Source organism: Drosophila tropicalis, unplaced genomic scaffold, assembly GCF_018151085.1.
Source record: "Drosophila tropicalis isolate 14030-0801.00 unplaced genomic scaffold, ASM1815108v1 contig_696, whole genome shotgun sequence".
NCBI classification, from domain to species: Eukaryota; Metazoa; Arthropoda; class Insecta; order Diptera; family Drosophilidae; genus Drosophila; species Drosophila tropicalis.
Window position 1 is genome coordinate 451,195 of NW_027173178.1, and position 144,179 is coordinate 595,373.

At 39.4% G+C, this 144,179-nt stretch overlaps 3 protein-coding genes across 5 annotated transcripts; all 3 read right to left on the minus strand.

Moving 5' to 3' along the window:
- Window positions 1-52,983: 52,983 nt before the first annotated feature.
- Window positions 52,984-54,103, minus strand: LOC137579528 (uncharacterized). Its single transcript, XM_068293310.1, has 2 exons — window positions 53,126-54,103; window positions 52,984-53,076 (listed from the first exon to the last, which is right to left on the minus strand). Exons 1-2 carry the CDS (start codon window positions 54,101-54,103, stop codon window positions 52,984-52,986), a joined length of 1,071 nt encoding a protein of 356 aa, XP_068149411.1.
- LOC137579530 (nematocyst expressed protein 3-like) lies at window positions 52,992-94,377 on the minus strand. Of its 3 annotated transcripts, none has more exons than XM_068293314.1 (2): window positions 92,582-94,377; window positions 52,992-53,048 (listed from the first exon to the last, which is right to left on the minus strand). In XM_068293314.1, exon 1 carries the CDS (start codon window positions 93,958-93,960, stop codon window positions 93,058-93,060), a length of 903 nt encoding a protein of 300 aa, XP_068149415.1. In that variant the 5' UTR covers window positions 93,961-94,377; the 3' UTR covers window positions 52,992-53,048; window positions 92,582-93,057. The 3 variants fall into 3 exon arrangements, with proteins under 3 accessions (XP_068149415.1, XP_068149413.1, XP_068149416.1); XM_068293312.1 differs by lacking the exon at window positions 52,992-53,048 and adding an exon at window positions 92,236-92,504; XM_068293315.1 differs by lacking the exon at window positions 52,992-53,048 and adding an exon at window positions 92,459-92,532.
- A 2,704-nt stretch (window positions 94,378-97,081) lies between these two features.
- Window positions 97,082-98,943, minus strand: LOC137579532 (uncharacterized). Its single transcript, XM_068293317.1, has 2 exons — window positions 97,977-98,943; window positions 97,082-97,899 (listed from the first exon to the last, which is right to left on the minus strand). Exon 1 carries the CDS (start codon window positions 98,680-98,682, stop codon window positions 98,095-98,097), a length of 588 nt encoding a protein of 195 aa, XP_068149418.1. The 5' UTR covers window positions 98,683-98,943; the 3' UTR covers window positions 97,082-97,899; window positions 97,977-98,094.
- Between the last annotated feature and the right edge of the window lie 45,236 nt (window positions 98,944-144,179).

Genomic DNA, 144,179 nt, shown 5'->3' on the forward strand with positions numbered 1-144,179 from the left:
CGGCAGAACATCATCCCAGCCCAGTTCGGTAAGCCAGATTTGCTGCATGAATATCTTCGCTCGGATGACAAATGGGGCTAGCCAACCAGCGGGGTCAAAGAGCTTAGCGATATGGGACAGAACCTGCCTCTTGGAGATCGACTCCTTCAAGGGGGGTCCGCCACGGTGAAGAAGAAGACGTCCTCAGCAGCTTGCCATCGAATACCCAAGGTTTTTGCAGTGCTCGCGTCTTCCAGCTCGAGAAAGTCCTCTCGCAGCAGGTGCTCTCTCGGAATGGCTTGAAGTACTTCCTTCTTATTGGAAGTCCACTTCCGAAGCGGGAAGCCCGCAGATTGGAGGGCCGCTTGAAGCTCTCGTATGGCGAGACGGGCGTCGGCTTCAGTGTGAGCGCCGGCAAGGACATCATCAACATACATATAGTTCCGAAGGATTTCGCTCGCCTGAGGATACATCGCTTGCACGTCTTGTGCCAGTTGTAAAAGGACTCGGATCGCCAAGAATGGCGCGCAGTTAACCCCAAACGTGACAGTTTGTAACTCGTAATCCTGAATATTGCCGCAGCGGTCTCGGTAGAGGATCCGCTGAAAGGGGGTATGCCTGGGATCGACTCGGATTTGTCGATACATCTGCGTTATGTCGGCGTTGAAAACGAATTGAAAGAACCGCCATTTCAGTACCTGAAGCGTGAGGTCGGCCTGAAGAGTGGGACCGGTGTGCAAGACATCGTTGAGGCTGACGCCTTGTGTGGAGGGGCTCGACGCGTTAAATACCACGCGTACCTTAGTGGTGGTGCTATCGGGCTTAAACACCGCATGATGGGGGAGATAGAAGTTTTTCCCATCTTGAGGCGGCGTCACCCGAATCATATGACCCAATTCCTCGTACTCTTGAATAATGGCATCGTACTGCGTTTTTAGGACTGGATCCTTGAGAAGGCGTGCTTCATTCCGCAGGAATTGAGCCAGCGCGATCGGCCTTGAGTGACCCAAGTCAACGCTATTCGGCCCTTTGAACGGTAGGGACACAACATATCGGCCGTCCTTTCCCCTTTGGGTGGTCTCCTGGAAGTTCCGCTCGCAGAATGCGTCATCCTCCTTTCCGGCTTTGCGGGAAGGTCTTCCACCTCCCAAAACTTGGTGAGGAGTACATCAAGTTTTGCTTCGGGACTAACTCGCGTCTGTGCCGCGAAAACGGATCGAGACACCGGAGGGTCAGGAGTGATAGCCCCACACAGAACCCACCCAAAGATGGTTTCTAGCCCGACAAAATCACCGATATCCTTTTTGATCCGTTCTCCGAGGATGTGGGGAAACAGGTCTACACCGATGATCATGTCAATAGGCGCGGGCTTGTTGTAGTACGGGTCAGCCAGGGGGCGATCGAGGCACTGCGTCGGAACCGTATTAAGGAATGGATCTGTTGGAATGGCCCCTGACAATTTGGATACGACCAGGGCGGAGACCTCAATCTTGTTCAATCTGTCACACGGGGGAGACAGCATTAGCAGACACACCTTGTCGGCGCAGCCTCCATCACTCTGGCCCATGCCAGTAACCGCGGCGTCTACTGGGTAGAAGGGGGGCTGGACCATGCTGAAGACACGCTCGGAGAGAAAAGTTGAATCGGCCCCCGAGTCGATCAACGCCCGAATATGATGATCCACACCACGATGGTGCAGAGTGACAATCGCAGTGCCTAAAAGGCCTCTGCCTGGGGTAGATGCAAAATAACTTTGAGCATTTGTGAGCTGGTCGCTCGTGGACGGACGCTCTGTGGCGCTGGATGGTGGGACTTGCGCAGCGGATGGCGAGGGCACGGACACATCACTAGGATGCAACAGCGTATGATGACGTTCCTTGCAGGTATGGCAATTATGCGCACTGGAGCAGCCCTTCACTTGATGACCGCGGGCAAAACAGTTCAGACAAAGTCCCTGCTGTCTAATGGTTTCCAACCGCCTCTGAACAGGCATATCAAGAAAACTAGGGCAGAGCCGTATTGGGTGATTTTCCCGATGGCACAGCTTGCAAGACGCCGGTTTGAGCTGAGCTTTCGCTGGAAACGCTTGGACCTTCATCGTTGCAGAGGATTTGCGGGGCCCAATGGGGATGGCTTGGACACTTGGGGCCGACTTATGTTCTTCGGTGGCATCCAGGACACGATACCGATCGGTAAGAAATTGGTTCAAATCGGACCACGTTGAGACGACAGTCTTATTGGGCACTGATTGCTCCCACAGGAGGATTGTGGCCTTCGGCAATTTACTAGTGCAGATGGCGATAAGTAAGACATCCCAATTCTCAGTACTAACACCCGACCGCTCAAGTGCGGTAAGACACCCTTGAAACGCGGTCTGCAGCTCTCGCAAGGATTTGCCCGATTCTTGTGCCACCGCGGGAATCTGAAGGAGTTGTCTGGCTTGAGTCATGACAAGCAGACGGCTATTTTCGTACCGTGCGGTGAGGTTCTCCCACGCGGCCTGGAAACCCTCATTCGTCAGGGGGACTTAGCCACGATGGTTCTCGCTTCCCCTCGCGTCTTGGCGTTCAAGTGATAGAGCTTCTCCACTTGTGACAAATACGGATTGGCGATATAAATGGCGGCGAACAAATCGCGGAATGTGGGCCATGCTAGGCTGTCGCCATCAAATGTCTCTACCTCACACGGAGGAACTCTATGCCCCGGTGGCCCCGACGGAGCGGTTGGCTGACGCCTAAGAGTCGTCATCTGTGCCGAGAGCTGTTCGATGCGTTCTCCGAACAACGTCCCACATCGCACATACGCCGCGTAAGCGGATTCGTGCTTCGCCTTGATGTGGCTTATGTTTGCCAAGCTTTCCTCGTCGGCTTGGATTGTCAAGGCCTTGTGACAACGGGAGTATTCCATCTCGACAGTTGACCAAAGGGATTTGAGCTGCTCTAAGTGCATTTTAATGGAAAACAAGGGCACTTCAGAAGTTAGAGCTTCACTCTCGCGAGCTTCAAACAGAGTCAATGCGTCGCACGCTAGAACGAAATCGGAGAGGGACATTCTGGAGTGTTCTCTACGCTGTTGTGATACGGATCGGGTGACGGGAGCGTCAGAACAGTGCGTCACAACAACGTGCGGAATCTGGGTCTGGGTTGAAAGCTTGGAACGACCTTTGTGTTCCCTCGAGTCTTTAACCGAGAATCTGCGACCCTCAGGTAAGCTGGACGAAGACGGACGGGACCTTGGGGATTCGCTGCGGCTGCGAACTGACGAGAACTTGCGCGAAATATCCGTACGCTTCACGGTCACCGGAGTTGTCGGAGGCCGAACCTTCTCCGGAGTTGCAGAGGGAGACGAAAGACTGTTGGACTTCGGCGCAGTCTTGGACGGCTCCGTGGACATACTCAGGGGACGACCTTACCGATGAACACCGCGTTTGTGAGCGTCCCTTTTTTTTTTGTTTTGGAAGTGAGAAGTGGACTGTATGGGGACGCAAGAACTTCCTCACTGTGCACCGCAGGATTGCGGGAGGATTTTCTCGCGTGTGGCTCGGAAACGAAGCCCCTTTAATGGGGATAGATGCGGAATAATATACGAACGCACGAATGCGGATTGAAAATTACCGATGGGAGTACGTATAAAACAAAACACGGATGAAATATATAAATAAAGATGTATAGGATAAAAAGAAAATACGTTTTTATATAAATCTGGATCTGGATATATATATGTGCGCAGAATAATGGCCGGAAAAAATTGTATATATAATTTATAAATATGGACGGATATATAAATATGGGCCCGATAGTGCTGGAAAAAAATATATATATGTATTTATTTAGAAATATGGGCGGATATATATATGAGCGCAAAAGGTTGGCCGGAAAAAAAATATATATTTTTTTTTTTAAATATGAACGGATATATAAATATGGGCCCGATAGTGCTGGAAAAAATTTATATGTGTTTATTTATAAATATGGGCGGATATATATATGAGCGCAAAATACTGGCCGAAACAAAAAAAATTATATATATAATTTATAAATATGGACGGATATATAAATATGGGCCCGATAGTTCTGGAAAAATATAAATATGGGCGGATATATAAATATGGACCCGATAGTGCTGGAAAAAATATATATGTATTTATTTATAAATATGGGCGGATATATATATGAGCGCAAAAAGTTGGCCGGAAAAATTATATAAATAATTTATAAATCTGGACGGATATATAAATGTGGGCACGACAGTGCTGGAAAAAATATATATGTATTATTTTATAAATATGGGCGGATTTATAATTAGGCGAAAAAGGAGAATCGGAAATAATGTGATTTGAATTTGGCGCGCTTGAGCCGCCTATCGATATCACGACTCGACTCACGTGTCACCACTACTCCGAAAACAGCTGTCGGCCGCTGTTTATATATTTGGTTTTTGATTTTGTTGTTTAATTATGTTAATAATTTTTTGTGGTTGTGCGGAAAAACCAAGAACAAAAGAACGCTTTTACACACCGCGAGTGTTGTGCGCAAACAAAACAACCGATCAATGCATATGGACAGATGCTTTGATCTATGTATGTACGTACATGCATAAGTACACAGGTGAGTATATAGATATGTATGCACACGCGTTGTTCACAACAACAAAAAAAAACGTAAGTAATTGTAATTTAATTAGATGTGGGGTTGTGTTAAATCAATGCGCGACACCGAAATGTATTATGTGTTGTGGATATGTACATATGTATGTGCAATGAATGACTATGTAAGCATTTATGTATGTACGTATGTAAGCAAGTGCACCGGTATCCAAAGACGCGCGTGAGGAAATTAATTTCGCACCTAATTCGAACGCGCAAGAAATCGCGATGCATACGTTAAGTGCTATTTTAAAAAGAATTTTTTTTTTTTTTTTTTTGCCTTTTGTGTCGTGGTAAATGTGCGAAGGGATTATATGTATATGGATATGTACATATGCGCGTACATCAACAGGTGACGATGTATGTATGTACGTAGATACGCGCGTGCGGAAATAAGTTTGGCATTAAAAGTAATTATTCCAACACATAAGAAAACGCGGTGAACACTTTGATTATTATTTTTTCCTAGTTTTTATAACACTTTAATAATTTTTTTTGTTTTTTTAAACTTTTACGCGGATTTGGCAAACAGCTGTGGAAATTACATACATGTACATGTGAATGCATATGTAAAAAAAAAGAGGTGGATTTGGACGAGTGCGAGGAAAAAACATAAATAAAAAATGGATACTCGTGGAATGTAAAACGAGAACGTTGGACAATCACGCTAAGGATTAGGAACTACCATGTAACCTTGGAACAGGTCAGGTATGTACATACAATATGTAAAAGTGTGTAGGTCGCTATGGAGAAGCGGGAAAACCTCACACTTTTAGTAGTATGGAAATGAAATGAATAATGAAATTTTGTACTTATCAGGAATTCCGCCGATGCAAGCTGGAGGAGCGGAAGGATATCCGGCTCGAAGGACCAATGTTCGTGGAGGGGCGGAAGGATCCAAATCAAATACAAGTAGTTGGCGGGTGCCAATTTCTTCTAGGTATGGTGAGCGGGTGGTGAATTAAAAACGCGCGAAAACTTCGGTTAAATCAACTTATGTTTTATTAAATATTCACAGAGAGCCCGACACACACGAAATGGTTCGGGTTGAAAAAATTGACAAATCGTAAAGGCAAAAGAACGGGTGTTCGGGTGAAAAGCTCGATTCAGAATAATGGCGGTGCCCATTGGAAAAAACCGAGTCACTCCTCCTGGTGTGACCGTAGATGCCGAGGATCAAAAAACCCTCCTCACTCCTCACCGCTCACTGCTCTTCGCCGCTCACTGCTGTTCACCCGGTGGCGTGAACAATATATATATATTTTTTTTATTTATTTAGATTCTTTTATTTATTTCTTCACTAACAAGAATAGAACAGAAATGAAAGAAGTTATTGGGCTAACAACAAAAAATAGGGTAGAGATAAAATATGAAGTAAAAGGGTGGGTAACAGAAAAAGGAAGAAATAAGGGAGACACTGCTTTGACAACTTTGGCGGCCGGGATCCTGCTGTACTTCCTCGATGGAATTGCTTCGCAGGATAGCTGCTACCTACTATGCCACTCCAGGTGTAGCCCTGTCACGCTCGCCTAGACGCAGCTCGCAGATTGCTGACCCGGCGAAACTGCTCACCGCCTCCCACATGCTCTTTATCGCCATCATCAGTTCCACAAGGTTTTCGGCGTATATATCCAGCGCTCTCCTGCCGTCGTCGAAGCATCTGCACACGAAGAGGATGTGTTGCGCGTCTTCCACTATCTCGCCGGGGCTAAACAGACCAAACAGAATTGAGAGCTATCGTGCCCAAAATGATGCAGGTACTTTCGTAATCACCCATAGCCGCTAAGCAACTGGGTCAGGTAGAAATTTAACGTACCATGTGTCCTCTCTGTCCACTTCTTTATGCTCGGTATTAATCTGTAAGTCCACCTGCCGACGCATCCCATTTAGCCTCCCACAGGCCGATGCTTGCTTCTCTAGCTTCCGATCGCGCGCCAAGTCTGGCCAGAGATCCACGCTCTGTAGCTGAGATTATTTCCGCATCCTTCGCCTGGAGGTCGATAAGCACCGCTCCAGCGATCACAAGCGCCGCTTCGTCTGATACCGTGCGTAACCCCAAGCAGATTCGAAGCGCGCTTAGCCTGTACGACGATCTGATCCCTATAGCTATGGGATAATAAATAAATCCCATACGTTATGATATTTTTTCATATGATATGAGATGTTCATACGATATGCATATCCCATATGATATGGATGTTCCCATATGATAAATGGGCATAAATTGTATTTTTAATATTGAGTAAAATTTTTTTTCATATATATGGGATAATAAATAAATCCCATACGTTATGATATTGATACCCTTTATACCCTTATTTATACCCTTGCAAAAAAGGGTATATTAATTTTGGTCAGAAGTGTGCAACGCATAGAACGAAGCATCTCCGACCATACAAAGTATATATATTCTTGATCAGAACGACGAGACGAGTTAAAATAGCCATGTCCGTCCGTCCGTCTGCATCAACGCAAACTCCTCCTAGACCGTAAGAGCTACAGGGCTGAAATGTTGCACGTAGGCTTGTGTATACTGCAGGGGTTGTATATCTCGGATTCAGCCGGATCGGACCACTATATCATATAGCTCCCATACAAACCACAAAGTCACGAACAGTGACTTTTCTCAATAACTTCGTTATTTTTCTGTGCTGTTATCGTGAATATAATTAATTAATAATTAATTAATTAATATTAGAGAGTTTATTACACCTATAAACTACTGTGCCAAATACGAACGATCGGTCGCAAACCTTGACTTTTGTAAATAACTTCGTTACTTTTAACGCGATTGCTTTCAAATTCAACATTTGTTAGTTTAATATACATGTTAATGACTGTGCCAAATTTGATCAAGATCGGGCGACCATATCATATAGCTCCCATAGGAACGATCGGTCGAAAACAGTGACTTCTGTAAATAACTTCGTTACTTTTAACGTGATTGCTTTCAAATTAAACATTAAACATTGTTAGTTTACTATATCTCTTGATGACTGTGCCAAATTTGATCAAGATCGGATGACTATATCATATAGCTCCCATATGAACGATAGGTCGAAACAGTGACTTTTGTAAATAACTTCGGTACTTTTAACGCGATTGCTTTCAAATTAAACATTTGTTAGTTTAATATATCTGTTATTGACTGCCATAGGAATGATCGGTGGAAAACAGTGACTATGATCAATATCTTCGTTATTTCCTATGATTGTAAGCCATTCTTTCGCAAACATTAGCCATTGATGGCTAATAGGTAATGAAAGAGTTACCAAAAAAGTTGCAAGGGTGTACAAACTTTGACGCTGTCGAAGTTAGCCCCGGCCCGATGGTTTCATATGATATGAGATATTCATACAATATGCATATCCCATATATGGATGTTCCCACTTTTTTAATATAATAAGGAGATAATAAATACTGGAGAATTTGTTATCCATATTTTATTGCATCACTAAAAAGATTACGATTCATTTGACTACATTATGACGATCACAGTTGAAACCGCCATTTTAGGTCTTTTAAGTTATATACTTATAATAATTTTATTTTCCCCTTTTAATAGGGACAGTAGGAATCTCTTTAAATACATATGTTGCGTCACTAAAATGATGACGATTCATTTGGGTTCATTATGACGATCACAGTTAAAACCGCCATTTTCGTTCGTTTAAGTTATATACTTATAATAATTTTATTTCCCCTTTTTAATAGGGACAGTAGGAATCTCTTTAAATACATATGTTGCGTCACTAAATAAATGACGAATCATTTGGCTAAAATTCGGACAGAAATATACTTATAATATGAAATACTCTCCATATAATAATAAAAGTACATCAGCAATTTAAAAATCGAATTATCAAGCAAAGGATAAGCTTCAGTGGATCGCAGGATGGCAGCTGCTCAACCACTTACAACACCTTCGCCCACTGCTATCAGATTCTCGTTCTGGCTCCGTGTGACCAGTTTCAACATGTCGCTATGGGACAGGTTTACTCGTCCTTGCACCAAAATAGCAGGTTGGCGTTTCTTTGGCAGCGGCTGTTTGACTGTTCTCGCTGTCCTTGGCGGTACAGTCTGCCATGCCGGCTCTGATTCTGGCACTCTCGTTTGGTTTTCATGAGGCAAAAAAGGTGGCAAAAAAGTTGACTCTCGCGGACGACGGTTCTTCTCTGGCAAAAAAGGTTTCCGAAGTGTTGGCGACTGCACTCTGGCGGGGCATAATTGGCTGTTGTAACTTCTCCGTTTGTTGCCCTCTGATGACGAAGGTCTTAAGGCATGCTACTACTGGTACAGGTACAGGGTCGCTGTTGTTGTTGTACAGAATGATACTCAATGCCTGCAGCAATTCCTTTAGTCTGTCAACTTTGTCTCTAAGCGCGTTCGGGTATTTCCTCTAGTAGTGCTCCCATTTTTTGCCACCTCGCTCCTGCATCTAAATTGTTGCAACTTACAAGGGGAACTTCAGGTATGCGAATCACCGATTTGGATGAATTTTGGATATGTTGTAGAATACCCCGTCATTTGAAGCTTTGTGAAATATTTCGGCGCACTGTTCTATATTTTCCTGAAAAATCGGTGACTTACAGGTAAAACGCCGAGTGATCTTCAAGCAGCACGGTGTAAGGGGTAGAGGTTCCTGCCTGAAAATGAAGAAATCGTGGTTCCTGGTTGTTAGATTTTTTGGTTGCACCGCACTGGAAGTAAGGCTCGCTCCTTCTGCTCGGCTCCACACACTACTTGTAAATTTCGGTCTGTGTTCTGACTGGTTTTAAAAATCCCGAATTAATTATTAGAATTTTCTGATAATTAATTTCTATAAAAAAATAGCAATTGAAAATTTTTCCACAGGAGGATTCGAACCTGGTACTTCCGCCTCCAAGGCAGAGTGCTTGTCTTGGGGCCCACAAACCGTGTTGACAGCTGAAGGGCTGTAACACAGCTATATACTCTGGGGACACTAAAAGTATGCCGCACTTCTCGTGATCACTTTAAAGCTCCGCTTAAAAGTTTTACGCAGATTCGCGGAGTTGGCAGGGGCCAATATCAGGGCTTTTAAGCCCAGGTTGGTCTGACCAGTGCACCAACACAACGAGGTATCCAGCTGTTAATAGAAACCAGAGGGCCGGGGCTAACTTCGACCGCGTCAAAGTTTGTATACCCTTGCAACTTTTTTGGTAACTCTTTCCTTACCTATTAGCCATGTGGAAGAACGTTTTATCTAAAAAGGCTTATGTTTGCAAAAGAATGGCCTACAATCATGGGAAATAACTAAAATATCGATCATAGTCACTGTTTTCCACCGATCGTTCCTATGGGAGCTATATGATATAGTCACCCGATCTTGATCAAATTCGGCACAGTCATTAACAGATATATTAAATTAAGAAATGTTTAATTTGAAACAATCGCGTTAAGTGTAACGAAGTTATTTACAAAAGTCACTCTTTTCGACCGATCGTTCCTATGGGAGCTATATGATATAGTCATCTTGATCAAATTTGGCACAGTCGTTTATAAGCGTAATAAACTTTCTAATATTAAGTTTCACGATAAAAACACAGAAAATAACGAAGTTATTGAGAAAAGTCACTGTTCGTGACTTTGGGGTTTGTATGGGAGCTATATGATATAGTGGTCCGATCCGGCTGAATACGAGATATACAACCCCTGCAGTATATACAAGCCTACGTGCATTTCAAATTTCAGCTCTGTAGCTCTTACGGTCTAGGAGGAGTTTGCGTTGATCCAGACGGACGGACGGACGGACGGACATGGCTATTTGAAATCCTCTCGTTGTGCTGATCAAGAATATATATACTTTGTATGGTCGGAGATGCTTCGTTCGATGCGTTGCACACTTCTGACCAAAATTAATATACCCTTTTTGCAAGGGTAGAAAAAGAGGTTGGAGAAAAAACACAAGTGTGTTATTTAAAACAGGAGACTCGAACCAGGAAAGAACTTTTTTGTTGGATTTATCTAGTAGGTTCTAGTAGGTTTTAGGCGGAATCGCGACCGGGTGACAGGTGATTCAGGACAACCGTGAGTAGGCCTGCGTAGCCAACATCATTTCACACCGTTCTCTTTAACTTTGCAGAGTAAACACGTCCCGAAACGAGTAAAAAACCGGATTACTTCGAAACCAGCGTCGTTCCTCTTTGGTATATCTTTGGGTATATATAAAACTATGAGCAAACTTGAAGACTTTGGGAATGTGCAAGAGGCACTGAAAACTGAAAAGAAATCTAATATTACATTGTTTAACAAGTTTATATACGATTCTTCTGAAGGCGATCGTGCAAATCGCAAAAAGACTAAGAAAGTTTAAAGGGTTTGATTTTGATTGCAACAGCGATTTATATAAAACTAAAGTGTCTTATGTGGAAAAGAATTTAACAAATAATGATTTAGTGATTATTTGCGACGTTGTTGGTTTATCGCATGATAATTCAAAACTAACTTCCCATTTATTTCGCAATTTGCAAGCTGAAAATTTGCTAACTGACCTTGAGTCAGAAAATTATCAAAACGAAGATGACGACGATGAGTGCGAAAGAGATGGCGATGTAGGCAATATGCAAGACGAAGACCAAATGTTGTTAGTACTGAGCGAAGAAACGAATTTTCGAATAACTGCAGCAAACGAAAATATTCGAAACAAAACGAATACAGTAAACTCTACAGTCGTAGCCAACAACATCCACCACCGAGGTTCGCTTAGAATTTTCGTGACGTTGAGGACTTTTTTCGACCTTTCCATGGCGATGAAACTTTTTAGTTGAAGTATGGATTGAGGATTTTAAAGATATGCCTGACTTGATGCAATGGGATAATTTACAAAAATTTATTTTTGCTAAAAGAGCTATTAAAGGACTAAAAATTTTATAATGAGTGAACGCGGAATTAAAAATTTGTCGACATTGAAAGAATTACTTTTGAATAAGTTTAAAACATCTATAAATAGCGCTGAGTTACATAAGCAATTGTCAGAACGAAAAGTGTTCAAGAATATTTGTTGAAAATGAAAGAGATGGCAACACGGGGTAATATAGAGAACAGTGCTCTTTACTTGAGTGTGAACAAAGAAATATTGTAAAATGTAAAGAAAAATAAAATGTTATAAAAAAATGCGGGAAAAGTCGAGTAAACAAAAAAAGTGAGTCCAAGAACTTTCAAATCAAAAAGAAAGTGTTATGAAATATTAAAATAAAGAAAATGATATAAAATGCTATATCAGCAGACAAAAAGGACACACATATATCTGAGAAATGCGACAATAAAAGTAAGGGAAGAAAGTGTTTCGGTTGTAAAAATTTAAGGCAGACATCAAAAGACTGAAAATAGCGCAGATGTTCGAAATACCAATAAAATATTAGCTGATCATATGTGGAAAAAAGTATCAATCAACAATGAAAAGTGTATAGCCTTGCTTGATACCTAATTGGATCGGCTCCAAGTAGCAACAGTTTTCAGAACAATCGATTTAACGAATGGATGTTGAAAAAAAAGTCGAAGATTGACCATGATAGTTACACACAGCGGACAGTACCAGTTTTTAAAAGTTCCTTTTGGATTGACGTGCGCCCTGGGGTAATTCATTAATTGCCATTCTTCGTGATTTAACCATCGCTGGTACGCCTATCCCATACGTCGACGACATTATAATGCCTGGTAAAACTGAAGAAGAAGCCGTCTCCAATCTGAGAAATGTTTTGAAGCGATGAGAAGAATACGGTTTAGTCATCAATTTAAAAAAATGTTGCTTTTTGAAAAGGGAAATATAATTTTTCGGGAATACTATAAAGAATCAGAAGATATGTATCTCAGACGAAAGACCAAAGCTGTAAATAAATTTCCTATGCCGATGAATCAAAAGCAGCTCCAAAGTTTTCTTGGCCTGGTTGGTTATTTTCGCAAGTTTATTGCAGATTTTTCGATTATAGCCAAGCCAAAATTTTGCTGAAATATCGTTGTACCTGACGAAAACGACAGCTACGAAGGAAGTAATCACAAGACTACAACAACAAAGTTTAATTTTTGGAAATCCAGTTCAAATTATTTCTGACAGAGGTTCTGCGCTTACTTCTGACGAGTTTAAAAAGTATTGCAAGGCAGAAACTATCTAACTGGTCTTCTTGCCTAAGATTTCGATAGAGGACCCCAGCAAATAACATAAGTTTGTCGGCAATGTGCAACAAACGATTAACTCAACGTACAGCAGAAGCACACATTCAACGCCGTTCGAACTACTGATTGGTATAAAGATGCACACAAAAGACGACCTTAAGCTTAAAGAAAACAGAACTAAGAGGTTGTAGCGCATCCGCACTATGAACATGAGCATATCTACGATCGATCACTGCTAGGTAGAATCTGGCCTATGCGGCGTATAAGCAATAAGCATCCAAAGCAAAAAATAGTTCAGTGCAATACAAAAAGCACCGAAAACAAATGATAAAAATCGGAAATACGTATGAGAGCAGGAACATAAACGAGGAGAGGAGAAAAACTTCGTTGCTGATTTAATTTGTATTTATATGTTTAACTTATTTGAGTAGAATAATGTCATGGAAACATTCAATGTAAGGCGCCATTCATCAAACATTATGTTAGCGCAGATGAGCGCTAGTGTATTGTTTGTGTCGTCCTTGTTTAATGTTAATGTTAAATATGAAAAATATAGTCGAAAATTACCGAAAATTAAAGCGAACGCATTCGTTATTTTATTTATTCAGAAAACTTCACTTCAGTTAACGGTCCAGTTATACACACATATATACTTAAATAATCATAAATACTCTATATGATTTTTCACATTAATAACATCAACAAAAATAGAAACAGCAATTGGCAGATGGGCGATCAAAAAGAGCTGCTCAAATGGGCTGATGACAAATCAATCTAGTTCTGGGCATTTCTTTCACAAACTTAATTTAATTTTAAACTCCAGTTAATGCATTTTGTATAAATATACTCAGAGCTCTTCTATTTTTAAAACTTAACGCTTAACTACTACTTAGCCAAAAATTACTGTAACGTACAAAGCCTTCACGTAGCCGATGGGCAGCAAGAATTATTGTATCTAATTAGAATGTGCCCCATTATTGGGCGGCAAAAATTTCTGTAACTAAATATCTATAACCACGACACCACAAAGGCTTACCAACCATTGCATTCGGCAACTATACGTTATTGTGTGAGGCCTATCTTGGTGTTAACACGATTCATCTGCGGGACTCTTAATGCGGCTAGCAAGACAATCGGCTGGGGTGGTTCTTTGATGAATGTGTTTCACCCACTCACACGTCAGCAACTTTAAATAAAGTCCCTGTGCTGAAACTCAAAATAGAATAGAGAGAGAAGAATAGAAGAAAATAGTCCTAGTGTTGGCTGTATAGGTGTATTTACAGCCGCGCTCTCTACCCACCCTACCATGATTTTCCTTTCAGCACTAGGGGAAAATCCCAGAACAAACTACTCATCTTATTTCAACCGCCGCCGTGTGCAGACGTGTTTTTTTAATGCACTCCGCAAAATTTAGTGTAAAAAAAAGACCGCGTTTGCAGAAATTGTGTAGGGCTCTCATATTGCTATTAGTTTGTTCTAATAGCAATAAATACTAAAGTGCAACAACAAAGTGCGTAATTTTTGGAAAAGCCATGTCCACTAATTTGGGCCCAAGCTCTCTCGATCCCCACCAGCAATAGCTACAAGAACTAATTGTACAACAACGTGAGCGTCGACTCTCGGTCCAACGCAATAGCGCATACTTTTCGGTGGTGTCGCCGACCCCACTGAATGCTACCGTAAGCAATAACACCGAAAGTGCAAGCAAGGAGAGAGCAGTGTGCTTCTCCATATCTATATCGATAACTGGGTCACCGATTTCACCGACCAGCAACGTCAGCTCGTTGACAGCAACTACTGCAACGTCTGCCGAAGTATTGACCTGCCTCAAACCGTTAACGACAAGTCGCCTAGAGTCAGTCACAACAAAAAACCCAATGCATTCTGTCCAAACTGGAATGGATAGATATATTAAAATAACTAGCAACGGAAGCAAAGCCCGCAAAAGAAAAAAGATGCAATCCGCCCAAAATAACCAAACCAAATGAACGAGTAGCACTCCTAAGCGGGAATCGTTTTAAAATTCTTGCCGATCAGCAAGACGATCAAGCCGGCGCTGTAAATAAAGTTGAGTAAAGTACTCCCTTTATACATCCGTGGAGCCTGTAGGGAAACTGTAGGGAAAAATAACTTCGTTGTAACCCCTCTCAATAGGGGTAATATAAAAAAAATTAAATGTCAAACCCAAACTGAGGACAATTTCCACATCATCGAAAAGTACCTCCGTAATGCTAACATCAACTTTTATACCTACCAAATACCAAATTGTGTTAAAGGGGATTAAGCCATCGGTTCCAACTCAAGAAATAGCAGACGCATTGGCCGAAAAAGGGTTTGCGGTTAAGTTCGTTGTCAATATCATCAACAGAAACAAAGTCGCACAGACGCTCTTAAAAACCGACCTCCGACAATCTACAACCTTCAGCTCCTATTACACAGAAGAATCGCCGTAGAGGAGCCCCATAACAGATACCAACCACCGCAGTGTAAAAACTGCCAACCACAGATGATGTCCTGTCTTCAAGGATCTTAAATCACACCTAAACGAGCGCAACCCCCCAGAACGACCAAAAATCACCTACAACGCCTTTAAAACTATACCGGCGGTATTCTTCGCCAAGTCTGTTAGATCAACTTACGTGCCTGCTACAACCAGTCCTAGTGTATCCTAGTGTATCCGCAACCTAGCGCAACAGAACTTGGCCAGCAAACTCCAAGTGGTTTAGAGGCCCTATTGATCTTACTGAATCAAAACATGACCGCTTTTATGACGTTCATGCAAAACTGTATGCAGGAACTGATCCGGAATCAAAACCTGCTTATCCAGAAGTTTATCGAGAATGCTAACGGCATCTTCAAGCACAAAAATTAACTGCAACTATTCCTAGACTCAAGTGAAATCGACGTTTTGCTGATATCGGAAACACATTTAACATCAAAAAATAATTTTCAAACACCAAAATATACCTTCGACGCAACAAACTATCCAGACAAAAAGCTCATTGCGGGACTGGTATCCTAATCAAAAACGGTATAGTACACTCGTTCCTCAACAGATTTGAAACACAGCACCTACAAGCAACTGCTATAACCGTCCAAACCAGCTGCGGCAACACTATATTGGTTGCCCTGTACTGCCCACCACGATTCTCAATCTTTGAAAAGGAATTTACCGATTTCTTTAACACACTCGGAGATCGCTTCATTGCAGCAGGGGACTATAATGCCAAACATTCGCACTGGGGATCTCGCCTGGTAAATCCTAAAGGCAAGCAGTTGCACAACACAATGGTCAACCCACTTAAGATGGATTGCATCTCAGCGGGTAGGCCTACTTATTGGCCCACAGATCCACAGAAAGTGCCTGACTTGATTGATTTCGCAATAACCAAGAGGATTCCGCGTAATCGGATCACTGCGGATACACTGATAGCTTTAACTACCGATCACTCTACAGTCCTATTCACACTATTAACAAGACCTCAAATACTTGATCGCCCATATAGGCTTACAAACAACAAAACAAATTGGCTTAAATTTAAAATGTGCATGAGTGCCCACATTGACTGTTTGCCGAAACTGGATGCTGCATAGGACATTGACATATGCGTCTCTGCACTTGTGTCGATGACGACAGATGCAGCAAGAGTGTCTACTCCACATGCCTCTACTTACACTAAACCCGTTGACAGGCCTACGAACCGGCGGATAGAACAATTAGTAACGGAAAAACGACGTTTAAGAGAACGGCAAATCTGAGTAATCACTCGATCACCAGCAGCAAAACTTCGCCTAAGGCATGCCAATCGCAACCTCTCCAAGGAGTTAAGACAAGAGGAAAGCTCAAACGAAATACATAGAAAAGCTCAGCCCAACCAGCACTAAACATCCTCTGTGGAAATCCCACCCAACTTTAAGCGCTCCTACAGAGACAGTTTCACCGATAAGGGGTCCAACCGACGAAGAGAGTACATCCGTATTTGCCCCACATCTTAAAATGGTTTTCCAGCCAAATCCATCCATCATCAAACCCTTCGAGCACATTTACGGATAGTGAGTTCTCGGAACTCCAATCGGATGAGATCACTGCAGTTATTATAAACTATTTAAAGCCGAAAAAAGCCCCTAGCCATGACCTATTCGCATCGAAAATTATACTAGAGCTCCTTTCGATAAAGTTTGTCTGGAGGGTCTGATATTCAAAATCCGACAAAAACTCCCACTGTACACCTACAAACTCATGGAATCTTACTTTTACCATAGGAAATTCGCTTTAATGTAATGGATCCGTCTTGGCTGACTCGGACCATTGCTCTACCTGCTGTAAACTGCAGACTTACCAACGAGTTTAGGACTTACAACGTCAACTTTTGCCGATGACACGGCAATTCTCAGCAGATCCAAATGCCCAATACTAAAAAATTAGAGGAACCTTGAGGTCAAGGTGGTAGAGGAATGGCAACCTGTCGTATACAGATCAACGAAACTGTCCAGCTTTAATGCTAAACAACGTACCAGTTCTTTAAGCCGCGGATGTCACTTACCTTGGCATCCACCTAGACAGAAGACTAAGTAAAGAATAAAGACCTCACCGTTTCCGCACCAAGTGCACTCTCCATTTGCCTGGTGACCGAACCTTTAAAGATAGTTACCGAAACAACCATGGCCACCGACTATCTGAGTCAGCTCAAACGTTACGTTATGTTTTGACCGTCGTAGCTTAAGCCCAGGCTGGTGCCCCGTAGAGCATAGTGGACTTCATGACGTTCATCAATAATAGGCGCCATCCCGTTTGAGACCTCTGCTGCGACTAAGGGACCGTCCCAGCTCAGCTACTCTGGCTTCAATCGTAGCAACCTCTATCGTTTTGCGACTGCTTTTTAGCACCGCCTTAGTTTTTTGCACTGCAAGCTTAAGAACTGAATTGCGCCGTTATTTCCTCGGCATATGCCAAATATTTTGCCACCACTATTATGGCCACATCATCAGCAAACCCTACCAGTTGCGCGCCGTTCGATAGTTGGATGCGACGGATGACGTCATACATGGCGTTCCATAATGCCCTCCTTTCAGCGTTGCCCCTCTAAAGCATTGGCAGCAGTGTCGACGACCGATTTAATGGCATCAACATTGCGGAAATCATATTGCATAGGCGAGAGGTCACCAGCCGCCTTAATTGCTGCCTCTATTATGGTGCTAAATAGTCTCTCAAATAGTTTGCCTGCTGCATCAAGACAAATTGGCCTATATGCAGAGGGATCTTCTGACGGTTTGTTTGGCTTAGGAATCAGGACCAAAGTCTGCCTTTTCCATCTGTCCGGAAATGTGCCTTCTCCCATGCAAGCGTTAAAAACTTCAAAAATTTTTCTGGTGCCTTGTCGTTTTGCAGTCTTGCTGCCGCCAGTATCACCTCTTCTCCAGTGATGGGCCAATCAACTAGCAAAGCAGTAAGCAGCATCTCTTTTGGCTTATTGATGATGTGGCCGGGAACAGAGTTTCCACAATCTTAGCCATGCGGCCTTCATCTGGAGCCGCCGGCTTAACAGCCCTTAGCTTTTTCATGGATATTTTGTAGGTCAAGCCGCAGGGGTCATTTTCTGCTGAATCGCAAAGCTGGAGGAAACAGTTTTTTTCCGTGATTTAATACGCTCTTTAAGCTTCCTTCTTCTAGCTGCAAATTCTACTTGCATCTTTAGTAGAGCCTCCTGGCTCGAAGACACTTTTTTCTCGCCTCCGCAATGTCCTCATCCCACCAGTAAACGGGGTCTGCGTGGCCATTTCCACTTTGGTTGATTCCTCACGTTTGTCGCCAAGGACTAGGTGACAGATCGCTGCTTGCAGCTCTATTAAGCGCCTTATGTCCTGCATCGTGTTGAGGTTTGCCGTCTTTTTTTTCTTGAAAGTGTTCTCCAGTTGGCGTAAAAGATTGCCCAAATCATCAACAATCGCGCGATCTACGCATTGATCTATCGACGCAGTCATTTTGTCCATTTCCTATGTAAATTCAAATTCGAATTTAAATTTTAATAGGTAACGGCAAGGGATCAGCGCGTGGGCGCCACCTGCCGTATTGACCCTTGGGCGCAGCCCAAATCCTTTTGCATTATCCAACTCTGGTCCAGCAGCTGATCAGTGGCGCTGGGGAAACTTTACAGATTTGTTTTGCTGAAACAAGGGGATTCCAGATAGCGGAGAGAGTTTTACGCACCAATACTATGAAGGAATAATTTCTTAACTTTATCGTCTCTAAGTTTTTGTAGATTATTGTTACACCAAGGATCGTTGTGTGGCTTTCTTATAGGGTGTTTCTGAGAGATTGTTTTATGTGCACTAGATATAATTATTTTTTGTATTGTGGCTGTTTCTTTGTTTATGTTTGAGCTTATATTTAGTTGTGATGAGTATTCTTCTGTTAGTTTTGAAAATCGTTCCCAGTCTGCTTTGTCGGTGATAAAGCTTTTGGCGCCTACATTCACAGATGCTTGGCGATAGGAATGAATGTAGCGTTGATTTATCGATCGTTACTATATTTATTTGTTTATTAATATTTGAATTGTTTGATGACAATCGGGTTCAATATATTGTTAAGATTTAAACACACTTATAGAAACAACACTGGTCTTGGTCTTGGTCTTGGACCTTGACGTGCGACACAATTGACAGTCTTTTTGCGAATGATCTACGGCAGAGGTAGGCACCCATAGCCCGTGCGGGCACTTTTCTTCGGCATATGATCGTTTTACCATCTGTGTGCATGCCGAAGTCAACACGAAGTGCCCTTTAGAGCGTAAAAACAGAATTAGTCTGCTGCAGCATTTCGACTCGAGCACATGAAAAAATTAATTTGGGGGTTGTTTTTCTCATTTATTTTCTTGCAGCAGATCATCGATTGTGCTGGTTTGAGCGATTGAGCCATATTTTATTCACTTTTCATTTTTCGCAGTGTAAAATACACACATACACTGACAGTTTGCGCTGTCTCTCTTTGTGCCTACCCCTGATCTACGGCAGGGCCCGGCACAAAGAGAGCGCTAGAAAAATGTAGTTGTATGTGTGCACTTGCTTGTCTGCGTGTGTGGCTTTACACTGCGCAAAATGAAAGTTGACAAAATTTTTGCCTCAAATCAAGAAAGCGAGTACAGCAGCTAAACTGATGCAAGAGAAAGATAGAAAAACAAAGTAGCGATCAATTTTTTCATGTGTCATCTCTCAACAAAGCGACATAGACCTGCTTGCGTCGAAATGCTGAGGAAAACTAAATCCATCTTGATTTTTTTGTGTGAGGACTTCGGCAGCCGTTCGGTTACACGCATACGACGAGCCGAACGTGTTCGTCCCCCGGGGGATATGAGTGCCTGGCTCTGATCTACGGCAGAGGTAGGCACCTATAGCCCGTGCGGGCACCTTTCTTCGGCAAATGATCGTTTTTCCATCTGTGTGCATGCCGAAGTCAACACGAAGTGCGCTTGAGAGCGTAAAAACAGAATTAGTCTGCTGCAGCATTTCGACGCGAGCGCATCTATGTCGCGTTGTTGAATAAATGCACATAAAAAAATTAATTTGTGGGTTGTTTTCTCAACTATTTTCTTGCAACAGATCATCGATTGTGCTGGTTTGAGCGATTGAACCATATTTAATTCACTTTTAATTTTTCGCAGTGTAAAGCACACACATACACTGACAGTTTGAGCTGGCTCTCTTTGTGCCTCTTTAACAGCTCTCTCTCAACTTATTTAATGATCCTATGCCCTGCTCTCTCTACTACTACTAGAATGTTCGGCCACTACGCGTTTGTCTCTTCTCTTCTATCACTTTGGATTGCTCTCTCTCAATGCCATTTCCCACATTCGGCCCTCCATACGGTACATTCGACCCGAATGTCGGTCCCCACAATTTCATATATTCCGATACAGTTAATGTCCTATTAAGCCCTTCCGCCTGTATCTACTTCATTTTTTCCATGATTTTAGATTGCCGTTACTTTATAGGGTCCTAAATACTTTTCTCTAAATTTCAGAACAACGCCATATTGGGTACGTGCTCCTCATGGGATACAACCAAACGTACGTAGAAAAACCATCTATAATAACCAACAAGTAATTATACCGTTTATTTGTAAGTTCCATTGGTCCGACGTGATCAATATAGTAAGAACAAAGTGGTTTGTCACCCTTTTCTATCGAAGTTAGGTATCCCTCTCTTTTGCCAGTCTTTGCGTTAACAACAATACACTCCACACAACTAACCACACGAATAACCTTATCTCTCAATTCGGGAAATATAGTATGATTTCTCGATCAAATCTTACGTTTTGTTGGCGGAAAAATGACCCTGGGTATGCGCAAGTCTAATAATCTCATGTTCCATTGCCGAAGGCACTGCAATCAATTCACAATTAGGGTCTTTAAAGAGAATCTCGTTCTTTATATAGAAGTCTTGTTAACTTTCTTTTCCGACTAGAGTCCTTACTGCCTTGGTCCACTTATCTTGCAACTGAGCTTCTTTTAATCGATGTTTAATAGTGTCCTCAACAAGCATAAAACCTGCAAACGTCTCAACGCGTCGACGTACCTCATTAGAGTACCTAATCGATGTACAATAACATAATCAAAATCTTGAAGATACATAGCCCATCGAGCAACTCTCAAATGAACATCTTTCTTTTTCATGGTCATAGCGAATGCGTTACAATCAGTAACTATGGTGAATCGAGATTCTAGGAAGTAAACACGCCATTTGGTTAGTGCTCCAATTATAGCAAGCACTTCGAATTCGTAAGAATGATACCTTCCTTCACACAATTTTGTCTTACGACTCATATATTCAACGGGATAAAATGAATTATCCTCTGGATGCTTTTGTAACAAAGCTGCCCCAAATCCGAATTTTGAAACGTCCGCATGTATTTCAGTTTGCAATTTCGGGTTAAACAATTTAATGACGGGTTCTTTAGTCAACGCAGCTCTTAGTTCTTCGAAAGCGAGTTTGTGTACATCTTTGAATTCAAACTTCGAATCCTTACGCATTAAATCGGACAACGGTTTCGCGAATACTGCATACCTTTCAATAAACTTTCTAAAATAGGAAGTTAGACCCATAAATCTTTGTAACCCCTTTTTGCTACTTGGGATAGGAAAATTCGAAACAGCTCTAATTTTTTCTTTGCTCGGCGTTATGGTGCCATTTTCCACATCATACCCCAAAGATATGACTTTTCGTTGCAGCATCTGACATTTACTCCAATTAATTCGTAAACCGTTTTTGGCTGACACGTCTAGTACGCGATTTTTTTAAATTTTTATTTTTAATTTTTTATATTTCCTTTTTTAATTAAATTAAACTTTTTGCTAAAATGGTTGTCTGCTCAAAAAATAATTGCATAGTTGCCACTAATGCGGTTGACTCCCATGATTATATTCTTTGTTGGTTGTGTGACAATGCGGTTCACGTTAAGTGTGCAGGTTACACAGGCAGAATCAAGGAGTCTATTCCTAAAGGTGGAGGCTTAAAATATGGATGTGATGCTTGCCGAGAGGTCGAGAATGAGATGCGCTCTTTCATGAGGCGGACTAGAGATAGTTGTGACACTTTAAGGGAAGGTTTTAATAAACTCCAAGCGGAGTTTACTGCGGTGGAGACTCAGTTCAGAAGTTTATCGCTTATGAATAAGTCTCCGAAACGTAAAAGGACCAGTCCTTGGGGTGTTTCTGTATCTGTAGATCCGCCAGCGCATCTTATCGTCCCCGACCGGTCTCATGCACCGTCCACTCCTAATGTACAGCAATTGATTTCGTTTAAGAGCCCGGTTGTGAATGCTATTAGTAAATAATTACCGGTATCACCTGGGTATGATCTCTTAAAAACGATGCCTATTGTAGTGTCTGATGTGTCCGGGCAATTACCCATTCCAATGGAAATTGCCGATAGTTCTAAAAGTATCGAGGGCCCCGTAAACAAGTTGACTGCTGCAGTGGGTGACTTGTCCAACGTTACTGCTGCGGCTGACGCTTCGGGACCGCGGCCTCTCGTTGGCATACCACCAAAGAAACATATATTTGTTTCTAGGCTAGACTCTGTTGTCACATCTGATGATGTAATAGCCTATATTCGGAAGAAAGTTAACGTCTCGAATATTGCGGTGGAGAAGTTTAAATTTTCTTACTCTCGGGACATTTCGTCCTTTAAAATTAGTGTTTCTGCCAATATCTTTGACACTATATGCCGAGAAGATTTTTGGCCAAAACATATAATAGTTAAGGAATATACTGTACAAAAGAAAAATCGGAAACCGATTCGCTTGCCAACAACAACTAACACTATTCCTGCCACATCAGCATCTGCTGGTGTGTCAAAAAACTAGCTTCGTCCCTTAACCTGGGTTACCAGAACGTTAGAGGACTGAAATCTAAACTTTCTAATCTCTATGTAGATAGTCTTTCTTTTGAACATAACATTCTAGCTTTTACAGAGACGTGGCTAAAACCTGATATTGCTGATGCATCGGTTTTTTCCTCAAACTTTTCTATATTCAGAAGTGACCGGATTTCTCGCATAGGTGGTGGCGTTCTGATAGCTGTTGATGCTGCTTTATCATCTGATATGATTCAATTTTCTAGTACCCAGGAGATTGAGTTTGTCGGTGTTAAAGTAAATTTTAAATCTTTTAATGCTTTCATTACTTGTTCCTATATTCCACCATTGTCAGACATGGTGGTATATTTAAATCATTTAGAGGCAATTCAGTTTGTCTCCTCCTTAGTTTCCAGTCAAGACTTGCTCATAGTTGTAGGTGATTTTAATTTACCCGCTTTAGCATGTTCACTAACAGATGAATCTACCACGTTGCTGCCCTCTTTGTCACATGACTTCATTGATGGCCTTCTAGGCTTATCTTTATCCCAAGTCAATCCTGTCTTAAATTCTAATGGAAAATCGTTAGATCTTATTTTTGTATTGGATTCTTCTTATTGTGAGGTTTCTAGGATCGAACCATTTGTTCTTCCAGAAGACAAATTTCATCCTACATTAAATTTAAAAATTGATTTGCCCTTGCTTTCACCATTACTTGGTTCAAATGAGTTACCTCTAACTAGGTGCTTTCGTAAGACTGACTTTGCCAGCCTTAATGAAAACATTGCTACTACCGATTGGTCTTATCTGTACAATTGTAGAGATATGAACTCAGCTGTTCGCTTTTTCTATGATACTCTGAGTTCACTCTTTGATATTTGTGTGCCTCTTGGTAGGCTGGAGCGGCTTAACAAACCTGCCTGGTTCTCTCGTGAGTTATCCAATTTGAAAAATGTGAAGACACGATATTATAAGAATTTTGGAAAAACACGTCGTTCATCAGATTATGCTTTGTATACAGTCGCTCGTTCGAAGTTCATGATGCTTAATACACAATGCTATAAGAATTATCTTCAGCGGTGTAAGCTTCAGTTTTCTTCTGACCCTAAACAATTTTATAACTTTGTTAATTCTAAACGTAAGACCTCTGTGCACACATCTTTTTTGTCTTTTCAAAATAAAAAAGCGAGCACTGATCAGGCAATTGCCGATATGTTTGCGAATTTTTTCAAAACAACCTATTCCTCAACGGAATATCGAGCAAGTCCGTATCCTTATCATTTAGAAAAAGCTAATTGCATTTTCAATCCAGTGATTGATGAAAGTTCTCTTCTTAGCGAACTTAAACTAGTTAAACCTAATCATTCTCCGGGGCCAGATGGTCTTCCTGGATGCGTACTCAGGTTCTGTGCAAACGCATTATGTAAACCCATTTTAAAATTGTTTCTATTGTCTGTCGATTCTTCTTCTTTTCCACATATTTGGAAGGAGTCGTATATCATTCCTCTGCATAAAAATGGCAAAAAGTCCGAAGCCTCTAACTATAGGGGGTATCTCAAAATTGTCCGCTATTCCGAAAGCTTTTGAGAAAATTATAACTTCTCAAATGCAACATTTTTGCAGCTCTATTATTTCGCCATCCCAACATGGGTTTGTGAAACGTAGATCTACAACCACTAACCTTATAGAATTTACGTCAATAATTATCAAGGGGTTCAAAAATGGTAAGCAAACTGATGTAATATATACTGACTTTAGCAAAGCCTTTGATTCCGTTAATCATACCCTATTACTTTCTAAGCTGAGCGACATTCGAGAATATTTAACAAATAGAAAACAGGATGTACTTTTTAAGTCTTCTTTTTCCGCTTCCATTCCTGTGACTTCTGGTGTACCTCAAGGTAGTCATCTTGGCCCTCTGCTCTTCACACTATTTATTAACGATCTTCCATCAGTCATTGTTCATTCGCGCGTGCTTATGTATGCTGACGATGTCAAACTTTGTCTTACTCATAAAGATACAGATTCATTAAGTCGACTACAAGCTGATCTTATAAACATTCAATCCTGGTGCCAGTTTAATCTACTAAATCTTAACACTACCAAATGTAAGGTAATGACTTTTTTCCGTAACTCTCCTCAACTGGTCACTTATTTTCTAAACAATAGCCCTCTAGAACGTCTAAATAATATGAATGATTTGGGCGTACTTATGGACCATAGTTTAATTTTAACACCCATATTTCCACCACGGTCGCAAAGGCCATGAGTGTCCTGGGTTTCATTAAAAGATGGTCAAAAGAATTTGATGACCCCTATACAACTAAAGTTCTTTTTACTTCGCTTGTCCGTCCTATTTTAGAGTATGGATCTTGCATTTGGTCACCTCAATATGAGTCGCACCAGATTAGACTTGAATCCGTTCAAAAGCAGTTCTTGCTATTTGCTCTTCGTGGCTTAAGCTGGGATCGCAATGTCAATTTGCCTTCGTATTCTAGTAGACTTCTCTTGATTAACCTTCCATCCCTAACTAACCGTAGAATTATGCTTGGTGTCATTTTTATGCACAAGCTCCTAATTGATGATATCGACTCGCCTGACTTATTAGCTCAGGTGAATCTGTCGATACCATGTAGACGGAGGAGACATCCTTTGATACCTTTATCCCTTAGTCGTTGTTCTTCTAACTATGCTATGCATGAACCTTTTAGGGTCCTCTGCTCTGATTACAACCTTCTATTCCCTGTAATCGGCTCAGAGTTTTCTATTAATATGCTTAAAACATCTATCCTATCCCATTTAGTTAATAGATAACTATAGTATTATTTGTTTGTCGGTTTTTTCTATTGTGTATTTGTCCACGCGATTCGTGCCGTGCGTTATACGGCTGCACCCCCTCGGTCGGTCGGGTGGGAGGTGGGCAGTTATCTGCTTGGGCTCGCGCGTAACAGGCTATGTCCTGGTAAGTAGGGGCCACTTGAACGTACTGCGCATAGTATCGTCAACGTCCGCTAAATTTAATCATTCAAAGACTTAGGCGTTATGTTTGACCCTAAACTTTCATTTAATGTTCATATTTCTTCAATTGTCAACAGAGCAAGCAGCCTTCTCGGCTTCATTAAACGTTGGGCCAAAGAATTTGATGATCCCTATGTAACAAAGGTTTTATACACTTCGTTAGTTTGCCCTACTCTAGAATATTGCTCGCCAGTGTGGAACCCGCAATAAATTGGGACCCGGGTCTTCGCCTACTTTCTTATTCTGACAGACTTCTTCTTATTAATCTTCCTTCACTTTATAACCGTAGGCTTGTTTTTGGCATTCTCTTTCTCCATAAATTAGTCAACGGCGAAGTCATTTCTACCAATTTACTAGATACGCTGTATTTTTGTGTTCCCTCACGTCGTACCAGAAACTTTTTTCCTATTCACCTTAGTAGATGTCTGACTAACTACTCTCTTCACGAACCTCTTCGTGTTCTTTGCCAATCTTTTAACATCCTTTCTCACCTTATCTCTCCTCATCTTTCTGTCAATTCTCTTTGCGCTATACTTTTTAATCATCTACAGCGAAACCAATGAAAATATTCTGGACTTGGATTGGCTGCAACTCATCCCTGGCCACATTGTCTATGAATCGGGGCATAGCTGGCACCTTGTGCAAATAAAACACCTCCACCGGGTCGGGGATGTTTAGTTGTGTATAAAGCTAAGCTACCTTCTTCATTTAATTACTATCTGTCTTTAGCTTATGCTTTTTCGTCGACTGCTGTATTAGTTGACGTAAATAAAATAAATAAATAAATAAAAAAAGTGTGTAGGTCGCTATGGAAGAGCGGGAAAACCTCACACTTTTATTAGTATGTAGGGGCAAATGAAATGAATAATGAAATTTTGTACTTATCAGGAATTTCGCCGATGGAAGCTGGAATAGCGGAAGGATATCTGACTCGAAGGACCAATGTTCGTGGAGGGGCGGAAGGATCCAAATAAGCCACAAGTGGTTGGCGGGTGCCAATTTCTTCAGGGGTCTGGTGCGTGAGTAATCCAATTAAAACGCGCGAGAACTTCGTTTAAAATTAATGGTGTTTTATTTGCTTTAAGTTACAAGATGTCCCGACACACACGAGAATGATTCGGGTTGGAAAAAAGTACAATCGAAAAAATCGCAATTAAAGAACGGGTGTTCGGGTTAGATGCTCGTACTTGATTAAATGGCGATGCCCATGGGAAAAATCAAGACACTCCTCCTGGTGTGACCGTAGACGCCGATGATCAAAAAACCCTCCTCACTCCTCTTCGCCGCTCACTGCTGTTCACCCGGTGGCGTGAACATGGATGATGTTTCAGCCTTGTGTCACAATCATAATTCCAGGGGATACGCATCCTATAGCAAAGAAAGAGATACAGAGTCTATATTACCAGCACGCCTTCGTTTACTCAACACTTTTCAAACCACAGTCTAGATCTCAGTCTCTTGCCAAAAGTTAGTTGTTTCTACTGTTTTGACTGTTATTGTTTGACTTGAGTGGCAGTTAGTTTTAAAATATCTAAAACAATTTGTAAGCTATTTGAATATCCGGACCAGATCTCTGGGCATTGCCGGAGACGGTAATTCCAATGATATTTAACTTTCACGACTTTAAATTGTTGATAGTATAGAATAAAAGATTATAATGCACAAAGAAATTAATAGAAGAAAAGGGGTATTGACCCAATCAACCAAATAAATTATCTACCTTAAAAAAAACTTAACGAGATAATTATCTAATTAGAATAAGCCCCTCAGTTGGGCGCCAAAAATTACTGTAATGTACAAAGCCTCAATGCAGTTGATGGACAACTAAATATCAATAAATACAAAACCACAAAGGCTCACCAACCATTGCAATCTCTTAATGCGGCTAGCAAAACAACCGGCTGGGGTAGTTCTTTGATGAATGTGTTTCACCCACTCACACGTCAGCCACTTTAAATAAAGTCCCTGTGCTGAAACTTGATATAGAATAGAGAGAAAAGAATAGAAGAAAATAGTCCTAGTGTTGGCTGCATGGGTGTTTTTACAGCCGCGCTCTCTACCCACCCTACCATGATTTTCCTTTCAGCGCTAGTGGAAAATCCCAAAACAAACGTCTTTTTCACATTAGATTGCCCAAAAAGAAAAATCAGAAAATTAACTCATTATAAATATCATTATTATTCACTTAAATTAAATTTTCCACAATCATTAATTTCTTAATATATATTTTTATTTCACTAGGTATCTCTAAGAGCAAAGTTAATTAAAATTGAAAAAAAAAACATTCTAGAATATTTGTAAGTAAAGTTTCAATTTCATAAACGACAATTAAAATCGATGTATAATTACTATAAAAAAAACCATAACTCAAACTTTAACGCATAATGATTCATATTCAAAGTTTAATAAATCAACATCTAAGAAATGCTCTAACCATTCAGCATAATTTCATGAACGTTTCTTTCAAACTTTGACCCACTGTGCAAAAGCAAAACGTCACGCCTACATATGCAGCGTATAAAAATCAAGTGTTCAATTCTTTTCAATTATTTGCATACAAAACGTCTTCAACAAAACAAATTATGCACATCTATTCACTCTTTCCTTTTTTTTTTTCTTTTTGATTCTTTTCACTTTTTCAGTTCATCCTTTTTTCTTTTCCTTATTTGAAACAACATTAGAGTATATAAAATATATATTTTGGGCAAACGGAGTGGAGGTAAGCAGCTACAATTGTTTTCGCTCTTGTCTTTGCATTGAATACACTTGCTTAATCTCTCCGACTTCGCTTTGTATACAATTTGGTAACAAAAAAATGTAGAAAAAAAACTCACACTTGTAGCGTTCGACAAAGGCCTTCAAGGAATTGCTGTAGAGCTACAGATTTAATTTAGTTTTTATATTTTTAATTAGTTATGTTCACATTTTTTTGGTTTTTTAATTTTGTTACCAAGTCTTGTAAAGCAATTGCTCATGCTTGTATTTAATTTTTCTTTTTTTCTGTATTTTCACTTTCTTCTTTTCTTTGTTATAGAATTATTTTAACGTTTTCAATTTTGCATTAGATTTTATTCTTTTCTTTTTTTTGACTTTATTTCTTTTCAATTTTCAGTGTATGTTATGGCACGACTTGACCAAAAAAAAATTTGTTTTTGCACAACGTGACTCAAAATTTTACTTTGCGTTTTCTTCTTTGTAATTTTGTTTGCTTTTTCTTTTTTTTTCCACGTGCTTCACTCCCACTCTTTTTTTTCTTTCTTTTTACCAATTATTACTTATACAATAACCTCTCATGCACTTGTTCTAACTTTCAAATTTATAATATTACATAGATTTAAACAAAAAAAAAAGAAGTTTACATTTCTCGTTTTCACTCTTGTTAGATTTTTTCTTCTCCACATGGGTTGTTTTTTTTTCTTGGTAATTTTTATACTTTTTAACTATTAATACATTTATCTTTGGGCTGCGTGTTTTTGCTGTTTTTCACTTCTCACCGCTTGCCCTAGCACTTGCCCCCTGCCGTAACGAAATTTGACTGATCAGCGGGTGCCAATGCAATTGTGTCGTCCCCTTTGATAATTTCTTCGCTGCTTGCACTATCCAACATGAATATTTTGGAATTCTGGCTTTGCATTTGTCTAACAAAAAAATTATATACATACATATATGGGATAAATATGAAAGTCATTAATGCGTTTTTTTTTTCTTCTATAGAGCTGTATAAATTTCTGCTGTATAAATTTCTGCTTACTCAAAGCAATACAAATTTAATTTCCTTACAGAACGTACCGAGACTTAGCAAATCTGTGTTCAAAAATTTTATTTGCGAAATAATCAAACTTTTATCCACCAAAGAAAAATTTTGCACTTATTCAAGAACTATTTCTCGACATAGAGAACACCAATATACTTGGTTTCTTCTTATTGCCGCTTCAAGTCCATGAAGGATGGCTTGTATTTATTCGGATTTAAATTTACTTGTGTTATTTTAAACACATTAAAAATTGAAATATTAATTTTTTCACTTCCTGCAAAGGACTGTTCCGTTCGGTTGCCAAATTTATTAGAATTTATCAAGATGGTTCGCCTATGCTCCAGGCCTTGCTTTGATCGTCCAATTGTCAAAGTGACATTATTCGCTACTGGCATATTGGGAAAAAAGGAAATGTAATACTGTGTTGAACTTTCTTTCTTTGTTTCTTTTTTTTCGAGCTGCAATTTCTAATGAAGGCACCTCCATAGCGAGAAATAAAATATCTGAGTTTGAGACAAATGTTGTGTGGTGAGTTCGAGTCGAATTTAAATAGCGCTGACCAGTGGTGGATCGCTTCACGAATATATGCTAAATATGAGAAAAATTGCTGGTGCTGGAATAATGGAAGACGCGGCGGTTATACGGTACTTAGTTGATGGGCTTGATATTAAAAACGAGTTCAAGTTCTCAATGTACAATTGTCAATCGCTAAAAGAATTAAAAGAGCAATATGGTGTATTCGAGCATGTAAAAAAATTTGATAATATTGAGAAAAACAATCCAAAAATCACGTCTATTGCAAGAGTGGAAAACATTAAAAAGAAAGAATATTGTTTTAATTGCGGTTCCAGTGAGCACAAGCGTAAAGACTGTAATAGTGCGGATAGAAAATCTTTTAGTTGTAATGAAAGTGGACATATTTCAACTAATTGCCCCAGAAAGTTATCAGCTGTTCGTAAAATAAATATACAAAAACGGGTTAAGTCGGTGTCGCTGAATGGCGTAAACTTTGACGGTTTGATCGATACGGGCTCAGATGTCACTGTTTTAAAGAACTCCTTTTTAAAATACTTTGGTAAGATTGATTTAAAAGAAAGTTGCAAGAGTCAAACAAAAGCAAAAAGCTTTCTCGAGACATCGTAGATAACCTAAAGACACAACACTATGGAGTGTGACGTTATTTTGGGATACGACTTCGTGGAGAAGTTTAGAGTATCGATCGATGACCGTTGTTTAAGAATAAACATCGTGTTCATCTGAAATGGTTTCACCAAATCAGATTGAACAAAGAAATATACAAAACATACAAGAAAAATAAGTCATAAAGATTCCTATGACAATTATTGCTTATTTCCAAAAACAAAAATAGCTGATACAAATTCATATTTCAAGTATGGCTCAAAAACCAAACAAAAAATGCACCCCCACTTTATGGAAAAAAATTAAAAATTAAAAAACGGGGGGGTAAAAAAAAAAAAACCACAAAAAAAAAAAAAAAAAAATTTTTTAAACCAAAAAAAAAGAGGATAATAAAAATAAAATATTAAAAAAAAAAATTTCCCCTCAAAAAAAATTTTTTTTAAAAAAAAAAAATTTATAAAAAAAAAATATATTTTATATTAAAAAAAAAAATAATGTATTTTTTTTTTTTTTTTTTTTCTAAATATTTTTTTTTTTTGTTAAATAAAAAAAAAAAATTTTTTTTTTATTTTTCAAAAAAAAAAAAAAAAAAAAAAAAAAAAAAAAAATTTAAAAATTTTTTAAATTTTAAAAAAAAAAAAAAAAAAAAAAAAAAAAAAAAAAAAAAAAAAAAAAAATTTTTTTTTTCCCCACAAAAAAAAAAAAAAAAAAAAAAAAAATAAATTAAAAAAAAAAAAAAAAAATTTGGTTAGCGGCGCAACTGTAGTAATTTCGGCGGCGAAAAGAAGAACGAAGAGAATATTTAAAAAAAAATTTTTTTTTTAAAAAAAGAATCGATAAAAATGATATGGAAGTGAAAGAAGTTAGTGACTTAGAAAAAACTAATCCCAGAGATCTAGATATAAAGATGCAACAGTTAATACAAATGTTTTCTCTTAAAATCGGAGCAGATGAGAGAAAGTATGCAGAATTCAAAATAAACCCTGAGAATTTCAAAAAACAATCTTTGGCAAAAGTGGAAAACATTAAAAAGAAAGAATATTGTTTTAATTGCGGTTCCAGTGAGCACAAGCGTAAAGACTGTAATAGTGCGGATAGAAAATGTTTTAGTTGTAATGAAAGTGGACATATTTCAACTAATTGCCCCAGAAAGTTATCATCTGTTCGTAAAATAAATATACAAAAACGGGTCAAGTCGGTGTCGCTGAATGGCGTAAATGTTGACGGTTTGACTCTTTTCTAAAATACTTAGGTAAGATTGATTTAAAAGAAAGTTGCTTAATGCTCTGCGGACTAGGCAAAAGCCAAACAAAAAGAAAAAGCTTTTTCGTAGATAACCTAAATACGACTTTGTTGAGAAGTTTAGAGTATCGATCGATGAGCGTGGATATACATTTATGAGCCCGGTTGAAGCCACCAAATCGCAAGAAGAGTATGCTGACAATTGGTACAATGTTTTTGACATCTCATGTAATAATTCGGCCCCACCGCAATATTAAAAGCAAGTCGAAGCATTGATACAGGATAGCTATCAGCCGAATGATGCAGAGAAGGTAAATTGCCCTATTGAGTTAAAAATTGTACCAGATGGCGCAATAATCCCATTTAGGCAGTCACCCAGTCGCTTGTCAGCACCAGAAGCGGAAGCGGTTAAAAATCAAGTTGATGAGTGGGAAGAAAACGGAATAGTGCGCAAATCCACTTCGAATGTTGCTAGCAGAGTTGTAGTTGTAAAGAAGAAAGACAATACTTTGCGGGTTTGTGTAGACTACAGGAAGCTAAATAGCATGGTCTTGGACTGCTTTCCAGTTCCTTTAATGGATGAAGTGCTTGAGAGATTGCAGGCAGCAAGCTTTTATACGATTATGGATTTGGAAAATGGATTCTTCCATGAGCCCATAGAGGAATCTAGCAAATCATATACAGCGTTTGTTACTAGAGAAGGATTATACGAGTTTAATAGAGCGCCATTTGGATTTCGTAATTCTCCTGCTTCATTCATTTCGTTTTGTTAACTACATATTTCAGGATCTGATTAACAAGAATATAATGCAATTATATATGGATGACATTATAGTATATGCTAAGGCAGCAAACGAGTGTCTAAACAAAACCAAATTGGTATTAGAAACTGCAGCAAAGTATGATTTGAAAATAAAATGGGGAAAATGTAGTTTTTTGTAAAAACGCATAAGCTTTCTAGGTCACGAAATTGAAGATGGAAAGATTTGGCCCGGTAAAGATAAGACGATGGCGATCAGTCGTTTTGGAATTCCCACAAACGTCAAATCGATTCAGGCATTTCTTGGTTTAACCGAATTCTTTAGAAAGTTTATTCCTCAGTATGCGCAGATAGCACGACCCCTTACCAAGTTGCTAAAAGATGTCAAGTTAATTATGGGTCCAGCTTGTTACCGAGTTGCACACGGATGCTTCAAAAGACGGGTTTGGACGGATATTTCATCCGATCTATTTTTGGAGTAAGAAAGCATCTGAAGCAGATTGGAAGAGGCAAAGCTATATTCTTGAAGTCAAGGCAGCATATATTGCGTTAAAAAAATTTCGACATTATTTGCTAGGGATCCCGGTGAAATTGGTGACGGACTGCATTGCATTTAAGCAAACTACGTCAAAGCTGGACATCCCAAGGGAAGTTAGGCAATGGATATTGTATCTACAAGATTTCAATTTTAACGTGGAGCACCGATCAGCAGTTAAGATGCAGCACGTGGACTGTTTAAGCCGTTACCCGCAGTCGTGCTTAGTAGTAAAAGATGAAATAACAGCGCGTTTAAAGAAGGCACAGCAGTCAGATGATCATATTATCGCAATTATTGGGGTACTAATGCAGCAACCATATAAAAGCTTCAACGTGAAAGGTGGTTTGCTATTCAAAGAAGTTGAAGGTAATGAGTTATTTGTTGTACCAAAGCTAATAGAACGCGAGATAATACAATGATCACACGAGGTTGGACATTTTTCGACGCGTAAGCCAATGCACGCTATCTACCAACAGTACTTGATACCGCATTTGGAAAGTAGAGTATCAAGATTGATTGCAAACTGCATAAAATGTATAGTTCAGAATAAACAGCTGGGTAAAAAAGAAGGATATTTGCATTGTATAACCAAAGGAGACACACCGCTACTTTACTTTACATTTGGATCATTTAGGACCCATGGACAGCACCTCCAAGCAGTACAAATTCATTTTGGCAATGGTAGATGGTTTTTCGAAATTTGTATGGTTGTATCCAACGAAGTCCACAGGTCAAGAAGAAGTAATTAAAAGACTCAACGAATGGACAGACATTTTTGGATTTGCCGAGAGGATCATAAGTGACAGAAAGGTGGCCTTCACATCAAACGCTTTTAAAGAATTCCTTCGATCAAACGACGTACAGCATGTACTGTCAACCACAGGAAAAGCAAGGCGCAATGGACAAATCGAACAGGTTAACCGTTGTATCCTGTCTATTATCGGAAAAATAACAGCAGATGAACCCACGAAATGGTATAAAGGGGTTTCTCAAGTACAGAAGGCTATTAACACAACGATGCATTCATCAAGGAAAATGTCACTTTTTGAAGTCCTGTTCAACGCGAACGCGAATGCGTAACCATATAGATGACCGTTTGCTGGATATATTACAGAAGGAACAAGTAGACCAGTTCAACGACGAGCGCAAACTATTATAAATAAAATGTTAACCTAAGATACATAAATGTGTGTGTGAAAAAAGGAAAAAAAGAAGACAAATATTTAAAATAAAAAGAAAAAAGGCACGAAAATAAATAATAGCAACGATGGATAACTACTTTCAAAGAGTTACCAGACGAAGCCTGAGCAAAGCAACTCCTTTCTTAGCTAACCCTAGTGCAAATAAGAACTGCATATTCCGATCTAGCTGGAGAAGAATTCCCAGTAAGAGGAGGCACAAGAGTACAAATGTGCTTCTTGATAAGTGTACCAAATGTATGCTGCTACACAAACGCAGTAGATACATTCCATTTTTATTTAATGGACTAAAAAAAATAAATAATAATAATTTTTCTTCAAACAAACATTATCAAAAAAGAAAACACACTTAAAACCGAAAGCGGTAGGGTTCCTTCCTAAAAGTAAAGAAATCCTGGTTCAACCCCCGCCCGAAACTAGTTTTTTTTTTTTTTTTTTTTTTTTTTTTTGGATTTTTAATAATATAAGAAAATATAAAATAGTGCGCCGAAATATTTCACACAGCTTCAAATGATGGGGTATTCTAAAACATATTCAAAATTCATCCAAATCGGTGATTCGCATACCTGAAGTTCATTCAAAAGCATAGCGCCCTCACCAGCCAACGGCCAACTCCGGCCTTATGGAAAAACGTTTATAAGCATAACTAGTTTTGTGTAGTTTTCACGACTAGTTTTTCTTCGATTTTGATCAAATTTAATAATTTTCCTGGATATTAGTATCAAACTTAAGTGTGTCAAATTTGTTCAAATAACGTGGGCGAAAAGGTGCTTGGCAAAATCTTTACACATACATAATGTGCGCATTTACTAAGCAAATGTACATACCAAATATGGTGTCAGTAACTAGAATAGTTTTTGAGATAAACGAATGGAAAGGGGCGTGGCAACAATTTAAAATAATCTTGACCTATTTACATACTCCACGAGTCTATATACCAAATTTGGTGGCTCTAGCTTTTATAGTCTTCGAGATCTGCTGGTTCATACGGACAGACGAACGGATAGACGGACAAGGCTAGATTGACTCGGCTGTTGATCCTCATCAAGAATATATATACTTTATGGGGTCGGAGAAGCTTCCTTGTGCCTGTTACATACATTTTGGCGACTTTTTATACCATTTTCATCCTATGGGTGTATGGTATGAAAAAAACAAAAAGCTACAGAAACAAATCAAAATGTCGGGCCTGATCCCATAAAACAAAAACAATGATGAAACCGCCTGACATAAGCATAACAACAACACCACTCTACAACAAATATCAAAACCTAAACAACCCAAAATGTATTGTAATTATCAAAAAAGACAACAATTTTTTCGAAATGTATCACCATTCAACAATAGACTGTACATGTGGAGGACAAGTTGATACTTGCAAAAAAACTCGCGCAGGCACCTTATTAATCAATATAAAAAATGCTTTACAAACAATGAAATTATTAATATTCAAAAATATGGCCGATGGCACCGAACACAAGACACTAAATTTTTCCAAAAAAGTAATCTACAGCAACGAATAACGAAACATAGAGGAAACAGAAATACTAAACGAACTAAAATCTCAAAGCGTAACCGAAGTGCGAATAATATTAAAGAAACAAGAGCTAGTCTTTGCAGAAACGGGACTCATAGTTATTACATTCGAAACACACAACCTTCCAGAATCTATTAAAATTGGATATGAGAACACACGTGTTCGCCCATACATTCCTCTCGCTCTGAGATGCAAACAATGTCTGCGATTTGGCCACCCAACCCCGATCTGCAATAGTTCAGAAGATACTTGCACCTGAAAACGAAACCTGCCCACTATACCGCAAATGCCCAACATTCATAAATCAACAAGAACTGGTAGCAATCAAAACTACAGAGAAAGTGGACCACCAAAAAAAAAATACAGCACCCTTTCAACAAATCTTAAACCCACAAAACACAACCTACCAAATATAAAAACCTCAAAAAAAGCAAAACACAAAGACGTAGAATAACAATGGCCCACACATGCTGTAATTACCACAATAATAGACTCGCAATACCCTCACATGTCTCTCTTTAAATATAAATAAAACCAAATGACCATTAAGATCATTTAATTGAACATAAACGTAAACACAAATAATTACAGCGAACTCCAAATTTTAATTAAAAAAAACATGCCCCATATTTTATCTCTAAACTCCAACTGCATCCCCATACCAATCAACTACACCTTAATAACAAAAAACACGTCAACCTCCAATGGGGCTGTAGCTCTCTTGATATACAACTCCCTAAAAATTCGAGAAATAACATTGAACGGTGATGCAGTATACAGTATGCATAGAATTCCACCAAACATGAGATTTTCTATGAATAATCCAGTGTTTCAATTTGCTGCAATTTCAATAAAAATATTGCTCTGCTTCCGCTGCTGCTCTGATTTAGCATAGCAAAGAGCACAAACGAAAAACGGTTGCTCTTACGCTCTGCTCCATAGCATACATTCAGGGGTAGGCACAAAGAGAGCCAGCTCAAACTGTTTTTTTTTTTTTTTTTTTTTTTTTTTTTTTAATTCCATTTATTACTCATACATAACAACTTATTAACGTAACATATATAAAAAAGAATATAATAAACAATAAATTTTAAGCATCACAAATCAAGGAGAGAACAATACAATACACTCGTGAAGTTAGAGGGGGGAGGTGGATACGAATACAGGGTCAAACGGGACTACTTTTGGGTACTGCTTCGCAGGGCCCTGGGCGATCATTCCTCGTGCCTCTGACGCTTAGCCTCCTGAGCTCCTTCATCACAACCGACGCGAAAGTACTGACGGCCTCCCAGGCTCGGGGATTAGCGACCATCAGCCTGGTCAAATTTTCCAGTGTTGCGCGATGCCCCATTGCGCACTCCATGGAGATTCTCGCCGCTTCAAATCTGGGACAATGCAGCAAAACATGCTCGGCGTCTTCGGGTATTCCGCTGCCGCACCAGGTGCATTCGTCCGAAGTTTCGTGGCCGAATCTCTTCAGATACGTCCTGAAGCAGCCGTGACCACTCAGCAGTTGAGTCAGGTAATAGTTTACCTCGCCGTGTTTGCGCAGGACCCACGCGCTAATGTCAGGGATGAGCGTGTGCGTCCACCTTCCCTTGGTCGAGGTGTCCCAGCGCTCTTGCCACCTCCGTATACTATGTTGCCGCGCTAGACTGCGTGTTTCTCCCGGTCCTACTGAGCTACCTCGTCTGGCCTTAGCGACTGCTTCGATGATCGCTGCCTGATCTTCGATCGGCATCATTCCTGCGATAACGAGCGCCGCGTCATCCGAGATCGTGCGGAATGCGCTGCAGACTCTTATCGCGCTTAGCCGGTGGGTTGCTTCGAGTCCTCGTCGGTAGCTTTTCACTCTCATGCCGTCGATCCACGCTGGTACTGCGTAAAGCGCCGTCGATGTGGTGACGCTCGAGAGCAGTAGCCGTCGTCCCTGCCTCGGGCCGCGCGTGTTTAAGAGGATGCGCGATAAAGCGTGTGCGGATTTGGCTGCTTTTTCTCCAGCATGTTGCAGATGCTCCCTAAAACTGAGCCTTGTGTCCAGTAGAACGCCGAGATATTTGATAGCCCTCTTGGATTCAATCACAGCGCTGCCCACCCGTACTTTTGCGGATTCCACAGTCTTTCTGCTGCTGATAAGCACTGCCTCCGTCTTGTGAGCTGCCAACTGGAGGCCGGCGGCCTGGAGCCACTGCTCGACGCTTCTAATGGCGGCATTCGAGCGTTCCTCAACTTCCTTGACGGTCTTAGCGACCACCTTGGGCACTCCTCCAGACACTGTCCGCACTACTGGGCCATCATTTGTGGTGTAGCAGATGGTCCTTCCTTGGAAATATTGTCGCACACAACTGAGGAGGTAGTGTGGGACTCCAAAATCGGCTAATGCGACTAGGATACGGCTCCATCTGGCCGAGTTGAAGGCGTTTTTTATGTCTAGGGTGGTTACCAGACAGTACTCTTTCGACCCCCCTTTCCATCTAGCACCGGCGATCGCGTCCGCCGCAATATTAACCACGCGTGCAATGGCATCAGTTGTGGACCTAGCCTTCCGGAAACCGAACTGCTGCTCCGCAAGTCCTCCGTTGGCTTGGATGGCTGAGCTAAGCCTTGCGCAAATTAGAGACTCTAGAACTTTACCTGCCGAGTCCAGGAGGCAGATCGGCCTGAATGAAGACGCATCGAGAGAAGTTTTCCCTGGTTTCGTAAGCAAGATTAGGTTCTGCTTTTTCCATCTGGATGGGAACGCGCCTTCCCTCATGCACTTGTTGTACAAGTCCACAAAGGACTCAGCCTGTAACGACACCGCGATCTTTAGTATTTGGTTAGTGATTCCGTCGGGGCCCGGAGCCTTCGCAGGTTTAAGATTCCGGACTATGTTGAGTACCTCGTCCACTGTGCATTCCTCTATTTGTGGGTGAAGCGGGGGATGCAGGACAGGCAATTCGTCCACGATTTGAGGGAAGAGGGTGTCTACTATGCTCCTAACAGTCGGGGCGTCCTTTGGTGCCGGAGTCTTGTCTATATGCAAGCGCTTCACGACAGTCTGGTATGCCTTACCCCATGGGTCCTGCTCTGCGGAGTCGCATAGGGCCAGGAAGCACTCGCGTTTGCTGTCTTTGATCGCCTTTTTGAGAGCCTTGCAGCACTGCTTGTATTCCAGATATAGGTCTGGGAAGGCTAGCGTCCCTCTAGCACGCTGGTACATGCGCCTCGCGCGGAAGCATCTGCGGCGAACGTCGGCGATACTGTCATTCCACCAACAGACTGGTTTGTGGTGCCTTCTGTATGCCTTGCGCTGGGACATACTCTCATCACAGGCCCTCTCCAGTGTCGACATGAAAGAGTTCGCTGCCGTGTCTGCATCTCCTAGGCGTGCATCACGTAAACTCTCCAACACTCTGCTAAACGTGTACAAGTTTAAGGACTCAAACTTGTAGCTTTTCCCGGTGGGAGGCGTTCGCTCAGCTCGTGGCATGGTTGTCCCAACGGTGAAGACAATGGCCTCGTGGTCGCTACCGGTGTAGTGACGCCCAACTTCCCAATTCGACTGTGAAGCTATGGAGTCACTGGCGAACGTAAGGTCGACAATGGATCCTGCACCGGCTCTACTGAAAGTGAATCTTGAGCCGGAATTGAGCAGCGAGACACTGAGATTGCAGAAACACTCGAGCAAAAGGCGGCCCCGTGCGTCGGAGCGAGTACTACCCCATTCAGTTGCCCAAGCATTAAAGTCACCGCCAATGATGACACCTTGGCGGCCCCTGGCGTCGACAGAAATGGCGTCGATGGTACATCCAAACCTCTCTAGGGTGTAGCTGGGAGGCAGGTAGCAGCTATAGACCCAGTACCCTCCAATTTTTGCCCGGACGAAGCCCTCCATCTGGGCGACTTCCTCAATTGGGAGCCTGATAGTCCCGCAGGACCAAATAGCAGCCTTTCCGTTGATGTCGGATACCCAGTCGGCGTTCCTCTCCGTTCTATACGGCTCACTGACTAGGGCCAAGTCGTAGCCGCCTTCCCGAACCGTCTGATGGAGGAGATCCTGCGCGACGGCACAGTGATTAAGGTTCACTTGGATGCTCAAACTGTCAGTGTATGTGTGTGCTTTACACTGCGAAAAATGAAAAGTGAATAAAATATGGCTTAATCGCTCAAACCAGCACAATCGATGATCTGCTGCAAGAAAATAGTTGAGAAAACAACCCCCAAATTAATTTTTTCATGTGCAGTTATCCAACAACGCGACATAGATGCGCTCGCGTCGAAATGCTGCAGCAGACTAATTCTGTTTTTAGGCTCTCAAGCGCACTTCGTGTTGACTTCGGCATGCACACAGATGGAAAAACGATCATTTGCCGAAGAAAAGTGCCCGCACGGGCTATGGGTGCCTACCTCTGGCATACATCAGAGCCCGGCACTCATATCCCCGGGGGGACGAACACGTTCGGCACCTCTTATGGGTGTAACCGAACGGCTGCCGAAGTCCTCACACAAAAATCTCAAGATCATGAGGGTGGATTTAGTTTCCCTCAGCATTTCGACGCAAGCAGATCTATGTCGCTTTGTTGAAAGAACACACATGAAAAAAATTGATCGCTGTTTTGTTTTTTTCTATCTTTCTCTTGCATTAGATTATCTGCTCTACTAATTTTCTCAATTCTCATTTTGCGCAGTGTAAAGCAACATACGCACACAAGCAAGTGCACACATACAACTACATTTTTGTAGTGCTCTCTTTGTGCCGGCCCTGAACTAAATCCACCCTCATGCTCTTGAGATTTTTGTGTGAGGACTTCGGCAGCCGTTCGGTTACACCCATAAGAGGTGCCGAACGTGTTCGTCCCCGGGGGATATGAGTGCCGGGCTCGCCCGTAGATCATTCGCAAAGAGACTGTCAACTGAGTCGCAAGGTCCATAAGTAGTCCAGTGTTGTTTCTGTAAGTGTGTTTAAATCTTAACAATATATTGAACCCGATTGTCATCAAACAATTCAAATATTAATAAACAAATAAATATAGTAACGATCGATAAATCAACACTGCATTTTGGGGGGCTCGTCCGGGATATTGTTTAAAGAAATTAACAAACATACATATAACACTGCGGGAGTGAAAGAAACAACAAATAAAGTTCTTCGATGTGACAAAGCAAAAACTTTATGTGTCGGCATCCTTGTGTAAGAGCAAGCGAGATAGGCTGTGCTAAATTTGTTGCATAAAATCGTTGGTGCCCAAATACGTTACAACGCAGACACTACACGCACGAGCATGTTTGGTAACGGACGGCGATCAGTGAATCTTTCTAGAACAGTCCAGAAATATTTGGATAGAGCGAATCAAGAGGTAAAACGTCAGCCGAGGCAGAGGGAACCCATTGGCAGAGGCAAAGCTGGACGTGGCGCGAGGCAAAACGTCAGCCGAGGCAGAGGCAACCCGTTGGCAGAGGCAAAGCTTGACGTAGCGCGAGGCAAAACGTCAGCAGAGGCAGATGCAACCCGTTGGCAGAGGCAGAAGCTGGACGCGGCAAGAGACAAAGTCGATCTTGGTACACCTTAAAAGATGTTGAGGGCAGTGTATCCTATTTTTCCGGCCAGGTAGTCCCGATATTGATTCGTGGGTGCAAGAGATAGAAGAGTGTGCTACTACAGTACAATGGGACAAGCTACAGACCTTTATATACGCCAAACAGTTGTTAGTTGCTGGTATAAACAATTGGGAGATATTAAAAGCAGCATTGCGCAAAGAATTTAGTTCGAAACGATCAGCAGCTGAGATTCATAGAATATTATCGCAACGTTCTCAGAAAAGAGAGGAGACTTTACATGAATATTTGTATGCTTTAATGGAAATTGCCAAACCAGTGAATTTGGACGATGAGCGCTTGATAGAATACTTTGGAAAGGGCATTCCAGACTCACAAGTAAATAAAGCTATTCTATTTCAAGCCAGGAATCTAGAAGAACTGAAGTTTCAAATAGAAACGTATCAGAAAGTCGTTAAACAAGCTTGAGGCTCAGTCAGGAGGAAAGCTTAATCAGGGTAAAATAATTGATACATCTAAGAATCGGAAATGTTATGGTTGCGGTGATACATCACATATCAGACGAGACAGTCCAAAGAACGATCAAAAGTGTTTCAAATGTGGTAAAGTAGGACATCGAATGGCACAGTGCAAACCAGAAAATCCAATTAAATACGAGAGAAATACAAACGTGGTAGAAAATGAAGATGTAGATACTGGCGCTGATTTATGTCTTATGCGAAGAAATATTTATTTTATGATTGGATCGAAACCGTTATTAGGCGGAGCTAGACACTTAATAGAAATTGGCGACAGTAAAATGTTGACTTTCGGTAGTTTTATAATACCAGTGAAAGTGGATGGTTTAGTTATGAACATAGAATTCCATGTAGTGCCAGATCAGGACATAAGTTTTGATGCTATACTGGGTCGAACGATATTGAAGTTTGCAATGCGCAACGATAGAGAAGTTTGTCGCACCCATAGTATGCCAAAGAGAGAACAAAATGAGTCAGATATTCAGTGGGCAGGAGAGATTGGAAATATCTTCATCACAAATATTGAAGACAGGGATAAGAGTCTGACATAAATCTTTCGCATTTGAACTACTTGATAAAAGGGGAAGTAGAGAAATTAATTCGAAACTACCAGCCAAAAAGAAACGCAAATGCACCAGTAAGCATGAAAATTATATTGAGGGACGAAATACCTGTGTATCAGCACCCGAGACGTTTAGCCGTTTGTGATCAGGAAATCGTTGATAAACAAATTCAAGAATGGCTAGAAGAGAAAACAGTACTTCTGAGTACGCGTCTCCAGTTGTCTTAGTCTCGAAAAAGAATGGTCAGAAGCGTTATCCAATTGTGACTACAGGAAATTAAACGAAAAGAGTCTTCGTGACAACTTTCACATGGCTCATATGGACAGCGTTTTATAAAAGTTGCAAGGTGCCAATATGTTTTTAACTTTAGACTTAACAAACGGATTTTTACATGTACCGGTAGTAGAAAGCTCTCAGAAATACACTTCTTTTGTTACTCAGAGGGGACAATTAGAATTCCTGTATGTTCCTTTCGGTATTTCAAATTTACCAGCTGTATTTACAAGATTCATAATGGTTGTGTTACAAGTTTTGATAAAAGCAAACGATTGTGTAGTCTACATGGACGACATCATCATTCCAAGTACAGGTATCGATGATGGTTTACCAAGCTAAAACGCGTACTAGACGTGTCAGCCAAAAACGGTTTACGAATTAATTGGAGTAAATGTCAGATGCTGCAACGAAAAGTCATATTTTTGGGGTATGATGTGGAAAATGGCACCATAACGCCGAGCAAAGAAAAGATTAGAGCTGTTTCGAATTTTCCTATCCCAAGTAGCAAAAAAGGGGTTACAAAGATTTATGGGTCTAACTTCCTATTTTAGAAAGTTTATTGAAAGGTATGCAGTAATCGCGAAACCGTTGTCCGATTTAATGCGTAAGGATTCGAAGTTTGAATTCAAAGATGTACACAAACTCGCTTTCGAAGAACTAAGAGCTGCGTTGACTAAAGAACCCGTCATTAAATTGTTTAACCCGAAATTGCAAACTGAAATACATGCGGACGTTTCAAAATTCGGATTTGGGGCAGCTTTGTTACAAAAGCATCCAGAGGATAATTCATTTTATCCCGTTGAATATATGAGTCGTAAGACAAAATTGTGCGAAAGAAGGTATCATTCTTACGAACTCGAAGTGCTTGCTATAATTGGAGCACTAACCAAATGGCGTGTTTACTTCCTAGGATCTCGATTCACCATAGTTACTGATTGTAACGCATTCGCTATGACCATGAAATAGAAAGATGTTCCTTTGAGAGTTGCTCGATGGGCTCTGTATCTTCAAGATTTTGATTATGTTATTGTACATCGATTAGGTACTCTAGTGAGGTACGTCGATGCGTTGAGTCGTTTTGCAGGTTTTATGCTTGTTGAGGACACTATTAAACATCGATTAAAAGAAGCTCAGTTGCAAGATAAGTGGACCAAGGCAGTAAGGACTCTAGTCGGAAAAGAAAGTTAACAAGACTTCTATATAAAGAACGAGATTCTCTTTAAAGACCCTAATTGTGAATTGATTGCAGTGCCTTCGGCAATGGAACATGAGATTATTAGACTTGCGCATACCCAGCGTCATTTTTCCGTCAACAAAACGTATGATTTGATCGAGAAATCATACTATATTTCCCGAATTGAGAGATAAGGTTATTCGTGTGGTTAGTTGTGTGGAGTGTATTGTTGTTAACGCAAAGGCTGGCAAAAGAGAGGGATACCTAACTTCGATAGAAAAGGGGTGACAAACCACTTTGTTCTTACTATATTGATCACGTCGGACCAATGGAACTTACAAATAAACGGTATAATTACTTGTTGGTTATTATAGATGGTTTTTCTACGTACGTTTGGTTGTATCCCATGAGGAGCACGTACCCAATATGGCGTTGTTCTGAAATTTAGAGAAAAGTATTTAGGACCCTATAAAGTAACGGCAATCTAAAATCATGGAAGAAATGAAGTAGAGACAGGCGGAAGGGCTTAATAGGACATTAACTGTATCGGAATATATGAAATTGTGGGGACCGACATTCGGGTCGAATGTACCGTATGGAGGGCCGAATGTGGGAAATGGCATTGAGAGAGAGCAATCCAAAGTGATAGAAGAGAAGAGACAAACGCGTAGTGGCCGAACATTCTAGTAGTAGTAGAGAGAGCAGGGCATAGGATCATTAAATAAGTTCAGAGAGAGCTGTTAAAGAGGCCGTTGATCATTCGCAAAAAAGACTGTGTCGCATTGTGTCGCACGTCAAGGTCCAAGACCAAGACCAAGACCAGTGTTGTTTCTATAAGTGTGTTTAAATCTTAACAATATATTGAACCCGATTGTCATCAAACAATTCAAATATTAATAAACAAATAAATATAGTAACGATCGATAAATCAACGCTACATTCATTCCTATCGCCAAGCATCTGTGAATGTAGGCGTCAAATGCTTTATCACCGACAAAGCAGACTGGGAACGATTTTCAAAACTAACAGAAAAATACTCATCACAACTAAATATAAGCTCAAACATAAACAAAGAAACAGCCACAATACAAAACTTTGTTGACTTTCGGTAGTTTTATAATACCAGTGAAAGTGGATGGTTTAGTTATGAACATAGAATTCCATGTAGTGCCAGATCAGGACATAAGTTTTGAGGCTATACTGGGTCGAACGATCTTGAACACTGTCAATATAAATGTAACAGCAAATGGATCTAAGTTTGCAATGCGCAACGATATAGAAGTTTGTCGCACCCATAGTATGCCAAAGAGAGAACAAAATGAGTCAGATATTTAGTGGGCAGGAGAGATTGGAAATATCTTCATCACAAATATTGAAGACAGGGATAAGAGTCAAGACATAAATCTTTCGCATTTGAACTACTTGATAAAAGGGGAAGTAGAGAAATTAATTCGAAAAAACTACAACAGCATAAATCAGATCATAGGAGTAATGTTAAAAAGCCTCCTGCAATTTATGTGGGCAACGTTAATAATATTTTTGACATTCTCAATGATCTGACCAGTGCTTTATGTGATGCTAATTTTAGCACAAAAACCCTACACAATGGTGACGTCAAAATTGATTGCTCCGACACCAAATCACATCAGCTAATAATAAATAAACTCAATGATAATAAAGTTCAAACTAACACATATCAGGATAGTTGCAATCGTGGCTTTCGTGCTGTAATTAAAGGATTACACTCATCTACCCCCTGCGATTATGTTCGTGCAGAGGTTAATAAAATGGGTTTTGTAGTCCGTTATATAAATGTAATCAAACATAAACATACTCGTTTGCCACTAAATATGTTTGAAATAGAGCTGGAGCCTTGCTCTGATGATAAAAATCATGATTTTCTTTCGGTCAAAAGCATTGGCAGGTCTCTGTACAGAGGCAATCTGTGAGAATGGAGCCTGTTCAATGCCATAGATGCCAAAAATTTGGCCATACAAAAAACTATTGCAGAAGAGACTTTGTTTGCCTGAAATGCGCAGGTAAACATGCTACTACTGATTGCCAAAAACGTATTGATAACCCCAAATGTGCTAATTGTGGAGGAGGCCACATAGCCAGTTACAGGGTGTGTCTCGCTTATAAGGCAATGCTTAAGGATTTAGTTTCTTCTAAGAAAATCCTAGCTAAGAATCATAAAACCCAACAACAAATCGTACAACAACAGCAACTACAAAAACAACCATCTAAAACACCAAAACCTCAACGGTTTCAACCAAAATCAGGCCAACACCAAACGTCATCAGTCGGTCTACAACAAAAATTGGCAACTATTAGCAAGTCAAAGCAACAGCAGCAGCAACGTAAATTAAAGCTTTACCAACATCAAACTAAAACAACTAACAAATGGTGGTCTAAAACAAAAAAAGCGAAAACTAAAACCAATTATTAATAAGCAGCAGCAGCAGCCTCTTAATTCTCTGGCCACTGGCCAGCAATTTGAAGACGATCTCGATATTACTGAGATTCACCAACATACTCATTGGAATTTATTACAACAATTGCAGCAGCAGCCTAACTTCGATCAAATACAACAGCAACAACAACCTGCAAATACAGCAACAACAACAGCAAACACTCCTACAGCAGACCAACTATGGGAGGCCATCGGAGATATAAAACAATTCATACAACAACTTGAGCCTATCTTACAACAAATTATCATTATTATGGCTCAAATTAAACCCATTGCTGAATTTATGCGTAAATTTAGTAACCTCAACATCGACAAATAACCTGAATTGATTAGTAGTAAATCCTCTAATCAATTTAATTGCATGTGCTATAATCTCTTTTTCTACTTAAATTAAAGAGCATCACTAACAAAACAAATTTAAATACCTATTAAAACATAACCATATCTCTATAATCCACACATAAATTTTTCGATAATATATAAATTACATGAATTACAGACTTTACAATTGCAATTCCATCTAATAGCAAAAAACTCTTTGCTATTCAAAGTCTTTAAAATAAAAACAGCTGTTCTCACAGCTAATGTCAATGAACTCTACTCACTGCATAACTATTTTCCATATAAACATATATTATTCCGAATTAAGTATACTCTATAATGAGCTTTCGATTTTTAATGCACAAGTTGATTTATAGAATATTTTGTTATATTTTTGTTAAAACATTCACTTCTAAAATATAAAACAATTATATATCGAATCAACAATCTGAAATTAATCAGGATAATGGTTATAATATTCAACTGTGCCTTTATTGATCGTACCTTGCCGCAAATTAAAATCAATGCGCAATATATCTATCCCTCTCTTTCATTAATTTTTATATGTAAAATTTATTAATACAATATGTTATATGTTATTTTAATATTTTTTAATTTAATTTAATTTATAATTAATAATTTTAAATCATATTATATATTATAATATTATATTATAATATTTTTTGCACGGTAGCTAGCCCTCAGCAAGAACAGCAACTACTTACCATAAAACATTAATACTAAAACAATATTTAAATAAACAAACTAATACAACAAAAGCTACAAAATACTAATGCTGAAATAATACATATTAAAACACACCAAAAATGCATATATAATCACATTTACATTACACTAAAAAATGCAATTCAATTACAAATAAAAAAGATAATAATATAAATCTTAATGCAAACTAAATCCCAAATCTAACACAATACATGAATTAACTAACTAATACATCTAATTAAAATCTATAACCCACAACAAAACTGCAAATACAACGTCAAAATCGACACATACTCAAAGCAAAACACGTAATGACTCTACCAAATAACTCAATTCAAATACAGTTCAAAAACGCATAAGCACAACAACTAATACAGATTAAAAACTAAAACCTAATTAATACAATGATTAGCCACCTAATACAGCTAAAAAATCCTCAAAACTTACACTAAATCTACAACTAAAGCATGTATCTTAAAAACACTCATAACAAAATACATGATTCTAACCTGCGAACGGAACACAATACAATACTAAAGTAAAAGCATATAAACACTAATACTACTACAAAATAACTGCTAAAACTAAAATGCTGCACAAATACACTACCTAATGCAACACTAAAACTCATGAAATATACAATTAAACCAAAAATATAACAACAAATTTGAAATGCACTTATAACAAAATAAAAATAACACAGTCTTAAAAGATGAACTCATGGACATCTGTGGAGTCGTCCTGGCTGGCGGTTCTGCATCTGGCATCTCCAATCCTGATGTACAAAACCTATAAATAAAAAGAAATTAAAAACAAATTAGTTAAAATTGCAACAAAAATCAAAACAACAAACTATTCAACTAAATAAACATGCAAATCTAAAACTACGCAAAACAAACCAACTAAACACAGATTAAACATAAACAACATGCACCCAACAACATCATGTACTACACCTGAAAAACACAAACTGCCACAACACAGCAAAATGTGGCAATAAGACGTCCCACCTGGCCCAAACAAGCTTACATGATCTTCCGAGGTCGCTCTGGAAAAGTCAACTCCTTACTGGGCCTTCACTCTAACCTGCCCATACCTGAAAATGAAAACACACAGATGAATACCGGGATTCCTGCCTGGCAAATCCTCCTCTCCCTGCAGGATGCTACTTACCTCACACCAACGCCTACTCTTCACATGTGGCCACCATGAGCTGGCTAGCAACCCAAATGGCCACGCCACGTGAACACCTAAAAAACAAACGAGACTAATACCTGGCATGAAATTACCTACCTGTGATTCCTTAGACGCACACTGGAGACCTGGAAGCGAAACATGGTACCTAGAAAAAAGTAAAATTGCAATTATAAGTTATAAAAATTTCTTTTGCTAATTAGGCTTTTGTTTACCTTTTTTACCTAGTGTGACCCAACCATGCAATTTCAATAACATGCCCACTAAATGTAAACTCAAAATGTTAGTTAACATGCCAATGTAAAGACTGCCGATAGTTACCAAATCGCATACATTTGCAATGGCACTACTTTTAAACTATTCTAATCTAATGCATGCAACTAACTAATTATTCTAATACCATAAAAATTTACAATGTAAACACCTATTTATTGGGTGAAAATGATAACGATTAATTTGTATTTCTTGGATTTTATCTTTGGTTTTCTGCGCAGATGCAACTTGCTCGTTGCGTCGCCGGAAGAGAAGAGAGACGCCGTCTCTCAACCTATCGAGGACTTATCGCTAACCATCGATACTTATTACTAACAATCGATACTTATTACTAACAATCGATACTTATTACTAACAATCGATACTACAATACCGGTTTCGGTATATACATGAGCATTTAACAGACTTTGTAAATAATTGGAATCTTACAACTCGGCCGTCCTGACGAGGAATCGACCTCGATTCCAATGGTTAACAACGAAGGGGGGTAAATAAGAATCTTAAGTGGCTGGTGTCGCCTTTGTTTGGCTATCAGAAGTGCAATCTTGATCAGGGGCAACCCATAACTTTAATTTGGAGGCTTCTAGGACCCCATCATATGGTAGTTGGGTGATTTGGGAGCCCTCTACATCCCGGATAACATATCGGTCATTCGGAAGTTTTTTATGAACCACATACGGACCACGATACCGCCTGATAAGCTTTTTTGTTTGTGCCTGCCGAAGTATCCACATTCTTAATAACTACGAAATCCCCCTCCTCAAAACTAACGGCAGGGAGGTGATGCTTCGAATAATATTCCGAACTATATTCTTGGGACTTAACAATGTTACGGAAGGCTAATCTCCGGACGTCTACCTCTGAGGCATCGACCTCCTCCGTTCTCTCACCCAACCGTTCGGTTAGTTCGTCTACTACCACACCTCGTTGTTCAACACCGAATAGAAGTACGGAAGCGGCAAATTTGGTTGTGGAGTGGACGGAGTTATTCAATGCAAACTCTATGTTCGGCAGTTGTTGGACCCAATCTGCATGGTCCACAGGTTCCGTCAGTTTACCCAACATGGGGCCCAACACGCGGTTAACCCGCTCGACTTCGCCGTTGGCCCGGGGTGAGGCAGTGGCATTCAGCACATGAATTATATTATTGGCCTTCAGAAATTCTTCAAACTCGGAGGAAGTAAAGCAGGTACCTTGATCGCTGATGATTCGGCGGGGTCTACTGTAATTTGCGAAATACTGAGATTCTAATGTCTGGCATACTTCACGTGAATTCGTCGTGGCGGTAGGGTACAGCATCACAAATTTGGTGAATGCGTCAATGACAACCAGAAGATACTTTTTCTTAGAACGTATGGACGGAAGGGGGCCCAAATGGTCAATATGGACGGTATCAAACGGAAGGGGCACTTTCGGAATACTATGTAGCGTAACACGGTGGTCCGAAGCGGACGCGGAGTAGTATATACACTTGAGGCAATTTTTAATGTAATTGTTAACATAAGACTTCATACACGGGAACCAGTAATGCTTCTTGATCTGTGCACAACATTTCTCCGTGGCCATATGGCCAAGCTTCTCGTGCACTACTCGTATGACATGATTTATCATTTCGGAAGGGACATAAAGTTGGGGTACACTCGTCGAGGACAGGCGGTACACTACTCCATCTCGCAGTTCGAAATCCGCTATCTCATATTTCTCTAACTCATCTCGGAGTTTGACAATCTCAGGGTCCCGGTTCTGGGTTAACTGCAGTTGGAAGTCGAGGTTTATATCGTCAACGTATGCGGCAGTTTCTATTCTGCTTAGAGCATCAGCATGGGGCATACCAACCCCCTTGCGGTGTACAATCGTGTAGTTATAGTTTTCCAACAGCAGGGCCCAGCGAGCAATCTTGGCGGAATGTCCACCATTTCTCAGTGTCAGCGCAAGGGAATTACAATCGGTCACGATTTTGAATGGGATGAACTTAAGGTATGTCTCAAAACGTTTCAAGGAATACACTATAGCTAACGTCTCTAGCTCATAACTGTGTAGTTTCGATTCAGCGGCGGAGGCCATCTTAGAGAAGTAGGACACTGGGTGTAATTTACCGTCTGTTTGTTTCTGGAGGAGCACTGCTCCGAAACCAATTGAACTAGCATCGCAGTGTAACTCTGTTTCAGACTTCGGGTTGTAAATAGATAACACGGGGGATTCGATCAATTTCAACTTCAGTGTTCGGAAAGCTTCAAGGCATTCATCGGAGAAGATATAAGAGGTATCTTTTCTTAACAGTCGGGACAGCGGACACGCAATCTTAGCGAAACCTGATACATATCGGCGGAAGTATGAGAATAGGCCTAGGCAACGCTCTAATTCCTTGCTATCCCTTGGAATGGGCAAATCCCGTATCGCCCGAATATGAGCTGGTTTAGGCGTGATACCGGCGGAATTGGCTAGGTAGCCCAAGTACTCTAGTTCCCTATACGCAAAACGGCATTTCGTCAGCTTCAGGCATAACCCGTTCACTCTTAACACATACAATATTTCCTTCAGAATCTCAAGGTCGGTTTCAAAGTCATGCGACGCGACTAGAATGTCGTCCATATATATCACCAGTTGACCTCGGTTTATGAATTCCTTAAGGACAAAATAAACGAATCTAGCGAACACGGAAGGGCCATTACAAAGTCCGAAGGGCATGCGTACATATTCAAACTGGCCATCAGGGGTTACAAAGGCAGTATATTTGATTGAGTCTGGGTGCATTTTCACATGGTGGAAACCGTTCTTCAAGTCCAAGATAGTGAAGAATGATTTGCCACCCAGATGTTCAATGCAATCATCTAACAGACGAATCGGAAAATGATCTCGAACTGTAATTTTGTTCAACGGGCGGTAATCTACACACTTTCGTAGGGTGTTGTCCTTTTTGCGACAATCGCGGCAGCGTAAGGGGAACTACTGTGGCGAATAATGCCAGCTTTCAAGAGATCGTCACAAATCTCACGCACCTCGATGCGTTCGTGGTGCGACAGATGGCGGGGGGCGGCAGAAAATCGGAGTTTGGCTAGTCAATTCTATTTTCATCTCATAGTTCATGGGCTTGATTAAATCTGGATCAACTTGTACATACGAAGTGGAAATAATAGACTTCAGGGCTGCGGTTTGCTCTTCTCGTAACGTGGGCTCTATATCAAAGTGTAACTCACTGACGGCAGGGAGCTCAATGGCATTTATCGCCATAAGTGCATCGTTCAATGTTTCCGAAGGTACAGCAGAAGTTTTCGGAAGGGGAGAATCAGACAACAATTCGGCAGATACAATCTCATTCCTATCATACGGCAGTATCACTCTCTCTTTCATAAATATGTCAAAGGACTTCAGAACAGCAGTAAGATTTGGATTTATACATTCAGTCGGTTTATTCATGAGTATCAATGATTCTTTTTCATATTTCAGTTCCTTCAGTTTACAGAGTCTAATATTAATTTTATACAGAAGATCTCTACCTATAATCATTGGCAGTTCGGTTGCTTGGTTCGTCAGGACTTCAAACGTATGTATTGTATGTGTGTTGCGGAGGCGAACCCTACACTGGACTTGGCCTAAGGACAGAAGTTGGCTATTTCCTAAACCACGGCAGTTCAATGTACGGGGGCTAAGACGGCAGTTGGAGGGGACTTCAGATTGACGGATAAAACTCTTTGGACTGCCCGAATCAAGGAGAGCAAACATATCTATAAATCTCCTATCTTGCACTTCATCACAAACAAAAGCAACACTCACCAGTTGTAAATGGTCTAGTCGATTTCCCGCTTCATCAGCGGCGGCGGCAGCAGTGATATTGGTGGCATTTCCAATTCGAGACGGGCAGTTTTTGTAGCTGTGGCCCACTATGCCACACTTGAAACATGAATTCGGAGGTCTCATTGGTTTCGGGCATTGACTCTTGTAATGCCCCCATCCTGAGCAGTTGAAGCATCTGGTCTCACTCGTGACGGTGCCTGACGATTTGTTTCCAGGCGCCACGGCAGTTGTTGTTGGCTGCGCCTTCACACTATTGCTTTGTCTGGAGGCAGCGGCCTGCATACGGAGGCGCTCGTAGCGTTCCAGTAGGGGCTTCAGTTCAGCCATTGTCCGAGCTGAGTACAGCATGCCGACTCGAGTAGAATTGTCCCGCAATCCATCAATGATCAGGTCGACCAGCTCGTTCTCCGGAATCGGAGCATTCATGGCAATCTCCTGCATCTCGATTGCGAATCTTAAACATCCCTCGCCTGCCCTGATGCGCCGGCCACGCAGAGCGTGGTACACTTCCTCGATGCTACACGAGCGTCCAAATTCTCGCAAGAGGATTGCCTTCAATTCTTCGTAGCTGTGCACCGATACCGTGCGCAGCAGCACCGCCGCCGTACCTTCCAGCATACGACGGCATGCGACCAACCATTTCTTCACATCGTATGCGGTATCCGCTGAAAATCGAGCCACCATGCTCTCAATGACACTCACGTCGCTGACTTGCTGTCTCGGTGCTTGGAATTCGTCAATCCCCTGCTGCAGTTTGAGGAATTGATGCTGTAGCTGTAGCAACTCATGTTGTTTCTGCAGCGTCCCCAGTTGCTCATCCAGGCTGGGGGAGGCGGAAGTGGCCGGTGTGATGGCGGCCGCGGCAGTCGATACGGAGGGCACTAAAGCGGGCATCTCCTCCCATGGGTCCGCGTCGGGACCAGTGGCGGGGACGGCGAGCGAGGCCGCAGACCGCATGGCAGACACATAGTCGGAGGGCACAGCATCCGCAGGCACAGTGGATGTGGCAGCGGCGGCGGGCACAGCAGTGGCAGCGGCGGCGGGCACAGCAGTTGCAGCGGGCGCAGAGGCGGCAGCGGAGGCGGGCACAGCAGCGGCGGCAGCGGTGGTGGGCACAGCAGCGGCGGCAGCGAGTGCAGAGGCGGCAGCGGCGGCTGGTACAGCAGTGGCAGCGGGCGCAGAGGCGGCAGCGGCGGCGGGTACAGCAGTGGCAGCGGGTGCAGAGGCGGCAGCGGCGGCGGTTACAGCAGCAGCAGCGGGTGCAGAGGCGGCAGCGGAGGCGGGCACAGCAGCGGCGGCAGCGGTGGTGGGCACAGCAGCGGCGGCAGCGGGTGCAGAGGCGGCAGCGGCGGCTGGTACAGCAGTGGCGGCGGGCGCAGAGGCGGCAGCGGGTGCAGAGGCGGCGGGCACAGCAGCGGCAGCGGTGGTGGGCACAGCAGAGGCGGCGGGCACAGCAGCGGCAGCTGGCGCAGAGGCGGCGGGCACAGCAGCGGCAGCGGCGGCGGTTACAGCAGCGGCAGCGGGTGCTCCAGCAGCGGTGGGCGTGGAGGCGGCCGTCCTAGATGTGGAACGTGTGGCGCGCCGTGTCCCGAAATATGTATCCTTTCGGGTGGTCATCCCACTTCTGAGTTGTAAACACCTATTTATTGGGAAAATAAGATAACGATTAATTTGTATTTCCTGGATTTTATCTTTGGTTTTTCTGCGCAGATGCAACTTGCTCGTTGCGTCGCCGGAAGAGAAGAAAAGCGCCGTCTCTCAACCTATCGAGGACTTATCGCTAACAATCGATACTTATTACTAACAATCGATACTTATTACTAACAATCGATACTTATTACTAACAATCGATACTTATTACTCACAATTGATACTACAATACCGGTTTCGGTAAATACATGAGCATTTAACAGACTTTGTAAATAATTGGAATCTTACATAATAATACAAATAATAATAATAATATGGTCTCCGACCATACAAGGTATATATATTCTTGATCAGCACGACGACACGAGTTCAAATAGCCATGTCCGTCCTTCCGTCCGTCCGTCCGTCCGTCTGGATCAACGCAAACTCCTCCTAGACCGTAAGAGCTGAAATTTTGCACGTAGGCTTGTACATATATACTGCAGGGGTTGTATATCTCGGGTTCAGCCGAATCGGACCACTATATCATATAGCTCCCATACAAACCCCAAAGTCACGAACAGTGACTTTTCTCAATAACTTAGTTATTTTCTGCGCTATTATCGTGAAACTTAATATTAGAGAGTTAATAAATGAAGATCGGATGACTATATCATATAGCTCCATAGGAACGATCGGTCGAAAACAGTGACTTTTGTAAATAACTTCGTTACTTTTAACGTGATTGTTTTCAAATTAAAAATTTCTTCTTAATTTAATATATCTGTTAATGACTGTGTCGAATTTAATAAAGATCGGGTGACTATATCATATAGCTCCCATAGGAACGATCGGTCGAAAACAGTGACTTTTGTAAATAACTTCGTTACTTTTAACGCGATTGCTTTCAAATTAAACATTTGTTAGTTTGATATATCTGTTAATGACTGTGCCGAATTTGATAAAGATCGGGTGACTATATCATATAGCTCCCATAGGAACGATCGGTGGAAAGCAGTGACTTTGATTAATATCTTTGTTATTTCCTATGATAGTAGGCCATTCTTTCGTAAACATAAGCCTTTTTAGATAAAACGTTCTTCCACATTGATGGCTAATAGGTAAGGAAATAGTTATACATACAGTATAAATTAATCTAAACATAATACATACCACTAAAACTAAATCAAAAACATATAATACTCACCAACACACTCACTTAAATATCTCAAACATGCTATAAAATCAAATAAATTACCTAAATCATTTTAAACATAATACATATTACTAAAACTAAATCAAAAACTTATAACACTTACCTACACACCCACATAAATATCATAAACATGCTATAAGATTCAAATAAATTACCTAAATCAATCAATCAAAAATAATACTTACTACAAAAACTAATATTAAAATATATATAAAACAATCTAAATCATAAAACACACTAAATAATACAAACCATTTATACTTACCAAAACACTTACCTAAAAATCATAAACATCACGAACCTAAACCATAAAAAGATTATATAAAGAAATACTATACAAGTTAAGCACTTCTATCATAACAAGGAGTTAAGTACTTATACCATAAAACCCAAGTCCGTCAACACATGCCCATTGGCCGATCCTATTTCATCATCATAAGCAATTCCCATTGGTCAACCCCACCCAGTCGTCACATGCCCATTTGTCGCATGATCGCCTGTCTCAAATAACAGTCCGACAGCTAGGATAAACAACAAGTCACCCCACTCAATCGTCAGATGCCAATTTGTCGCATGATCGCCTATCCCCAGCAACAGTCCGATCGTTAGGATAAACAACAAACCTGATACCCAGAATCACCCCACAAATTTCGGCAATAAACAAAGAATGGTCCTGAACACTTGTGTAAACAAAGAATGGTCCCACGCTCTTAGTGGACTATTGGACTCAGCCAACGCCGCCGCCTGCGACGACGTCAATTATCCAAGCCTTCATCCAACATAATCAAATCATAGAAAATCAGTCTTAAGCCTTAGTCGAAACCATCCGGTAAAACTTCGCTTTAGCTCCGCGGAATTCACTCAGTCAGAATCTTTCAGTTATCATTAAGTTGTAATTGTAAAGTGACTTTAAATAAAAATTATATTTTTTTATACCGTGAGTGAAGGAAGTGTTTAATTGGCGCCCGAGCAGGGACCCTGCTAAATAAAACTTGATCGAGTGTTAGTGAAAGATATCAGTGGTCGTGACCGAGAAAACGCGTTAAATGCCTTAAAGTGTCAACGAAATAAAAACACTATATTGAACTACACAAAGAATCAGACAGGGTCAAATTTATCGCTGCAATTTCCTCCAAGATCCGTTCAGAGGAAAACTGATAACCCAAACGTGTTTGCCCAGGAGCGTTAGTACCTTCAACGTTGGAAAAGCGAGCCCTCCTACAAGCCGATCAGTACAAGCACCGAAGATGTTATTAATAATGTAAGTTAAGAAAAATAATTCTAAGCAAAAGAAAATCAAGAAAGAAAATCAAAACAAGAAAAAGAATTTGTGTAAACACAGTGAGAAAAAATTTGTGAACCAAAACCAAAAGTTTAAATTTAAAAAAGAAAAAAAGAAAAATATAAGCCAAAATATTTGAAAAATCCTTAATTAAATTTTTTTCTCACTCAAGAAAAAAGAATCAAAAATTGAAAAAGAAACTAGTAATAAGTAATCCCAAAAAAAAGGGGAAAGAAATAATTCAAAATTTAAAAAAAAAAAATTTTTTTGTAAAAAAAAGAGAATAATCATTTAATATTGAAAAATTTTGCATAATACCACAAATTAAGATTTAAGAAATAATTTTGAAAAAAAAGAGAATAATCATTTAATATTGAAAAATTTTGCATAATACCCCAAATTAAGATTTAAGAAATAATTTTGAAAAAAAGAGAATAATCATCTAATATTGAAAATTTTGCATAATACCACAAACTAAGTATTTAAGTACCAAAAACCATTTCCACCAAGATTAGCGGACATACCGCTATACCTTTGTCAATATAAACTGAAATCCAATTTTCGCGGCATTATATCGTTCGTGACGTCATAATATTCGCGATATCGTAACACTTATTTCCTTGAAAGAAACCTGGTTCGAAATATTTTTTCCAAAATGACTAATGACAACTGGGTTAAAGCAGCAGTCCTCCAGCAGGGTGGTAGTCAGGCAGCAGCTTCCGATGCTCCGACAGCATCCACCTCAGGTGCAGCAGCCGTAAATAGAATAGAGGCACTGTCGATACAAGGATTAGATGTAGCTATCCAAACAATTTTGTCATCTCAGCTACAGGAAATAGTGAAACAATTAAATTTTTCCCAGCCAGGACACATTCCCTTTAGGGACCAGACAGCTAGCGTCCAGGATAACTGGCATGAATTAGACAAAGTGCCAGATATCGTAAAAAATCTTGACAAATTCTCAGGTAGTCGTGAAGAATTCTCAACATGGTTTGCTTCCGCCACACGTTTAATGGAATTGTACGCCCCCATTCAGGGAACACCTAAATACTTTGCAATTCTGGTAACCATTCGAGGCAAAATCACAGGCCATGCAAATACACTGTTGAAAGTATATCGCACCGCGCTACATTGGGATGCAATCTCTCAGTGTCTGTTATCTGAGTACTCAGACAAACGAGATTTAAGCACTCTAGAATACCAGCTATTCACCATGACCCAGAAAGGCGCATCCATTCATCAATTTTACTTCGCCGTTTACCAACAGATGTCGTTAATACTAGACCAAATCGAAACATTGGGTTACACTCCCGAGACTATGGAAGCCATGGCAAAACAGGTCAGAGATAGGGCTCTAGATACCTTCATCAGAGGTCTTAACGGAGATCTCTCAGACAGAATGAGCTTAGCTCAACCCAGAGATCTGAGGCATGCATTGCAACTGTGCGAGATGTTGGACAATAAAAGGGCTAGGAACAATATCAGCCATCGTGACACTCGTCCACCAGTAGGACCAAAACCCCCGCATTATGCAAAAAATTACTTGCAACCTCAACAATCATACATACCGGCAATTCCACCAAAACCTTATAATAACAACAACTTTTATAATCAAAAACCAATGCAAAACGTGTTCATTCCCCAAAATAAATTTCCTCAAACGAAAAACCCCATGTTTTTCAATGCACCACCGAGGCCATTTGCTCCGAAGCCTCAGCCGGCACCAACTCCTATGGATGTCGACGGTTCTATTCTAACAAAAAAAGTTGATTACATGAACAAGCCAAACGTTAATTCACCACAACAATTTGCTCTCAAAAGAGTCAACCAGTCCACCGGAAATTTTCCCAATAAAGTTCAGAGGCAATTCCATATCGAAACCGGTATGTCAGGTGAACAATATATCACCATACCGCCTCAAGAAGAGCATTACTCCGATATGTCCGATTATCAGTCTGCTTACCAAGGCCAAGAAGACCTTTACGAATTAGTCCCATATTCTGAGGTTCGTGAATATCAACAGCAGGAGGAATATTTTACCTCACAAGGTGACAACTCAGAGTTAGTCCCGCAGAATAAAGAGGAAACCAAATCACAATCACAGGAATCTCAACAGCCACAAATTGAGGACACCGTTAATTTTTTAGGTTAAAGTGTTCCTCTTTGCCGTACTTTGTTGTCCGGGACAAAGACGGAACCGCATATAATTTTTTAATAGATACCGGCTCCAACAAAAATTATGTCCAACCAGAAATAGCCAAAAACGTCAAAACAAATGAACACAAGTTTTACGCGAACACCGTAAGTGGTAGCATTCTAATCACCAGCCATATCCATTTGGGTTTATTTAACGAACCCAACAAACCTATAACTTTCTTCTTATTACCTAATTTGAATCCGTTCCATGGGATTCTAGGTAATGACACACTAAGAGAATTAAACGCCATTATTGATATAGGGAAAGATCTATTATTTGTCAACAACTCTCACGTTGTTAAAGTAAAGCAGATGCGAGCTCATCAGGTAAATACGATCGAATCAGAGGAGCTCACCAATCAGCAGAAACTAGGGTTAAAGGCACTCCAAGAGGAGTACGAATCGCTTTTCGCAGACCCAAATAAGAAGTTGACTTATGCTACTAATGTCCAAGGAGAAATCCGAACGACAACAGACACTCCAGTCTACACCAAACATTATCCGTACCCAGCTTCTCTCAAAGAAGTAGTAGAAGACCAGCTACAAGAATTACTACGAGATGGTATAATACGACCCTCACGGTCGCCCTATAATTCCCCTGTATGGATAGTCCCTAAAAAGAGCGATAGCCTTGGGAATAAGAAATATAGGATGGTCATTGATTACAGAAAGCTCAATGCAGTTACAGTTTCGGATAAGTATCCTATCCCTGAAATCGGAGAAATGGTTGCGCAGTTGGGCAACAATAAGTATTTCTCTGTTCTTGATCTAAAGAGCGGATTTCATCAGATTTCCCTTAAGGAATCTGATATTGAAAAAACAGCATTTTCTGTAAATGGAGGGAAATACGAGTTTACAAGACTCCCCTTTGGTCTAAAAAATTCCCCATCAATATTCCAAAGAGCTCTCGATGACATCTTGAGAGACCTCATCGGAAAAATTTGCTATGTCTACATTGATGATATTATAATATTCAGTAAATCTGAGGAAGAGCATTTCCGACATCTAGCTCTAGTGTTTTCTACCTTGTCCAAAGCAAATATGAAGGTCCAAGTAGATAAATGCAAATTCCTAAGACACAGTGTTGACTTCCTAGGCGTAGTTATCTCAAGGGAAGGAGTTAAAACCAATCCAGAGAAAATTCAAGCCATTAAAAAGTTCCCCATACCAAAGAACCTAAAACAACTAAGGTCCTTCCTGGGATTAGCTAGTTATTACAGAAGATTTATCAAAGATTTTGCTAAGTTAGCTAGACCCTTGACGGCGTTATTAAGAGGAGAACATGGCAGAGCTAAAAAGAATGTCTCAAGCAAGATTGAAATCCGATTCGGTGAAGCCGAACTCGATGCCTTTGAGAAAGTAAAAAATGCACTAGTATCACAAGATGTGATGTTAGCATACCCTGATTTTAAACAAGAGTTCCATCTAACCACTGATGCTTCAAACTTTGCATTAGGAGCTTCTCTAGAACAGAACGGTAGACCCATTACATTCCTTTCCCGTGCGTTATCCAAGGCCGAAGAAAATTATGCTACAAATGAAAGAGAAATGCTAGCAATAGTATGGGCATTGGATAAGTTAAGGATGTATGTATACGGCAAATCCAAAGTGATCATTTACACTGACCACCAGACTCTCACTTATGCTCTCAGCCCGAAAAATAACAACACAAAGCTGAAGAAATGGAAAAGTTACCTGGAGGAATATAACTACGAGTTGAAATATAAGCCGGGTAGCTCAAATGTGGTAGCAGACGCACTCTCTAGAAACCCTACCAGCATAAATGCTAGCAGTACGTCAGCTACAGCCCATAGTGATGAAAGCTCAGGTCATGAACTCATTCCAGCAATGGAAGTTCCCATCAATGTCTTTAAAAACCAATTGTTTATCCTCACTGGTGATAATGAATCCACTACCTTTGAAATACCGTTCCCTACATATCATAGACATACAATAGTGAGAAGCAATTATTCCGAAGAAGATCTTGTAACCATCTTGAAAGAAAAAATGGATCCTAGAATAGTTAATGGTATTTTCACTTCCGAAAGTATCATGGGAAAAATTCAACAAATATTTCCAGAGCATTTTAGGAATTACAAGGCAAGATTCACGCATATTCAAACTATAGATGTCCATGATCAGATTCAACAACAAGATATCATAATAAAAGAACACCTCAGAGCACATAGAAATTCCGTTGAAAATAAAAAACAAATTTTATCTGAATATTTTTTCCCCGGTATGAAGAAAAGATAGAAGCAATAGTAAACTCTTGCCAAACGTGCAAACTCTCTAAATACCAAAGACACCCTCCGAACCAAGAAATACAACCAACCCCTATTCCGAAATATCCAGGTGAAATTATTCATATAGATTTATATTCCACCCAAAATAAGATTATTTTAACCGCAATAGACAAATTTTCTAAATACGCGCAAGTTAAACTCGTAAACTCAAAAGCAGCAGAACATCTTAAAGTACCCTTACGTGAGTTGTTAATAGCCTTCGGTATGACAAAAACCGTGGTGATGGATAACGAAAAGGCTTTAAATTCTGCATCAATAAAATTTCTTTTGAATAATCAGTTAGGTATACAAGTCCACACTACTCCACCATATACTTCGTCTAGCAACGGCCAAGTAGAAAGATTTCATTCAACATATACAGAAATAATGAGATGCTTAAAGCTAGAGCACCCCGAAATGGAATTCGAGGATTTAATATTCAAAGCCGTTGACGAATACAATAAAACCATCCATAGTACCACCAACAAAAAGCCAATAGAAGCATTTTTTGTAACAAATTTAATCCATAATCCAGAAAAATTAGCACTTGAAAGGGAAAAGATTTCAGAAACCATTTTAAAGAAGCAAAATAAGGACCTAGAGTACCATAATAAAACAAAAAAACCCGTCAAAATCTACGATCCAGGTGAAATCATCTACGTTAGGATTAATAAACGACTAGGCTCGAAACTAACGTCTAGATATAAAAAAGAAATAGTAGCCGAAGATCTTAATACCAAAATTAAAACCAGGTCAGGAAGGATAGTTCATAAAAACCACTTGAAGTATTGATAAACATCCTCTTCCGACAGATTGCTCATGTTACCACTTTGCTGGGGTCACACAACCATATTAGACTATACTAAGTCAAGAGTGGTCATGTTGGAAACCGGGTTAGCCGCGCGCCAGAACGGAACGTTTAAAATCATTCACGTCATCGAATTAGAAAAATATCAAATGGCCATATCCGTTCTAAAAGAAGTCGTTAAGAATTCATCAAACCTTAGTCCGTATCAACCTTTTTTGGCCTATGAGATAACTCGGATACAAAACGAATTGAGGAGGCTTCAGCCGATGAAATTCAGAAACAAAAGATCGCTTGATATACTTGGCACGGCTTGGAAATGGTTAGCGGGCACACCTGATCACGAGGATCATAAGATTGTGGTAGATAAGATCAATGAACAATTGGAAAACAATAATCGGCAGGTCATTATTAATAATCTAATAGAAAATAAGATAAACGATTTAATTAAGATAACTAATACCATATTAATTAGAGGTAAACCCGAATATAATAATAAGACAGAAGAAATCGAAATAACCAAATTTAAATTGAGTCTTTTAAGAGAAGAAATAACAAATATTATTTACGCAATTGATTGGGCTAAGGCCAATACCGTAAACTCATTAATACTGTCCTCTGATGAAATAGATTTTATTGACACAATTAAAGAAGAGAGTCTAACATTTGTAAACATTGAAGAACTAATAGAGTTTGCCGAGGTCAGCATAGCCTCAGACGGTAAATCACTCCTTTATATTGTTAGCCTACCCAGAGTAATTAATGAAATTTGTAAACAAATCCTTGCAATACCAATTAAATATCAAAAATTTATAGAAGAAATAGACTATGAGAATATCATGAAATGTAACAAGAAATACTTCGGGTTAATCAATAAGAGTAAATGTAATATTCATAATGGTAAGACAATCTGTAAACTGGAAGATCTGACTAATTTAGAAAACAGTAAATGTGTAGGAGCCTACTTGCAAAGAAGAAATCCACAATGTAAGGTCATCAACAACCAGCACGTAAAATCCCATTCGGAAATAATGCCCGGTACCTTGCTGCTAAACCAATTTCAAGGAGACATCAACATCAATGGAGAAAACATTACCCTAGAAGGCACCTTCATAATTCAAGCGGAAAACGCGACAGTCGTCATAGAAGACTCCTGGTATATTGTGAAGACACGCTTTGAAGTCGAGGTTCAACCGCCGCTGTTGCAATTACTATCAGATAAGCAGCAAAGAGGTGAAAGGTTATCTCTGGAAATGATCAAGGAACTACACATCAATAATACTAATAATCTGGAGAGAATCCAAAGAAACAACTTGATTATGTCTTCGTCAAGCTGGATTATTCTAACCCTTCTGGCAGCTGCAATGATAACATATTACATCATCAAAAAATTCTGCAGCCACGAAACAGGCAACCATGGTCCACCAATGGAAGTCTCAATCGCCCCAGTTCAATATGTTGTTGCGACCGAGGACGTCCGCACTTAAAGGGGGAGGAGTTAAGCACTTCTATCATAACAAGGAGTTAAGTACTTATACCATAAAACCCAAGTCCGTCAACACATGCCCATTGGCCGATCCTATTTCATCATCATAAGCAATTCCCATTGGTCAACCCCACCCAGTCGTCACATGCCCATTTGTCGCATGATCGCCTGTCTCAAATAACAGTCCGACAGCTAGGATAAACAACAAGTCACCCCACTCAATCGTCAGATGCCAATTTGTCGCATGATCGCCTATCCCCAGCAACAGTCCGATCGTTAGGATAAACAACAAACCTGATACCCAGAATCACCCCACAAATTTCGGCAATAAACAAAGAATGGTCCTGAACACTTGTGTAAACAAAGAATGGTCCCACGCTCTTAGTGGACTATTGGACTCAGCCAACGCCGCCGCCTGCGACGACGTCAATTATCCAAGCCTTCATCCAACATAATCAAATCATAGAAAATCAGTCTTAAGCCTTAGTCGAAACCATCCGGTAAAACTTCGCTTTAGCTCCGCGGAATTCACTCAGTCAGAATCTTTCAGTTATCATTAAGTTGTAATTGTAAAGTGACTTTAAATAAAAATTATATTTTTTTATACCGTGAGTGAAGGAAGTGTTTAATTTACATTATACTTACCTCTAATCCAAACTCTAACCTAAAGCATATAAAACGAAACCAATTATACTTACCTCAATTGCCATACCCATATCTAAATCAAAGATAAAATAAACCTAATACTTACCACTAATATCTCTATTAATATACTTACCTCTTATAATTAAGCTGAAATTTTTATCTATGTCTAGTTCTAAGAAATTTATATGTTATTAATTTTTAAAGGGTATTATGTCGCCCATATAGTTTTTAAGTAGGGAAAATTGTAAAGATCTCAGTTGAGATATACACAATAAAGTGGCAAGCAACTCAGTTGCTTGGTTATAGGCAAATGCTTCGGCTGCCAAACAGAAAACCAATACGCCCAATAGACAGAGGGCTATACATGAAGAAGGAACGGCCAATAGATTATGAGTCACCAGAGGAGTCTAATGGAACAGTGATTTCCGTCAAATCAATACCCCGCAATAAAACGCATTGCGACTCCATGTCCCCAATGGTGACTGATGATGACAGTTCCAACCCTTCCCCTAATGCTGATCCAGTTAACTTGACCACATCTAAAAATATAAAACACTATTTTAAAACTATTGAGACAAACACAACTATAACTAATAATAACAAAAGAAAAATTAATAACAACACAAATGACAATAAACAAAATAAAATCTATATAACTAACCATAAACCAACAGATGACATCGCTACAGACAACAAAACCAACACAGATACTAACCAGAGGGCCGGGGCTAACTTCGACCGCGTCACCCTTGCAACTTTTTTGGTAACTCTTTCCTTACCTAATAGCAATCAATGTGGAAGAACGTTTTATCTAAAAAGGCTTATGTTTGCGAAAGAATGGCCTACAATCATAGGAAATAACGAAGATATTGATCAAAGTCACTGTTTTCCCCCATTGTTCCAATGGGAGCTATATGATATAGTTACCCGATCTTTACCAAATTCGACACAGTCATTAACAGATACATTAAATTAAGAAATGTTTAATTTGAAAACAATCACGTTAAAAGTAACGAAGTTATTTACAAAAGAACCACCACCACTACAACAACAACAACAATCGCAGCACCAGCAGCAATTAAAACAACAACAAAACACTATACAAAAACAACAAACACAGCAGCAGCAACAACCGCAGCAGCAACTACAGCAACATCAACAACACACCCAACTACAACAACAACCAAAAGAGCAAGTACCGCAAGAACAACTACAACAACAAAACAAGCCAAACAATCAACCAATTCCCCCAATAATATTACCTGACAACGAAGAAACCCATGCATTATTTAATAATCCCCTACTGACAAATCTAAAAGAAAAAATAACAACAACAAAAATTAATAATAAATACATATGTACCTGCTGCGATCTGGAGTCTTATGGGGAGGCGATTGGCAAGTTAAAATTGCTCAATGCCAAAGCCTTCACCCATCAGCCCCCAGATCTCAGAGGCTATAGGATTGTCATCAAGGGATTTCATCAGACTACCAATGCGAAATGGGTCCGAGAGGAGCTAGAAAAACTCGGCTACCAGGTTCGCTATATGGATCTAATGAGGAGCACTCGCACCAACAAGCCTCTGGGCTACTTTGAAGTCGAGCTGGCGCCACAAGAGGAGGGGCAAAATGAGCAAATCCTCTTGCTGACCGACCTATGTGGCCAACAAGTGGCAATAGAGCAGCAGAGAAAGCGCCTGCTACCCATACAGTGCCATCGCTGCCAACGGTTTGAGCATAGCAAAAACTATTGCTTCATGGAGCCGAGGTGTGTCAAATGTGCAGGGGCTCACCTCACAGCAGACTGCGAGATTGGCAAAACTCCAAACCCAATCTGCGCAAACTGCAATGGCCCGCACGCTGCAAGCTACAAAGGATGCCCTATCTACGCAGAGGAGCTTGCGCGTGTTAGAGCAAGGGCAGCCCCGCCAAATCGTCCACGTCGTCCACACCATATTAAAGAGGACCATCCAGCCACATCAACAAACTACAACAACTTACACTACAGCAAATCCTACTACAACTCTAACAATCAACAAGCAACACATAAATCTACTACAAATACAATGCAAAACAACCACTACAACCATCACAACCCAAACTACAACAGCACAAGATACAAATACTACAATAATAACCAAAACACCCTTAATAATTTACAAATTAATGAAGAACTAATCATTTATAAAAATACAACCAACAAACTAATAATACAAATTGGAATTCTAAACGCTCTAATAAAAAAAATACTACCACTTACAATCAACACAAAAGAATCCAATGATGTCATTACACACGCAAACAGCATAATACAAAATCTAGAACAACAAACAGAAAGCATTAAAACAAACCTAAACATACCTAATAAAACACACACTCAATCTACACCTGAAAACGAAAAAGAGGAGGACCGCCTCAACCCGTCCACTCTAAATAAAATCAAAACCTGAAAAACAAAATTAATATAACACACCTGAAACAATTAAAAAGAAATACTTACCAAACTCTTATCAAATAAAACACTTACACAAACCCATAATTAAAACCGTATTTAAAATAGCAAACTTATCAGATAAACAAATTTTTTCTTTATTGCGTCTATAAAATGAAAAGAAAACAACGTAACTACAATAATACACCAACACATATGCAAAAACACAGCTAAAATTACCTAAAATATACACGAAGAAAAACTCTAGACCAACTAAACAACTCAACTCTAAAACAAAAACCAGAAAAACTAAAAAAGAACAGCAACTACACACCATAAAACATCAATACTAAAACAATATTTAAATAAACAAACTAATACAACAAAAGCTACAAAATACTACACAAAATCTAATGCTGAAATAACACACCAAAAATGCATATATAATCACACTTACACTACATTAAAAAATGCAATTCAATTACAAATAAAAAAGATAATAATATAAATCTTAATGCAAACTAAATCCCAAATCTAAAACAATACATGAATTAACTAACTAATACATCTAATCAAAATCTAAAACCCACAACAAAACCCTCAAAATCGACACATACTCAAAGCAAAACACGTAATGACTCTACCAAATAACTCAATTCAAATACAGTTCAAAAACGCATAAACACAACAACTAATACATATTAAAAACTAAAACCTAATTAATACAATGATTAGCCACCTAATACAGCAAAGAAATCCTCAAAACTTACACTAAATCTACAACTAAAGCACGAATCTTAATAACACTCATAACAAAATACATGATTCTACCCTGCGAACGGAACACAATACAATAGTAAATTAAAAGCATATAAACACTAATACTACTACAATATAACTGCTAAAACTAAAATGCTACACAAATACACTACCTAATGCAACACAAAAACTCGCGAAATATACAATTAAACCAAAAATATAACAACAAATTTGAAACGCACTTATAACAAAATAAAAATAACACAGTCTTAAAAGATGAACAAATGGACATCTGTGGAGTCGTCTTGGCTGGCGGTTCTGCATCTGGCATCTCTACTTCGGATGTACAAAACCTAAAAAGAAAAAGAAACCAAAAACAAATTAATAAAAAATTACAAATAACTAAAAAAAAAAAAAAAAGCGGCCAAGCAAATTAAACAAACACAAACAAAAAATGCAACATAACCTAATTAAAACCTACTAACAACACACACAAAATATGTAAACATAAAACACAAAACGAAATTTCACAACTCCTACCAATAATAACACGCACAAATAAAAGAAGAAAAACTAAAACGAAAAACCACACAAACAAAATATGCCACAATTAAAACGCACACTAGCACAAATACCGCCAATCACTACACCTACGCATATGCATACACTAATACAAACACAAAAACAAAATTCTAAAACACTAAACTAAATGCTACAACACGCAAATAAATATGCAGCTAACAACAACATATGCAGGCAACAAGTGGCAACTAACATCTTACACCGCACACACATAATACACCATAACTAAAATGCACACAAGCATAAAACCGCCAACCACTACACATACATGCATGCAACTAAAATTAGTATCACAGACCAAAATCACTAAGACACAACACAATCTATTTAACTAATCAAAACCAAAACACACAAACTAATTCTAAATCACAAATCACTTCACTAAAAAAACACATATGCATGCAAACTCCAAAAATGAAAAGCACTGCTGAAAAATAAAACACGCTGCCGACCAATACCGACAACCATACATGCCCCCAGGGGAGGGAAGAGAGACGACTCGTCCGGAAACTGCTGGCCCTCACCCACCTGCTGCAGCCTAGAGAAGAAGAGACACATCAATTAATTAAATTATATACTTATATTAACTAACCTAGAACTAAAACTATTTCTTAAAATTATATATTACTTACCATTGTTTACATTCCCAACATGCCTTAATACTAAATGTGACCAACCACCTAAAAATCGATTACAAATATTATAAATATCGATAACTCTAAAAATACTAACTTGATAAAAATACTAACTAAATTAAATTCAAACTAAAACTAACAAAATACTTACCAATATACATATAATCAAAACACATTGTTAACTCTAAGTAATTTTAATAATATATGTTTACCTATAAGCTAGATTTTAGGAAACTAACAAAATATATTGTAAAGATCCCAGTAGGGATAAAAACAATAAAGTAGCCAGCAGCTTTGATCAGTTGCTTGGCGAAAGGCGGACCACCGAGTTGCCTAAGAGAAAAGATCCCCTACAACTCTTTCGAAGTGGAGCTGGAGCCCTCTACTGATGATGCTGCAAGGAACCTACTTACCCTGCAATTCTTGGGCCCTTATCAGGTAAAAATTGAAAATTTCAATAGGCGCCTGACCCCAGCACAGTGCCACAAATGCCAAGCATTTGGGCACACAAAAAATTACTGCCACAATCAGGCTACCTGCATGAAATGCGCTGGCCCACACGACACCAAGGAATGCCAGCACGCAAGGAATCCCAATCCGATATGCGTAAACTGCAAAGGAAATCACATTTCAAGCTATAAAGGATGTCCAGTCTACCAGAAAGAGCTGGCAAAATTAAAAAGAACTCACCTGCTCTCACACAAAAAAACCAGAAATTCCTATTGGGATCTTCGAACTCTTCTTCTGGTGAAACAGGCCAATTCACCACGCCTCTCTCCAACGCCACTGCTGACACGAACCTGGAATATACAAATAAAACATTAGTAAATATGAAACCTAACACTAACAAAAACAATCACAATGAAAATACAACACGTTACAAAAGTAAAAGCTACTACACCAACAACAAGCAACGCTATATAACACAAACACAAAACACTCCCCTGAAGCAACGACTGCCACAAGAAGCAGAAACTCCTGGCCAAATGCAGCCCATATATTAAGGCCTCTTGAGCATGATGCAACAGTTAAACTTGGCCATTGGCCAGCTCATGACACTGATGCCGGATCCAAACAGGAACAACCAGGACTGATACTGTCGAATATCCCATCAAATTCATGCCTAAAAATAAAAAATAATCAAACAATATTAAAAACACAAAAATGAAGTAACTAATACTAAATAAAAGAATACAAAAATCACGAAAACTAAAACTATAACAACACATATTAAAACACAAAAAAATTCATCTTAAATAACATGCAAATAAGACTACAAATTAAAACAACTCAACTAAAAACCAATACAATAACAAAATTAAAGCTAAAATAATTCATATACTAATTACCCAATAAAATAAAAGTCTATAAACGTCAAAACAAACAAAACAAACTAATAAAAACATACAAAATGCATTAAAACTTATCTGTAATACAACAAGATTAACTAAAAATTAAAAACAATATACATCTCAACTTTCTAATCTAAATCAAATCGATAAACACAATGCATAAACTAAAACTACAAAAACACACTTAAAACTCCATAACAATAAACCAAATGAACATGGCAACAAACTACAAAATAACACAATACAATACTAAATAAAAACCATGCAAAAACAAATACCTATCCAATAAGAACAGCAAAACTAAACTAACACATAAATACACTATTTAAACAACAATACACACAAATCATTTGACAAAATTTTTTAACGAAAACAACACATACTTAAACATGCCAAAGCAATACATATGAATACAAGAACACTATATTAACAAATGCAATATAATACTTAAGAAAAAGCACATAATCAAAACAAATAATACAAATCTAAAACTAGAACTAATACAATACATAAATCAACTATCTAATACAACATTAAAATTCTTAAAATACCTACTACAACTATTAAAATTACAACAAATCCAAAACACACCTAATACAAAATAAAAATCACTCCATATCATAAATAAAAATTAAAACTAATCAGCGGAGTCTTTCTGGTCGGCACCCTTGGATCCGACGCCTCCAATTCTGATGCACAAAACCTAAAAATAAAAAGAAATTAATAATTAATTAGTAAAAATTGCAACATAAAACAAAACAACAAGCTTTTCAACTAAATAAACATGCAAATCCAAAACTGCGCAAAACAAATCAACTAAACACAGTTTAAACATACACAACATGCAACCAAAACAACATGTACTACACCTGAACAACACAAACTGCCACAACACAGCAAAATGTGACAATGAGACGTCCCACCTGGCCCCAACATGCTTACACGAACTGTCGAGGTCGCTCCGGAAAAGTCAACTCCTCACTGGGCTTTCACTCCAACATGCCCATACCTGAAAATAAAAACACACAGATCAATATTGGGATTCCTGCCTGGGAAATGCTCCTCTCCTTGCAGGAAGCTATTTACCTCACACCAACGCCTACTCTTCACCTGTGGCCTGCATGAGAAAGAAAAATTGCAATTATAAGTTAAAAATTTCTTTTGCTAATTGGGCCTTTATTTACCTTTTTTACCTAGTGTGACCCAACCATGCAATTCCAATAACATGCCCACTAAATGTAAACTCAAAATGTTAGTTAACATGCCAATGTAAATGACTGCCGATAGTTACCAAATCGCATACATTTGCAATGGGACTACTTTTAAACTATTCTACTATAAACATAATACATACCACTAAAACTAAATCAAAAACATATAATACTCACCAACACACTCACTTAAATATCTCAAACATGCTATAAAATCAAATAAATTAATCATTTTAAACATAATACATATTACTAAAACTAAATCAAAAACTTATAACACTTACCTACACACCCACATAAATATCATAAACATGCTATAAGATTCAAATAAATTACCTAAATCAAACAATTAAAAAATAATACTTACCACAAAAACTAATCTTAAAATATATATAAAACAATTTAAATCATAAACAATACTTTTAAAAACTAAATCTAATGTGTAAGATTCCAATTATCTACAAAGTCTGTTAAATGCTCATGTATATACCGAAACCGGTATTGTAGTATCGATTGTTAGTAATAAGTATCGATTGTTAGTAATATGTATCGATTGTTAGTAATAAGTATCAATTTTTAGCGATAAGTCCTCGATAGGTTGAGAGACGGCGTCTCTCTTCTCTTCCGGCGACGCAACGAGCAAGTTGCATCTGCGCAGAAAACCAAAGATAAAATCCAAGAAATACAAATTAATCGTTATAATTTTTACCCAATAAATAGGTGTTTACAACTCAGAAGTGGGATGACCACCCGAAAGGATACATATTTCGGGACACGGCGCGCCACACGTTCCACATCTAGGACGGCCGCCTCCACGCCCACCGCTGCTGGTGCACCCACTGCTGTGACTACCGCTGCAGTACCGACGGCCACAGGAGCCGCCGCTGCTGCGCCTGCCGCTGCAGTACCGAGAGCTGCTGGGCCAACCGCCGCCATACGAGCCCCTGCTGGGCACTGATGCCACCTCCGCCCCTGCTGGGCCAACCGCTGCGACACTCGCCACTGCCGGGCCAACTGCTGACATGCTCGCCCCTGCCGGGCCCGCCGCTGCTGGGCCAACCGCCGCCATACGAGCCCCTGCTGGGCTAACTGATCCCACCTCCGCCCCTGCCGGGCCAACTGCTGCTATACTCGCCCCCTGCCGGGCCAACTGCTGACATGCTCGCCTCCGCCGCATACGAGCCCCTGCTGGGCTGATGCCCCATTCGCACCTGCCGGGCCCGCCGCCGCCGCAACCGCCCCTGCTGGGCCAACTGCTGCCATACTCGCCCATGTTGGGCCAACTGCTGACATATTCGCCCCTGCCGGGCCAACTGCTGCTATACGAGCCCCTGTTGGGCTAACTGATGCCCCATTCGCCCCTGCCGGGCCCGCCGCTGCCGCAACCGCCCCTGCTGGGCCAACCGCTGCCACACTCACCCCTGCTGGGCCCGCTGCTGACATGCCACTGCTGTACCCGCTGCCACTGCTGTACCCGCTGCCGCTGCTGTGCCCGCCGCCTCTGCACCCGCTGCCACTGCTGTGCCCGCTGCCGCTGCTGTGCCAACCGCCGCTGCCGCCGCTGCTGTGCCCACCACCGCTGCCGCTGCTGAGCCCGCCGCCTCTGCACCCGCTGCCACTGCTGTACCCGCTGCCGCTGCTGCTGTGCCCGCCGCTGCTGTGCCCACCACCGCTGCCGCTGCTGTGCCCGCCGCCTCTGCACCCGCTGCCACTGCTGTACCCGCTGCCGCTGCTGTGCCCGCCGCCTCTGCACCCGCTGCCACTGTTGTGCACGCTGCCGCTGCTGTGCCCACCGCAGCTGCCGCTGCTGTGCCCGCCGACTCTGCACCCGCTGCAGCCGCTGTGCTCGCTGCCGCCGCTGCTGTGCCCACCACCGCTGCCGCTGCTGTGCCCGCCGCCTCTGCACCCGCTGCCGCCGCTGCTGTGCCCACCACCGCTGCCACTGCTGTGCCCGCCGCCTCTGCACCCGCTGCCACAGCTGTGCCCGCTGCTGTGCCCGCCGCCTCTGCGCCCGCTGCCACTGCTGTACCAGCCGCCGTGGCCGCCTCTGCGCCCGCTGCCACTGCTGTGCCCGCCGCCGCTGCCACATCCACTGTGCCTGCGGATGCTGTGCCCTCCGACTATGTGTCTGCCATGCGGGCTGCGGCCTCGCTCGCCGCCCCCGCCACTGGTCCCGACGCGGACCCATGGGAGGAGATGCCCGCTTTAGTGCCCTCCGTATCGACTGCCGCGGCCGCCATCACACCGGCCACTTCCGCCTCCCCCAGCCTGGATGAGCAACTGGGGACGCTGCAGAAACAACATGAGTTGCTACAGCTACAGCATCAAATCCTCAAACTGCAGCAGGGGATTGACGAATTCCAAGCACCGAGACAGCAAGTCAGCGACGTGAGTGTCATTGAGAGCATGGTGGCTCGATTTTCAGCGGATACCGCATACGATGTGAAGAAATGGCTGAACGATCTGGAAGACGCATTTGAAATTCTGCAGTTGAACGACCGCCTACGGTTGGTCGCATGCCGTCGTATGCTGGAAGGTACGGCGGCGGTGCTGCTGCGCACGGTATCGGTGCACAGCTACGAAGAATTGAAGGCAATCCTCTTGCGAGAATTTGGACGCTCGTGTAGCATCGAGGAAGTGTACCACGCTCTGCGTGGCCGGCGCATCAAGGCAGGCGAGGGATGTTTAAGATTCGCAATCGAGATGCAGGAGATTGCCATGAATGCTCCGATTCCGGAGAACGAGCTGGTCGACCTGATCATTGATGGATTGCGGGACAACTCTACTCGAGTCGGCATGCTGTACTCAGCTCGGACAATGGCTGAACTGAAGCCCCTACTGGAACGCTACGAGCGCCTCCGTATGCAGGCCGCTGCCTCCAGACAAAGCAATAGTGTGAAGGCGCAGCCACCAACAACTGCCGTGGCGCCTGGAAACAAATCGTCAGGCACCGTCACGAGTGAGACCAGATGCTTCAACTGCTCAGGATGGGGGCATTACAAGAGTCAATGCCCGAAACCAATGAGACCTCCGAATTCAAGTTTCAAGTGTGGCATAGTGGGCCACAGCTACAAAAACTGCCCGTCTCGAATTGGAAATGCCACCAATATCACTGCTGCCGCCGCCGATGATGAAGCGGGAAATCGACTAGACCATTTACAACTGGTGAGTGTTGCTTTTGTTTGTGATGAAGTGCAAGATAGGAGATTTATAGATATGTTTGCTCTCCTTGATTCGGGCAGTCCAAAGAGTTTTATCCGTCAATCTGAAGTCCCCTCCAACTGCCGTCTTAGCCCCCGTACATTGAACTGCCGTGGTTTAGGAAATAGCCAACTTCTGTCCTTAGGCCAAGTCCAGTGTAGGGTTCGCCTCCGCAACACACATACAATACATACGTTTGAAGTCCTGACGAATCAAGCAACCGAACTGCCGATGATTATAGGTAGAGATCTTCTGTATAAAATTAATATTAGACTCTGTAAACTGAAAGAACTGAAATATGAAAAAGAATCGTTGATACTCATGAATAAACCGACTGAATGTATAAATCCAAATCTTACTGCTGTTCTGAAGTCCTTTGACATATTTATGAAAGAGAGAGTGATACTGCCCTATGATAGGAATGAGATTGTATCTGCCGAATTGTTGTCTGATTCTCCCCTTCCGAAAACTTCTGCTGTACCTTCGGAAACATTGAACGATGCACTTATGGCGATAAATGCCATTGAGCTCCCTGCTGTCAGTGAATTAGACTTTGATATAGAGCCCGCGTTACGGGAAGAGCAAACCGCAGCCCTTAAGTCTATTATTTCCACTTCGTATGTACAAGTTGATCCAGATTTAATCAAGCCCACGAACTATGAGATGAAAATAGAATTGACTAGCCAAACTCCGATTTTCTACCGCCCCCGCCGTCTGTCGCACCACGAACGCATCGAGGTGCGTGAGATTTGTGACGATCTCTTGAAAGCTGGCATTATTCGCCACAGTAGTTCCCCTTACGCTGCCGCGATTGTCCCTGTACGCAAAAAGGACAATACCCTAAGGAAGTGTGTAGATTACCGCCCGTTGAACAAAATTACAGTTCGAGATCATTTTCCGATTCCTCTGATAGATGATTGCATTGAACATCTGGGTGGCAAATCATTCTTCACTATCTTGGACTTGAAGAACGGTTTCCACCATGTGAAAATGCACCCAGACTCAATCAAATATACTGCCTTTGTAACCCCTGATGGCCAGTTTGAATATGTACGCATGCCCTTCGGACTTTGTAATGGCCCTTCCGTGTTCGCTAGATTCGTTTATTTTGTCCTTAAGGAATTTATAAACCGAGGTCAACTGGTGATATATATGGACGACATTCTAGTCGCGTCGCATGACTTTGAAACCCACCTTGAGATTCTGAAGGAAATATTGTATGTGTTAAGAGTGAACGGGCTTTGCCTGAAGCTGACGAAATGCCGTTTTGCGTATAGGGAACTAGAGTACTTGGGCTACTTAGCCAATTCCGCCGGTATCACGCCTAAACCAGCTCATATTCAGGCGATACGGGATTTGAAACAGAGTTACACTGCGATGCTAGTTCAATTGGTTTTGGAGCAGTGCTCCTCCAGAAACAAACAGACGGTAAATTACACCCAGTGTCCTACTTCTCTAAGATGGCCTCCGCCGCTGAATCGAAACTACACAGTTATGAGCTAGAGACGTTAGCTATAGTGTATTCCTTGAAACGTTTTGAGACATACCTTAAGTTCATCCCGTTCAAAATCGTGACCGATTGTAATTCCCTTGCGCTGACACTGAGAAATGGTGGACATTCCGCCAAGATTGCTCGCTGGGCCCTGCTGTTGGAAAACTATAACTACACGATTGTACACCGCTCGGGGGTTGGTATGCCCCATGCTGATGCTCTAAGCAGAATAGAAACTGCCGCATACGTTGACGATATAAACCTCGACTTCCAACTGCAGTTAACCCAGAACCGGGACCCTGAGATTGTCAAACTCCGAGATGAGTTAGAGAAATATGAGATAGCGGATTTCGAACTGCGAGATGGAGTAGTGTACCGCCTGTCCTCGACGAGTGTACCCCAACTTTATGTCCCTTCCGAAATGATAAATCATGTCATACGAGTAGTGCACGAGAAGCTTGGCCATATGGCCACGGAGAAATGTTGTGCACAGATCAAGAAGCATTACTGGTTCCCGTGTATGAAGTCTTATGTTAACAATTACATTAAAAATTGCCTCAAGTGTATCTATTACTCCGCGTCCGCTTCGGACCACCGTGTCACGCTACATAGTATTCCGAAAGTGCCCCTTCCGTTTGATACCGTCCATATTGACCATTTGGGCCCCCTTTTACGTTCTAAGAAAAAGTATCTTCTGATTGTCATTGACGCTTTCACCAAATTTGTGAAGCTGTACCCTGCCGCCACGACGAATTCACGTGAAGTATGCCAGACATTAGAATCTCAGTATTTCGCAAATTACAGTAGACCCCGCCGAATCATCAGCGATCGAGGTACCTGCTTTACTTCCTCCGAGTTTGAAGAATTTCTGAAGGCCAATAATATAATTCATGTGCTGAATGCCACTGCCTCACCCCGGGCCAACGGCGAAGTCGAGCGGGTTAACCGCGTGTTGGGCCCCATGTTGGGTAAACTGACGGAACCTGTGGACCATGCAGATTGGGTCCAACAACTGCCGAACATAGAGTTTGCATTGAATAACTCCGTCCACTCCACAACCAAATTTGCCGCTTCCGTACTTCTATTCGGTGTTGAACAACGAGGTGTGGTAGTAGACGAACTAACCGAACGGTTGGGTGAGAGAACGGACGAGGTCGATGCCTCAGAGGTAGACGTCCGGAGATTAGCCTTCCGTAACATTGTTAAGTCCCAAGAATATAATTCGGAATATTATTCGAAGCATCACCTCCCTGCCGTTAGTTTTGAGGAGGGGGATTTCGTAGTTATTAAGAATGTGGATACTTCGGCAGGCACAAACAAAAAAGCTTATCAGGCGGTATCGTGGTCCGTATGTGGTTCATAAAAAACTTCCGAATGACCGATATGTAATCCGGGATGTAGAAGTCCTAGAAGCCTCCAAAATTAAAGCTATGGGTTGCCCCTGATCAAGATTGCACTTCTGATAGCCAAACAAAGGCGACACCAGCCACTTAAGATTCTTATTTACCCCCCTTCGTTGTTAACCATTGGAATCGAGGTCGATTCCTCGTCAGGACGGCCGAGTTGTAAGATTCCAATTATCTACAAAGTCTGTTAAATGCTCATGTATATACCGAAACCGGTATTGTAGTATCGATTGTTAGTAATAAGTATCGATTGTTAGTAATAAGTATCGATTGTTAGTAATAAGTATCGATGGTTAGCGATAAGTCCTCGATAGGTTGAGAGACGGCGTCTCTCTTCTCTTCCGACGACGCAACGAGCAAGTTGCATCTGCGCAGAAAACCAAAGATAAAATCCAAGAAATACAAATTAATCGTTTTAATTTTCACCCAATAAATAGGTGTTTACAAATGCATGCAACTAACTAATTATTCTAATACCATAAATATTTACAACAATTAACATAACTCTTAACATCGATAACAATGCCACCCAACGATAAGCCACAATCGATAACACAAACAAAACACACACATAGTGGCAGCCATAACTACTAACACATATGTATAAAAGAAACACACTGATGCAAATTCCATGATAATCACATGAAAAATAACACGATTTTAACATAAAAACTAAAACTACAAAAGCTACATTTATCTCACACATGTAACCAACTAAAACAATGCCCAAGACTATTCTAAAACTAATTCTATCCATAAATCTACCTACATACTATGCTAAACATGCAAACCCTGAAATTTTTAATACACACTGCACACTGGTCAAAACACTGTATGACATGCTACGAAAAAATAATAAGAGAAATTAAATGTGAAATTAGCAAAAATCAGGGAAAACACACTAAAAAAATACTTCAAATTGAACTAACACTAAAAATTGGCAAAACATAAAAATGCATTAATAAAATATATACAAAAATAATAAAACTAACACATAAAATAATCTATAAACAAACCATAAAACAGACTAAAACACTAAATTAATCTAAACATAATACATACCACTAAAACTAAATCAAAAACATATAATACTCACCAACACACTCACTTAAATATCTCAAACATGCTATAAAATCAAATAAATTACCTAAATCATTTTAAACATAATACATATTACTAAAACTAAATCAAAAACTTATAACACTTACCTACACACCCACATAAATATCATAAACATGCTATAAGATTCAAATAAATTACCTAAATCAAACAATCAAAAATAATACTTACCACAAAAACTAATCTTAAAATATATATAAAACAATTTAAATCATAAAACACACTAAATAATACAAACCATTTATACTTACCAAAACACTTACCTAAAAATCATAAAACACACCTAAAAATCATGAACCTAAACCATAAAAAGATTTTATAAAGAAATACTATATATTATACTTACCTCTAATCCAAACTCTAACCTAAAGCATATAAAACGAAACTAATTATACTTACCTCAATTGCCATACCTAAATCTAAATCAAAGATAAAATAATAACTCTAAATATACTTACCTCTTATAATTAAGCTGAAATTTTTATCTATGTCTAGTCCTAAGAAATTTATATGTTATTAATTTTTAAAGGGTATTATGTCGCCCATATAGTTTTTAAGTAGGGAAAATTGTAATGATCTTAGTTGAGATATACACAAGTGGCTAGCAACTCAGTTGCTTGGCTATAGGCAAATGCTTCAACTGCCAAACAGAAAAAACAGAAAATAAATAAATAAACTAACTAAAACAACAACAACACGACGAATAATTAGAACCTAGCCCTGACTAATAAAATAACCAAAATATGTGATAACAATTACAACAAATAGCCGCAACTGTGATATAAATGTTTTTCTGTTTGTTAATAAACTCATAATTTGTGCTTTGTCAAGTCCTAAGTGTTACATGTAAATTTTTTGTGATTAAAAAAAATTGTTCTATGTGTACATAGGTCTCTCTCGCGCCCTTATTGCTCCTTATGCATATATGCCTCGGCATATACATAGGGGAGTCAGTCAGCGATACACACACACACACATATACGCACGAAAAGACAAAGAGAAGAGAAAGATAGGCCGACATGGTGCTTAAAACGTCACCTTCAGATGACCGCTGGCCCCCCCCATTTGCCCCTTGCCCAATCAAAAGTCCAAATGGAGACAAAAAAATTGGCGGGCTTCCTATTGCTAGCCTAAAGCAATTGGAAAAAATCTTCTCGCCTATTCCACATCGCCCCCCGCCGCTCCCGCACACCTAGCGGTGCAAGCGCGGGAATAACGGATGATGACGACGCCAATGACACCAATTCGACCCAACAACAACAACAGCTACCAACTTGCCTAATAAATAAAGGGCTATATATGAAAAAGGAACGGCCAATGGACTACGGAACAATTATTTCTATAAAATCAACCCCCCAAGAACGAAACACACATCAGCTCCTTATCCCCTATGGTCACTGATGACGACAACCCAAACCCTCCTACTAATTCTGACGCAAATCAAATAACAACAGATAATAAAATAAAACAATACCTTAATTCTATCGAGACACACACAGCTACAACAAACAAAAAAACAATACTGAACCACCGCTGCAAAAACAACAAACTAAGACAATGCAACAACAACAAAATAAAAGAAAATTATCTCAAAAAACTATAATCTCACACATCTCTACAACTGCTAAAAAACCTACTAAAACAATTGCTGAAGCACTAAAAAAACAAGCAGATAAAAATTTTAAACCAAAAGTAAAACTATTTAACTTCAATAATGCTAATACTAAAAATAAAATCAACAAAAATAAAACAGAGCTAAAAACAAACTTGAAATCTAACGCATCAATGATGAACTGCAGTCAGGATGAAATGGAAATCCAGCTCCCCACAAATGACGGCCACTTCTCCACTACTCACGGTAACCAACAAAGTGAGAAGGTTCCGGACATCTGCATCCTCTGCATCTCTGACATCAGCCTGCTGATTACTCACCTGCAAAACCTGAAACTAAAAAACAAATACACAATTAAAACCGAAAAGGAAAACCAAATTAAACTTACCCTATACACCAGCGATGACTATGTAGCTGCAATATCAGACCTGGAAAAAAATAAGTATCAGTTTTACACATTCCAGCCACAGGAACAAAAAGGACTTCGACACCAGTTGACTGGATCACTGCCGAGCTTGCGAGGATCGGTCACCAAACAAAATTCGCCAAAGTGCTAAGGCAAAACCGCACAGTGATCCCCTACAACTCTTTCGAAGTGGAGCTGGAGCCCTCTACTGATGATGCTGCAAGGAACCTACTTACCCTGCAATTCTTGGGCCCTTATCAGGTAAAAATTGAAAAGTTCAATAGGCGCCTGACCCCAGCACAGTGCCACAAATGCCAAGCATTTGGGCACACAAAAAATTACTGCCACAATCAGGCTACCTGCATGAAATGCGCTGGCCCACACGACGCCAAGGAATGCCAGCACGCAAGGAATCCCAATCCGATATGCGTAAACTGCAAAGGAAATCACATTTCAAGCTATAAAGGATGTCCAGTCTACCAGCAAGAGCTGGCAAAATTAAAAAAGAACTCACCTGCTCTCACACAAAAAAACCAGAAATTCCTATTGGGATCTTCGAACTCTTCTTCTGGTGAAACAGGCCAATTCACCACGCCTCTCTCCAACGCCACTGCTGACACGAACCTGGAATATGTATACAAATAAAACATTAGTAAATATGAAACCTAACACTAACAAAAACAATCACAATGAAAATACAACACGTTACAAAAGTAAAAGCTACTACAACAACAACAAGCAACGCTATATAACACAAACACAAAACACTCCCCTGAAGCAACGACTGCCACAAGAAGCCGAAACTCCTGGCCAAATGCAGCCCATATATCAAGGCCTCTTGAGCATGATGCAACAGTTAAATTTGGCCATTGGCCAGCTGATGACACTGATGCCAGATCCAAACAGGAACAACCAGTCCTGGTTACTATCGAATATCCCATCAAATTCATGCCTAAAAATGAAAAAAAATCAAACAATATTAAAATCAACACAAAAATGAAGTAACTAATACTAAATAAAAGAATACAAAAATCACGAAAACTAAAACTATAACAACACATATTAAAACACAAAAAAATTCATCTTAAATAACATGCAAATAAGACTACAAATTAAAACAACTCAACTAAAAACCAATACAATAACAAAATTAAAGCTAAAATAATTCATATACTAATTACCCAATAAAATAAAAGTCTATAAACGTCAAAACAAACAAAACAAACTAATAAAAACATACAAAATGCATTAAAACTTATCTGTAATACAACAAGATAAACTAAAAATTAAAAACAATATACATCTCAACTGTCTAATCTAAATCAAATCGATAAACACATTGCATAAACTAAAACTACAAAAACACACTTAAAACTCCATAACAATAAACCAAATTAACATGGCAACAAACTGCAAAATAACACAATACGATACTAAATAAAAACCATGCAAAAACAAATACCTATCCAATAAGAACAGCAAAACTAAACTAACACATTAATACCCTATTTAAACAACAATACACACAAATCATTTGACAAAATTTTTTAACGAAAACAACACATACTTAAACATGCCAAAGCAATACATATGAATACAAGAACACTATATTAACAAATGCAATATAATACTTAAGAAAAAGCACATAATCACAACAAATAATACAAATCTAAAACTAGAACTAATACAATACATAAATCAACTATCTAATACAACATTAAAATTCTTAAAATACCTACTACAACTATTAAAATTACAACAAATCCAAAACACACCTAATACAAAATAAAAATCACTCCATATCATAAATAATAATTAAAACTAATCAGCGGAGTCTTTCTGGTTGGCACCCTTGGATCCGACACCTCCAATTCTGATGCACAAAACCTAAAAATAAAAAGAAATTAATAATTAATTAGTAAAAATTGCAACATAAAACAAAACAACAAGCTTTTCAACTAAATAAACATGCAAATCCAAAACTGCGCAAAACAAATCAACTAAACACAGTTAAAACATACACAACATGCAACCAAAACAACATGTACTACACCTGAACAACACAAACAATGAGACTTCCCACCTGGCCCCAACATGCTTACATGAACTGTCGAGGTCGCTCTGGTTAAGTCAACCCCTCACTGGGCTTTTACTCCAACCTGCCCATACCTGAAAATAAAAACACACAAATGAATATCGTTATTCCTGCCTGGGAAATGCTCCTCTCCTTGCAGGAAGCTACTTACCTCACACCAACGCCTACTCTTCACCTGTGGCCTGCATGAGCTGGCTGGCAACCAAAGGCCAAGTCACGAGAACACCTAAAAAAAAATATATATGAGACCAATACTTACCATCAAATTACCTACCTGTGACTCCTCCTAGATGCACACTGGAAATCTGGAAGCGAAACATGGTACCTAGAAAGAAAGAAAAATTGCAATTATAAGTTAAAAATTTCTTTTGCTAATTGGGCCTTTGTTTACCTTTTTTTTACCTAGTGTGACCCAACCATGCATTCCAAAAACATGCCCACTAAATGTAAACTCAAAATGTTAGTTAACATGCCAATGTAAATGACTGCCGATAGTTACCAAATCGCATACATTTGCAATGGCACTACTTTTAAACTATTCTACTATAATAGGGTATTTATTTTCTGAAAAATATAAGTATTAGTATCGATGCCAAAAGATTTAGTTTTCCGATGAGCAGCTGTAGGTCTGTCTCGTTTGGTGGTTGCCGAAAGAAGAAGGAAGCCACGCTCTAGTGTGGCCTTAGGTCGCGTACCAATATATACCATCGATACTTAAAATACTAACAATCGATACTTATTACTAACAATCGATACTACAACACCGGTTTCGGTATATAAATGAGCATTTAACAGACTTGTAAATAATTGGAATCTTACAACTCGGCCGTCCTGACGAGGAATCGACCTCGATTCCAATTGTTAACAATGAAGGGGGGTAAATAAGAATCTTAAGTGGCTGGTGTCGCCTTTGTTTGTCTATCAGAAGTGCAATCTTGATCAAGGGCAACCCATAGCTTTAGTTTGGAGGCTTCTAGGACCCTATCATATGGTAGTTGGGTGATTTGGGAGCCCTCTACATCCCGGATAACATATCGGTCATTCGGAAGTTTTTTATGAACCACATACGGACCACGATACCGCATGATAAGCTTTTTGTTTGTGCCTGCCGAAGTATCCACATTCTTGATAACTACGAAATCCCCCTCCTCAAAACTAACGGCAGGGAGGTGATGCTTTGAATAATATTCCGAATTATATTTTTGGGACTTAACAATGTTACGGAAGGCTAATCTCCGGACATCTACCTCTGAGGCATCGACCTCCTCCGTTCTCTCACCCAACCGTTCGGTTAGTTCGTCCACTACCACACCTCGTTGTTCAACACCGAATAGAAGTACGGAAGCGGCAAATTTGGTTGTGGAGTGGACGGAGTTATTCAATGCAAACTCTATGTTCGGCAGTTTACCCAACATGGGACCCAACACGCGGTTAACCCGCTCGACTTGGCCGTTGGCCCGGGGTGAGGCAGTGGCATTCAGCACATGAATTATATTATTGGCCTTCAGAAATTCTTCAAACTCGGAGGAAGTAAAGCAGGTACCTCGATCGCTGATAATTCGGCGGGGTCTACTGTAATTTCCGAAATACTGAGATTCTAATGTCTGGCATACTTCACGCGAATTCGTCGTGGCGGCAGGGTACAGCTTCACAAATTTGGTGAAAGCGTCAATGACAACCAGAAGATACTTTTTCCTAGAACGTATTCGACCCAACAACAACAACAGCTACCAACTTGCCTAATAAATAAAGGGCTATATATGAAAAAGGAACGGCCAATGGACTACGGAACAATTATTTCTATAAAATCAACCCCCAAGAACGAAACACACATCAGCTCCTTATCCCCTATGGTCACTGATGACGACAGCCCAAACCCTCCTACTAATTCTGACGCAAATCAAATAACAACAGATAATAAAATAAAACAATACCTTAATTCTATCGAGACACACACAGCTACAACAAACAAAAAAAAAACAATACTGAACCACCGCTGCAAAAACAACAAACTAAGACAATGCAACAACAACAAAATAAAAGAAAATTATCTCAAAAAACTATAATCTCACACATCTCTACAACTGCTAAAAAACCTACTAAAACAATTGCTGAAGCACTAAAAAAACAAGCAGATAAAAATTTTAAACCAAAAGTAAAACTATTTAACTTCAATAATGCTAATACTAAAAATAGAATCAACAAAAATAAAACAGAGCTAAAAACAAACTTGAAATCTAACGCATCAATGATGAACTGCAGTCAGGATGAAATGGAAATCCAGCTCCCCACAAATGACGGCCACTTCTCCACTACTCACAGTAACCAACAAAGTGAGAAGGTTCCGGACATCTGCATCCTCTGCATCTCTGACATCAGCCTGCTGATTACTCACCTGCAAAACCTGAAACTAAAAAACCAGAGGGCCGGGGCTAACTTCGACCGCGTCAAGGTTTGTACATATACCCTTGCAACTTTTTTGGTAACTCTATCCTTACCTACTAGCCATCAATGTGGAAGAACGTTTTATCTAAAAAGGCTTAATCTTGAGAAAGAAAGGCCTACAATCATAGGAAATAACGAAGATATTGATCAAAGTCACTGTTTTCCACCGATCGTTCCTATGGGAGCTATATGATATAGTCACCCGATCTTTATCAAATTCGGCACAGTCATTAACATATATATTAAATTAAGAAATGTTTAATTTAAAAGCAATCGCGTTAAAAGTAACGAAGTTATTTACAAAAGTCACTGTTTTCGACCAATCGTTCCTATGGGAGCTATATGATATAGTCACCTGATCTTGATCAAATTTGGCATAGTCGCTTATAGGCATAGTAAACTCTCTAATATTAAGTTTCACGACAATAGCTCAGAAAATAACGAAGGTATTGAGAAAGTCACTGTTCGTGACTTGGCCGTTTGTATGGGAGCTATATTATATAGTCACCCGATCTTGATAAAATTTGGCATAGTCGCTTATAGGCGTAGTAAACTCTCTAATATTAAGTTTCACGACAATAGCTCAGAAAATAACGAAGTTATTGAGAAAGTCACTGTTTGTGACTTTGGGGTTTGTATGGGAGCTATATGATATAGTGGTCCGATCCGGCTGAATCCGAGATATACAACGCCTGCAGTATATACAAGCCTACGTGCAAAATTTCAGCTCTGTAGCTCTTACGGTCTAGGAGGTGTTTGCGTTGATCCAGACGGACGGACGGACGGACGGACGGACGGACGGACGGACATGGATCAAGAATATATATACTTTGTATGGTCGGAGATGCTTCGTTCTATGCGTTGCACACTTCTGACCAAAATTAATATACCCTTTTTGCAAGGGTATAACAAATACACAATTAAAACCGAAAAGGAAAACCAAATTAAACTTACCCTATACACCAGCGATGACTATGTAGCTGCAATATCAGACCTGGAAAAAATAAGTATCAGTTTTACACATTCCAGCCACAGGAACAAAAAAGGACTTCGACACCAGTTGACTGGATCACTGCCGAGCTTGCGAGGATCGGCCACCAAACAAAATTTTCCAAAGTGCTAAGGCAAAACCGCACAATGATCCCCTACAACTCTTTCGAAGTGGAGCTGGAGCCCTCTACTGATGATGCTGCAAGGAACCTACTTACCCTGCAATTCTTGGGCCCTTATCAGGTAAAAATTGAAAAGTTCAATAGGCGCCTGACCCCAGCACAGTGCCACAAATGCCAAGCATTTGGGCACACAAAAAATTACTGCCACAATCAGGCTACCTGCATGAAATGCGCTGGCCCACACGACGCCAAGGAATGCCAGCACGCAAGGAATCCCAATCCGATATGCGTAAACTGCAAAGGAAATCACATTTCAAGCTATAAAGGATGTCCAGTCTACCAGCAAGAGCTGGCAAAATTAAAAAAGAACTCACCTGCTCTCACACAAAAAAACCAGAAATTCCTATTGGGATCTTCGAACTCTTCTTCTGGTGAAACAGGCCAATTCACCACGCCTCTCTCCAACGCCACTGCTGACACGAACCTGGAATATGTATACAAATAAAACATTAGTAAATATGAAACCTAACACTAACAAAAACAATCACAATGAAAATACAACACGTTACAAAAGTAAAAGCTACTACAACAACAACAAGCAACGCTATATAACACAAACACAAAACACTCCCCTGAAGCAACGACTGCCACAAGAAGCCGAAACTCCTGGACAAATGCAGCCCATATATCAAGGCCTCTTGAGCATGATGCAACAGTTAAACTTGACCATTGGCCAGCTGATGACACTGATGCCGGATCCAAACAGGAACAACCAGTCCTGGTTACTATCGAATATCCCATCAAATTCATGCCTAAAAAATTAAAAAAAATCAAACAATATTAAAAACAACACAAAAATGAAGTAACTAATACTAAATAAAAGAATACAAAAATCACGAAAACTAAAACTATAACAACACATATTAAAACACAACAAAATTCATCTTAAATAACATGCAAATAAGACTACAAATTAAAACAACTCAACTAAAAACCAATACAATAACAAAATTAAAGCTAAAATAATTCATATACTAATTACCCAATAAAATAAAAGTCTATAAACGTCAAAACAAACAAAACAAACTAATAAAAACATACAAAATGCATTAAAACTTATCTGTAATACAACAAGATAAACTAAAAATTAAAAACAATATACATCTCAACTGTCTAATCTAAATCAAATCGATAAACACATTGCATAAACTAAAACTACAAAAACACACTTAAAACTCCATAACAATAAACCAAATGAACATGGCAACAAACTACAAAATAACACAATACAATACTAAATAAAAACCATGCAAAAACAAATACCTATCCAATAAGAACAGCAAAACTAAACTAACACATAAATACACTATTTAAACAACAATACACACAAATCATTTGACAAAATTTTTTAACGAAAACAACACATACTTAAACATGCCAAAGCAATACATATGAATACAAGAACACTATATTAACAAATGCAATATAATACTTAAGAAAAAGCACATAATCACAACAAATAATACAAATCAAAAAATAAGAACTAATACAATACATAAATCAACTATCTAATACAACATTAAAATTCTTAAAATACCTACTACAACTATTAAAATTACAACAAATCCAAAACACACCTAATAAAAAATAAAAATCACTCCATATCATAAATAATAATTAAAACTAATCAGCGGAGTCTTTCTGGTTGGCACCCTTGGATCCGACACCTCCAATTCTGATGCATAAAACCTAAAAATAAAAAGAAATTAATAATTAATTAGTAAAAATTGCAACATAAAACAAAACAACAAGCTTTTCAACTAAATAAACATGCAAATCCAAAACTGCGCAAAACAAATCAACTAAACACAGTTAAAACATACACAACATGCAACCAAAACAACATGTACTACACCTGAACAACACAAACAATGAGACTTCCCACCTGGCCCCAACATGCTTACATGAACTGTCGAGGTCGCTCTGGTTAAGTCAACCCCTCACTGGGCTTTTATTCCAACCTGCCCATACCTGAAAATAAAAACACACAAATGAATATCGGGATTCCTGCCTGGGAAATGCTCCTCTCCTTGCAGGAAGCTACTTACCTCACACCAACGCCTACTCTTCACCTGTGGCCTGCATGAGCTGGCTGGCAACCAAAGGCCAAGTCACGAGAACACCTAAAAAAAATATATATGAGACCAATACTTACCATCAAATTACCTACCTGTGACTCCTCCAAGATGCACACTGGAAATCTGGAAGCGAAACATGGTACCTAGAAAGAAAGAAAAATTGCAATTATAAGTTAAAAATTTCTTTTGCTAATTGGGCCTTTGTTTACCTTTTTTTACCTAGTGTGACCCAACCATGCATTCCCAAAACATGCCCACTAAATGTAAACTCAAAATGTTAGTTAACATGCCAATGTAAATGACTGCCGATAGTTACCAAATCGCATACATCTGCAATGGCACTACTTTTAAACTATTCTACTATAATAGGGTATTTATTTTCTGAAAAATATAAGTATTAGTATCGATGGCAAAAGATTTAGTTTTCCGATGAGCAGCTGTAGGTCTGTCTCGTTTGGTGGTTGCCGAAAGAAGAAGGAAGCCACGCTCTAGTGTGGCCTTAGGTCGCGTACCAATATATACCATCGATACTTAAAATACTAACGATCGATACTTATTACTAACAATCGATACTACAACACCGGTATCGGTATATAAATGAGCATTTAACAGACTTGTAAATAATTGGAATCTTACAACTCGGCCGTCCTGACGAGGAATCGACCTCGATTCCAATTGTTAACAATGAAGGGGGGTAAATAAGAATCTTAAGTAGCTGGTGTCGCCTTTGTTTGTCTATCAGAAGTGCAATCTTGATCAAGGGCAACCCATAGCTTTAGTTTGGAGGCTTCTAGGACCCTATCATATGGTAGTTGGGTGATTTGGGAGCCCTCTACATCCCGTATAACATATCGGTCATTCGGAAGTTTTTTATGAACCACATACGGACCACGATACCGCATGATAAGCTTTTTGTTTGTGCCTGCCGAAGTATCCACATTCTTGATAACTACGAAATCGCCCTCCTCAAAACTAACGGCAGGGAGGTGATGCTTTGAATAATATTCCGAATTATATTTTTGGGACTTAACAATGTTACGGAAGGCTAATCTCCGGACATCTACCTCTGAGGCATCGACCTCCTCCGTTCTCTCACCCAACCGTTCGGTTAGTTCGTCCACTACCACACCTCGTTGTTCAACACCGAATAGAAGTACGGAAGCGGCAAATTTGGTTGTGGAGTGGACGGAGTTATTCAATGCAAACTCTATGTTCGGCAGTTTACCCAACATGGGACCCAACACGCGGTTAACCCGCTCGACTTGGCCGTTGGCCCGGGGTGAGGCAGTGGCATTCAGCACATGAATTATATTATTGGCCTTCAGAAATTCTTCAAACTCGGAGGAAGTAAAGCAGGTACCTCGATCGCTGATAATTCGGCGGGGTCTACTGCGAAATACTGAGATTCTAATGTCTGGCATACTTCACGCGAATTCGTCGTGGCGGCAGGGTACAGCTTCACAAATTTGGTGAAAGCGTCAATGACAACCAGAAGATACTTTTTCTTAGAACGTATGGACGGAAGGGGGCCCAAATGGTCAATATGGACGGTATCAAACGGAAGGGGCACTTTCGGAATACTATGTAGCGTAACACGGTGGTCCGAAGCGGACGCGGAGTAGTATATACACTTGAGGCAATTTTTAATGTAATTGTTTACATAAGACTTCATACACGGGAACCAGTAATGCTTCTTGATCTGTGCACAACATTTTTCCGTGGCCATGGGGCCAAGCTTCTCGTGCACTACTCGTATGACATGATTTATCATTTCGGAAGAAACATAAAGTTGGGGTAAACTCGTCGAGGACAGGCGGTACACTACTCCATCTCGCAGTTCGAAATCCGCTATCTCATATTTCTCTAACTCATCTCGGAGTTTGACAATCTCAGGGTCCCGGTTCTGGGTTAACTGCAGTTGGAAGTCGAGGTTTATATCGTCAACGTATGCGGCAGTTTCTATTCTGCTTAGAGCATCAGCATGGGGCATACCAACCCCCGAGCGGTGTACAATCGTGTAGTTATAGTTTTCCAACAGCAGGGCCCAGCGAGCAATCTTGGCGGAATGTCCACCATTTCTCAGTGTCAGTGCAAGGGAATTACAATCGGTCACGATTTTGAACGGGATGAACTTAAGGTATGTCTCAAAACGTTTCAAGGAATACACTATAGCTAACGTCTCTAACTCATAACTGTGTAGTTTCGATTCAGCGGCGGAGGCCATCTTAGAGAAGTAGGACACTGGGTGTAATTTACCGTCTGTTTGTTTCTGTAGGAGCACTGCTCCGAAACCAATTGAACTAGCATCGCAGTGTAACTCTGTTTCAGACTTCGGGTTGTAAATAGATAACACGGGGGGATTTGATCAATTTCAATTTCAGTGTTCGGAAGGCTTCAAGGCATTCATTGGAGAAGACATAAGGGGTATCTTTTCTTAACAATCGGGACAGCGGACACGCAATCTTACCGAAACCTGATACAAATCGGCGGAAGTATGAGAATAGGCCTAGGCAACGCTCTAATTCCTTGCTATCCCTTGGGATGGGCAAATCCCGTATCGCCTGGATATGAGCTGGTTTAGGCGTGATACCGGCGGAATTGGCTAAGTAGCTTAAGTACTCTAGTTCCCTATACGCAAAACGGCATTTCGTCAGCTTCAGGCATAGCCCGTTCACTCTTAGCACATACAATATTTCCTTCAGAATCTCAAGGTGAGTTTCAAAGTCATGCGACGCGACTAGAATGTCGTCCATATATATCACCAGTTGGCCTCGGTTTATAAATTCCTTAAGGACAAAATAAACGAATCTCGCGAACACGGAAGGGCCATTACAAAGTCCGAAGGGCATGCGTACATATTCAAACTGGCCATCAGGGGTTACAAAGGCCGTGTATTTGATTGAGTCTGGGTGCATTTTTACATGGTGGAAACCGTTCTTCAAGTCCAAGATAGTGAAGAATGATTTACCACCCAGATGTTCAATGCAATCATCTAACAGAGGAATCGGAAAATGATCTCGAACTGTAATTTTGTTCAACGGGCGATAATCTACGCACTTTCTTAGGGTGTTGTCCTTTTTGCGTACAGGGACAATCGCGGCAGCGTAAGGGGAACTACTGTGGCGAATAATGCCAGCTTTCAAGAGATCGTCACAAATCTCACGTACCTCGATGCGTTCGTGGTGCAACAGACGGCGGGGCGGCAGAAAATCGGAGTTTGGCTAGTCAATTCTATTTTCATCTCATAGTTCATGGGCTTGATTAAATCTGGATCAACTTGTACATACGAAGTGGAAATAATAGACTTCAGGGATGCGGTTTGCTCTTCTCGTAACGTGGGCTCTATATCAAAGTCTAACTCACTGACGGCAGGGAGCTCAATGGCATTTATCGCCATAAGTGCATCATTCAGTGTTTCCAAAGGTACAGCAGAAGTTTCTAGAAGGGGGGAATCAGACAACACTTCGGCAGATACAATCTCATTCCTGTCGTGCGGTAGTACCGCTGGATCTTTCCTCAATATTTTAAAAGACTTCAGAACAGCAGTAAGTTTTGGATTTATACATTCAGTCGGTTTATTCATGAGTATCAACGATTCTTTTTCATAAACAAAAGATCTCTACCTATAATCATCGGTAGTTCGGTTGCTTGGTTCGTCAGGACCTCAAACGTATGTATCGTCTGTTGCAGAGGCGAACCGTACACTGGACTTGGCCTAGGGACAGAAGTTGGCTATTTCCAAGACCACGGCAGTTCAATGTACGGGGGCTAAGACGGCAGTTGGAGGGGACTTCAGATTGACGGATGAAACTCTTTGGACTGCCCGAATCAAGGAGAGAAAACATATCTATAAATTTCCTATCTTGCACTTCATCACAAACAAAAGCAACACTCACCCGTTGTAAATGGTCTAGTCCATCTCCTGCTTCATCAGCAGCGGCGGCAGCAGTGATATTGGTGGCATTTCCGATTCGAGACGGGCAGTCTTTGTAGATGTGGCCCACTATGCCACATTTAAAACATGAATTCGGAGGTCTCATTGGTTTTGGGCATTGACTTTTGTAGTGCCCCCATCCTGAGCAGTTGAAGCATCTGGTCTCACTCGTGGCGGTGCCTGACGATTTGCTTCCCGGCGCCACGGGAGTTGTTGTTGGCTGCGCCTTGACACTATTGCTTTGTCTGGAGGCAGCGGCCGGCATACGGAGGCGCTCGTAGCGTTCCAGTAGGGGCTTCAGTTCAGCCACCGTCCGAGCTGAGTACAGCATACCGACACGAGTAGAGCTGTCCCGCAATCCGTCAATGATCAGGTCGACCAGCTCGTTCTCCGGAATCGGGGCATTCCTGGCAATCTCCTGCATTTCGATTGCGAATCTCAAACATCCCTCGCCTGCCTTGATGCGCCGGGCACGCAGAGCGTGGTACACTTCCGATACCGTGCGCAGCAGTAACGTAGACGGTCGTTTAACTGTAGAATATCGAATGCGTCTTCCAGATCGCTCAGCCATTTCTTCACATCGTATGCGGTATCTGCTGAGAATCGAGCCACCATGCTCTCAATGACACTCACGTCACTGACTTGCTGCCTCGGTGCTTGGAACTCGTCGATCCCCTGCTGCAGTTTGAGGATTCTATGTACAGTGGAAGTGGCAGCGGCGGCAGGTACCGTAATGGATGTGGCGGCAGCGGGTGCAGTGGCGGCGGCGGGCACAGTGGCGGCGGCGGGCACAGGGGTGACAACGGGTGCAATTGCGGCAGCAGGCACAGTGGCGGCGGCGGGTGTAATGGCGGCGGCGGGCACAGTGGCGGCGGCTGGCACAGTGGCGGCGGCTGGCACAGTGGCAGCGGTGGGCACAGTGGCGGCGGCGAGCACAGTGGCGGCGGCGGGCACAGGGGTGACAACGGGTGCAATGGCGGCGGCGGGCACAGTGGCAGCGGTGGGCACAGTGGCGGCAGCGGGCGGTCCAGCAGGGGCGAGTATGACGGCAGTTGGCCCAGCAGTTGCGGGTGTGGCAGCGGTTGGCCCAGCAGGGGCATCAGTTAATCCAGCAGGGGCTCGTATGGCCGCAGTTGGCCCGGCGGGGGGCGGGCATGTCAGCGGTTGGCCCGGCAGGGGCGGATGTGTCAGCAGTTGGCCCAACATGGGCGAGTATGGCAGCCGTTGGCCTAGCAGGGGCGGATGCGGCAGCAACGGGTCCAGCAGGAGCGAGTGTGGCGGCAGTTGGCCCAGCAGGGGCAGTTGCGGCAGCGGCAGGCCCGGCGGGGGCGACTGTGGCATCGGTTAATCCAGCAGGGGCTCGTCTGGCAGCAGTTGGCCCGGCGGGGGCGGGCATGTCAGCGGTTGGCCCGGCAGGGGCGGATGTGTCGGCAGTTGGCCCAGCAGCGGCGTGCCTGGCCGGGCGCGTCTGTCAATAGTTGGCACAGCGGCTCTCTGTAGTGTAGCAGCAGGCGCAGCAGCGGCGGCTCCAGTGGCCGTCGGTACTGCAGCAGTCGTCACGGCAGTGGGTGCACCTGTAGCGGTGGGCGTGGAGGCGGCCGTCCTCGATGTGGAACGCGTGGCGTGCCGCGTCCCTAAATATGTCTCCTTTCGGGTGGTCATCCCACTTCTGAGTTATAATAGGGTATTTATTTTAGGAAAAATATAAGTATAAGTATCGATGGCAAAAGATTTAGTTTTCCGATGAGCAGCTGTAGGTCTGTCTCGTTTGGTGGTTGCCGGAAGAAGAAGGAAGCCACGCTCTAGTGTGGCCTTAGGTCGCGTACCAATATATACCATCGATACTTAAAATACTAACAATCGATACTTATTACTAACAATCGATACTACAACACCGGTTTCGGTATATACATGAGCATTTAACAGACTTGTAAATAATTGGAATCTTACACTACTGTAAACACCTATTTATTGGGTAAAAATGATAACGATTAATTTGTATTTCTCGGATTTTATCTTTGGTTTTCTGCGCAGATGCAACTTGCTCGTTGCGTCGCCGGAAGAGAAGAGAGACGCCGTCCCTCAACCTATCGAGGACTTATCGCTAACAATCGATACTTATTACTAACAATCGATACTTATTACTAACAATCGATACTACAATACCGGTTTCGGTATATACATGAGCATTTAACAGACTTTGTAAATAATTGGAATCTTACAACTCGGCCGTCCTGACGAGGAATCGACCTCGATTCCAATGGTTAACAACGAAGGGGGGGTAAATAAGAATCTTAAGTGGCTGGTGTCGCCTTTGTTTGGCTATCAGAAGTGCAATCTTGATCAGGGGCAACCCATAGCTTTAATTTGAAGGCTTCTAGGACCCCATCATATGGTAGTTGGGTGATTTGGGAGCCCTCTACATCCCGGATAACATATCGGTCATTCGGAAGTTTTTTATGAACCACATACGGACCACGATACCGCCTGATAAGCTTTTTGTTTGTGCCTGCCGAAGTATCCACATTCTTAATAACTACGAAATCGCCCTCCTCAAAACCAACGGCAGGGAGGTGATGCTTCGAATAATATTCCGAATTATATTCTTGGGACTTAACAATGTTACGGAAGGCTAATCTCCGGACGTCTACCTCTGAGGCATCGACCTCCTCCGTTCTCTCACCCAACCGTTCGGTTAGTTCGTCTACTACCACACCTCGTTGTTCAACACCGAATAGAAGTACGGAAGCGGCAAATTTGGTTGTGGAGTGGACGGAGTTATTCAATGCAAACTCTATGTTCGGCAGTTGTTGGACCCAATCTGCATGGTCCACAGGTTCCGTCAGTTTACCCAACATGGGGCCCAACACGCGGTTAACCCGCTCGACTTCGCCGTTGGCCCGGGGTGAGGCAGTGGCATTCAGCACATGAATTATATTATTGGCCTTCAGAAATTCTTCAAACTCGGAGGAAGTAAAGCAGGTACCTCGATCGCTGATGATTCGGCGGGGTCTACTGTAATTTGCGAAATACTGAGATTCTAATGTCTGGCATACTTCACGTGAATTCGTCGTGGCGGCAGGGTACAGCTTCACAAATTTGGTGAAAGCGTCAATGACAACCAGAAGATACTTTTTCTTAGAACGTATGGACGGAAGGGGGCCCAAATGGTCAATATGGACGGTATCAAACGGAAGGGGCACTTTCGGAATACTATGTAGCGTGACACGGTGGTCCGAAGCGGACGCGGAGTAGTATATACACTTGAGGCAATTTTTAATGTAATTGTTAACATAAGACTTCATACACGGGAACCAGTAATGCTTCTTGATCTGTGCACAACATTTCTCCGTGGCCATATGGCCAAGCTTCTCGTGCACTACTCGTATGACATGATTTATCATTTCGGAAGGGACATAAAGTTGGGGTACACTCGTCGAGGACAGACGGTACACTACTCCATCTCGCAGTTCGAAATCCGCTATCTCATATTTCTCTAACTCATCTCGGAGTTTGACAATCTCAGGGTCCCGGTTCTGGATTAACTGCAGTTGGAAGTCGAGGTTTATATCGTCAACGTATGCGGCAGTTTCTATTCTGCTTAGAGCATCAGCATGGGGCATACCAACCCCCGAGCGGTGTACAATCGTGTAGTTATAGTTTTCCAACAGCAGGGCCCAGCGAGCAATCTTGGCGGAATGTCCACCATTTCTCAGTGTCAGCGCAAGGGAATTACAATCGGTCACGATTTTGAACGGGATGAACTTAAGGTATGTCTCAAAACGTTTCAAGGAATACACTATAGCTAACGTCTCTAGCTCATAACTGTGTAGTTTCGATTCAGCGGCGGAGGCCATCTTAGAGAAGTAGGACGCAATCTTAGCGAAACCTGATACAAATCGGCGGAAGTATGAGAATAGGCCTAGGCAACGCTCTAATTCCTTGCTATCCCTTGGAATGGGCAAATCCCGTATCGCCTGAATATGAGCTGGTTTAGGCGTGATACCGGCGGAATTGGCTAGGTAGCCCAAGTACTCTAGTTCCCTATACGCAAAACGGCATTTCGTCAGCTTCAGGCATAACCCGTTCACTCTTAACACATACAATATTTCCTTCAGAATCTCAAGGTGGGTTTCAAAGTCATGCGACGCGACTAGAATGTCGTCCATATATATCACCAGTTGACCTCGGTTTATAAATTCCTTAAGGACAAAATAAACGAATCTCGCGAACACGGAAGGGCCATTACAAAGTCCGAAGGGCATGCGTACATATTCAAACTGGCCATCAGGGGTTACAAAGGCAGTATATTTGATTGAGTCTGGGTGCATTTTCACATGGTGGAAACCGTTCTTCAAGTCCAAGATAGTGAAGAATGATTTGCCACCCAGATGTTCAATGCAATCATCTACCAGAGGAATCGGAAAATGATCTCGAACTGTAATTTTGTTCAACGGGCGGTAATCTACACACTTCCTTAGGGTGTTGTCCTTTTTGCGTACAGGGACAATCGCGGCAGCGTAAGGGGAACTACTGTGGCGAATAATGCCAGCTTTCAAGAGATCGTCACAAATCTCACGCACCTCGATGCGTTCGTGGTGCGACAGACGGCGGGGGCGGCAGAAAATCGGAGTTTGGCTAGTCAATTCTATTTTCATCTCATAGTTCATGGGCTTGATTAAATCTGGATCAACTTGTACATACGACGTGGAAATAATAGACTTAAGGGCTGCGGTTTGCTCTTCCCGTAACGCGGGCTCTATATCAAAGTCTAATTCACTGACAGCAGGGAGCTCAATGGCATTTATCGCCATAAGTGCATCGTTCAATGTTTCCGAAGGTACAGCAGAAGTTTTCGGAAGGGGAGAATCAGACAACAATTCGGCAGATACAATCTCATTCCTATCATACGGCAGTATCACTCTCTCTTCCATAAATATGTCAAAGGACTTCAGAACAGCAGTAAGATTTGGATTTATACATTCAGTCGGTTTATTCATGAGTATCAACGATTCTTTTTCATATTTCAGTTCTTTCAGTTTACAGAGTCTAATATTAATTTTATACAGAAGATCTCTACCTATAATCATCGGCAGTTCGGTTGCTTGGTTCGTCAGGACTTCAAACGTATGTATTGTATGTGTGTTGCGGAGGCGAACCCTACACTGGACTTGGCCTAAGGACAGAAGTTGGCTATTTCCTAAACCACGGCAGTTCAATGTACGGGGGCTAAGACGGCAGTTGGAGGGGACTTCAGATTGACGGATAAAACTCTTTGGACTGCCCGAATCAAGGAGAGCAAACATATCTATAAATTTCCTATCTTGCACTTCATCACAAACAAAAGCAACACTCACCCGTTGTAAATGGTCTAGTCCATCTCCTGCTTCATCAGCAGCGGCGGCAGCAGTGATATTGGTGGCATTTCCGATTCGAGACGGGCAGTCTTTGTAGATGTGGCCCACTATGCCACATTTAAAACATGAATTCGGAGGTCTCATTGGTTTTGGGCATTGACTTTTGTAGTGCCCCCATCCTGAGCAGTTGAGGCATCGTGGCGGTGCCTGACGATTTGCTTCCCGGCGCCACGGGAGTTGTTGTTGGCCGCGCTTTCACGCTATTGCCTTGTCTGGAGGCAGCGGCCGGCATACGGAAGCGCTCGTAGCGTTCCAGTAGGGGCTTCAGTTCAGCCATTGTCCGAGCTGAGTACAGCATGCCGACTCGAGTAGAGTTGTCCCGCAATCCATCAATGATCAGGTCGACCAGCTCGTTCTCCGGAATCGGAGCATTCATGGCAATCTCCTGCATCTCGATTGCGAATCTTAAACATCCCTCGCCTGCCTTGATGCGCCGGCCACGCAGAGCGTGGTACACTTCCTCGATGCTACACGAGCGTCCAAATTCTCGCAAGAGGATTGCCTTCAATTCTTCGTAGCTGTGCATGTCAGCAGTTGGCCCGGCAGGGGCGAGTGTCGCAGCGGTTGGCCCAGCAGGGGCGGAGGTGGCATCAGTTAGCCCAGCAGGCGCTTGTATAGCAGTAGTTGGCACGGCGGAGGCGAGCATGTCAGCAGTTGGCCCGGCAGGGGCGAGTATAGCAGCAGTTGGCCCGGCAAGGGCGAGAGTGGCGGCAGTTGGCACAGCGGCTCTCGGTACTGCAGCGGCAGGCGCAGCAGCGGCGGCTCCTGTGGCCTGCGTCGGTACCCCCAGCAGTGGGTGCACCAGCAGCGGTGGGCGTGGAGGCGGCCGTCCTAGATGTGGAACGTGTTGCGCGCCGTGTCCCGAAATATGTATCCTTTCGGGTGGTCATCCCACTTCTGAGTTGTAAACACCTATTTATTGGGTAAAAATGATAACGATTAATTTGTATTTCTCGGATTTTATCTTTGGTTTTCTGCGCAGATGCAACTTGCTCGTTGCGTCGCCGGAAGAGAAGAGAGACGCCGTCTCTCAACCTATCGAGGAATTATCGCTAACAATCGATACTTATTACTAACAATCGATACTTATTACTAACAATCGATACTTATTACTAACAATCGATACTACAATACCGGTTTCGGTATATACATGAGCATTTAACAGACTTTGTAAATAATTGGAATCTTACACTACCTTAAACAATACTTTTAAAAACTAAAATCTTATGCATGCAACTAATTATACTAATAACATAAAAATTTACAACAATTAACATAACTCTTAACATCGATAACAATGCCACCCAACACACACATAGTGGCAGCCATAACTACTAACACATATAAAAGAAACACACTGATGCAAATTCCATGATAATCACATGAAAAATAACACGATTTTAACATAAAAACTTAAAACTACAAAAGCCACATTTATTTCACACATGTAATCAACTAAAACAATGACCAAGACTATTCTAAAACTAATTCTATCCATAAATCTACCTACATACTATGCTAAACATGCAAACCCTGAAATTTTTAATACACACTGCACACTGGTTAAACCACTGTAAGACATGCTACGAAAAAAATAATAAGAGAAATTAAAACACTGTGAAATTAGCAAAAATCAGGGAAAACACACTAAAAAAAATACTTCAAATTGAACTAACACTAAAAATTGGCAAAACATAAAAAAGCATTAATAAAATATATACAAAAATAATAAAACTAACACATAAAATAATCTATAAACAAACCATAAAACAGACTAAAACACTAAATCAATTTAAACATAACATATACCACTAAAACTAAATCAAAAACATATAATACTCACCAACACACTCACTTAAATATCTCAAACATTCTATAAAATCAAATAAATTACCTAAATCATTCTAAACATAATACATATTACTAAAACTAAATCAAACGCGTATAATACTTACCAAGACACCCACATAAATCCAAATAAATTACCTAAATCAAACAATCAAAAAAAATACCGAAAAAACTAATATTAAAATATATTTAAAACAATTTAAATCATAAAACACACTAAATAATATATGTTATTTATTTTTAAAGGGTATTATGTCGCCCATATAGTTTTTAAGTAGGGAAAATTGTAAAGATCTCAGTTGAGATATACACAATAAAGTGGCTAGCAACTCAGTTGCTTGGCTATAGGCAAATGCTTCGGCTGCCAAACAGAAAACAGAAAATAAATAAATAAATAAGCTAACTAAAACAACAACAACACGACGAATAATTAAAACCTAGCCCTGACTAATAAAATAACCAAAATCTGTGATAACAATTACAACAAATAGCCGCAACTGTGATATAAATGTTTTTCTGTTTGTTAATAAACTCATAATATGTGCTTTGTGAAGTCCTAAGTGTTACATGTAAATTTATTGTGATTAAAAAAAAATTATTCTATGTGTACATAGGTCTCTCTCGCGCCCTTATTGCTCCTTATGCATATATGCCTCGGCATATACATAGGGGAGTCAGTCAGCGATACACACACACACATATACGCACAAAAAGACAAAGAGAAGAGAAAGATAAACCGACATGGCGCTTAAAATGTCACCTTCCGATGACCGCTGCCCCCCCCATATGCCCCTTGCCCAATCAAAAGTCCAAATGGAGACAAAAAAAATTGGCGGGCTTCCTATTGCTAGCCTAAAGCAATTGAAAAAAATCTTCTCGCATATTCCACATCGCCCCCCCCGCCGCTCCCGCACACCTAGCGGTGCAAGCGCGGGAATAACGGATGATGACGACGCCAATGACACCAATTCGGCCCAACAACAACAACAGCTACCAACTTGCCTAATAAATAAAGGGCTATATATGAAAAAGGAACGGCCAATGGACTACGAGTCACCAGAGGAGTCTGATGGAACAATTATTTCTATAAAATCAACCCCCAAGAACGAAACACACATCAGCTCCTTATCCCCTATGGTCACTGATGACGACAGCCCAAACCCTCCTACTAATTCTGACGCAAATCAAATAACAACAGATAATAAAATAAAACAATACCTTAATTCTATCGAGACACACACAGCTACAACAAAAAAAAAAAACAATACTGAACCACCGCTGCAAAAACAACAAACTAAGACAATGCAACAACAACAAAATAAAAGAAAATTATCTCAAAAAACTATAATCTCACACATCTCTACAACTGCTAAAAAACCTACTAAAACAATTGCTGAAGAACTAAAAAAACAAGCAGATAAAAATTTTAAACCAAAAGTAAAACTATTTAACTTCAATAATGCTAATACTAAAAATAAAATCAACAAAAATAAAACAGAGCTAAAAACAAACTTAAAATCTAACGCATCAATGATGAACTGCAGTCACGATGAAATGGAAATCCAGCTCCCCACAAATGACGGCCACTTCTCCACTTCTCTGACATCAGCCTGCTGATTACTCACCTGCAAAACCTGAAACTAAAAAACAAATACACAATTAAAACCGAAAAGGAAAACCAAATTAAACTTACCTTATACACCAGCGATGACTATGTAGCTGCAATGTCAGACCTGGAAAAAATAAATATCAGTTTTACACATTCCAGCCACAGGAACAAAAAGGACTTCGCATCGTCATCAAAGGGCTCCACCACTCGACACCAGTTGACTGGATCACTGCCGAGCTTGCGAGGATCGGCCACCAAACAAAATTCGCCAAAGTGCTAAGGCAAAACCGCACAATGATCCCCTACAACTCTTTCGAAGTGGAGCTGGAGCCCTCTACTGATGATGCTGCAAGGAACTTCCTTACCCTGCAATTCTTGGGCCCTTATCAGGTAAAAATTGAAAAGTTCAATAGGCGCCTGACCCCAGCACAGTGCCACAAATGCCAAACATTTGGGCACACAAAAAATTACTGCCACAATCAGGCTACCTGCATGAAATGCGCTGGCCCACACGACGCCAAGGAATGCCAGCACGCAAGGAATCCCAATCCGATATGCGTAAACTGCAAAGGAAATCACATTTCAAGCTATAAAGGATGTCCAGTCTACCAGCAAGAGCTGGCAAAATTAAAAAAGAACTCACCTGCTCTCACACAAAAAAGCCAGAAATTCCTATTGGGATCTTCGAACTCTTCTTCTGGTGAAACAGGCCAATTCACCACGCCTCTCTCAAACGCCACTTGTGACACGAACCTGGAATATACAAATAAAACTTTAGTAAATATGAAACCTAACACTAACAAAAACAATCACAATGAAAATACAACACGTTACAAAAGTAAAAGCTACTACAACAACAACAAGCAACGCTATATAACACAAACACAAAACACTCCCCTGAAGCAACGACTGCCACAAGAAGCAGAAACTCCTGGCCAAATGCAGCCCATATATCAAGGCCTCTTGAGCATGATGCAACAGTTAAACTTGGCCATTGGCCAGCTGATGACACTGATGCCGGATCCAAACAGGAACCACCAGGACTGATACTGTCGAATATCCCATCAAATTCATGCCTAAAAATAAAAAAAATCAAACAATATTAAAAACAACACAAAAATGAAGTAACTAATACTAAATAAAAGAATACAAAAATCACGAAAACTAAAACTATAACAACACATATTAAAACACAACAAAATTCATCTTAAATAACATGCAAATAAGACTACAAATTAAAACAACTCAACTAAAAACCAATACAATAACAAAATTAAAGCTAAAATAATTCATATACTAATTACCCAATAAATTAAAAGTCTATAAACGTCAAAACAAACAAAACAAACTAATAAAAACATACAAAATGCATTAAAACTTATCTGTAATACAACAAGATTAACTAAAAATTAAAAACAATATACATCTCAACTGTCTAATCTAAATCAAATCGATAAACACATTGCATAAACTAAAACTACAAAAACACACTTAAAACTCCATAACAATAAACCAAATGAACATGGCAACAAACTACAAAATAACACAATACAATACTAAATAAAAATCATGCAAAAACAAATACCTATCCAATAAGAACAGCAAAACTAAACGAACACATAAATACCCTATTTAAACAACAATACTTAAGAAAAAGCACATAATCAAAACATATAATACAAATCTAAAACTAGAACTAATACAATACATAAATCAACTATCTAATACAACATTAAAATTCTTAAAATACCTACTACAACTATTAAAATTACAACAAATCCAAAACACACCTAATACAAAATAAAAATCACTCCATATCATAAATAAAAATTAAAACTAATCAGCGGAGTCTTTCTGGTCGGCACCCTTGGATCCGACGCCTCCAATTCTGATGCACAAAACCTAAAAATAAAAAGAAATTAATAATTAATTAGTAAAAATTGCAACATAAAACAAAACAACAAGCTTTTCAACTAAATAAACATGCAAATCCAAAACTGCGCAAAACAAATCAACTAAACACAGTTTAAACATACACAACATGCAACCAAAACAACATGTATTACACCTGAACAACACAAACTGCCACAACACAGCAAAATGTGACAATGAGACGTCCCACCTGGCCCCAACATGCTTACATGAACTGTCGAGGTCGCTCTGGAAAAGTCAACTCCTCACTGGGCTTTCACTCCAACATGCCCATACCTGAAAATAAAAACACACAGATGAATATTGGGATTCCTGCCTGGCAAATGCTCCTCTCCTTGCAGGAAGCTACTTACCTCACACCAACGCCTACTCTTCACCTGTGGCCTGCATGAGCTGGCTGGCAACCAAAGGCCAAGTCACGAGAACACCTAAAAAAAAATATATATGAGACCAATACTTACCATCAAATTACCTACCTGTGACTCCTCCCTAGATGCACACTGGAAATCTGGTAGCGAAACATGGTACCTAGAAAGAAAGAAAAATTGAAATTATAAGTTAAAAATTTCTTTTGCTAATTGGGCCTTTGTTTACCTTTTTTATACCATACACCCATAGGGTGAAATGGTATATTAAAGTCGCCAAAATGTATGTAACAGGCAGAAGGAAGCTTCTCCGACCCTATAAAGTATATATATTCTTGATCAGGATCAACAGCCGAGTCGATCTAGCCATGTCCGTCTGTCCGTCCGTCCGTCCGTCCGTCCGTCCGTCCGTCCGTCCGTCCGTCCGTCCGTCTGTATGAACACGCAGATCTCGGAGACTATAAGAGCTAGAGCCACCAAATTTGGTATGTATACTCGTGTAGTGTGCACATGTTAAGCATTAATTGGAATTTCGGCCACGCCCCCTTACGCCCCCAGGAATCACATAAAACTGTTTTTCTTAAAAAGTATGACAGCTAGAGACATCAAATTTAGTTTGTATACCCGATTAGTTAGTGCGCAGAAATTAACTGTTCAAACTTTTTGCCACGACCCCTTACGCCCCCAGGAATCACACAAAACTGTTTTTCTTAAAAAGTATAATAGCTAGAGACATCAAATTTGGTTTATGCTCGGTTAGTTAGCGCGCAGAAACTAATTGTTTAAACTTTTTGCCACGCCCCCTTCCGCCCCCGGAATTTACATAAAAGTGATTTCCTTAAAAACTATGATAGCTACCGACATCAAATTTAGTATGTAGACTAGCTTAATAGACGCGCAGATATTGGCTATTTAAACATTTTGCCACGCCCACTTCCGCCCCCGCAAATTAAACAAAACTGATTTTATCAAAAACTAACAAAGCTAAAGTCACCAAATTTAGTATGTATACTGGCATAGTATGCGCAGAGAATTTAGATATTTTCACATTTTGCCACGCCCACTTCCGCCTCCATAATTTAGAAAAAAACGATTTCCTCCTTTAGTTTTTTGACAATCGCATTTAAATTTGGCAGACTAATTAATCTTATCTATTTCTACCAAACTACCAAATTTTATTGAAATCGGACTAGAAACATGTAAAATATGCGTATGAACGTATTTTACTACGCGGTCCACAAGGCCAGAATTGGACGTTGGCTAGTAGCGGCGCTAGAGTGCTCGTGTGTTTGTAGAGTGAGCGAGATAGCACATAGTATAAGACATGTAAAAACAATTTAATAGACATACATACATTTGGTCTTCGAAATTTGAAATATTTGTTTCACCAGGTGTATGGTATACCCAAGTCGACGAGTCGACTTACTTGCTTCATTTTACCTAGTGTGACCCAACCATGCATTCCAAAAACATGCCCACTAAATGTAAACTCAAAATGTTAGTTAACATGCCAATGTAAATGACTGCCGATAGTTACCAAATCGCATACATTTGCAATGGGACTACTTTTAAACTATTCTACCTTAAACAATACTTTTAAAAACTAAAATCTAATTCATGCAACTAACTAATTATACTAATAACATAAAAATTTACAACAATTAACATAACTCTTAACTTCGATAACAATGCCACCCAACGATAAGCCACAATCGATAACACAAACAAAACACACACATAGTGGCAGCCATAACTACTAACACATATAAAAGAAACACACTGATGCAAATTCCATGATAATCACATGAAAAATAACACGATTTTAACATAAAAACTTAAAACTACAAAAGCCACATTTATTTCACACATGTAATCAACTAAAACAATGCCCAAGACTATTCTAAAACTAATTCTATCCATAAATCTACCTACATACTATGCTAAACATGCAAACCCTGAAATTTTTAATACACACTGCACACTGGTTAAACCACTGTATGACATGCTACGAAAAAATAATAAGAGAAATTAAAACACTCTGAAATTAGTAAAAATCAGGGAAAACTAAAAAAAATAATTCAAATTGAACTAACACTAAAAATTGGCAAAACATAAAAAAGCATTAATAAAATATATACAAAAATAATAAAACTAACACATAAAATAATCTATAAACAAACCATGAAACAGACTAAAACACTAAATCAATCTAAACAAAACATATACCACTAAAACTAAATCAAAAACATATAATACTCACCAACACACTCACTTAAATATCTCAAACATTCTATAAAATCAAATAAATTACCTAAATCATTCTAAACATAATACATATTACTAAAACTAAATCAAAGGCTTATAATACTTACCTACACACCCACATAAATCCAAATAAATTACCTAAATCAAACAATCAAAAATAATACTTACTGCAAAAACTAATATTAAAATATATATAAAACAATTTAAATCATAAAACACACTAAATAATACAAACCATTTATACTTACCAAAACACTTACCTAAATATCATAAAACACACCTAAAAATCATGAACCTAAACCATAAAAAGATTTTATAAAGAAATACTATATATTATACTTACCTCTAATCCAAACTCTAACCTAAAGCATATAAAACGAAACCAATTATACTTACCTCAATTGCCATACCTAAATCTAAATCAAAGATAAAATAAACCTAATACTTACCACTAATATCTCTATTTCACTAATAACTCTAAATATACTTACCTCTTATAATTAAGCTGAAATTTTTATCTATGTCTAGTTCTAAGAAATTTATATGTTATTAATTTTTAAAGGGTATTATGTCGCCCATATAGTTTTTAAGTAGGGAAAATTGTAAAGATCTTAGTTGAGATATACACAAGTGGCTAGCAACTCAGTTGCTTGGCTATAGGCAAATGCTTCGACTGCCAAACAGAAAAAACAGAAAATAAATAAATAAACTAACTAAAACAACAACACGACGAATAATTAAAACCTAGCCCTGACTAATAAAATAACCAAAATCTGTGATAACAATTACAACAAATAGCCGCAACTGTGATATAAATGTTTTTCTGTTTGTTAATAAACTCATAATATGTGCTTTGTGAAGTCCTAAGTGTTACATGTAAATTTATTGTGATTAAAAAAAAATTATTCTATGGGTACATAGGTCTCTCTCGCGCCCTTATTGCTCCTTATGCATATATGCCTCGGCATATACATAGGGGAGTCAGTCAGCGATACACACACACACATATACGCACAAAAAGACAAAGAGAAGAGAAAGATAAACCGACATGGCGCTTAAAACGTCACCTTCAGATGACCGCTGGCCCCCCCATATGCCCCTTGCCCAATCAAAAGTCCAAATGGAGACAAAAAAATTGGCGGGCTTCCTATTGCTAGCCTAAAGCAATTGGAAAAAATCTTCTCGCCTATTCCCCACCCCCCGCACAACTAGCGGTGCAAGCGCGGGAATAACGGATGATGACGACGCCAATGACACCAATTCGACCCAACAACAACAACAGCTACCAACTTGCCTAATAAATAAAGGGCTATATATGAAAAAGGAACGGCCAATGGACTACGAGTCACCAGAGGAGTATGATGGAACAATTATTTTTATAAAGTCAACCCCCAAGAACGAAACACACATCAGCTCCTTATCCCCTATGGTCACTGATGACGACAGCCCAAACCCTCCTACTAATTCTGACGCAAATCAAATAACAACAGATAATAAAATAAAACAATACCTTAATTCTATCGAGACACACACAGCTACAACAAACAAAAAAAACAATACTGAACCACCGCTGCAAAAACAACAAACTAAGACAATGCAACGACAACAAAATAAAAGAAAATTATCTCAAAAAACTATAATCTCACACATCTCTACAACTGCTAAAAAATCTACTAAAACAATTGCTGAAGAACTAAAAAAACAAGCAGATAAAAATTTTAAACCAAAAGTAAAACTATTTAACTTCAATAATGCTAATACTAAAAATAAAATCAACAAAAATAAAACAGAGCTAAAAACAAACTTAAAATCTAACGCATCAATGATGAACTGCAGTCAGGATGAAATGGAAATCCAGCTCCCCACAAATGACGGCCACTTCTCCACTTCTCTGACATCAGCCTGCTGATTACTCACCTGCAAAACCTGAAACTAAAAAACAAATACACAATTAAAACCGAAAAGGAAAACCAAATTAAACTTACCTTATACACCAGCGATGACTATGTAGCTGCAATGTCAGACCTGGAAAAAAATAAATATCAGTTTTACACATTCCAGCCACAGGAACAAAAAGGACTTCGCATCGTCATCAAAGGGCTCCACCACTCGACACCAGTTGACTGGATCACTGCCGAGCTTGCGAGGATCGGCCACCAAACAAAATTCGCCAAAGTGCTAAGGCAAAACCGCACAATGATCCCCTACAACTCTTTCGAAGTGGAGCTGGAGCCCTCTACTGATGATGCTGCAAGGAACCTCCTTACCCTGCAATTCTTGGGCCCTTATCAGGTAAAAATTGAAAAGTTCAATAGGCGCCTGACCCCAGCACAGTGCCACAAATGCCAAACATTTGGGCACACAAAAAATTACTGCCACAATCAGGCTACCTGCATGAAATGCGCTGGCCCACACGACGCCAAGGAATGCCAGCACGCAACGAATCCCAATCCGATATGCGTAAACTGCAAAGGAAATCACATTTTAAGCTATAAAGGATGTCCAGTCTACCAGCAAGAGCTGGCAAAATTAAAAAGAACTCACCTGCTCTCACACAAAAAAGCCAGAAATTCCTATTGGGATCTTCGAACTCTTCTTCTGGTGAAACAGGCCAATTCACCACGCCTCTCTCCAACGCCACTGCTGACACGAACCTGGAATATACAAATAAAACATTAGTAAATATGAAACCTAACACTAACAAAAACAATCACAATGAAAATACAACACGTTACAAAAGTAAAAGCTACTACAACAACAACAAGCAACGCTATATAACACAAACACAAAACACTCCCCTGAAGCAACGACTGCCACAAGAAGCAGAAACTCCTGGCCAAATGCAGCCCATATATCAAGGCCTCTTGAGCATGATGCAACAGTTAAACTTGGCCATTGGCCAGCTGATGACACTGATGCCGGATCCAAACAGGAACCACCAGGACTGATACTGTCGAATATCCCATCAAATTCATGCCTAAAAATAAAAAAAAATCAAACAATATTAAAAACAACACAAAAATGAAGTAACTAATACTAAATAAAAAGAATACAAAAATCACGAAAACTAAAACTATAACAACACATATTAAAACACAACAAAATTCATCTTAAATAACATGCAAATAAGACTACAAATTAAAACAACTCAACTAAAAACCAATACAATAACAAAATTAAAGCTAAAATAATTCATATACTAATTACCCAATAAAATAAAAGTCTATAAACGTCAAAACAAACAAAACAAACTAATAAAAACATACAAAATGCATTAAAACTTATCTGTAATGCAACAAGATTAACTAAAAATTAAAAACAATATACATCTCAACTGTCTAATCTAAATCAAATCGATAAACACATTGCATAAACTAAAACTACAAAAACACACTTAAGACTCCATAACAATAAACCAAATGAACATGGCAACAAACTACAAAATAACACAATACAATACTAAATAAAAACCATGCAAAAACAAATACCTATCCAATAAGAACAGCAAAACTAAACTAACACATAAATACACTATTTAAACAACAATACACACAAATCATTTGACAAAATTTTTTAACGAAAACAACACATACTTAAACATGCCAAAGCAATACATATGAATACAAGAACACTATATTAACAAATACAATATTGAAACAGGCGAAGGCAAGGTTTGACTTGAAGTGATTTATTGGGGCCGCAAGCCCGGTATTTATAGGAGAACGTTTACATTGGTCTTATGGCTAGTGTCCTTAACGGTACTTAAAGCTAGACATTATGCTTAAGTTCTAATTACTTATAATCTATCCCTAAAAGTATGTGCCCTAATCTTATCCCTAAAAGTATACTACACCTCCTTTTTTTTAAAAAGAAAAATTTATATTTTTCTAACATCCTTTTTATGTTATTTTTATTCTATCTAAATGTACTGTTTGCTTTTTGTTTTTATCATCCGCTATTACTATATTATTGTTAGGACCTATGCTCTGTATTGTATATTTGCCTGTGTATTTGTTATCTAATTTATGTCCTGTATCATTTTTTAAAAGTATTTCTTGTCCTTCAGTTAGCGATACTTTTTTTGTGTTTTTATCATATGTTTCTTTTTGTAATGCTTTAAATTTTTCGATAAGCAGTTTCGCTCTATTTTGTGCTATTTGTAATTTAAATTTTATTTCTTTATTGAAATCATCAATGTTGTAAATGGGTTCTACCGTTTCAGACGAGAATGGGACAGTTTTAGGATGTTTTGCAAAGACTAGTTCAAAAGGTGCATAACCATGTACGGTGGATGGAGTGGTGTTAAAGCAATATGTGAAGTATGCTAGATATTCATCCCAATCGTCTTTTTTTATGGATATATATGACCTGATGTATTCATTGAAAGTTCTATGGCTTCTTTCTACTGTTCCAAGAGTTTGATGATGGTGCGCCGTGGAATTAATTTTAGTTATGTTAAAATTTTTGCAAAGTTCTATTAGTATTGAATTCATATATTCTGTTCCCATGTCTGTTAGAATTGTTTTCACTGAACCGTAAATTAAAATGAATTTTTCGAATATTGCCTTTGCAACCGCTTTTGCACTTTTGTTTGGTATTGGTATTGATATGAGATATTTGGACAGATCGCAGATAATAGTAACTGCGTATTTGTTTTTGGTAATGGTCCAATTGTATCTATTATTATTGTGTCAAAAGTGGTTGCAGGGGTTGGTGTTATGACCAATGGGGAGTGGTTGTGTCTGGTTACTTTGGCTAGTTTGCACTTTTCGCAATTTTTGATGTATGTTGCAACATCCCGAGACATATTTTTCCAAAAGAAACCTCTTTTTATTTTTCCTAGTGTTCTGTTTACCCCGCAGTGACCTCCCTCTATTGGGTCATTATGATATTTATTTAATGTATTTCTTATTTCTTCTTTATTTGTTATAACTTTTACTTGGGGTAGAACTGCTATTTCTAAATGTTTTAATGTGTCTTTTCCTTTTTGTTTTAGTTCATTAGGTGTAAGTGACCTTAATAGTTTTTCTGACATGTCTATCTTCAGTTTATAGATTTTTTGAGCACCGGCTTCTTTTTTCAAGCCTTGGAAGGAATCGATCTAGATCTATTCTTCCACTAATGATCAAATCGCCTATGTTGAAGGAGAGTAATTTTTCTTTATTTTTGGTAATAAAACATTTGCACTTTTTGAATTTAATTTGCGCGTATTTTTTGGCTTCGCTAGGATTTATTATTTCATATATTCTTGGTGTTTCTATTCTGCTATTGTTAATTTTGTTTTCCTTATGTACTAATTTTTTTGTTTCTGATCTTGTTGCTACTTTAAGTATTTTATTAGTTTCTATGTTTTTTATATTTTCAAATTCAATTCTGGAGAGAGCATCCGCTGCGAAATTTTCTTGTCCCCTGATGTATTCTATAGTAAAATCGAACTCTTCTAAATCTAGCCTTATTCTAGTAAGCTTTGACGATGGGTTTTTTAGAGAAAATAGGTATGTTAATGGCTGATGGTCAGTTCTGATTAGGAATTTTTTCCCGTATATGTATGGTTTGAAATATTGAATTGCCCAATGTATTGCTGTTAATTCTTGCTCTATTGTTGACTTATTGCTTTCGCCTTTTGTAAATGCTTTAGATGCATATGATATGGGTAATTGGAGTCCATCAAATTCTTGGCTGAGGACGGCTCCACATGCGATCTTGCTTGCATCAGTTGTGATACAGAATTTTTTATTAAAATCTGGATATTGAAGTATTTGTGGGCTTAATAATTTGTTTTTTAAGTATTCAAAAGCTGCTTGACAGTTTGCATCCCAGATAAATTCTACATTTTTCCTAGATAATCTATTGATAAATTGTGCATGGTATGCAAAGTTTGGAATGAATCTACGGTAGTAATTACAGAATGCTACAAATTTTTTGGCTTCGTCGCCATTTTTGGGAGTCGGGTAATCTTGAATCGTTTTGAACTTGCTTTCGTCTGGTAAAATTCCTTTATTTGTGCATTTGTGTCCTAGAAAAGTAACTTCATGTCTGAAGAAGGAGCATTTGTCTGGGTGCAATTTTAGGTTATATTTTCGGCAAGTTTCAAAAACATCCCTTAAGTTTCTGATCATGTGACTTTCAGAGCAACCAATTACAATTAGATCATCCATATAAAGGAATGTTTGGGATGGTGATAGACCCGTGAATGCAAGGGACATCATTCTTTGAAACGAGTTTGGTGCAATTTTTAATCCGTATGGTAATCGCTTGAATCTGAATGAGCCCTTATCTGTGGAAAATGATGTTATGTCCCGAGATTTTTCTTCTAATTCTACTTGATGAAATCCTGACATTAAGTCTAAACAAGAGAAGTATTTAGCGCGTCCTAGCTGGTCAGGGTATCGTCCATTCTGGGTAGTGGGAATGTATCCGCTACTAGTTGTTTATTAATTTTTCTATAGTCAACTACCAATCTCCACCGTTTTTCTTTACTGCCAGGTAGCGCTTTTTTAGGAACCAATAAAATCGGACTATTGAACTCAGACATTGATGGTTCAATAATATCATCATTGATCAATTTGTCCACTTGTTTATTGATTTCGGTTTTTTGACTGTGTGCTATCCTGTAGTTTTTGGTGTAGACTGGTGTTGTGTCTTTGAGTCTTAATTTTTGTTTATAGAAATTGTTGGACGATATTTGTTCAGATTCTATTGCGAATACATCATTAAATTCTGAGCATAATTTATGTAGAGGTTCTTTTACGAAATCGGGAAAATGTGGTGCTAGTTTGTTCATTATCGTGGATTTATGTTTTGAATCATGTTGTTTGTCTATTTTTAAGATTTCATAATCGGACAGTTTTTCATTTAATAGGTTTATATTTGCAATTTGCACGTCTGTGTTGTTAGTATTTAATATGCGGACATATGGGTTAGTCTTGGAAGCAATAGTGTTTGCGACGAATACCCCCGGGTGTAATTCTTGATTAGGGATAAAGATGTTATTGTCGTTTGAGGATATTGTAATGCGTACAATTTTTTCTGTTCTAGATGGGATATGGAATACATGTGTGTTTTGACTGATCCCTATATTGATTATAATTTTATATCTTGATTTATATGGATCTATTATCAATTTGTTGGTGGAATAATTGAGTGTGCAATTGAATTTTTTTATAAAGTCAAGCCCCAAGATTCCGTCACATGGGATGGGGGAAATCATTTTCTATTACTTGGAAGGTGTGTACCGTTGAGAGGTTGCTGACCTTTAGTTTGGTTTCGCCTATTGTAAATAGGACGTCTTTGCCTATTCCACTAAGTTTTGTCCGTTTTTGTATGTTAACTGTATTGTCTTTTCTTAATATTTCTTGTTTTATTAGTGATACATCAGCTCCTGTGTCTAATAGTAATTTTATTGTCCCTACATCGTCAAAGTTTAAAGTTATGTAGCTATTAAGGTTGCAATTTAAATTATATATTTTATTTGTTCGATTTTTTACACCAGAGGACTTTCGGAGTTTTCCGAATTTTCTTCTATATTTGTAAGTCTAACATTATTATTTTGTTGTGTTTTAGGAGGATAATTAGTTTTGGTATATCTATTGTTATAATTTCTTCGATTATAATTATTACTATAGTTATTGTAATTCCTAGTATTGTTATAGTTAGTATTATCATTTGGGTTTCTATTTTGGTAATTATTATTATAATTTCTATTATTATTGTACGAGTTCCTATTTGTGTAATTGTTTCTTTTAGTATAAAACACGCTGTGATCTTGTTCTATATTTGTAGATGTATTTACAAATTTAGCTATAACATCATTCATTTCAGTAAAATTGCCTGCTTCTATTATTGTTCTGACCTTTTCGTTATCGCAGTTCTTTATGATTGATTTCACTGCTGTTTGAGTGGCATATTTCTTTGCTGTTTCAGGGTTTACGTTGTCTGTTATGAATGCGCGTTTCAATGATTTAGTAAGATTTTCTATTTCTGACATAAATAAATTTGCGTTTTTGCCATTTTGTTTTAAATTCATTAATCTTGCCTCTGCTACCTGAACTGTTTCACCCTTAATTTCTTTCTTTAATGTTTGGATTATACCATTTATAGTGTTTTCATTAGTAACTAGTAGTCTAACGTCCCCTTTTAGTTTTGTTTTTATGACTTTAATAGCTGTTTCTTCATGTTCTGCTTTTATTTCGTTGATTAATTCCAGTGAATCTATGAAACTTTGAATTGTTTCTACTCCACCATCATACTCTTGAATCAGCTTAGACGCTGTATTAAAAATTCAATCTTTGTTTGCACCATCTTTGGTTTTGTATTATCTTGAATGTTTTCTGGGTTATCTTTTATACCTGATATATCTTGAATGTCTTCTGGGTTATCTTTTACAGCTGGTTCTTCTGTGTCTTTTGCTACTAGAGGTTCAAAAGTTGCTTCTAGATTCGAATCTACCGGTATTGTGAATTTTATATTATGTTTTGTTGCTATACTTATTAGTTGTTTATTTAAACTATATATTAGCTCAGTAAAGCTTTTACTGCTAGATTCATTGCATATGTCTGTACTGCTACTCTTTATTCTATTATAACTGTCGAAGATAGTTTCAAGGTGCTTGTTTATGGTTTGAGGGTGTATATAAATTGTTTTGTTTAGGCACTTGTATGCTTTCTGAAGTTTTTCTTTCAATATTTCTATGTTCTGGTCCATTGAAATTACGTTAAAATAATTTTGTTCTTTTAATTATTTCATTTTCTGATTCTCCTATATTTTTTTTTTGTTATTGTTTTTTTTTTTTTCAAATTGTTTATAATTCTATTTTATAATATTTAATTATTTCAAAAAAAAAAATTTTGTAATTTTTCTTATAGGGTATTTAGACTTCGTTATTGGGCAGTTTTGATATTGTGGAGCTTGCTGCGATCAGAAAGCTTTATGTGTGCTTGCAAGCTTTGTGAAGTTTTCTTGAGCTTTTTTTTTTTTTTTTTTTTTTTTTTAGAAGCTCGCTTTGATCGTGGCGAGCTTTACAACTGTGCTTATGTTGTTTGTGCAATTTTGAGTGCACATGGTTGACATGTGCTCTTTGTTAGGGTATGTTGGGGTATATACGGCTGATTGGAATTTTATATTTAATTGTATATGTATATATTTTTTTTTTTTTCGTTTTTGTGTAGTTTTCATTTTAGTGTATATTTGAAAATATGTGATTTTTTGTTTTTGTTTTCTCTTTTCTAGGGTATTTTTTTTTTTTTTTTTTTTTTAATATATTAAATTTATTTAGATATATATGTATTTTTTTTTTCGTTAATATTTACACATATGTATATTTAAATTGATTTATGATGGCAGCGCAAAGATCGCCTCTTGCCACAAAGGTGCCTAGATATATTAGCACACTTTTTTATTAAATTGATTTTTTTTGATTTATTTTTCTGCTGTTGTTGCTGGTCGGTTCTGCTGCTGTTGGTTGTGCTGCTTTGCCTCTTTTTGTTGTTGCTGCTGTTCCTCAAGTCGGCATATCCTAATCCAAATTTGGCATGCCTCTGCCCATGGTGGTGGTGGGTCGCTGTTTACTTGGGCCAGCAGGGCCGCTCGCTGCCTTCTAAGTCTGACGAGAAGGCCACCTCGCCGCTTTATTTGGGTAATGGTCCTGGTCATCGGTATGTGAGTCCTTTTATCACTTTGCCTATGTATGGCAAGGATTTTTTTTCTTATTGCCTTTTTGTTTGTTGCCAATGTTAGGCAGGATCGCCATGAAACAGGCGAAGGCAAGGTTTGACTTGAAGTGATTTATTGGGGCCGCAAGCCCGGTATTTATAGGAGAACGTTTACATTGGTCTTATGGCTAGTGTCCTTAACGGTACTTAAAGCTAGACATTATGCTTAAGTTCTAATTACTTATAATCTATCCCTAAAAGTATGTGCCCTAATCTTATCCCTAAAAGTATACTACAATATAATACTTAAGAAAAAGCACATAATCAAAACAAATAATACAAATCTAAAACTAGAACTAATACAATACATAAATCAACTATCTAATACAACATTAAAATTCTTAAAATACCTAATACAACTATTAAAATTACAACAAATCCAAAACACACCTAATACAAAATAAAAATCACTCCATATCATAAATAAAAATTAAAACTAATCAGCGGAGTCTTTCTGGTTGGCACCCTTGGATCCGACACCTCCAATTCTGATGCACAAAACCTAAAAATAAAAAGAAATTAATAATTAATTAGTAAAAATTGCAACATAAAACAAAACAACAAGCTTTTCAACTAAATAAACATGCAAATCCAAAACTGCGCAAAACAAATCAACTAAACACAGTTAAAACATACACAACATGCAACCAAAACAACATGTACTACACCTGAACAACACAAACTGCCACAACACAGCAAAATGTGACAATGAGATGTCCCACCTGGCCCCAACATGCTTACATGAACTGTCGAGGTCGCTCTGGTTAAGTCAACTCCTCACTGGACTTTTACTCCAACCTGCCCATACCTGAAAATAAAAACACACAAATGAATATTGGGATTCCTGCCTGGCAAATGCTCCTCTCCTTGCAGGAAGCTACTTACCTCACACCAACGCCTACTCTTCACCTGTGGCCTGCATGAGCTGGCTGGCAACCAAAGGCCAAGTCACGAGAACACCTAAAAAAAATATATATGAGACCAATACTTACCATCAAATTACCTACCTGTGACTCCTCCTAGATGCACACTGGAAATCTGGAAGCGAAACATGGTACCTAGAAAGAACGAAAAATTGCAATTATAAGTTAAAAATTTCTTTTGCTAATTGGGCCTTTGTTTACCTTTTTTTTACCTAGTGTGACCCAACCATGCATTCCAAAAACATGCCCACTAAATGTAAACTCAAAATGTTAGTTAACATGCCAATGTAAATGACTGCCGATAGTTACCAAATCGCATACATTTGCAATGGCACTACTTTTAAACTATTCTACCTTAAAAAATACTTTTAAAAATGTAAGATTCTAATTATTTACAAAGTCTGTTAAATGCTCATGTATATACCGAAACCGGTATTGTAGTATCGATTGTTAGTAATAAGTATCGATTGTTAGCGATAAGTCCTCGATAGGTTGAGAGACGGCGTCTCTCTTCTCTTCCGGCGACGCAACGAGCAAGTTGCATCTGCGCAGAAAACCAAAGATAAAATCCGAGAAATACAAATTAATCGTTATCATTTTTACCCAATAAATAGGTGTTTACAACTCAGAAGTGGGATGACCACCCGAAAGGATACATATTTCGGGACACGGCGCGCCACACGTTCCACATCTAGGACGGCCGCCTCCACGCCCACCGCTGCTGGTGCACCCACTGCTGTGACTACCGCTGCAGAACCGACGGCCACAGGAGCGCTCGTGTAGCATCGAGGAAGTGTACCACGCTCTGCGTGGCCGGCGCATCAAGGCAGGCGAGGGATGTTTAAGATTCGCAATCGAGATGCAGGAGATTGCCAGGAATGCCACGATTCCGGAGAACGGGCTGGTCGACCTGATCATTGACGGATTGCGGGACAGCTCTACTCGTGTCGGTATGCTGTACTCAGCTCGGACAATGGCTGAACTGAAGCCCCTACTGGAACGCTACGAGCGCCTCCGTATGCAGGCCGCTGCCTCCAGACAAAGCAATAGTGTGAAGGCGCAGCCAACAACAACTGCCGTGACGCCTGGAAACAAATCGTCAGGCACCGTCACGAGTGAGACCAGATGCTTCAACTGCTCAGGATGGGGGGCATTACAAGAGTCAATGCCCGAAACCAATGAGACCTCCGAATTCATGTTTCAAGTGTGGCATAGCCACAGCTACAAAAACTGCCCGTCTCGAATTGGAAATGCCACCAATATCACTGCTGCCGCCGCCGCTGATGAAGCGGGAAATCGACTAGACCATTTACAACTGGTGAGTGTTGCTTTTGTTTGTGATGAAGTGCAAGATAGGAGATTTATAGATATGTTTGCTCTCCTTGATTCGGGCAGTCCAAAGAGTTTTATCCGTCAATCTGAAGTCCCCTCCAACTGCCGTCTTAGCCCCCGTACATTGAACTGCCGTGGTTTAGGAAATGGCCAACTTCTGTCCTTAGGCCAAGTCCAGTGTAGGGTTCGCCTCCGCAACACACATACAATACATACGTTTGAAGTCCTGACGAACCAAGCAACCGAACTGCCGATGATTATAGGTAGAGATCTTCTGTATAAAATTAATATTAGACTCTGTAAACTGAAAGAACTGAAATATGAAAAAGAATCGTTGATACCCATGAATAAACCGACGGATGTATAAATCCAAATCTTACTGCTGTTCTGAAGTCCTTTGACATATTTATGAAAGAGAGAGTGATACTGCCGTATGATAGGAAGGAGATTGTATCTGCCGAATTGTTGTCTGATTCTCCCCTTCCGAAAACTTCTGCTGTACCTTCGGAAACATTGAACGATGCACTTATGGCGATAAATGCCATTGAGCTCCCTGCTGTCAGTGAATTAGACTTTGATATAGAGCCCGCGTTACGGGAAGAGCAAACCGCAGCCCTTAAGTCTATTATTTCCACTTCGTATGTACAAGTTGATCCAGATTTAATCAAGCCCATGAACTATGAGATGAAAATAGAATTGACTAGCCAAACTCCGATTTTCTGCCGCCCCCGCCGTCTGTCGCACCACGAACGCATCGAGGTGCGTGAGATTTGTGACGATCTCTTGAAAGCTGGCATTATTCGCCACAGTAGTTCCCCTTACGCTGCCGCGATTGTCCCTGTACGCAAAAAGGACAACACCCTACGAAAGTGTGTAGATTACCGCCCGTTGAACAAAATTACAGTTCGAGATCATTTTCCGATTCCTCTGGTAGATGATTGCATTGAACATCTGGGTGGCAAATCATTCTTCACTATCTTGGACTTGAAGAACGGTTTCCACCATGTGAAAATGCACCCAGACTCAATCAAATATACTGCCTTTGTAACCCCTGATGGCCAGTTTGAATATGTACGCATGCCCTTCGGACTTTGTAATGGCCCTTCCGTGTTCGCGAGATTCGTTTATTTTTTCCTTAAGGAATTTATAAACCGAGGTCAACTGGTGATATATATGGACGACATTCTAGTCGCGTCGCATGACTTTGAAACCCACCTTGAGATTCTGAAGGAAATATTGTATGTGTTAAGAGTGAACGGGTTATGCCTGAAGCTGACGAAATGCCGTTTTGCGTATAGGGAACTAGAGTACTTGGGCTACCTAGCCAATTCCGCCGGTATCACGCCTAAACCAGCTCATATTCAGGCGATACGGGATTTGCCCATTCCAAGGGATAGCAAGGAATTAGAGCGTTGCCTAGGCCTATTCTCATACTTCCGCCGATTTGTATCAGGTTTCGCTAAGATTGCGTGTCCGCTGTCCCGACTGTTAAGAAAAGATACCTCTTATGTCTTCTCCGATGAATGCCTTGAAGCTTTCCGTACACTGAAGTTGAAATTGATCGAATCCCCCGTGTTATCTATTTACAACCCGAAGTCTGAAACAGAGTTACACTGCGATGCTAGTTCAATTGGTTTCGGAGCAGTGCTCCTCCAGAAACAAACAGACGGTAAATTACACCCAGTGTCCTACTTCTCTAAGATGGCCTCCGCCGCTGAATGGAAACTACACAGTTATGAGCTAGAGACGTTAGCTATAGTGTATTCCTTGAAACGTTTTGAGACATACCTTAAGTTCATCCCGTTCAAAATCGTGACCGATTGTAATTCCCTTGCGCTGACACTGAGAAATGGTGGACATTCCGCCAAGATTGCTCGCTGGGCCCTGCTGTTGGAAAACTATAACTACACGATTGTACACCGCTCGGGGGTTGGTATGCCCCATGCTGATGCTCTAAGCAGAATAGAAACTGCCGCATACGTTGACGATATAAACCTCGACTTCCAACTGCAGTTAACCCAGAACCGGGACCCTGAGATTGTCAAACTCCGAGATGAGTTAGAGAAATATGAGATAGCGGATTTCGAACTGCGAGATGGAGTAGTGTACCGCCTGTCCTCGACGAGTGTACCCCAACTTTATGTCCCTTCCGAAATGATAAATCATGTCATACGAGTAGTGCATGAGAAGCTTGGCCACATGGCCACGGAAAAATGTTGTGCACAGATCAAGAAGCATTACTGGTTCCCGTGTATGAAGTCTTATGTTAACAATTACATTAAAAATTGATTCAAGTGTATATACTACTCCGCGTCCGCTTCGGACCACCGTGTTACGCTACATAGTATTCCGAAAGTGCCCCTTCCGTTTGATACCGTCCATATTGACCATTTGGGCCCCCTTCCGTCCATACGTTCTAAGAAAAAAGTATCTTCTGGTTGTCATTGACGCATTCACCAAATTTGTGAAGCTGTACCCTACCGCCACGACGAATTCACGTGAAGTATGCCAGACATTAGAATCTCAGTATTTCGCAAATTACAGTAGACCCCGCCGAATCATCAGCGATCGAGGTACCTGCTTTACTTCCTCCGAGTTTGAAGAATTTCTGAAGGCCAATAATATAATTCATGTGCTGAATGCCACTGCCTCACCCCGGGCCAACGGCCAAGTCGAGCGGGTTAACCGCGTGTTGGGCCCCATGTTGGGTAAACTGACGGAACCTGTGGACCATGCAGATTGGGTCCAACAACTGCCGAACATAGAGTTTGCATTGAATAACTCCGTCCACTCCACAACCAAATTTGCCGCTTCCGTACTTCTATTCGGTGTTGAACAACGAGGTGTGGTAGTAGACGAACTAACCGAACGGTTGGGTGAGAGAACGGAGGAGGTCGATGCCTCAGAGGTAGACGTCCGGAGATTAGCCTTCCGTAACATTGTTAAGTCCCAAGAATATAATTCGGAATATTATTCGAAGCATCACCTCCCTGCCGTTAGTTTTGAGGAGGGGGATTTCGTAGTTTTTAAGAATGTGGATACTTCGGCAGGCACAAACAAAAAGCTTATCAGGCGGTATCGTGGTCCGTATGTGGTTCATAAAAAACTTCCGAATGACCGATATGTTATCCGGGATGTAGAGGGCTCCCAAATCACCCAACTACCATATGATGGGGTCCTAGAAGCCTCCAAATTAAAGCTATGGGTTGCCCCTGATCAAGATTGCACTTCTGATAGCCAAACAAAGGCGACACCAGCCACTTAAGATTCTTATTTACCCCCCTTCGTTGTTAACCATTGGAATCGAGGTCGATTCCTCGTCAGGACGGCCGAGTTGTAAGATTCTAATTATTTACAAAGTCTGTTAAATGCTCATGTATATACCGAAACCGGTATTGTAGTATCGATTGTTAGTAATAAGTATCGATTGTTAGTAATAAGTATCGATTGTTAGCGATAAGTCCTCGATAGGTTGAGAGACGGCGTCTCTCTTCTCTTCCGGCGACGCAACGAGCAAGTTGCATCTGCGCAGAAAACCAAAGATAAAATCCGAGAAATACAAATTAATCGTTATCATTTTTACCCAATAAATAGGTGTTTACAAAAACTAAAATCTAATGCATGCAACTAACTAATTATACTAATACCATAAAAATTTACAACAATTAACATAACTCTTAACATCGATAACAATGCCACCCAACGATAAGCCACAATCGATAACACAAACAAAACACACACATAGTGGCAGCCATAACTACTAACACATATAAAAGAAACACACTGATGCAAATTCCATGATAATCACATGAAAAATAACACGATTTTAACATAAAAACTTAAAACTACAAAAGCCACATTTATTTCACACATGTAATCAACTAAAACAATGCCCAAGACTATTCTAAAACTAATTCTATCCATAAATCTACCTACATACTATGCTAAACATGCAAACCCTGAAATTTTTAATACACACTGCACACTGGTTAAACCACTGTATGACATGCTACGAAAAAATAATAAGAGAAATTAAAACACTCTGAAATTAGTAAAAATCAGGGAAAACTAAAAAAAATAATTCAAATTGAACTAACACTAAAAATTGGCAAAACATAAAAAAGCATTAATAAAATATATACAAAAATAATAAAACTAACACATAAAATAATCTATAAACAAACCATGAAACAGACTAAAACACTAAATCAATCTAAACAAAACATATACCACTAAAACTAAATCAAAAACATATAATACTCACCAACACACTCACTTAAATATCTCAAACATTCTATAAAATCAAATAAATTACCTAAATCATTCTAAACATAATACATATTACTAAAACTAAATCAAAGGCTTATAATACTTACCAACACACCCACATAAATCCAAATAAATTACCTAAATCAAACAATCAAAAATAATACTTACCGCAAAAACTAATATTAAAATATATATAAAACAATTTAAATCATAAAACACACTAAATAATACAAACCATTTATACTTACCAAAACACTTACCTAAAAATCATAAAACATACCTAAAAATCATGAACCTAAACCATAAAAAGATTTTATAAAGAAATACTATATATTATACTTACCTCTAATCCAAACTCTAACCTAAAGAATATAAAACGAAACCAATTATACTTACCTCAATTGCCATACCTAAATCTAAATCAAAGATAAAATAAACCTAATACTTACCACTAATATCTCTATTTCACTAATAACTCTAAATATACTTACCTCTTATAATTAAGCTGAAATTTTTATCTATGTCTAGTTCTAAGAAATTTATATGTTATTAATTTTTAAAGGGTATTATGTCGCCCATATAGTTTTTAAGTAGGGAAAATTGTAAAGATCTCAGTTGAGATATACACAATAAAGTGGCTAGCAACTCAGTTGCTTGGCAATAGGCAAATGTTTTGGCTGCCAAACAGAAAAAAATACAGGCAGAGCCACCCCTCAACCAAGACGAGAAAGCAACGTACAGCTCCACTTCCAGCCAAGTCGTCAAGGAAGGCCAAAACCACATCCTAGATCTTGGAAATCCAGCGGCGAAACACCTAAAAAACCTGCAAGATAATCTGAAACAAAATCAACGTAGGAAAGACATAAGCACTGGAAATAATGCCCCATTTCTAGCAGTTGCTCATCACAGGCTGGCCCATCCATCACGAGCCGCTGCAAGAAACCTACAACAAGCCACTCCGTCTCGGCCACAACAACATGATTCTGCAAAAATGAATAATAATAGATTAATAAACAACCGAAGACAGACACCTCAGGAAATCAACCGCAACCAGCTGCCACAAAAGTCTTCAATGAAGAACAACCCACAACAGAAACAACATCAAGCAACAGGAGCAAATGGTGCCACTCTCCTAGTGCTAAAGGAAACAATGGTCATGATGGCTGATTGCTAGAAACGGTAGCTCTCCTTACTTCGAAAAACATCTATGATTAGTCATCCAACAGCTGCCTACATAAACCCTAATACGGCATCCCACAAGTTGCCTGCATATATCCAGTCCAACCGCACTCTTAAAATGGCACACTGGAATGCATGCGGCATCAGGAATCAAATCCTTGAACTTGAGAACTATATTCAACGGCACCAGTTAGATATAGTTCTCATCGAGGAGACAAGAATAGATCTTAATACAGCTAACTCAATCTCAATCACTGGCTGCAACTTCTATCTAGCACCAAACCCAGCAAACCACAAAAGCGGTGGAGTTGCAATTGTAATTAAAAACCAGAGGGCCGGGGCTAACATTGACCGCGTCAAAGTTTGTATACCCTTGCAACTTTTTGGTAACTCTTTCCTTACCTATTAGCCATCAATGTGGAAGAACATTTTATCTAAAAAAGCTTATGTTTGCGAAAGAATGGCCTACAATCATAGGAAATAACGAAGAAATTGATTAAAGTCACTGTTTTCCACCGATCGTTCCTATGGGAGCTATATGATATAATCACCCGATATTTATCAAACTCGACACAGTCATTAACAGATATATTTAATTAAGAAATGTTTAATTTGAAAACAATCACATTAAAAGTAACGAAGTTATTTACAAAAGTCACTGTTTTCGCCCGATCGTTCCTTTGGGAGCTACATGATATAGTCACCCGATCTTGATCAAACTTGGCACAGTCATTAACAGATATACTAAACTAACAAATGTTTAATTTGAAAGCAATCGCGGTAAAAGTAACGAAGTTATTTACAAAAGTCACTGTTTTCGACCGATCGTTCCTATGGGAGCTATATGATATAGTCATCTGATCTTGATCAAATTTGGCATAGTCGTTTATAAGCGTAATAAACACTCTATTAAGTTTCACGATAATAACATAGAAAATAACAAAGTTATTGAGAAAAGTCACTGTTCGTGACTTTGGGGTTTGTATGGGAGCTATATGATATAGTGGTCCGATCCGGCTAAATCCGAGATATACAACGCCTGCAGTATATACAAGCCTATGTGCAAAATTTCAGCTCTGTAGCTCTTACGGTCTAGGAGGAGTTTGCGTTGATCCAGACGGACGGACGGACGGACATGGCTATTTGAACTCGTCTCGTCGTGCTGATCAAGAATATATATACTTTGTATGGTCGGAGATGCTTCGTTCTATGCGTTGCACACTTCTGACCAAAATTAATATACCCTTTTTGCAAGGGCATAATAATCTAATTCTCAGCGTTCTTAGCCCAATCGCCTCAGGAAAAATGCAATGCCTCCCGATGACGATCTCCATCTCGGCCAAAGAAAACATCATAATCGCTGCGATTTACTGCCCTCCCCAGCCAGTTTGGACAACGGAAGATTTCAAGCAGCTACTAAAATCTGTTGAGTTTAGCGGTAATGACCGCAAATACCTAATTTGTGGAGACTTCAATGCTAAACATACATGGTGGGGCAACCCCAGATCTTGCAAACGAGGGCAGGCTCTCCTTAATGCTGTCCACGAAAATGTAAAAACCAACATTTTAGCCACAGGGGGGGCAACCCACTACCCTAAAGACAGGAGGAAGAGGCCGTAGGCTCTAGACTTCGCAATATATAAAGGAATACATGACAACCGATTAAAAACCTATACTAGTAATAAGCTTTCCTCAGACCACTTACCTGTACATATTGAAATGTCCATCTCAGGTCCTATACAAACAAATGATGGGCCAATACAGCTCCTACCGAACGGCGCGAATATTAAAAAGTTCAAACAAACCCTGGAAAATACAATTAAATTAGAAATTGAAATAAAAACGAATGACGACATTGATGCAGCCATTGACATACTTACAAACAAAATTCACAACGCTGCAAAAATAGCCACATCTCCTCAGCTTCTCCAAAACCTGAAATTGGATAAAAACAAACATCACTCACAAACAACATAAAAAGGCAGCCAGAACCAAACTGGCCAATTAAAACTACAATTGCAAGTCTCCCATCCACCTGCACTACCACAAATAGGACGAGCCACACCTGGACAAGGTCTAATGAGGAAAAAGCGAATGCCTTTGCGCTTCACCTCGAGGAAAGATTCAGCCCGTCAAATGCTGCACTGGACGACCCAACGAATCCAGTAATTGAAGAGCTTGAGTCCATTAAAACACAAAAATTAAAGGATCTCGAGCTCTCTAAGCTACACTGGAATGACCATCCTTTCCATCAGCAGTCAGCTCACCTGTCCAAGGAGAATCCATTCTTTTTCCGGCCAATCACTCTGAAGGAGATAAAGGATGAAATTTAAAACCTGGAAAACAAAAAACCACCGGGATTTGACAAAATAACAAATCAAATTATAAAATACTTACCAAATACACAGAACATACTAAGGGCGTTCGATAGCAAAAAGTACTGCTCTGCGATTTTTATCGACATTACCCAAGCCTTCGACAAGGTGTGGCATAAAGGGCTCCTTAACAAGCTCATCAAAGTCCTGCTTATTAGGTATTACACCCTTCTAGAAAACTACCTGAAAGAAAGGAAATTCGTCGTGAAAGGCAATGGTGATGTATTGTCCAGAGTGGGGAAAATCTCGGCTGGCGTTCCTCAGGGGGAGCGTACTTGGCCCAGTACTGTACTCTCTCTTCGCCTCTGACGTTCCAACGCCCGAATTCCTGGGCCTCACAACGATGCATCACAACTTCAGCAGCTCCTCTGCAAAAAATTTGTTATTATCAACATATGCTGATGATACGATTATCCTGTCTACTCACCTGATTTTACAAACAGCACTCAAAGCAAACCAGCAGTATATGACCATCTACAAGTCCTGGGCTGACAAGTGGGGCCTTAAAATCAATATAGAAAAAACGAACCAAGTAATTTACACGAACTTGAACATAGATAAGAACATAATTCTGTCACACTCACCTGAACTCAATGGGCAAAAAATTAAAACCACAACAAGCCAATTATATCTCGGCGTTCACCTGGACCAGAGGTTGACACTTAACGAACACATCACTCACCTGTACGCTAGAACCAGAGCTGAAACTAAAAAATTGGAATGGCTAATCGGAAACACCAGCAAGCTCCCTATGAGGTGTAAAATAACCATAATCAAACAACTTATCATGCCTATATGGAGCTATGCCATCCCAGTCTGGGGAGCTCTTACAAGCAACACCCTGTTTAATAAGATCGCTGGAACGCACAACACAATCATTAGGAAAGTGACCAAAGCCAACAGATTCACTACAAATAAGATCCTAGGAGAAAAACACCTTATTAGACCTGTGGAGGAAATATTCGAATCAGCAAGTGGTAGGGCAGGGCTTGCATTATGCATACACCCAAATAAAGAGGCAAGGGAACTTATCCTAAAACCGTTTATTCCGCTTAGAATTGAAAAAACCAGATACACAGATCAATTTGACAAATTCTATAAGCCACTGCAACTTCACCAATTACAAATACACACGCAGCAACAGAATGGCCCAACGGACCCAATAAAATCGCTACCAACATTACTCCAAGGAGAGTACTACAAAATCCAAGAGAAAATAACTAGTTACTTTAACGAGAAGCGTAGAATCCAGATGATAGAGATACGTAAAATGCTCGATCCCTATGAATCTTTCAGCAAACCAGTCCTTGAAATGTACCTAAATTACATGCGATCTGGTAATGAATATGCAGAATGGGTTGACAAAAAAATGACTTTCCAACCAGAAATATACAGAAACATAGTACTCAATGAAGACAACATTGCTGCTAACAGAACTGCAATCCAGAATAAACCACGAGACGACAACAAGCACCTAGAAAACCAAATGATTATCCTGGAGAGAAGACTACTAAAACTGATTGATGAAGACGACCCCCAGCAATCTCAATCTGCAAAACCAGCTAAACAAAAAGGTAAGATTGAAGAAGGAAGACTCGCAATCCTGAATCGCTTCCTCTGCCCAGAAAGGAAAATCAATCCAATCACTACTTAACTCGAACGTCACATCCTACCAACCTCGACACGGATCCTTGGACATACTTATTGTTGTAATATTTGTTTAGTTGGCTTAGTATTAGTTTAATTTTTAATAAAAGCACAATAATCTTTTTAATTGTTTTATGATTGATTTTATTTTATTAGATTTTTATTATCTCGATTTTCACACGACCAGCCACTTACACGTTTCGAATAGGAAAAAGGAAGTAAGGAAGACAGTGTGCCCGTACATTATTTTTTAGGCCTTTTATAATGTTATTTTTGCAGGTCTACATAACGTCGCAACTTTAGCTATGTTATGTTATTCAACACGCCCCCTCAAAAATTACATTATATTAATTTTCAAAAAACAAATTCAAATAATAATTCAATTACTGTGACTGGTGCGTGTACTCTGGGAGGTATTACAATATGATCTGGCATTCATGGCATGGAAAAACCCAGAAAAGCCAATCAGATCATTTATATCATTTAAGCAAAACAAACATTATTTTCATTTCAAAAAGTTACGTTAAACATTACTTAAAAAATTAACTTCAGTTTAGTTTATGAGATTTTGTTGAATTGTATATTTTGTTTCTTTTTACTTCTTAAAGCAGTCCCATCTTGCCTCTCAGCTCCATGAACCTTCCAGTAGATAACGGTTTTGTAAAAATATCAGCCTGTTGATTTTCTGTGGGAATATACTCAATAGAAATAAGATTATTTTCTACTTGCTCTCTGGCAAAATGATATTTAATATCTATGTGCTTTGACCGCTTATGACATGATGAACTACTGGCTATGCTTATACAACCCTGGTTATCTTCAAATATTTTTATAGGTTTGTCTAATTTAATATAAATACTTTTTGAAAGAGACTTCAGCCATAAGGCTTCTCTTACAGCTTCAAACAAGGCCATATATGTACTCTGCTTCAGTAGATGATGCCGCTACTGAATTCTGCCTTTTTGTGTTCCAACAAATAAGATTTGAATTAAACATTTGAAAAAGATAACCTGTTGTGCTTTTTCTATCAGTTTCATTCCCACCCCAATCGGAGTCAACATAGCCAACGAACACATCTTCAAAATCAATATTTATTTTAAAAATTAGTTTCATGTCAATGTTTCCCTTAAGGTATCTCAGAACCCTTTTTAAACCTTTCCAAAGTTCTATATTATTTTTATTAGTATATCTACTTAGAATATTGACGGCTGTTGCAATATCCGGACGAGTACAAAGCATAATGTACATTAAACTTCCAATCAAATTTCGACAAGGAGCATCGTATGCGTCGTCTGAGTTTAACATTTCATGATTTAGTTTTCTTGGAAGTGGATTATTTACAGATTTATATTCCTCCATATTAAATTTAGTTAAAACCCTTTTTATATATGCAGATTGGCTGAACAATATCTGATCTTGGCATATTTCAATTTTCATTCCAATAAAGTGTCGTATTTCCCCAAGATCTGTCATTCTAAACTTTGTCATAAGATATTGTTTGAAACTGCTCATTATTTTTAAGTCTGATGCTATTACTAAATCATCCACATATAATAACACATAAATATTTTTATTTATATTTCCTTGATCTTGAACATATATACACGGATCAACAGGAGAATTCTTAAATTTACACTCCTTTAGCGCTTGCTCAAACCAGCACCTTGCTGCTTGTTTGAGCCCATAAATTGCTTTATTTAATTTACATACACTTCCATCATTGGAAATAATTCCCTCAGGGACTTTCATATATATTTCAACTTTTATCGTAATCTATTTGATATTTTTGTGTAAAACCGCGTGCAACTAATCTTGCCTTACATCTAGCTGGATTTCCCATTTCATCATCTTTTAAAGTAAACACCCACTTACTATCTACAATATTCTTATTTTCAGGTCTTTTAACAATAGTCCAAGTATTGTTTAAGTCATGAGCGGATAATTCTACTTTAACAGCTTCTTCCCATAAATCCTTATCATTTCGACTTTTTATTTCTTCGAATAAATGAGGGGCTTCATCAAAAATTGTGTGAGCATTGAAAAGATAGTTATTAGAACTTAATTCATCTTCGACATAGGAAATATGTGGTTTATTTTTCAATCTTTCGCTTTTTCTAGTTGCATCATTGATAACTCTATTTGAGACTTCACAAGGCTGTTTGTCATCCTTACTTTCATTCGGGAAACTGTCTTTATTATTGTCCTTACTCTCATTCAGGATCCCTGGTACGCAACATTCCATACTCTCATTCTGGAAATTCACCTTTTCATTATCCTTACTCTCGTTCAGGATATTCGGCGCACAACATTCCATGCTCTCATTCTGGAAATTCACTTTTTCATTATCCTTACTCTCGTTTAGGATATTCGGCGCACAACATTCCATACTCTCATTCTGGAAATTCACTTTTTCATTATCCTTACTCTCGTTCAGGATATTCGGTACACAACATTCCATACTCTCATTCTGGAAATTATCTTCTATATTTTCCTTACTCTCTTTTGGGAATTCAATGTTTACTTCATCCTTACTATCATTCAGAATGTCACTTTCAACAGCTCTTGAGTTTACCATATTTGTCTCGTTAACTACCACATCTCTAGCAACAATGAATTTCTTATTTTCAATATCCCATAACTTATAGCCGTTAGGTTCATATCCCACAAAGATACTTTTAAACGATTTATTGTCGAATTTCCGTTTTCTAATTTTATTGTGTACGTATACAGTTGAACCAAATACTTTTAAATACTTTAAAACTGGCTTTCTATTATGCCACATCTCGTATGGTGTTGCTGCACGATCTCCAAGTGCCCTACTTGGAATTCTATTTATTATATATGTTGCTGTGAGAACAGCTTCACCCCAAAAATATTTTTCCAACTTTGCACCATTGACCATGACACGAGCCTTTTCAGTAATTGTTCTAATCATTCTTTCTGATACTCCATTTAACTGTGGAGTATATGGTACAGTTAAATGGTAACTGATTCCTTTCTGAGTACAAAAGTCTCGCATATCGCTAGACAAATATTCCCTACCATTATCGATGTATAGGTTCACAACTTTCAGGTTGAAGTGCGCTTCACTTTTTGCCACAAAGTCCTTAAACATTATAAATACATCCGATTTATGTTTTATTAGGTAAGTAACACAATAATGTGTAAACTGATCTACAAAAATTACATAGTAATTTTTATCATCAATAGTTGTGGGTGTAATCGGACCGCAGACATCAGAATGTATAACAAAAAGTGCTCTACTTATATGTTCTTTATTTTTAAATTTGTCAAAACGTAATCTGGCTTGCTTTCCATTTAAACAAGCTTCACATATATCGTCTGTAGGATTAACTTTATCAAGTAGTTTATTATCTTGAAACAAATTCTTTCTTTTTATTTCTAAAATTTTCCCTATACTTATATGACCCAATCTTTCATGCCATAATTTATATAAATTTTCAGTTTTTATATCAATTTTATATGCTTTGAATTCAAAAATTGGCATTTTGTACTCACCTGAGTTTTCGGCAATAATAATACCACCTTTTGTCAATTTAACTCCAGACTCGTCAAACACTACTGTCACTCCAGCCTCTTGTAGTCTTTTTACAGAGATTAGATTTTCTGTAACTTCTTTGCAGTATAATGCATCTTCTAGTGTTATCTGGTACCCATTCTCAAGACGAACGATTCCACGTTTTGTTGCAAAGATGTATTGCCCTTCCTTGGCGATAGCAATCTTCACTGCAGTTAATTGATTATGTGGTCGGATGCACCCGAGTCAAGGATGAAATTCACATTTGTTTTCAACTTATTATTATTTGAATTCAAACTTTTAATCATGAACGCGAAACCTGGCGTGGTCGTTGCAATATGAGCTTGTGTGTTATTTTCTTTATTATTGTCATTTATTAGTTTTTTATATGCATAACAATTTTTTTTTATGTGCCCTGGCTTGCCACAGTGGTGACATTTTATATAATTTTGTTTGTATTTGTCATTATATGGCTTGTGAGTATTATTATTTTTTTTATAATTTTGATTTTTATATTTATATTTGTTGTTATAATTGTTTTTGTAGTTATTATTATTATACTTATTTTTAACCTCAACGTGTAATACCTTTTTACTTGTGTCATTATTAGCGTTATTTAGTTTTGTCTCATGATCGAGCAAACGGTGCTTAACGAAAACTAGAGTAAGATCTTCTTTCGATAGTGTCTCTATAGCAGTGATGACCCGTCATATGATGATGGCAAAGTGTGCAGTAAGTGCGAAACCTTGTCCATTTCGTCTATATTGGCGCCTGATGCTAACAATTCATTAACCATTTCGTCAAAAATAATAAAGTGGTGTACAAGAGCCATCTCGTTTTTTAGTTTAAGCGACAACAACCGTTGTCGCGCAGACAACTGAGATGCCACACTTTTTCGTTCATACACAGAATCCAGATTCCTAAGAATATCACGTGCTGTGTTGTTGTCTGTTGCGAAATCCAAAAATGCATTGCTCAAGTGCCCTACCACTATACTTTTTGCATAGCGTTCGGCCTTAACCCAACTTTCATCTGTTTCTTTAGGAGCCTCGCTATCAATAACTTTTAATGCATCTTGTTCAGCAAGAAGTGCTTTTATTCTTTTTTCCACACAGAATATTTCTCACCGTTAAACTGATTTATAGTAAGCTTTATCTTTTCCATAATTGTATATTTTTATTTTTTATTTGAATTTATATGTATGTATGTGTTTTAAAGGGTGTTTTTTTTAAGCGTTTGGTTTTTAAAATTGAAATGAAACACACAAAATTTGAATATTACTGTTAAATTTTTATTTGAGATGATAAAACAATCTCTGCCAATTACTTTTTAAAAATGACTTCATGTAAATGTTGGCCGCGACTGCGTTTCAAGTGATCAACACGGAAGGTCCAATTTTGCACCACTTTTTCCAGCATGTCTAAGGGAATTCCGCCAATAACACGACTGATATTGTCTTCCAATGCACCAATTGACGCTGGTTTGTCCTGGTAAACCAATGACTTTACATATCCCCTTCTGTGCGCACTCTCCGTACACGATTCGATGGTTGAATGTCCAATAAAGTAAAATGTGTGCGAAATCTGTCCACAATTGCCTTTATGGCTTGCTCGGTTGGTCGGTTGTGTCGACCATAATATGGACGTAATTTGCGAAACACATTTTTCACAGAACACGAATTTTGATAATAAATTTCAATGATTTGTAAACGTTGTTCGGGCGTAAGTCTTTCCATGATGAAATGGCAAACTAAACTGATCATTTTTCACTTTCACAGCTGTCATGAACATCATGCGGTATGTCAGTGTTGCCAACGTGAAAAACCAAACGCTTAAAAAAACACCCTTTACAAACGACTATTGTGAAAAAAAACTTAATGTGCAATTAATTGTTGTTTTTTTTTTTTTAATTGTTTTATATAACGTACTCTGGGCCCATAACCTGTTGTAATATTTGTTTAGTTGGCTTAGTATTAGTTTAATTTTTAATAAAAGCACAATAATCTTTTTAATTGTTTTATGATTGATTTTATTTTATTAGATTTTTATTATCTCGATTTTCACACGACCAGCCACTTACACGTTTCGAATAGGAAAAAGGAAGTAAGGAAGACAGTGTGCCTGTACATTATTTTTTAGGCCTTTTATAATGTTATTTTTGCAGGTCTACATAACGTCGCAACTTTAGCTATGTTATGTTATTCAACACTTATCATACCATGAACGCAAGCATACGCGATATGAACAGGACTCGATGCAAAAAAAAACACTGCAAAGAAAGAAAGAAGAAAGAATATAAAAAGAAAGCCTTCACTGATTACATCATTAACACACAACTTCACCAGCAGCACAGTAACCACATGAGTGACCCGCTAGGACTGTGTAACTGACAAACCTACCAAGCTATACATTCCAATAAGAACAGCAAAACTAAATTAATACATAAATACACTATCTAAAACAATAATACATACAAATCATTTGACAAAACATTTTAACGAAAACAACACATACTTAAACATGCCAAAGCAACACATATGAATACAAGAACACTATATTAACAAATGCAATACAATACTAAAGAAAAAGCACATAATCACAACAAATAATACAAATCTAAAACTAGAACTAATACAATACACAAATTAGCTATTTAATACAACACAAAAATTCTTAAATACCTACTTAAACTATTAATATAACTAGAAATACAAAACACACCTAAAACAAAATAAAATCAATCCATATTATAATAAAAATTAAAGCGAACCAGCGGAGTCCTTCTGGTCGGCGCCTTTGGATCCGACATTTCCAATCCTGATGTACAAAACCTATAAATAAAAAGAAATTAAAAACAAATTAGTTAAAATTGCAACAAAAATCAAAACAACAAACTATTCAACTAAATAAACATGCAAATCTAAAACTACGCAAAACAAACCAACTAAACACAGATAAAACATACACAACATGCAACCAAAACAACATGTACTATTTACACCTGAACAACACAAACTGCCACAACACAGCAAAATGTGGCATGATCTTCCGAGGTCGCTCTGGAAAAGTCAACTCCTTACTGGGCCTTCACTCCAACCTGCCCATACCTGAAAATGAAAACACACAGATGAATACCGGGATTCCTACCTGGCAAATCCTCCTCTCTTTGCAGGATGCTACTTACCTCACACCAACGTGAACACCTAAAAAACAAACGAGACCAATACCTGCCATGAAATTACCTACCTGTGATTCCTTAGATGCACACTGGAGACCTGGAAGCGAAACATGGTACCTAGGAAAAAGTAAAATTGCAATTATAAGTTAAAAATTTTCTTTTGCAAATTGGGCATTTGTTTACCTTATCTACCTAGTGTGACCCAACCATGCATTCCAAAAACATGCCCACTAAATGTAAACTCAAAATGTTAGTTAACATGCCAATGTAAATGACTGCCGATAGTTACCAAATCGCATACATTTGCAATGGCACTACTTTTAAACTATTCTACCTTAAACAATACTTTTAAAAACTAAAATCTAATGCATGCAACTAACTAATTATACTAATACCATAAAAATTTACAACAATCAACATAACTCTTAACATCGATAACAATGCCACCCAACGATAAACCACAATCGATAACATAAACAAAGCACACACATAGTGGCAGCCATAACTACTAACACATACAAAAGAAACACACTGTTGCAAATTCCATGATAATCACATGATATGTATATAACTCGATCTTAACATAAAAACTTAAAGCTACACAAGCTACCCCTATCTCATACATGTAACTAACTAAAACAATGCCCAATATTACTCTAGAAATAATTCTATGAACAATTCTACCTACATACTATGCTAAACATGCATACGGGGAAATCTGTAATACACACTGCACACTGGCCAAGCTACTATTGAATATGCAACGAAAAAAATAATAAGAGTCACTAAATACACCCTGAAATTAACAAAAATCGGGGAAAACATACTAAAAAATATTCCAAATCAAACTAAACAATAAAAATGGGCAAAACATAAAAAAGCAGCAATAAAATATATACAAAATCAATAAAACTAACAACATAAAACAAACTAAAATCAAACCAAAAAACAGACTAAACACTAAATCAATCTAAACATAATACATAATCACTAAAACTAAATCAAAAACATATTATACATACCAACACACACACCTAAATATCCTAAACACGCTATAAAATCAAATAAATTACCTAAATTAATCTAAACATAATACATATTACTAAAATTAAATCAATAACACATAATACTTACCAACACACCCACATAATAAACATTAAAATGCTATAAAACTCAAATAAATTACCTAAATCAAACAATTAAAAATAATACTTACCACAAAATCTAATATTAAAAAAACATATAAAACTATTTATTTCATTAAAAACAATAAATAATACAAACCATCTATACTTACCAAAACACTTACCTAAAAAAAATCATAAAACACACCTAAAAATCATGAACCCAAATCATTAAATGAATAGGGATTCCGGAGGAGAAGAATAACCCAATCTTCATTCGTTGAATTCAAAATATGAACTGGTTTTATTAACAAAAGTATGGAGTTTATATAGGGAATCTTAGGCTCTAGGAGGTAACAATTGTTCTTAAAATATCTTATTCTAATGAGACTCAAACCCAAGATTTCGGGGGTTGAAAATTATTATTATTTTTGGGCACGGCTTCGGCCACTTGACATCCTGCCGTTGTGATATTTTGGGTTAGTTTAGAATTACAAGTGTTTTTCTACAATGTGTGTGGCTGATTGTAATTCTAGTCATATGCTAGATTACTTGTTTGTGACAAAAGTACAGTTGTATTATGTTTTCTTTAGTGCATCTGATTTGGTGAAGCCGCTTCAGATGAACACCATGTTTATTCTTAAACATTCTGCAAAGGGCCGCCAAATGTGACGTTTTGAATTTTATTTTTATTTAGTTGCCCTAAACAAATTATTATTATTAATATTATTTTTAGTAAGATTACTGTTGTTAAAGAAGCATGACGAGCTACATAAGAGAAGTTAACCCTAGCAAATCAATGTTTGTATCATTTTCCAAATTGGTTTATTAATATCGCCCGATGTTTAACAATTTTTGCTTCGGGATATCTACCCACTCCTGATGTGTAAAGACCAACTACTTTTACCTCTAGGCTTAAACCAATGTGGCTTTTGCTGGTATTTGAATTCTGAGTGGTTATTCGGATTAAGTGTTGTCCCTTTTTGTAATACAGCCTCGGACAATTTGTTACCCGAATTTATTTTGACACTATTTCTTAGATAATCATTATTTAATTTAACGTTTGCCATCTGAATATTTTCATTTTGTACTGGCTCTGGGATATATACTTTTTCTTCCCCAGATTTTACTTTACCTCCGAACTGAGGTCCTGCCGGGGGCCATAAACTTATTTCTTTTACATCAGCTTTTATCTTACCTCTAAGGTGAGGTCCTGCCGGGGCCCGAAAAGTTATTTCTTGTTTTGTTTTGTTGATGAGCTTGTTTGGACTTGTGTTGTATTTATTTTCACATTTACCTTTTTTCTTCTCCCAACGCTTTTTAAAACCTGTAACATCTATTGTTGGTGCCACTACAGATCTATTCATTTTTGATTTGGTGCATCCCGAGACGATCCAACCGAATTTAGTATTTTGACCTAGTAGGCCATTTATCTTTCTAACTCCCCCTTTTAAGATTTGGGTATATACGTCTACCCCTATTATCATGTCAACCCTACCAGGTTTATTAAAGGTAGGATCAGCAAGTACGTAGGATTGCCATTTTGACATATCTACATTTGCTATTTTTAACGGAAGAGCTTTCATTAACTTTGGCAAAACAATTGCCTCAACCTTAAGAAGTTTATCCCGTGGATTTGGAGTCTTCACATCTATTTTTACTTTATATTTTGATTTTTTTGCTTTTATTAAGGACACGCCACTTATCTCTGTATATTGTTTAATTTTACGTAATTTCAATATTTGAGCGGCTTCTTCAGATAATATAGTACTCTGAGAACCACAATCAACCAAAGCTCTTAATGTTTGAAACCCTCCATTTATTTTCTTAATTTGTATTAGGGCTGTGGCCAACAATTTTTGTTGTGCCGTTACACAGGTATTGACGCTCTCCTGATTTTCTTCATAATGGAGTAACGTATGGTGTCCTCTGCTGCAAAATGAGCAGACCATTTCATTATTGCATCTCTTGTTGCTTGAATGCTTCAAGCATCGTGTGCACAATTGTACTTTTTTTGCTAGCCTTTCTATAGGTGTTAGCGCTTTAAACTTATAGCACTGAAGTGCGTTATGCCAGGGGCCTTTGCAGATCGGACAACTGTCTTTAAACCCCACAGCCGACGTTTTTTCTAATGGTTTTTTCTCTTCCTTTCTCACGGCACTTAGCGAGCAATATCTTTGCTCCAAGAATTCCATGACATCCGATAGCAATTGTATCTGCCTTGTTTTTCTAATCTGACTCTCGTACAACTGTAGAGTCTCTCTGTCAAATTTCCGAAGTACGTGTTGAGCGAGTATTACGTCAACTTCATCGGACAAATTTGCTTTGATTTTAATTAAGTGTATTGATTCATTTATTATGTCAATCACTTCTTTTACACTATTTGCGGATTCATTGTTGATCATCGGTAAATCAACGATCCGATTTAATTGTTCGGAAAATACCCTCCGATTATTTTCATACCGCTTGGTTAACAGTTCCCAAGCGGCACTATAATTGTCAGCTGAACCTGACAATAGATGAGCTACCATGCTCCTTGCTTCGCCCTTTAACGCTGATTTTAAATAATTAAACTTGAGAGCAATACGTAAATCTTCTCTTTTTTCAATTAATTCTGTAAATAACTCCACAAACAGGTCCCATTCTCTAGCCTCTCCAGAAAATGTGGGTACCTGAATCTTTGGCAATACCGGTAATTCGCCTCTCATGGTAACATTCTCACTCTTACAATTTTCTTTATTGTTCAATTTCATTTCTAACGCTGATAGAGAATTCCGGACATCGAATTCTAAATCATCCATAGTATTCTTAAATCTTTCATTACTTGTCAGTACCTGGCACGCCTGAACTTTCTCCCATAAATAATTGATCTTATTAACATACACTATGCATGTCTCATTGCCTGTTGAATTGTCTAAAGTGTGTAAATCTTTGACTATTCTATCCAAATATTCCTGGAGCTGTTGGACTCTATCCATAAATATCTCCTGGTTAACCTTAGGGTTTTCATTACTGGAGGTCGCATTCCCGCGCGACTCTCCTATGCTATCATCAACTATCTCTGACATGTTTGCCTCCGCTTCAACGCACACCGACTTACTAGTGCCTGGTTTTTCTGACTCCCCTGTGGCTATAATTTTGGCAACTATCGTTAACGCTTCTTCATGTATTTTATTTCTGAAATAATCATGATCTAAATTTGGAGCAGTCTCAATCAATTTTTTGTTATTAGGTATCCATTGATTCCTTATCTCTTTTACTTCCTCTACAACTTTGTTAGTTATGCTTCTAGGATCTAGTGCTTCCAACAGTCTTAACCTGGTATGTAACCCTGCCTGCTTCTCTAACACTTTTGCAGCCTTATTTGTGAACATTTTTGTCTTAGAGGATATCGATTTAATTTATAATGATAATATTAAAATATGTAGGTTGATGTAAGTACTTATGACTATTTTAATTTATATCTTATCTGATGATCCTGTTCGCTGCTGCTTGTCCGCCAATGGGTAGAGTTCGCCGTTTTATTTTTACTGTTTCGTCGCTCAGCTGCTGTTGTCCAGGGCCTATGGGCTCAGGCGATACCGGTGCCGGATTTCGCACCAGATTTTCTTATACTGGCACTTTTCCAGCCTCTTCTTTGCAACTATCTTGTTGCTCTGCTGCTGTTGGTAGTTGCCGACTTGCAACTACATATACTGCCAGCCACTTTTTTTTTTTTTTCGATATTAGGGCTTCGAATACGCCACACACGAACTTTATATTGTTCTTTTTTTTTTTTACCGCCGCCGAAATTGTTGCAGTTGCTCGACTAGCCAAACTGCCTTTATATACTCGGTCGCACGCACTTTTTATTTATTAAGCAATATTTTGCTTTAATTTTATACTCTGTCTCTTACCACTGGTGGGGGAAAACAAGAGTTATTTATTTTGCTACCTTTAGCTGGTCTAAGCATTTACACTTGCATTAGATCTCAAACTCTTAAGGAGCTGATTGAACCTCTGAGTCTCTTACCACTGGTGGGGGAAAACTACAGAGTTCTTTCTTATTTTGCTACCTTTAGCTGGTCTTAGCATTTACACTTGCATAAAATCTCAAACTCTTAAGGAGCTGATTCATTCTCTGAGTCTCTTACCACTGGTGGGGAAAACTACAGAGTTCCTTTTTCTCGAAGGACCAAAATGAATAGGGATTCCGGAGGAGAAGAATAACCCAATCTTCATTCGTTGAATTCAAAATATGAACTGGTTTTATTAACAAAAGTATGGAGTTTATATAGGGAATCTTAGGCTCTAGGAGGTAACAATTGTTCTTAAAATATCTTATTCTAATGAGACTCAAACCCAAGATTTCGGGGGTTGAAAATTATTATTATTTTTGGGCACGGCTTCGGCCACTTGACATCCTGCCGTTGTGATATTTTGGGTTAGTTTAGAATTAGAAGTGTTTTTCTACAATGTGTGTGGCTGATTGTAATTCTAGTCATATGCTAGATTACTTGTTTGTGACAAAAGTACAGTTGTATTATGTTTTCTTTAGTGCATCTGATTTGGTAAAGCCGCTTCAGATGAACACCATGTTTATTCTTAAACATTAAATGTGTTTTTTCTTTTTTGTCATTACAAAGAAATACTATAAATAACACTTACCACTATCCATACTCCAACCTAAACCTAAACCATAAAAAGCAAAAACAATAATACTTACCTCAATACTCATACCTAGACCTAAATCAAACCTAAAAGAAACCTATTACTTACCTCAAACTTGTCTAATACACTAAACACCCTAATATACTCACCTATTATACCACCTAAGTTGAAATTTTTTATCTATGTCTACTCTTAAGAAATCATATGTTATTAATTTTTAAAGGGTATTATGTCGCCCATATAGATTGTAAGTAGGGAAAATTGTAAAGATCTCAGTCGAGATAAAAACAATAAAGTGGCTAGCAACTCAGTTGCTTGGCTATAGGCAAATGCTTCGGCTAAAAAAAAATGTCACTGGGATAAATTTCTCAGTAGTATAAACAGTGGCGGTGTTTGGTCAAAACATGATAACCCACGGAAAAGACTACAAATTATTGACCATCCTCAATCTACTGAATAAAGCTCCGGTTAGGCTAAATAGACTAGACAATTTCGTAGGTATTAGATCTGATATTCAAAAATATTTAGATAAAGCTTATGATACCAATCAACGGACATATGTATAACTTGAGGAGTAAAATACGCAACTTCGAAGTGGGCCAAACAGTCACGAAGCGTAACTTTAAATTCAGCAACCTAGCCAATAATTTTAATGCTAAATTAGATAAATCTAAGAATAAGAGGAGAAGGAACGCGAAAAATCTGCAAGTGCAAGCAATGCACGTGGTGTGACGAAACACACCGGTACCGTCGTGGACGTTACATAAGACCACGCCTCTTTTTTTTCGAGTTCCAATTTTAATTAAGTAACGAAAATAAAACGCCACTGCCAGCGCTGTCTTGCCTCCGTTAAATGCAAGCGCGTACTTATTGGGTTAGCCACCAGGCCAGAAGACGACCCCATCCATGGTTTCATGTCGGACTTCTGGGGACTACGACCAAATAAATGTCGACCCTGTCCATGAACTGACCATCGGAAAATTGTTGGAGAGCGATTTGGCCATAAGTGCGCACACCTATTGCTGTGTGGGGCGTAGCCAGCCAACCTAATTCCTAGGTGAACCCTCGTTGGAGTGAATGTTGCACCTGAGGACACGGGATAGCCCTCGCAACCAAGACTGGAGATTACTGCTGGGAAGACGTTGTTGCAAAGTCAAAAAAAAACCCGCATTGATGACCCCAACCTCACCCCCAGCCGTAGTGGGCCCTCAACCAGCCGTTTTTCTTTTTCTTTAAGTATCGTACAAACATGTGTTCAAATTTATAAGCATAAAATTTATAATGAAATTTCTATATAGTAGGTTCTAAAAGTCATAACATTGGTAACGAGAAGCCTGCTATATTTTGGTACCTGTCACCGAATTAGTTAGGAATTATATAAGTTAAGCACTTCTATCATAACAAGGAGTCAAGTACTTATACCATAAAACCCAAGTCCGTCAACACATGCCCATTGGCCGATCCTATTTCATCATCACAAGCAATTCCCATCGGTCAACCCCACTCAGTCGTCACATGCCCATTTGTCGCATGATCGCCTGTCTCAAATAACAGTCCGATCGCTAGGATAAACAACAAGTCACCCCAGTCAATCGTCAGATGCCAATTTATCGCATGATCGCCTATCCCCAGTAACAGTCCGATCGTTAGGATAAACAACAAGCCTGATACCCAGAATCACTCCACAAATTTCGGCAATAAACAAAGAATGGTCCTGAACACTTGTGTAAACAAAGAATGGTCCCACGCTCTTAGTGGACTATTGGACTCAGCCAACGCCGCCGCCTGCGACGACGTCAATTATCCAAGCCTTCATCCAACATAATCAAATCATAGAAAATTAGTCTTAAGCCTAAGTCCAAACCATCCGGTAAAACTTCGCTTTAGCTCCGCGGAATTCACTCAGTCAGAATCTTTCAGTTATCATTAAGTTGTAATTGTAAAGTGACTTTAAATAAAAATTGTATTTTTTTATACCGTGAGTGAAGGAAGTGTTTAATTGGCGCCCGAGCAGGGACCCTGCTAAATAAAACTTGATCGAGTGTTAGTGAAAGATATCAGTGGTCGTGACCGAGAAAACGCGTTAAATGCCTTAAAGTGTCAACGAAATAACACTATATTGAACTACACTAAGAATCAGACAGGGTCAAATTTATCGCTGCAATTTCCTCCAAGATCCGCTCAGAGGAAAACTGATAACCCAAACGTGTTTGCCCAGGAGCGTTAGTACCTTCAACGTTGGAAAAGCGAGCCCTCCTACAAGCCAATCAGTACAAGCACCGAAGATGTTATTAAAAATGTAAGTTAAGCAAAATAATTCTAAGTGAAAGAAAATCAAAACAAGAAAAAAGAATTTGTGTAAACACAGTGAGAAAAAAATTTGTGAACCAAAACCAAAAGTTTAAATTTAAAAAGAAAAACACAAGCTAAAATATTTAAAACATCCTTAATTAAATTTTTTCTCACTCAAGAAAAAAGAATCAAAAATTGAAAAAGAAACTAGTAATAAGTAATCCCAAAAAAAGGGAATGAAATAATTCAAAATTTTAAAAAATAAATTTTTTTGTAAAAAAAAGAGAATAATTATTTAATATTGAAAAATTTGCATAATACCACAAATTAAGATTTAAAAAATTTTTTTGTAAAAAAAGAGAATAAACATTTAATATTGAAAAATTTGCATAATACCACAAACTAAGTATTTAAGTACCAAAAACCATTTCCACCAAGATTAGCGGACATACCGTTATACCTTTGTCAATATAAGCTAAAATCAAATTTTCGCGGCATTATATCGTTCGTGACGTCATAATATTCGCGATATCGTAACACTTATTTCCTTGAAAGAAACCTGGTTCAAAATATTTTCCCAAAATGACTAATGACAACTGGGTTAAAGCAGCAGTCCTCCAGCAGGGTGGTAGTCAGGCAGCAGCTTCCGATGCTCCGACAGCATCCACCTCAGGTGCAGCAGCCGTAAATAGAATAGAGGCACTGTCGATACAAGGATTAGATGTAGCTATCCAAACAATTTTGTCATCTCAGCTACAGGAAATAGTGAAACAATTAAATTATTCTCAGCCAGGACACATTCCCTTTAGGGACCAGACAGCTAGCGTCCAGGATAACTGGCATGAATTAGACAAAGTGCCAGATATCGTAAAAAATCTTGACAAATTCTCAGGTAGTCGTGAAGAATTCTCAACATGGTTTGCTTCCGCCACACGTTTGATGGAATTGTACGCCCCCATTCAGGGAACACCTAAATACTTTGCAATTCTGGTAACCATTCGAGGCAAAATTACAGGCCATGCGAATACACTGTTGAAAGTATATCGCACTGCTTTACATTGGGGTGCAATCTCTCAGTGTCTGTTATCTGAGTACTCAGACAAACGAGATTTAAGCACACTAGAATACCAGCTATTCACCATGACCCAGAAAGGCGCATCCATTCATCAATTTTACTTCGCCGTTTACCAACAGATGTCGTTAATACTAGACCAAATCGAAACACTGGGTTATACTCCCGAGACTATGGAAGCCATGGCAAAACAGGTCAGAGATAGGGCTCTAGATACCTTCATCAGAGGTCTTAACGGAGATCTATCAGACAGAATGAGCTTAGCTCAACCCAGAGATCTGAGGCATGCATTGCAACTGTGCGAGATGTTGGACAATAAATGGGCTAGGAACAATATCAGCCATCGTGACACTCGTCCACCAGTAGGACCAAAACCCCCGCATTATGCAAAAAATTACTTGCAACCTCAACAATCATACATACCGGCAATTCCACCAAAACCTTATAATAACAACAACTTTTATAATCCAAAACCAATGCAAAACGTGTTCATTCCCCAAAATAAATTCCCTCAAACGAAAAACCCTATGTTTTTCAATGCACCACCGAGGCCATTTGCCCCGAAGCCTCAGCCGGCACCAACTTCTATGGATGTCGACGGCTCTATTCTAACAAAAAAAGTTGACTACATGAACAAGACAAACGCTAATTCACCACAAAAATTTTTTTAGGTTAAAGTGTTCCTCTTTGCCGTACTTTGTTGTCCGGGACAAAGACGGAACCGCATACAATTTCTTAATAGATACCGGCTCCAACAAAAACCAGAAATAGCCAAAAACGTCAAAACAAATGAACACAAGTTTTACGCGAACACCGTAAGTGGTAGCATTCTAATC

Excerpts from the sequence above, each read along its gene's own strand:
- LOC137579532 (XM_068293317.1), bottom strand. The coding sequence starts at position 98,682 with ATGCTCGCCTCCGCCGTGCCAACTACTGCTATACAAGCGCCTGCTGGG.
- LOC137579530 (XM_068293314.1), bottom strand. The coding sequence starts at position 93,960 with ATGCCACAGTCGCCCCCGCCGGGCCTGCCGCTGCCGCAACTGCCCCTG.
- LOC137579528 (XM_068293310.1), bottom strand. The coding sequence starts at position 54,103 with ATGCGGTCTGCGGCCTCGCTCGCCGTCCCCGCCACTGGTCCCGACGCG. Across the intron at positions 53,077-53,125 it reads GACTAGACCATTTACAACTG|ATATGTTTGCTCTCCTTGAT; the intron begins GTGAGTGTTGCT and ends GGAGATTTATAG.